We start from the raw sequence: 144,179 nt of genomic DNA, 5'->3' as shown, positions 1-144,179 counted from the left end.
AGACCAGAGACGGGTCAGGAATCTAAAAAAATCAAATCAAATCCCTGCGTGTTTCCTCTTCTCCATACCCCTCTGCCTAACACACCGTGATCGATCGCCTGCAAGTTTAAATCTTGGTGGGGAGCGCAAACGCTCTTTCCGCCGGAGGCTTTCCAGTAAAAGAGACTTGGCGATCGTGCGCTTGGAGCAACAAGGAAACCAGGAGGAGGCGAAGCTTGCCAGACCAGAGCAGGCGGCCGCTCAACGCAGCGCTGGACTCGCTTGGGCAGGGGGCGCAGGCGGCGCTCGCTCGGCAGAGGGCGTCCCGCTCGCGGCTTCGAGCGGAGCCGGGAGGAGCCTCGTGCGTTGCGCGCCTGGGCCGGGGAGGAGCTGCGCCACCGCCGCCGCCGCCGCTTGTGCCACGTCCATCGGGCTGAGCCGAGCCGGGAAGCGGCTGGAGCGCCCGCACGTGCGCGCCAGTGGTGAGTCCAGGCGGGGCGGCCAAGTTGCAGGAGCGCGGCGATCTCCGTTCTTCTCTCCTCCTCCAAAAATTTAAAAGGGAGCCAAAGACCCGACACCCGCAGCCCCGATCGCTGCCTGCCCGGGACTTTCTTTCCCAGCTGTAGATTCCGCAGGCGGCGTAAGTCGTGGGACGCGTAAGCGCGTGTGCATGCTGGTTACTCACGAGTAGGAGCCGCGTCGAGCCCAGCAGCGCACTTTGCGCCCTGCGTAAAAACAACCCGATTGCCAGCCTCCCCAAAGCCTTTGCGGCAAAGGAGGTCCAAGTCCGGGCCCCGGGAGGTGGGGGGGGGGGAGAAAGTGCCGCCTGGGTTTGTAGCTCGAGACTACGTGGCGCGCTCTACTCGAGAGTAGAAGGTCGTCTGAACTCGTGCATAGGGCGCGCGCGTAGGATTTCACCCCGGTGTTTACTCGGCGGAGACTTCCGCGGTGCCGGCGAAGAAAAGCGTGCGTTAGGTAGGATTGAAGCTCCTTTTTTGGGAGGGGGGAGCCTAGGGGGCGCAAGAAAAGTGGCGCGAGGTTTCAAAACGCGTGGAAATCGGGGGGCAGAGAAAGAGTTTTTTGTGTTTGGGCGGGATGAGGCCTCTTTCGGGTTGCAAGGAAGGCGAGAGGCGGGAGTCCCGTTGGAAACTTTGCAAAGCAAAGGGAAGAGGCGTGTTTAAAGCTGGGAGGGGAGGTGGGTGGAGGGGAGGAGAGGGTTAAAAGGGGGTCGCGGATCAAGTTGCTGCCCTGATCGCGACCCGGAGACTAGTCCCTCCCTCCACCCCCCCCCCTTTAAGTCAGTTTCCAGACGCGCAGCTGCTCGGCTTTGTAAGCGCCCTAGTAAGCGGATCTCCAAGAGACTAGTTGCTGTGTGGATCGAAATGGGGAGTCGTGCAGGCTGCAACTTCCTGCGCAACTTGGCCAGGACTTCCCCAGCCCCGATTGGGGGAGAGAGGAGGATCCGTACACGTAACGCCGCTTTGCTGCTGATCCAACAAAGAGGCGTCCCAGTGTCCTTTCTACCCCCGCCAGCGTCTTTTGGACTCTGTTGCATGTCTGGGACGATTTTCCCGGTCCCTTTTAAAGTAGGACTTGGCTGCGTTTTGTGGGAGCGGAGATCAGGACTGCACCTTGCTTGGGCAGGGGCGTCTCATGGGTGTTTTCCTCGGATGTAAGCCCAGCTATGTTCAGCGACATATGTTATGCCTAGTTGCGTTGCAAATCTTAAGCACCTTTAAGATTTAGTGCAGTTTTGGGGAGCAGAACTTGAAACAAGAGACTTGATGAATATAGCAGCGCTGCATGAGACTCTGGGAACTGTAGTTCTTTTAAAATCAAATTTAGCCTGGCCCTAAGAAATATGAGTAAAGGGGAAGAAGTCGTAGCGTAACAGCCCAATAATTTGAGGTTAGTGGGACACCAAAGGCTGCTTTATCATTTTCGCTCCAGTAGCTGTGAAACTGGCGACTGCTTTTGATCTTTGGACACAGTGACATTCGTCAGGCACTCATTTCTTCGGTTAATATTATGCTCAAGGTGTATGATTTTCTTTATTGCATTTATATCCTGCCCTTTCTTCCGAGGAGGTCAAGGGAATGCACATGGTTCCTACCGTTTTATCCAAGCAACAGCCCTGTGAGGTAGGCTATGCTGGGAAAGAGCGACTGGTCTGAACTCTCACAGTGAGCTTTGTGGTTTAGGATGCGATCCTATAGCAAAATCCACCGGGATGAGTGGGTTTGGGGTTGAGCCAGGAAGTTCCTGGCACAGCTGGGCTTTATCTTCCCCCATCCCAGCTCAGCTTAAGCCAGCTCTGAAAAAAGGGGGTGTTTGGGGATGTGAGGTGGTGGCAGGACCAGAGAGGGATCTTAGGCAGGATCCCACGCCACTTCATCTTGGTCACATGACCTGGCAACCCCAGCTACCTTTGAAGGTGACTCAGAAACTACAAGTAATCCAGAATACGGCTGCCAGACTGGTGACTGGGTGTGGCTGCTGGGACCATATAATGCCAGTCCTGAAAGATCTATGCTGCCTGCCAGTACGTTTCTGAGCACAATTCAAAGCCTTTAAAGCCCTAAATGGCCTGAGTCAAGTATACCTGAAGGAGTGTCTCCATCCCCATTGTTCAGCCTGAGCACTGAGGTCCAGCTCCGAGGGCCTTCTGGCGGTTCCCTCACTGTGAGAAGTGAGGTTACAGGGAATGAGGCACAGGGCCTTCTTGGTAGTGGCGCCTGCCCTGTGGAACGCCCTCCCATCAGGTGTCAAGGAAATAAACAACTATCTGACTTTTAGAAGACATGTGGAGGCAGCCCTGTATAGGGAAGTTTTTAATGTTTGATGTTTAGTTGTGTTTTTCTATTATGTTGGAAGCCGCCCAGAGTGGCTGGGGCAACTCAGTCAGATGTAATAGTAGTAATAATATAATAAGAATAATTTTAAGCCGGCAAAAGGGCAGTGTCGCTCAAAAACTATTTTAAAGGCTTGTTTTGCCTCTGCCAGGCTCTGCCATCCTAAGGCAACCCCGCTGCTGAACGGAGTTTGGATCTGCCAGCTTAACTTCCACCGACTTGATTTACATCAACTTATTGTGCGAAAGGTATTGTTCCCGTGGTGTGGATTTGAATTCGGGCATTGCCACCCTTTTTCGGCCCACCCTTTGCACACCAGAGAATCTGTTGTGGATGCACCCACTTCTCTCACACACCTAGACAGGTGCTACAACCTGTTCTGTTGCTTATACAGTAATGTCATGCTTCTTTCAAAACTTTCCTGGTCAACTGGTGGGGTGGGGGTACCAGGAGGGCATTAGGGATGACCTCAGTGGGCACATAGGTGCTGTGTTGGCAATAATAATAATAATTTATTATTTGTACCCTGCCCATCTGGCTGGGTTTACCCAGCCACTCTGGCTGGCTTCCAACAAAGATTAAAATACATTAAAATGTCACATATTAAACACTTCCCTGAACAGGGCTGCCTTCAGATGTCTTCTAAAAGTCTGGTAGTTGTTGTTCTCTTTGACATCCGATGGGAGGGCGTTCCACAGGGCAGGCACCACTACCAAGAAGGCCCTCTGCCTGGTTCCCTGTAGCTTTGCTTCTTGTAGCGACGGAACCACCAGAAGGCCCTTGGCGCTGGACCTCAGTGTCCGGGCAGAATGATGGGGGTGGAGACGCTCCTTCAGGTATACTGGGCCAAGGCCGTTTAGGGCTTTAAAGGTCAACACCAACACTTTGAATTGTGCTCAGAAACTTACTGGGAGCCAGTGTAGAGAAGGCAACCCCTTCTCTGAGCATTGCCCCATTCTGGTTTGAAGGAGGGGAGCCTGCAGCTGGAAAAGAGAAGGGAATTTGTGCGTTCCCATTGACCTAAGAGTTATTTTTAATGTGCCGCCTGTGTTTTTGTGCCAACGTTGTGTTTTTCAGTTGGGGAACCTGTATGGCATTGTGCTCGGGACTGGTTTCGTTTGGGGAGGTGGCAGCAGGCCCCTCATGCCTCTTTGCACAGCCATGATGGAAGTTCCACCTGCCTCCTCTCCCTACAGGCCACGTGTGAGGAACCTTTGGCCTTCCAGGTGCTGCTGAACTACAACTCCCATCAGCCTCAGCTAAGCATGGCCAACCAAACAGTCAGGGATGAAGGGCATCCTACTTCTTTTTTTCAACCGTGCTTTTACCGTATTTTTAGCTCTATAGGACGCACTTTTTCCCCTTCAAAAATGAAGGGGAAATGTGTGTGCGTCCTATGGAGCGAAGACGCCATAGCCCCGCGACCGTCTCCCGGCTGGAGAAGTGACGCGTGACTATGGTAGCAGCCTCTCCGCTGCGCCTTTCCGCTGCTCCCTGACCTGCTCTTTGGGGCTGGTGGTGGGCTTCCCCCCGCCAGCCCCAAAGAGCAGGTCGAAAGGAACCTGAAGCCTGGAGAGCGAGAGGGGTCGGTGTGCACCGACCCCTCTCGCTCTCCAGGCTTCCAAGGTAGCCGTCTGAACGCACCTTAAACGGCACCTTGTTTTAGAGCGGGAAAACAAGAGGGGGAAAATTCTCCCCCTCTTCGCAGTGCCTCCTGCCACTTCGCTGAAGGGGCGCTGGGCAGAGAGCGGAAGAATTTTTTTCCCTTGTTCTCCCCCCTCTAAAACAAGGTGCGTCCTATTGTCCGGTGCGTCCTATGGTGCGAAAAATACGGTAATTAAAGCATCCAATAAAACAAATGCAAGCTTCAAGGGAAAAAATTCAGCATCTGGAAGGCCGAACGTTCCCCATCCTTTGCCGAAAGTGTGTTGGGACATTGCTTCTCCAGGTCCCTGTTTTTCAGGCTATGTGTGGGAGAGGCGTGGGAGGCAGGCAAAGAGAATGTAAACCTGGCACCGAATACTTTATAAAGCTTTAGGTACAGGCAGGGCTCTGAGCTGGCAGCAGGAAGGAAGCTGAGGAGCAGGGGCATTTCAGAGATCTGGGAATGGTTGGCCAGGGAGCCAAGACACAGCCTCTTTTCAACATCTGAAGGGCAGAAGGCGGAGCAGACTTTTGCTTCCTGTTGTTCGAGAGGGCAGGGCCAGGATCAGACGGCTAGAAAGTCGTGTTTTTCAAGGTGAATTTGGGTTCCTGAAATTCGTTCTGATTGTGCAGCTAAAATACAACAGATACAGTGGTACCTCGGGTTACATACGCTTCAGGTTACATATGCTTCAGGTTACACACTCTGCTAACCCAGAAATAGTGCTTCAGGTTAAGAACTTTGCTACAGGATAAGAACAGAAATCGTGCTCCGGCGGTAGCAGGAGGCCCCATTAGCTAAAGTGGTGCGCTTCAGGTTAAGAACAGTTTCAGGTTAAGTACAGACCTTCGGAACGAATTAAGTACTTAACCTGAGGTACCACTGTAGAATTCTACAGGCTGTGTTGCTCTAGCCTGTGGAAACAGTCCGGGTCGCAGGATCTCCAGGCATACACCTCCAATGGTGGAGACATCAGCCGCCATACTGGGCATCTTCACTTGGTCGCAGGCGGCCGAAAGCCAAGTGCAAAGTGGGCCTGTCACCGGGTGAATTACAATCGCTGCTCCAGATGTTTTGAACTTGCCGTGGCTGGTGCTGATGGGAACCGTAGTCCAAAACATCTGGAGGGTGCCACATTGACGATGTTCTAGAGCTGATGATGCAGCCATGGTGCCTTTAAGACGAGTGTGAGTCTAAGGTTCTTGGCTCCCTTGCCCTGGTTTTATTGGATGCTGGGCAGCTTGACAACAGCACGTTAACCATGATCCAGGATTTAATCAAACCCTCTTTTTTAATTTCAGTCATTCGGCTAGCACCCCGTGGGGCTCCGCATTAGGGAACGTGGGGAAAACAGTAGCCTCGGATTCTTGGCTGCCATCACTAACACAGATTAAAAACCCCACAATTTGCTAATGAGAATGTGTGTGGGGGGGAATGGGCAAATCTAAGAGTGCAGGCAGGTACTCCTTGCCAAAGACATTTACCTAGCTGCTGAATCCAGCACCCGTAGACATTTGGCAACCCGGGCAATTGCACAGTTGGCCCATGTGGTTGGTTTCACTCTTTAAATATTGCATATAAGGGGAACTCTGTTGCTTCTATACCTTTATTGAAGCATTGTGATCCGAAGGAGCTAATTATGGCCTGGAAGTGGAAGAGAATTTCACATACAGTGGTACTTTGGTTTGCAACCGTTTTGGATTACAACCATTTCAAACCCTGAAGTGTGTGTCCCTTTTTTTGGATTACAGTGGTACCTCAGGTTAAGTACTTAATTTGTTCCGGAGGTCTGTACTTAACCTGAAACTGTTCTTAACCTGAAGCACCACTTTAGCTAATGGGGCCTCCCGCTGCTGCCACGCTGCCGGAGCACGATTTCTGTTCTCATTCTGAAGCAAAGTTCTTAACCTGAGGTACTATTTCTGGGTTAGTGGAGTCTGTAACCTGAAGCGTATGTAACCTGAGGTACCACTGTACAACCCATTTTTTGGGGGGGATTACGACCAATTCTTTTTGGAGGCCCCGTTGGCGAAAGCGCGCCTTGGGTCACAACCAGTTTTGGTTTACAACCGGACCTCCGGAACGGATTACGGTTGTAAACCAAGGTATCGCTGTAATTGCATTTTGAACATTGCAACAGAGTCAGATCATTGACCCATTGTGCTCAGTGCTTCAGGGGTTTCCAGACTTTTTAGGCACCACCCCCTTTGTTCCCTACTCTCCCCCCAAAGACAGAGAAAATGTGTATGTGCTCCCTTTGCTTTTTCAAGAGCTCTGAGTATAAGATCCTGTAGAATTAACCTGAGCCTTGGAAAGCACATAGAGTTGTAAAAGGAAGTGGGAAAGAGGGTCACTCTTCCAACTTCCTGTTTCAGCACGGTGTAATTTTCAAGGGAGAAAAAAATGTAGGCACCTCATGGCCAAGGGGGCAGTGAGTTCTTCCAGCTGTTTTGGACTACACCTCTCATCAGGCCCACCCAGCATGGGGAGTGTAGTCTAAAAAAGCAACTAGAGAGCCCCAGATTGGTGAAGATCTTGGAGAACTTCTAGATGTTGGAGAAAATTGGTGGCAAAGCATTTTTCTTGGAAGCAGAAGGACCCAGGCTCATTCCTTAGCCTCTTCAGCTGTGTCTGGGAATGTCCCTCTGTCTGAAACCCAGAAGAGTCACTTCCAGTCAGTGTGGACGGTACTGAGCCAGATGGATTAAGGTCCAACTCTGTCTAAGATCGCATCCTGTGTTCCAGACCCGTTGCTTAAGATGAGGTTGCTAATCTAGCAAGCGTGCGTAGATCTGCTCTTTAGCTGTTTGGCGGTACAGTTGCCGTCGTCCGAAAATAGTTCTTAAGTGCTTTGAAGAGATTAAGCGGGGCGTACTTGGGAAAGAAAAAGAGAGCTCCATTGTTAGGCTTTAAGAATTAAATGTCCTAAACCGCCAGAATTGTTGTAATTGAAAAGGAAAAGGGGGGAGGGATCAGAAGGCTCCTATTAACACAGCCTACTAAAGAATGTCGGGAGATTATTAAAAGGAGAACCCTAATAATTGGCAGGATAATCTGCTCTGAATGTGAGCAGTGCAGCTTTGCTTGAGTTTCTAGGCACAGTTTGGCAGTTCGAAGGGGGCACAGATGTGAATTGTTTATTGAGCCAAGTTTAATTTACAACTTGCCCTCCTTTTAAAAAAGATTCCGAGTTTGACAGCTACCTGCACAAATGAAAAAAGAGCCCATCTTTTTTCTTTTTGTAAAGCGCACACTTCCTTAATATTAACAGATCTTACCCACCCGCCCCAATAATACTTTAGTTGTGCCAAAAGCCCATCGCAAAACATCCGGCCTGTTGGGTGAACATGAGTCCTTGTAGCTTTTAATGTCTGAAGGAGTGATATTGTCAGTAGCGCCAATTCCATCTGTTGTTGGATGCTTGCTTTGATACTATCCGGGAGATTAAGTGTCTCTTGAACTCATAAACTTGAAAGATGTGGCTGAGTGCTTTAGATCTGAAAAGGAAATATGATTTGGTCCACTTGGGTTGCATAGTGGCTTAGGATTTGACTTACACAACTTGCAGCCCATCAAGTTGAATGCAGCAGCTGTCCAGCGTTGACTGCCAGGTATATGACAACACATGCACAGCCTGTGTAATAACAACAACAACAACAACAACAACAACAACATACATTATTTATATGCTGCTCATCTGACTGGGTTGCCCCAGCCACTCTGGGCTGCTCCCAACAAATTATAAAACCACAGTAAAACATCAACCATTAAAAACCTCCTGATACAGATGTCTACGGAAGGTCCTAATAATCGTTTATCTCCTTGACCCAGAGGGCGTTCCACAGGGCGGGTGCCACTACCGAGAAGGCCCTATGCCCGGTTCCCTGTAACCTCACTTCTTGCAGCGATGGAGCCGCCAGAAGGCTCCCGTAGGCTGCCTTCAGTGTTGGAAATTAGCCTGGCGCCTTTTGCACCTGGCTGTAGGCAACTTGCAACAGTCAAGATCCAAGGATCTTGGTATGCATGAACCTCCAGATGATGGAGATGTTGGGCGCCAGGTTGGAACTAATCCCACATCCTGTGGAATTCTGCCTGCAATGTTTTATCGGAATGAATTTCAGGAACCCAATTTTTTTTTTCTGTACTAGAAACAGGGAGTAGCTCTAACCAGCCCAGCCTTGTGCTTCTGTTGCCTTTGGACCGCAGTGTGTTACTGAAGCATCAGAGAGGGAAGGCATAAGTGGAATGTGCCTGATCTACCCTCCCAGTCACTTAGTCGGGCGCTGCTTGTGTGTGCTTGGAAATGCAAGGACTGTTATTGTGGTGGAATGAGCAAAACAAGATGTGGGCTAAGCAATGTAATTACTTTTCCAAACACTCAAGGCCCTGGTTAGCTTGCTGGCGGGAACATACCTAGAAGTGTTAGTCATGCATCAGGCTCTGAGACAACGAAATGGGATCTTCTTGCCCCTAGATGAAAGAGGCATGCAAATGAGGTGCTGTGCTCAGGTGGACGCAATGAAGTGCAGTCTCCCCTTTGCTGTAGGCATCCCAGATAAGGACAATACCTGTGCTTCTGCAGTTGCCGTATTGGAGTTGCTGAACTCATTCTTCTGGACTCTGTATCTACAATAGGGCGGCAGGTGTTGCAGCAAAGAAGTGTGTTCAGCGTTAGAAACTCAGGTATAGGCATCAAATGGCTCCTGAAACCAGGGTTACAGTCACCAAAACAGAATGTCTAGTTGCAGTTTTGGGGCCAGACGGCTCAGAAGTCATATTTTTCAATACGACTTTTTGGTTCCTGACATTCGTTCTGATTGTGCAAATAAAATATCACGGGTAGAATTCTACAGGGTGTGCTGCTAGTGTGTGAAAACGGCCCAGATCCAAGCATCCCCAGGCAGGCAACTCCAGCCGGTGGAGATGTCAGGATTGCCCTGCACACTACCATTTGGTAGCCAAGCTCCAAACCCAAAAGTCCTGTTCCGATGCATTTTGTCTTGCCTGCTGATGACATTGCTGATGCCTTTGCTCCTTTCGTTTCATGCCTCTTCTGGTTCTGCGAGACCAGGTGGGAGGGGAGCTTGTTACAGCAGGAAGGGGAGACACCCTGTCTTCTTCACCAGCTGGACCCATCTCTGCTTCTTGGCCTCCCTCCTCTTCTGCTTCCTTTTCTACCTCTGATTCCACACTTCCCTCTGCCACAGCCTCTTCCTGCTCACTAAAGCCGGTTACCTCTTCAGCTCCTGACACCTCCATTCCCCAGCCTTCTCCCTCTGACCGGTCATCGTCATCCTACCACCACTTCCCAGGATCTGAACCTTCTTCCCTTGGAGGTTTCCCAGCTGGTTCCTCCCATCATAACTCTGCATCCAACCAGTCTGAGACAGTCCTATCAGCAAACTCAGGAGGTGAGTGCCATTAAAACACAGGAGCAATTTTCCAGGCTGAGGGCTGCATTCTAGAGGCCACTCCTATCTGGGATGGTCGTCCTCTTCCACCGAGCGCGCAGCTTTGGGAGGGACGCACATGGAGCGGTGAGGGAGGAAGGGGACACCCGCCTAGCCAGCCAGATCGGCCGAATCAACCCTGGCGATCAATGGGGTGACAGATGTCGCAGCCAGATCGCCCTCACATTACCTCACATGAGATCATTACCCCACTCTTACTTACCATCCCAGGCCGCCCATCTGAGGCCACGTTGTTCTTTCTTTTATCAGATCAAAATGATCAGACAACAGCAAAGGTTGCTAGGTTTATCGAGGGTGCAGTGAGATTAAGGGCCACTATCTGAACGATAACCTTGGTCATTTAATTGCCCTGTTTACCCACTGCTGTCTTTTTATTTGTATATATTTTATTTGTATATATTGCTTGTTTTATGTTGCTATGGCTGTTGGCTAACGTGACATAAAGTTTATCTATCTATCTATCATCTATCTATCTTTTAGAGCTCCTGCCAACCTAGCAGTTCGAAAGCACGTCAAAGTGCAAGTAGATAAATAGGTACCACTCCGGCGGGAAGGTAAACGGCGTTTCCGAGCGCTGCTCTGGTTCGCCTGAAGCGGCTTAGTCATGCTGTACGCCGACTCCCTCGGCCAATAAAGCGAGATGAGCGCCTCAACCCCAGAGTCGGTCACAACTGGACCTAATGGTCAGGGGTCTCTTTACCTTTACCTTTATCTTCTAGAGGCTACATGTCAGAGGTGGGCATGGCCAGAGGCCATAGTGGGCAGGACAACAGGTGAGCCTCTTAGCTTTGTGCATCAGTTGAATCCCTGACTAAGGACAGTGGAACCCCTGCACAAGGACTTTTTCTTGTGCAATGGGGGCTTCCCCCCATCCTCCCCCTGCACCCCCCCTTGAAATTAGTTCTGTAGAGGACGCTGGAGAAAAGCAGAGATCCAAACGCGAACAGTATTATCAAAGCATCAGTGACAGGGGCAAGTCTTGTGGGTCAAGGAAAGAGATGTCTCTGAGATATCCGAAGCGGCTGGTGGCTACTGCTTCACTTTAGAACATAAGTAGAGTTCTGTGCTGGATCAGGCCAGCGGCCCACATTCCCCAGAATCCTGTTCTCACAGTGGCCAGGCAGGATCTTGGCGAAAGCAGGGCACACTCTCTGTTCAGATTTCTTGGCCTATAGCCGCTGATAGACAAATGAAGCACGAGTCTCATGGCTTCCTCAAAAAACAAAACATCGAGACCAATGACCGTCGCTACCGTAGCAAATTAGATAAGTTAATTAAGACCAACTTGGCCCACTTCTTCAGCACGGCTGTGTTTCAGCCATCTGCAGCTCGGCCGCATCTCCATAGCCATCTGGTTAACACATTTTGTTAATCCTTAACTCCTCTCCCCTGCCTTCTGTTTAGCGTGGATTGTAAACTCTCTGAGTGGGGACTGTCCAGGATGCGGTGCCTAGCAGTTTCTGGGTAAAAGCGTCTGGCAATCCCCCCTCCCATGGGTCTCCCTATTTGTTTAGATTCAATCATTCCTCTCTGCGCAAGAACATTTCCCTCGGCACGTCACGGAGCTCCTCGCGTGCTGTTCTAGGATGCCGTGCCAAAACCAATTGTGCCGAGAGCTGTTGCGGTTGCCTGCAGCGCTGAGGGCTTCCAGACTGGCTTGAGCTTATGAGTTATTTTGGAAATAAATTAGCCTCTCGATGGCCGTCATCATGCCTATAGCGAGAAGCGATTGCAGGAGAGCCATCAGAATCTACAGGCAGAGGAAGGGGGGACAAATGGCAAGTTTCTGGGCATTATATACTTTGGAAAGTCGTGGCTTCTCCTCTAGGAATGCTGGGAACTGTAGTTTAAGGGTGCCAAGAGTTGTCAGGGAGACCACCAACTGCATCTTGTGGCAGTGAGTGCCGTAGGTCCCCTATCCGTAATGTGAAAGTCATCCATTAAGTCCTGAGTCCATTGTCAACCAGCTTCAATGAGCGAACCAAATTTTTACAGTTAGAGAAGGGAGAAATAATTCCTGCGTTCAATGCCATTGTTAATCTTATAGATCTTTGCCATATCTCCTTTTGGACGCATTTCCCCCCCAACCTCCCCCTAAAAGCTCACAGATGCTTTACAGTCTTTCCCTTAGGGAAGACGCTCCAATCTTTCTATCATTTTAGTTGCCCTTAGAACAACACCAGGAAGGTGCCTTATGCGTTTTCAGACCATTGGCCCATCAAACTCCATTCTGCACTGAGCCAAAGTCTGCAGTTCCTCTCTGCCCCCCCTTCTGCTAACAAACTTCATAGAACCAGCTGCATGGAATTATCAAATAAATCCTTAATCTGCAGGCTTAAAAAGTTTCTTTCTAAACGGATAAGATTATCAGAGACTGGCAGGGAGGAGGGATAAATTCTGTGGCAGGTTTAAGCAAAGTACACGGGGAGTGTGTGTGCGGGTGCATTTTGCAAAAAAGCCTTCAGGGAAATGCTTTCGCATTTGTGGTGAGATCCCAAGCAACAAGGCTGGAAAACATTGCAGCCTGAGACCTTGAATAGCCACTACCTGTTCGTGTAAGTAGCTCTGGGATCTGTGGGCCAATGGTCTAGCTTAAACTTAGGCAGAGCTGGTGCACATATTTTGTGTGCGTACAGATATACATCCTGTTCTTGGTAAGCCTACTGTGGATTTTTGCATATACCGAAGATTCATGCCTTGCAGGGGGTCAGACTAGATGACTCAAGGTGTCCCTTCCAACTCTACAATTCTATGAAATCAGAAGTGCCCCTTCAGCTTTTGTGCTGCCCTGGCCTCAAGGAGGAATTTGGAAGCTCCCACTTCCTGCCGTTTAGGGTTTGGATGAAACCCTAAGTCATGCCTAGTCTTAATTATGGTTTGTTAGAACCACCTGCCGCCTGGGGTATTGCCCCCTCTTCTGGGTGCTGCTGTTTCATAAAAATATTGACGCACTGGAACATGTCCAGGAGAGTTTGACATAGTTGGTGATGAATTGGGAGATGGGAGTTCCATGAGGAGCACTGGGGATGTTTAGTCTGCTGAAGAGGTCAGAAGATAGTGTTTCTCATATATGTGAAAGCCTGGCTCAGAAGGTGGAGCAAGTCTTGTTTTCTGTCATGAGTGGGAACAGGGCCGGATTTAGGTTTGATGAGACCCTATGCTACTGAAGATAATGGGGCCCTTTATGTCTCCAGCTGTCCTTTGACAACAACAAATTGTTGCTGTTTTTGTGTGTGGAATATATGCTATATATGGTAATTTATGGACCTAATAGGTATCTAAAGCCATTTGCACATAATAAAATTTGTATTTTGTCAAAGTAATTTGATTTTTAATCTTATATTTTGGAAATTTACATCCAGTTTTTCCCCCTTTTAATTTTTTGGGGCCCCCCAAGAGAGTGGGGCCCTAAGCTATAGCTTGTTTAGCTTATACAGTGGTACCTCAGGTTAAGTACTTAATTCGTTCCGGAGGTCCGTTCTTAACCTGAAACTGTTCTTAACCTGAGGTACCACTTTACCTAATGGGGCCTCCCGCTGCCACCGCACCGACGGAGCACGATTTCTGTTCTCATCCTGAAGCAAAGTTCTTAACCTGAAGCACTATTTCTCGGTTAGCAGAGTCTGTAAGCTGAAGTGTATGTAACCCGAGGTACCACTGTATTTCCTTTAAATCAACTGTGAAATGAGGGTCAGGGCTGGCCCAAGGTATTTTGCCACCTGATTTGGTGGAGGAAATGATGTGGGCATCACCACCAAGTCAAAGTGCACAGTACCCAGGACTAGCTCACTTATTCTGCACTTAAGAAAGAGAAATCTCCTGCTCTCTGGCAGTAAAAATATAATGATAATAAATGAAGTGACTCAGAATGTGTTGCCTGTTAATGACACCCAGAATCAATTATCTGTGATGAAAACTTCACTCTGCCTATTGATAGGGCCAGTCCTGATGGGACAGAACTACACATTCAAAGGGCCACAGGCGCTGCCTCATCTCCACAATGTGTGTTTCAGCTTACTTACCCAATAAACTGACATAGCATGTTTCTCGACCTTAGACCATCCACTGTCAGGTGCAGGGGAACACAAAGCCTAATGATATATGCCAAGTTTACTACTACACATTATGGACGAGGAGAAGGTGATTGGGGACTTCATTTTCAGTGTCAGCTCCATGTCCTCTTGTAACATCTACTTCACCTTCAATGCAGTGCAAAGGTGAATCCATGGAACTGTTTGCCACAAGCTAACCCCTGAGATAAGGCTTCAGAAAGGTATTTCAGAAGGTAACAGACGAATAACGTGGGGCTACCTTGGAAGGTGACCCAGAAACTACAACTAATCCAGAATACAGCAGCTAGACTGGTGACTTGGAGTGGCTGTTGGGACCGCCAATCCTAAAGGATCTACACTGGCTCCCAGTACGTTTCCGAGCACAATTCAAAGTGTTGGTGCTGACCTTTAAAGCCCTAAACGGTTTCGGCCCTGTATACCTGAAGGAGCGTCTCCACCCCCATCATTCAGCCCAGACACTGAGGTCCAGCGCTGAGGGCCTTCTGGCGGTTCCCTTACTGCAAGAAGTGAAGTTACAGGGAGCCAGGCAGAGGGCTTTCTTGTTAGTGGCACCCGGCCTGTGCCACTAACAAGATGTCATGGAAATAACCACTATCTGATTTTTAGAAGACATCTGAAAGCAGCCCTGTTTAGGGAAGTTTTTAATGTTTGATCTTTTATCATGTTTTTCATATTCTGTTGGGAGCCACCCAGAGTGGCTAGGGAAACCCAGCCAGATGGGTGGAGTATGAATAATACATTATTATTATTACCTGGATCAGCAGATTTATGCTTTGAGATGTTAAAATCACCATCAAAGCAACCTATTTAAGGGTGATATGTGTGCACATATATATCTATGCGTACATATGTATATGTATACATATGTATATGTTTTTACCTTCCTTGGCAGGCTGCCTTACCTAGCTAGTACTCCTGTGGGTGCCACTTTAGGTAATGGGGCCTCCCGCTGCACCGCTGTGCGATTTCTGTTCTCATCCTGAAGCAAAGTTCTTAACCTGAGGTACTATTTCTGGGTTAGCAGAGTCTGTAACCTGAAGCGTCTGTAACCTGAAGTGTCTGTAACCCGAGGTACCACTGTACATAAATCCAGCACTGGGTAGGAACCAAACCAGCAAGTTCAAATGACAAGAACTCTCTGATTGCACGAGTTGCTCAATAAGAGTGTACTGCCTTTGAAAGCAGCAGACTATTCTTGTTTAGATTTTTAAAAGCAGATTCTGGATGGCTATCAGCAGGCACCAGGCATATTTTGCACCTGTCTTTCGACTATAATGGTACCTCTACTTATGAGCACCTCTGGTTACGTATCCTTCGGGATACGCATGTGGCAAACCCGGAAGTATTTTTCCAGGTTTCGCCGCATGCGCAGAACAGGCACCTCCGGTTGCAAAAACCTCGGGATCCGACTGGAGCTCCGGAACGGATCCGGTCTGCAACCGGAGGTACCACTGTACTTGTGACCAAGTGAATATGTTGCTCCAGACATCACCACCATTTGGTGGCGCATGCCTAGGGATCATTGGATCTGGACTGTTTTCACACACTAATACCCCCATCCTGTAGAAATCTATCAGTTCTGTTTTACCTGCCCAATCAGGATGAATTTCTGGAACCAAAATGCTTTTTCTGTGCAGCCTCAGCAGGAGCAGTCACCATTAAGAAAAAGAGGTCGGAATAGGCCAGTCTATATGTGGACTGTCCCTGGGTCAAGTGACTTTTCTTCTTTAAGTTCTCAAAACTCTTAACCTAGCTCAAGGTTATTATCTGAACCACCCAGATGTTTCACTTAGAATCAATCTCAGTCGGTCCATCATTTGAAAAACAAGACGTTCGAGCCATCTAGCCCCAAAATGGCAACTAGACCAGGAGTAAACCTAAGGCCCATGGGCCACAAGCGGCCTATGTGGGCTGTTTAACCGGCCCACGACTTGCTTCCGCAGTGCCAGAAATCGCATCTGCGCAGACGCCGGAAATCGCGGCCGCACGTGCGAAATCCGGCCCACAGAGGGATCACCGCTGGAGTGAACCGGCCCAGTCGAGGTAAACCTTGCTGACCCCTGAACTAGACATTCCGTTTTGGCAATTATAACATTGGTTGAAGAAGCCATTTGGCACTCAGCTCCTATATCTTGAGTTTCTAATACTGGCTGTCAGACAGGGATTCTACAACATGGATTTCCTACATGATCAGGGAATCCAGCATCATAAAGCTGCGGTCTATTGAATGCAGAAGTGAAAGCCTCTGAACTCTTTGTGCACTGAGGGGACAGCCAGACACAGGCACAGACCTCAGATGATATAGGTAGTCAGTAGCTTTCTGTTTAAGTGTTAGACATATTTAAAGAATATATTGTCTCGTGATATTACGGAATTGAATAAATCAGCCGTTTTGAGTCACAAGTAAATAAAATATGTAGCTTGTATTCACCCGGGATGTCTCCTAGCAAACCTACTTGACTCTTAAATGTCTAATTTCTTCATTTGCAGTACAAATTTGATGTACTGCATTTTTTCCTTCTGAGAAAATGGCTATAGAGAGCCCAGCCCCTCACCATATCCCCCACGACAGTATAACTTCCCTGAGAACATTGGATACAAATTCAATAAATAATAATATTAATAACGAAAGCTTGAAATGTGGACTATTATTTCACCATTGTGGGGAGGGCTGTGACCAGCTGACCGGTGTGCCTGATCATAGAATTGTAGCGTTGTAAGGGACCCCAAGGGCCATCTAGTCCAAACCCCCACAGTACAGGAATCTCCTGTCCAAAATGGGACTCGAACCCACAACCCGGAGATGAAAAGTCTCCTGCTCTCTTGACTGAGCTATCCAGCCACAGCACAATCAGTATGCATGGGTTGCCTCTAAGGACATGACATGCAAGTTTGAAAAAAGGTTGTGTGAGCTTGAGAAGGTCCCTTACACCCCTGGTCCAACCTAGCTCAGTTTGAGGGCATCTCTCCATGGATATTGACAGAGGACTTCGCCACTTCTCCCATCTGAGCTCCTTTCAACTCATGGTATGAGTGATACGAACCTGAGACCTCTTGCATGCAAACCAGGTGTTTTACCACTAAGCTACATTCACCTCCTTGCCCGAGATCCTTCTGAAATATCTTGAATGCCTCTTGAGCTTTTCTTTCAGCATGGATTAAATTGTTTCCCCGCTCAGTTTTCTTCTAAAATTCCATTTTCTGCCCGCTAATTGTATTTCCACCTCCTCACTCCCCCCCTTGGTTTCATGTTAAGTTGTCCCCCTTTCCCCAAGTGCTGCCTATTAGCCAGCCTGCCTCAATTTTTTTTGAAATGGCTAATCTCACGGTTTCTGCGGCTCCCGCCCAGCGTAGACTCTCCCCGTTTTAATTTTGTTTAGACTTCGATTTTAGACTTCGATTTCTTGCCTTTCATCTCCTTTATATATATATATTTCGACCCTCCCTCCCACTTTCAACTTTCATCCTCTCCCAGGGAAGGCGCTTGTACCTCTTTGCTTTTAGTGAAACTCATTTGCATTCTTGAGACTCATTGTTTATGGCAGAGGACTAGTAATTTCCGAATAAAGCGTTCCCTTTTCTCTCTCTCCCGACACCACGCGCCCTCCGAAGGCTTTGCTCAAATTTTTCTCTGTTTGCACAAAGAAATCGCAAAGAATAAAGAGCGGTACTAGATTTTATTTATCTTATTTTCAAAAGGGTAAGGAGGAGGAGAAGCGGTCTTCCGCCTCAATCAATGTGCTGGGAGATTTGTCACTGGGAAAGTAGGAATGCAATAACTCTCAGTCTGCCTTCTCCCCAAATGATTTGATAGGGGTGGGAGCAATGCAGGAATATTTCCCCCCCCCCCCCCAGTTTTGGCTTCCGTGTTTTCATCCTGAGTTTGGGTTTGGAGAGTGGTAAAATTTGGGATAATTGATGTAACCGCGTCTTTCCCTATTTTGAAGTCAATACAGTGGTACCTCGGGTTACATACGCTTCAGGTTACAGACTCCGCTAACCCAGAAATAGTACCTCAGGTTAAGAACTTTGTTTCAGGATGGGAACATAAATCGTGCTCTGGCGGTGCGGCGTCAGCAGGAGGCTCCATTAGCTAAAGTGGTGCTTCAGTTTAAGAACAGTTTCAGGTTAAGAACAGACCTCCGGAACGAATTAAGTACTTAACCCGTGGTACCACTGTAGTTGTTGACTTTTATCCTCCACTGTATTTGGCTTCATATTTGGCATGTTTGCAATGTGTGTATGGAAAAAGTGGGGTTATTACTATATTGTTGTCGTTTAGTCGTGCCCGACTCTTCATGACCCCATGGACCAGGGGTCCCAACATCAGGGTCTTTTCCAGGGAGTCTTCTGTTCTCATGGGGTGGCCAAAGTATTGGAGCCTCAGCTTCAGGATCTGTCCTTCCAGTGAGCACTCAGGGCTGATTTCCTTCAGAATGGAGAGGTTTGATCTTCTTGCAGTCCATGGGACTCTCAAGAGTCTCCTCCAGCACCAGAATTCAAAAGCATCCATTCTTTGGCGATCAGCCTTCTTTATGGTCCAGCTCTCACTTCCATACATCACTACTGGGAAAACCATAGCTTTAACTATACAGACCTTGGTCAGCAAGGTGATGTCTCAGCCGCTCTCTGACAAAGAGATTGGGCTGGTATATAGTAATATAATACAGTGGTACTTTGGGTTACATATGTTTCGGGTTACATATGTTTCAGGTTATATACGCTTCAGGTTACAGACTCTGCTAACCCAGAAATATTACCTCAGGTTAAGAACTTTGCTTCAGGATGAGAACAGAAATCGTGCTCCGGCGGCGCAGCAGTAGCGGGAGGCCCCATTAGCTAAAGTGGTGCTTCAGGTTAAGAACAGTTTCAGGTTAAGTATGGACCTCCGGAACGAATTAAGTACTTAACCTGAGGTACCACTGTATATTACTATATACCAGCCCAATCTCTTTGTCAGAGAGCGGCTGCGTGCTTCTCAGCCCTTTCCAGTTCCTACTCACCAGGGGAATTTAGAGGAGCAGAATGCAATTACCGGTGTTGAATTGTAGGCAATCGTTGATCAATAGGTATTTTCCTTATAATCAGTTAGATTCTCTTGTTTGCCTTCGTCTTGTGTGGCTCAGTCAGCGACAGGCTCCAGTACGGGGCAATCAAATTGCAATCTTGCTAACTCCACTGTCTGTGCCACTCGCTGTCCGTGCTGTTGGGTTATCAAGTATTTTGGAGAAAGAAGTGCTAACTTTAACATCTTCAAGTGCCTAAGGTGAGAAAAGATGTGTTTTGCTGGGCTGATTCATACCCTAGTTGTTCGTTTGCAAGCATGATGCAGAGGTGCATGTTTCTGAACGTGCGGCAGTTGTGCTTCTGGCATTAGTGATTTCTGGCACATGGCCACGAGCCTCCTTGAGAGGCACACTTCCTCTTACAGTCATACCTCGGGTTACAGATGCTTCAGGTTGCGTTTTTTCGAGATATGGACCGCCGAAACATGGAAGTACCAGAATGGGTTACTTCTGGGTTTCGGCGGTCGAGCATGCGCAGAAGCACTAAATTGTGCTTTGCGCATGCGCAGAAGCACTGAATCGCAATCCGCGTGTGTGTAGATGCGCCGCTGCGGGTTGCGGATGTGCATCCTGCGCGGATCATGTTCACAACCCAAGCATCCACTGTAGTTGGATATTTTCTGGTGTGGAATGTACCTGTATGAATAATGTGGACATTCCTGCTGCTCTAAAAGTACAGATTCATACTTGTGGCAGAGTGGCCATGGTTGCACAGCACAATAAACCAGGGTTGCTGGCTAACCATGGTTTTCTGGTTATGAGCAAACGTATAGGCAGTGTTAGAAACTGGGATAGAAAAGCGAGGAGCCAAATGGCTCATGAGACCTGGGTTGTGGGCACCAAAACAGAATATTTAGTTGCCAGTTTTGGGGGGAAGTTGGCAAAAGACTTTTTATTTATTATTTTGATAAGCATGAACTAATACACAATTAACATAAGTGACAAATTGTTCATATCACATTTTAAACAGAATTTGTTAATACATGTTTAATTCAGTGTTTGCAATAAAAAAAATTGGTACCATACAGTCATACTTCATGTTACGTCCGCTTCATGTTACGTTCTTTCAGGATACGTCCCACGGCGACCCGGAAGTACCGGAAAGGGTTACTTCCGGGTTTTGCCGCTTGCACATGTGCAGAAGCGCAAAATGATGTCATGCAAATCGCAACCCGCGCGTGCGCAGATGCACCGCTGTGGGTTGCGTTCTTTTCATGTTGTGAATGGGCCTCTGGAACGGATCCCGTTCGCAACCAGAGGTACCACTGTACTTCAGTTTTCAAAATACTTTAACTCTTTATTCTTAAACTCCTTAACGTATTGTCTGTCCTTAACATATACTTTGAGGCTTCAGAGCACATAGATTTCAGTAATACTTGAGTGTCAGCCAGGTGCAAAAAAATGGCACCCTGACTTTTGGAGGTACTCGCAAATGGAGAATCTTTAGGTGTGAAATGCTCCTGGTGCCCTGCTAATTTCAAACCCTGCCTACTGGTGGACCCTGCTTGGCTCTTGCTGAGGTATAAGTGGAATAAACTGACAATGGATGGCTCAGTGAGTGGAGCGTGAGACTCTTAATCTCAGGTTTGTGGGTTTGAGCCCCACATTGTGCAGAAAGATTCCTGCATTGCAGGGGGTTGGACTAGATGACCCTGGTGGTCTCTTCCAACTCTACAGTTCTATGAAATGCCATTTACCTTCCCGCTGGAGCGGTACCTATTTATCTACTTGCACTTTGACTTGCTTTCGAACTGCTAGGTTGGCAGGAGCAGGGACCGAGCAACGGGAGCTCACCCCGTCGCGGGGATTCGAACCGCCGACCTTCTGATCAGCAAGTCCTAGGCTCTGTGGTTTAACCCACAGCGCCACCCGCGTCCCTGCAACAACTCATAGCAGAACCTTAAAGTTGGCTGGGGAGCAAATTGGTAACTTGTGCAGCAGCTTCAGGAAAGGTGTTACATGTGTGTGAATGGGTCATAGAATTGTAGAATTGGAAGGGGACCAGAGCGTCATCTAGTCCAACCCTTAGCAATCTTTTTGCCCAGCGTGGGGTTGGAACGCACAACCCTAAGCCTAAGAGTCCTGTGCTCTACCAACTGAGCTATTCTGCAGTAAGTAGCCCAGCTATGGCATTCTGCCCTGGTTGCCGTTCCCAAACCAAATCGACAAGGGCGGCGTCACACAGAGACCAGTTGCGTTGAATGATCTGTGTGGCTTCTCTTGTAAGAACACTAGATTGAGAGAAACACTTTCTCTGGGAGAAAAAGTGGCCTTTGGTCCTGCCGGGCACAAGCTTGAGCGGTCAAGTGATAACTTGCGCAATGGGTTTCAGATCATTTGGAGACTCCGTTCAGCTGTTATCGACCTTCCATTCAGCCCAAACTCCTGAGTTTAGTGCAGAAATAAAGGAGGGGAGATGGTGTTGTCTGTTGTATTACGATGACACAGCTGGGTGAATCGCTAGAAGATGAAACTCTCAAAGTTTGACCAGCGCTTGCTACCGAGAGAACATTGTTTCTTCAGCTGCAATGAGCCTTGAAATACCAATTGCCTAGTAAAATGAAATAAAGAGGTAGAATTTGTATCGTAGACAAAATAAGAAACACTTGAACGCGGGCTCCTTTTTAAATAAGATTTGTGAAGAGGATTTGCGTCTTGATCAAACATTTATATAGAGTGTTCATTAACTGCTTCTTATTGAAAGAATGCGGGGTGGGGTACAAAAGCATGAATAACAAGTAATCCCGCCCCCCTCCGCAGCATATTAATGTAATTTAAAACCAGCAAATAACTTTTAACAAAGTGCAAGAAGACAAAAGCAAATTAAAAATGCCCCAAAAAAACCCTTAAAGCAGGCATGCTCAAAGTCTATTATGGGGGCCTAATCTGGCCCTCTGGCTGGTTTGATCCGGCCCCTGTGGCAGTTTATTTATTGGGGTTAAATCCCAAAAAAAGCTCAAGAAGTTCAAACCTAAAAAAAAGCTCAGCAACCTTGGTCGGCCCTCACGTATGTTCAGTTCATCAAATCTGGCCCTCTTTGGGAAAAGTTTGGGCACCTTTGCCTTAAAGTGAAAAATCGGGCAAACAACTAAGGGCAGTATTCAACTAATTTATTGCATTAGTAGGGCGAGTACTAACACGTGCAAGAGGATTTCCCCCTCCAAAGAATCATGGGAATTGTAGTTTCCCCCTCATGGAGCTACAATTCCCAGTACCCTTTACAAATGGCAGTTCCCAGGATTCTTTGCAGGAAAGCTACACACTTTAAGTGCATGGGTGCGCATGCGGCTGTGGGTTGCTAATCTTGAGCAACAGCTAGAAGACTGCTTTTTCCTTCATTCTGGCAAGGCCAGCCCTAACAGTGGGTCGAATGAGGCGCCTCAGGCGGCGAATGCAGGAGGGGAGAAGCACAGGTGAGGGGTTGGTGTGTATGTGTCACATAGCTTGCCCCGTGCCCCACAAGCAGAGGATGTGGTCTTGTCGCCAGTGTTGAAGTAAGATCCAGCTCCGTCCAGTTTGCTCCAGATACTTGGGCGTCATATCCTCCGCCTCAGGCAGCAAAATGCCTTGGACCAGCCCTGTTCCGTTTAGCTGGAGCTGCCCTTTTGGGAAGGGATCAGAGCTCTGTGGGGCAAAGCACACGGTTTGCATGTGGAATGGGTTGTGGGCACCCCAAAAAAATACCCATTCCGCAGAAGGAAAAGCGGGCGGTGCTCAGAACCCTTGCCTCCAAACAGGCAACACATCTACTACACCACACTTGAAAACAGATGAAACAGACCCAAAAAGCAAGCAGCATCCCTTAAAACAGGCAACCTTCCCAAAAAATAAAAAATGCAGTTGTAGAAAAATGAGAGGGGCAGACAGAACCAGAGGGCGCCATGGCGTTTTGTTTTGCAAGTGGGATTTATGGACCTTAACCCACCCCACCCCCCGATGCTGGTGGCTGTTTTTTTTTGCTGAAAAGCACCTTAATTTAGAACGCTGGCTCCCTGCATCGGAAAACCTCATCAGTATACACTGGGCAACTGAAATCGCCACAGGAGCCTGGGATAAGCCTGTCCTCCTTTAACTCCAGAACAGTGCCCATGATTAATATTTATACGGAATGCTTTCATGTTTCCACAGCAAAATTGTCTTTCTATCAAAGGAAGTGGTGACTTTTCCCTGTTGAATCTGGGGTGTGTGTTGGGGGGGGGGACAGGGGGGTGGAGAAGGGATGAGATCCTTTTATATATATATAAAAAATGGTTTTCTGTATCTGAGACAGACATCAAGCCAGGGAGGGGGAAAACACACACATACCAGGCTTTTCTCTAATTTGGTGTTTCATTTTGTGAAATTGCCTATGCGGAGAAAAATAAAGCATTTACATGTATATGAACCAATGTTCACCAGCTCTTGGAAGGATGCCAGCACTCCCCGGGCCCCAAGAATGCTCTACGCTGAATGAGTAATAATCTACTGTTGTCAGTCCTGATTTATGGAGGGCTAGGCGAGAGCAAGTGTTTGCCGTCTCAAGTCGTCCCGCGCTCGGCGCGTCATCTCTGCAGTGCTGGCTTTCAAAAGTAGGAACTGGGAAAGACCCGAATATGCTTCTGTAGAGCCAAGAGGTAGTTACAGGGAACTGATTTCACATGTGCACGTAATGCAACAAGGTGTAGCTGTGCATGCCAATTGCCGCTTTCTTGGAACAGCCTTGCGCCTTTTATTTGTGTTATTTCGCGTGCTTTGTGGGTACGGATTTTTTTTAGCAGGGGAGAGTGGCAGCCGTCAGGCTGGCGGGATCTTACTTGAGCCAGCTTTGGAAAAGACATGCGCTCAGCATCAAAGAACCCAGAGCCCAGGAATTCCTTTTGAGGGCCAGAACTGAACTCGCAGTCCTTTCTACACAAAAACTTCCTCGCCAGAGCTTTCTCCATCTCGGCTGAATAATTGGAGGAAGTGCTATTGTTTTCGTCGCGAAGCAGTTTGGAATCAGGTCCTTGCCAGCCTACTTCAAATCGCCCAGAGTTCCTAACCTACCTTCTGTTTTAAAATGTGTTCTGAAAGCCGTGAGTCATAGTCTGTGATGGTCATGATATTCAAAATCTGCCCGTAGTAGCTATTTTCACACATTTGGGATATCACTTGTGGATAATTATTGAGTAATAAGCTGACAGGTGTCATGACTCGCCCTTAGAAATAAGTTCTGTTGGAATTTTAATTGTTTGCTTTGTTTATAATATCTCCTTTTTGTGTGTGTGTTCAGCCCCCAAAAGTCCCTCTGTTGTCTTTCAATTATAAGCATATATAAACACACACACAGAGACACACACACACGGCATTATGATAGAGCCATTTAATACACACTCAGAAGGAAACAGAAATTTGATTCAGATCGAATGCCTGGCAGAATAGTAAACCTGCCCAAAAACCATCAAGGATGAAGCTAGCTGGAGCTTGCGAGGAAGGGTGTTGGACCATCTTGGGTCCCACAACAGAACAGGCCCTGTTTGGAGTCCCAGCCCACTGTGCCTCTGAAGGCAACAATAAAAGTCTCAAATGCAGAATGCAGTGGGTTGTTGTTGTTGTTTAGTCGTGTCCGACTCTTCGTGACCCCATGGACCAGAGCACGCCAGGCACTCCTGTCTTCCACTGCCTTCCGCAGTTTGGTCAAACTCATGCTGGTCACTTCGAGAACACTGTCCAACCATCTCGTCCTCTGTCGTCCCCTTCTCCTTGTGCCCTCCATCTTTCCCAGCATCAGGGTCTTTTCCAGGGAGTCTTCTCTTCTCATGAGGTGGCCAAAGTATTGGAGCCTCAGCTTCAGGATCTGTCCTTCCAGTGAGCACTCAGGGCTGATTTCCTTAAGAATGGTTAGGTGTGATCTTCTTGCAGTCCATGGGACTCTCAAGAGTCTCCTCCAGCACCATATTCAAAAGCATCCATTCTTCGGCGATCAGCCTTCTTTATGGTCCAGCTCTCACTTCCATACATCACTACTGGGAAAACTGCAGTGGGTAGGGAAGCTCATATGAAGAAGAAGTGGTCCTTTAGATATCCTGGTGCCAAGCCATTTTGGGATTTGTGGCTAGTAACCAGTTCTTGGAAACGAACTGAAAGCCAGTGGTGTGTTGAACAAAACTGGATCAATACACTTCAGCCAGTGCTGTTTTTCAAGAAAAAACAGGTGCAGGAACCCACCGTGAAGTTGTTGCAGTAAGCCAGCAGGCGACTTGGGGCAGACCTTGAACAGATGCTGGTTTGACAACAGCCACATTCACTGCCTAGCTGGTTTGGGAGTCGCCCCTGGTTCTGGTGAAGGCCAAATCAATGTGTCCCTGACGCTCTCATTCTCTTAGATTTGGGCGGATGGCTAGGGCAGCTCAGAATGGCCATTGCGCAAGTGCGCACACATGCAACAGCAGAGGCCTGGCTAGAAAGCTTCAGGCCCACTGCCACTACACGGGAGATGGGTGGAAGAAAAGGAAATATGAATTGGCCCCGTCCTGTAGCTTGGAAAGGAGCAGCCAGGAGCAAAGTGGAGTCCTAGATTTTGAAAAAGTGTAGACTCGCACACACTGCCTGTTTTGACTTGGAGTGTTCGTTTTGGGCTTCTCAGAAGTACGTAAAGGCAAGAAGCGGACGGGGGAAGCACCTGCCTGCAATGGCACACACCTGCGAGATGCCCCGACTGCGTTCTGGTGCGCTGCAGCTGAAAAAAGGCACTGGCGGCAGCAACGCCTCAACAGAGCCCTGTGACTGAGCACATGCTGTATAATCTAAACTGGATGTGACCTGGAAATGATGAAAGTCTTAAGTGTTAGCTGCAGGATAATTTTGATCAGGTGAAATATTGGCACACTGACTTTTGCTTGCTTTTCTACTTCAGTAGAGGAACCTGCTGTAGCCAACTAAATAATAATAATAATTTATTTATTTATTTATTCATTCATTCATTCATACATACCCTGCCCATCTTGCTGGGCTTCCCCAGCCACTCTGGGCGGCTTCCAACAAAATATTAAAATACAGTAATGCATCAAACATTAAAAGCTTCCCTAAAACAAGGCTGCCTTCAGATGTCTTCTAAAAGTCTGGTACTTGTTCTCTTTGACATCTGGTGGGAGGGCATGCCACAGGGCGGGTGCCACTACTGAGAAGGCCCTCTGCCTGGTTCCCTGTAACTTGGCTTCTCGCAGTGAGGGAACTGCCAGAAGGCCCTGGGCACTGGACCTCAGTGTCCAGGTAGAACGAAGGGGGTGGAGACGCTCCTTCAGATATACTGGACTGAGGCCGTGTCCAGCATGTTGTTGGAGAGAGATCACAAATGATGGGTGGAATGTTGTTGTTGTTGTTGTTGTTGTTGTTGTTACACTCCCCCCCCTTTCCAAATACATTTGCTGTGCAAGAACCTATCGATTTGGATTTTTTAATTTTATTTTTTTAGAAGGCATATTGGTACTCCCACCTGGGTGACGATTGCAGCCATTTCAGATAACCGCACTATCTGAAAGCAGCTTCCTTTTAGCACGTTGCCACAGAGAGCCAGATCAGAAACGTGCGTGTGTGATGCGGAAGATCTATTGCATTTTTAAAAAGGAGGAGAAAGGCAGCCTCATTTCCATACATGAAGCCAATTGGATGGAGCTGTTCTGATGCCTCTTCCCTATCAAGCACAGGATTCCACCTGGAAATTCCAATCCTGGCAACAGATTCCCTCAGCAACCAACTATCCGTAGCTCAGTCTTTTTTGCACCAGAGAACAGCATCCGTTAAGAGTCTCTTCATTCAAATTCAGGATAAATCAGTCGCGCAGGCCTCATGTTCGCTGTAGGTCAGTCTATATATCTGCCTTTAAATATATCATTGTATTTGGCAAGGTTTGAGGTGTTCCCTGTGCCAGGTAGCTTGAGCCCTTGACACAAGCTCCCGAGGAACTAAAAATATTATTTCCGTTCACCTCGATATATAACCGGTTTGCAAGGCAAGGTTGAGGGAGAGTTCTATATCTGGCGCAGCGGTTGAAGCCGCAAAGCTTTTGGAAGACACACTAGCCCAAGGAAGATGTTTCCTGTCAGGCTTGGCTTAGCCTTTGAAGCGCTGGGGATTTATAGCAGAGAAGAAGTGCTTAATAAATGCGCCCTTGTTTTTCCTTTTAGCGAGGATTGTGCCGGAATAGAAACAAGAAAAATCGCCGCAGGCCGTGAAGTGATTCAAGTGTGACACTGTGAAAAGGCAGAACAGAAATCCTTAGGTCAGCTGTGGGAAACTTTGTCCCTCGGGATATTGCTGAACTACAACTCCCATCATGCCTGGCAAGCATAGCCAATGGCCAGGGATGATGGGAATTGTAGTTCAGCAACAAAGGTCCCCCGTGCCTTCCTTAAAGGTTAAGAGGCCTGGAGAATGTATTGTTGCATTCCAGGAATGATGTGGAACCAACGATGTGCTCCTCCAAAGCTGCATTAGTGCAAGGTTTGCCAAACTTATGTCTCCAGCTGCTTTTGGACTACAAGTCCCATCATCCATAGCTAGCAGGACCAGAGATGATGGGAATTGTAGTCCAAAAACACTTTTAATGGCCTTAACATACACATGCAAGATATGCCTTAGGTTAGGAGAAGCCAACAGGGTTGCTTCCAGAGGCTCCGAGCTAGAACTCCCACCACCCTCTCCCAGTGGGAGTTGTAGTCCGAAACGCCTGGCAGACAGCCAGGTTGGCAAAAGCTGACTCAATATCTGTGAGCCGAGGAGCCGTTGCTGCACAGCCAGTGGGAGGTAATTTTCTTTCATTGGTACAGCGACAGGGCGGACGGAAGAATGAGCTGCAGGATTTTGTTCCAAGCCTCCTGTTGTTCTTATTAAAGGGCAATTATGTCTCTGCCTTACCTGTCTATACCAGGCAGAGTCCTGCTGCTTGCTTATTTTTTCTTCTTCTGAGAAAAAGGAATGAATTTCAGCAAAGGGGATTCGGTTTCAGTTTTTGGTTTAGTTTTTTTTTTGTTCTGTACTGTCTTTATGTGTAGGATTAAGAGAGACTGGCAGGGATTTGATTGGCCACCTCCCCCTTTTTCTCTTTCCCGGTGCCCCCCCCCAAATCTGTTCTGGGCTGGAGGATCCCCCAATCCTCTGGAGCAGATTTGTGGGGCATGGGGCAAGGGGAGAAGAGAGTAAGAAAGAAAATCTTGTTGCACAGGTGGAGGTCTGGACACCTGTTGACGTGGTTGGAAACATTCCAGCCTAATGTCTACATTAGATCCCCACACACACCCCCAGTCAGTTTCAAATGATTGGCATGTCTCCAGCTCTGTGTGGAGTTTCACTTGCATGGCGGGGCTCCCTCTCCTCTCCCTGCAGGCCCCCAAAATCTACTTTGCAGGGTCCCTATACCCTCTGGAGCAGATTTTGAGGGGTTTGCCGGGGGGGGGGCTGGCTGCAAGGGAGAGGAGGGGGCAGTTCTGATGCTCAAGCAGAACAACAGCACTGGGTACCACCCACTGCTGCCCATATAATAATAGTGACAATAACAGTAATAATTATATCCCGCCCATCTGGCTGGGTTTCCCCAGCCACTCTGGGTGGCTTCCAGCACGTATAATAAAATGTCAAACCCAGAGGCCCATTTCTCTTTCCCGGGTCAATGATGCTTAGAGCCAAGCTACACATGATGTCTCTGAAGCAGGCATAGGCAAACTATAGCCCTCCAGATGTTTGGGACTACAATTCCCATCATCCCTAGCTAACAGGACCAGTGGTCAGGGATGATGGGAATTGTGGTCCCAAACATCTGGAGGGCCGGAGTTTGCCTATGCCTGATCTAAAGCAGGGCTTCCCAGGCTTGGACCTCCAGCTGCTTTTGGACTACAACTCCCATCATTCCCTAGCTAGCAGGGCCACAGATGATGGGACTTGTAGTCCAAAAACAGCTGGAGACCCAAGTTTGGGAAACCCTGATCTAAGGTGTGATATATATGCAACCTGCTCTGTCTGTCTGTCTAATAATGTGTGGAACTGGTAATTAACAGAATCCAAGCAGGTGTGGAAGGGGAAATTTAAGCCCCTGGCCTCCACACCTGCTCTGATCCCATTTATTATCAGCATCCTTACCAGCCGATGCAATAATAGGCATTTATAAAAATGAAACAAAAAACACCTATTTCCAGCCTTTGAAGTTGCATTATTCTCCTGCTGATAAATTGGCTGCTTAATTTGCTTTAGAACCAAACAAACACTTTTATTAGGTCCTTTCCACGCAGGCTCGGGGCAGGGGAGAAAGATGAGCTTCACCTCTTCCTCCTTAATAAAGCTAAACCCCGACATCTCCCCTGCCAATCTGACAAGCTGGAAGAGACTAATCAAACAAGCTTTCCTTCCAGTCGGGAAGCTCCCTGCGGGCAGCTGCCTAGGCATCACTTGGTAATTAGGGCTGAATTCCTCCGTCTGCTCACAGAGGAAACTCCTATCCAGGTGAATCTAACCGTTCTTCTTGTTCAGTTCTGCTCTCACTGGCCTGTTACGTGTGGAGCAGGAATCAGGTGGCCTGCATTTCAGCTCCAGTCTCCAAAAGTCCTTCTCCATAGATGGCGCTGAGCTGTCTTTGGCGAGTGTGTATGGGAAATAAACCTAGAATTAATAAGGATGAGATTCTCCTCCATCGTGTACAGTGTTTGCAATTAGACAGACGTGTTTTGCAACCGGCGCAGGTCCAGTTGCGACTGTGGAGATCTCTGGGTGTTACGTATCTCCACCTGGCTGGTCCCTCCAGCTTTCTCAAGCAGGTAAGCAGAAGAACTTATTCATTGCATTTATCTCTCACCTTTTTCTCCAGGGAATCCATGGTTCACCCCCCCCTCCTCAGTTAATCCTTGCAATGGCCCTGTGAGGTAGGTTAAGAGCAGGCATAGGCAACCTCGGCCCTCCAGATGTTTTGTGACTACAACTCCCATCATCCCTAGCTAACAGGACCAGTGGTCAGGGATGATGGGAATTGTAGTCTCAAAACATCTGGAGGGCCGAGGTTGCCTATGCCTGGTTAAGAGGCTGCGACTGGCTCCAAGGTCGCCCAGGGAGCTTCCTGACTGAGTGGGGATTTGAACCCCAATCTCCCAGGTCTATACTATAAATTAAGGAGGTAAATAAATACGGGGAAAGCAAAATGTCATAGAGAAGGAGCTGAAATATTTTCCTTGAAGCTTGGAATTGGTTTTATTCTGGATTGTTTTATTTGATGTTTTAATGTGTTGTACACCACCTTGAAACTTTTTCTTTAAAATACAAAGAGACATAGAAATGAAACAAATAATAAAAATAGAATTAATAAACCTCACTGATTTATTTATTTTTATTAAAAAAGGCACGTAGACATTCTGTTTTGGCGACCGCAACCTAGGTTTAAGGTGCCATTTGATGACTAACTTATATATCTGAGTTTCTAACTTCTCAGTGTACCCTTTTCCCCTGGCATGCGAGCAGAGAGAGCGATTTCAGAAACCAATATCATCAAGGAGGTTGGGAACATCCTCTCCTTAAGGCAGGGATGGGGAGGCTGTGACCTTCCGGGTGTTTTGGATTATTTGTGTTGCCAGTTAGGTACCGGGCTAAGTTCAAGATGCTGGTTTTGGTACACAATTTGGTACCAGGATACCTGAAAGGTTGTCTCACCCCCTATATACTACCTAATCGATCATTGTGCTCTGCTGTTGAAGGCCTCTTAGTAAAAGTAAAGGGACCCCTGACCATTAGGTCCAGTTGTGACCGACTCTGGGGTTGCGGCACTCATCTCGCTTTATTGGCCGAGGGAGCCGGTGTACAGCTTCTGGGTCATGTGGCCAGCATGACTAAGCCGCTTCTGGCAAACCAGAGCAGCGCACGGAAATGCCGTTTACCTTCCCACCGGAGCAGTACCTATTTATCTACTTGCACTTTGATGTGCTTTCGAACTGCTAGGTTGGCAGGAGCAGGGACTGAGCAACAGGAGCTCACCCCGTCGCGGGGATTCGAACTGCCGACCTTCTGATCGGCAAGTCCTAGGCTCTGTGGTTTAACCCACAGCGCCACCTGCGTCCCTGAAGGCCTCTTACAGGTGCCCTTGTACCTGGAATCGGGCCTCTAGCGTTGTGGCATCCATCTACCCTTTGTAATTCCCTCTCCTTGAAAATCAGACAAACATAGTCTTGGTTCTGTTTTCACTGTTGGCTGCAGAGCTCTCTCTTCCAACCAAGCTTTTATGAGTTGACCTCTTTCCCAGACTGCATCTGTATTGGAATTGCTTTAAAGAGGTTTTTACAGTTGTTTTATCACTTGTTGCCTGCTACCCTGGGCTCCTTTGGGAGGGAGGGCATCTCATAAATGCAATAAATACATGACTCAACTCCCCATCATTCATGACCTGGCTGGGGCTGACGGGTGGTGGACTCAAACTTCATCCAGAGAGCAACAGGTTAGTTCCTTTTGGCTGTAAGGAAAGGTTCTTCTAGTGCATTTTTCATGGGGAAGCCTTCCAGCTTGCAAACTCTGTGCCCTACAGTTTGCAGTGGTGCAATCCAGGAGCGGTTTCACTAACCTGTGCAATGGGTTTGGATAAAATAATTAGCTTGGGGCAGTCACGCAACCCACGCCACAAAAAATAGATGGCCGTCTAAGTTGGCTCTCTTGAGTCCAACTCTTTTCGTGCTACCTGGATTAAATCGGCAGTGGACAGTTTCCTAAAATGTGCATCTGTTGGCCGGGATTTATGTAGAATAGTATTTTGGGAGTTTGGGGTGGTGTGCAGGAAGAGAAAGGCAGGGCAGGGGAGAATGTGGGCAGCCCAATAACTCTTTTGCTGGCTCTCTTGGCCTAAAGTCCTCGGGCTTGTTTTCGTACTGCTTTTCTTCCATGCCAGAATCCCCTTTGGGTTTGTGGTTTTAGAATTAACAGCCCGTTTCTGCTGTGGGCCTGGTCCTGCCAAGTCCGGAGCCTGAAAGGGAATATCTGTGCCAGGATTTTAATGACCAACTGAGATCAGAATCAAAAGCGCCGATGGTTCTTTATCTGTGCTTTTTCCCTTTTTTGCAAAATCGTGAAGGCAAATGAGGCCAACAAATTCCTTGCACAGATGCTGCATTGCATAGGATGAAAGAACTGTGAAAGTGTGTGTGTTTGTGTGCATTTTTGCAGATATGTGGAACCAGACGGGCGTTTTTGTCTAGGCTGTTTGTTCCCTTATCTCCAATGCCCATTTCCATCAAGTGTGTTATCCAGAACTCCAGCGATGTGCTACAGTTTGCATGCATGCCTTGCCTGCTTCCATAAATGCTGTTGGGACAACAGTTGTCTTTGTTCGGGTGAGGAGGAAGCTGCTGGGCCAGCAGCTTGCTCACGAGTAGCACAACCAATAATCAGCTCAGCCCAGCTGGTCTGCAGGTGGACAAGGATGGAGCTGATGAGAGGCTGCAGGCTTTCAGATTCCTCCTAGTGGCTTATAAACCCTCAGAGGGAATCTGGAACATAGGGTGCTGCTCTATAGGGAGTCAGACCACTGGTACATTGTGTAGTACCTATGGGACCGCTTCTCCTGGTATGCCCCGCGGAGGACCTTAAGGTCCACAAATGACAACATTTTGGAGGTCCCAAGTCGCAAGGTGGTTAGATTGGTCTCAACTAGGGCCAGGGCCTTTTCAGTACTGGCCCCGACTTGGTGGAACGCTCTGTCACAAGAGACTAGGGCCCTGTGGGGCTTGACATCTTTCCGCAGGGCCTGCAAGACAGAGCTGTTCCTCCTGGCTTTTGGTTTGGACTCAGTCTGACCCTTATGTTTCCCTCCCCTTATGGTTTTGATCTATGGGCTACTTTTAAAATGAGGCTGCATTTTAAATTGCATTTTAACCTGTATTTTAAATTGGATCCCCCCCCCCATTATGTTTTTACTGTAATTTTACTGGTGTTAGCTGCCCTGAGCCTGGCTCTGGCTGGGGAGGGCGGGGTGTAAATAAAATGTATTATTATTTATTATTAGTAGTAGTAGCTCAGTTGGTAGAGCATGGGACTCTTAATCTCGGGGTTGTCGGTTTGAGTCCCATGTTGGGCAAAAGATTCCTGAGCTCTGACCTTCCTAGCAGATATTGGTCAAGTACAGACAATTGTGTAATTATTTGGCAAGTCACACTATTCTCATCACTTTATGTAGACAAATACTTTTAAATGATGGCATGTCTCCTCCACACACACACACCCCTTTTGTTGCTGTCAGTCAGAAGCGGTTTAAGTGTCTTTTGCTAAGTGCAGTGGTTTGGTGGTATTTTGGTGGTTGGTCATCTTCGTCCCGTCCCCCCCCCCGCTTACTTTTGAGACACTGAGTGAATTTGAGCAAATAACTGCACCGTCGAGACAAATTGCTCTTTTTCAAAAGAATCCTTCACAGTTGTTGTAGATTTTAAACTGGGAAGCACTGAACAAACACGCGATCCCCGAGTTGTGTTTGCATCGCGTAGTGGGTGTCAACGTGATGCCTTGCGATTTAGACTTAATCATCACAGGTCGATAGCAAAGTGCAAATGGTTTTCCTTTCCTTTGCAGTCCCCCCTTTAAAGCTCACCTTTCCTCCCCCCTTAAATGCATAGGGTTTTGTGGGGTGTATAGGAAAGGAAAATGTTTAAAAGCCAAGCTAAACCTTCCCTCAACTCTTATCTGCATCCCCCTGCCTTCTGCCCATGAAGCCGTGCGGTTTTAATTTGGCGCAAAATTGCACCGAAGCCTAAAAAAGTATAGATTGTCAGGCTTCTGCATTCTAACGACTTCCGAGCATCACATTTAGGAATTTCCAGTAGAAGTGGCTCAGTCTCCAAGGGAACAAACAATATCCATTCTCATTTAGACGTCCCTCGTGGCTGCTCTGCACCTGTTTTTCTACATAGAAGTGGCATTTGTGTAGAAACTGCGCACATCATTAGCACATGACTTACGCATCATTCCCCCTTTAGAAGAGCAGAGTGGCTTGTTGCGAAGTAACGTGCTTTTAGGATCGTTGCCCTGATTTTTGAACAGGTGTCTTGCATGTGAATGTGCAGAGTGGGAGAACTGGGGTGGGTAAAGATAGGCCAAAGAGGGGGGTTTCGAACACATAGGGAGACGCTTTTTGAAAAATTGCTCCCCACCCCCAATTTATTAAAGGGTCCTCCAAAACCCACAGGGGCCAGGGACTGTACAGGTCGTGACTGTAGAGATCTATGCATGCTAAGTGTCACGGTCCGCTCTACGGGCGATTGAAGTCCTGGCTGAGGACGTTGGGACCAGGGGCAAGATGGCGGGGTGGTAGCAGGAACAAGAGTCCAGAAGCCAGGGATCCGAGGGTCAAGAAGCAAGGAGTCACAAAGCCAAGGTCCGAGGATCAGGAAGCAAAAAGCCAACCACAGCAGGGCAGGGAAGGTGTTGCTGTGGCAAAGAGCCGAAGGGAAATGCTGACTTTATATCCCTTCCCGGCTCTTGCCACCAGGTGCAGCAAGTTACCAAGCGGCCTCACCTGTGCGGCCGCGCCTCGCCTCTCCAGAACAAACTTAGGAAGGCCCCAGTCCTGCGAAGCCCTACTGGTCCCAGGGTCTGGCTCCTGTACGCACTCCTGACACTAAGGGCCTTACCAGCAGGTGCGCTGGGATTCAGGTGGAACGGTGAGCAACTGCTTGCATCCTAGCCTGGGTCCAGAGCAGAGGGAAGGAGTTGAAGGCATGTTATTATTTTTCTGTATAGGCCCATCGGTCTCCCGGTTCCTGCCCCAAGGAGCTTACAATTTAAAAGTCATCGTAGGGAAACAACAGTAGTGGTAGTCTCCCCTCCCTTGCAGCATTTTAAGCAGAGGTTGGATGACACGCCTGTCCTGTACGATTTCTGCATTGGACTTGGGTAAAGATTTGATGGTGAATGTGTTTCACACACTTATGCTTGTGCAAGGTTATTTCAGTGCGTTCATCAGAATGCATAGGAACACCAGGAAGCTGTACTGTATGGAGTCAATCTAGCTAAATATTGTTTGCACTGACTGGCAGCAGCTGTCAGAGATTTCAGACAAAGGCGTCTTTTCCAACCATACCTGGGGACACCAGGGATTGAAACCTGCCTATTTTGCAAGTAAGGCATGACCTTTCACACAAGTGCTGTGTCACAGAGACGATATACGTGTTGAATTATAGTCAGGCATCCCTAAGATTGGGGGGGGGGGTTTAATTAAAAAAACAAACTGCAGTATGACAACAGTGCTTTGAACCAATGCACACACTATGCATTTCAAATAAAACATATTTGCAGATTGCATTGCATTGCAGAGCAGAAAAGGAATGATGGTGAAAGAAAGCTTCGCAGAAGCGCTCCACAAATAAATTCCCAGTTGGAACGCAAAGTTCCTTTTTTCTCTGAAAGGTATCACAGAGTGCTTCTCCTTGCTGCGAGCTCGCAAGGTAAATCTATTTCACAAATTCAATGGTGCAGCTCAATTTTAGCCATCTCCTTAGATCTTTTAAGGTGTCTGAAAGGTCTTTTTAATGTTCTACTTGCCAATTCTAGTCCGGCAATCTCCAAGCCCGTGCCGATGTCGTCTTTCCGACAAACGTTTCAGATCTTGTAGCAGCATCACCACGGAATTCAGAATGAGCCACGCGGGCTATGCTCCCCCTCAGCTGTTGAAGTCAGTACAGTGGTGCCTCGGGTTACAGACGCTTCAGGTTACAGACTCTGCTAACCCAGAAATATTACCTCGGGTTAAGAACTTTGCTTCAGGATAAGAACAGAAATTGTGCAGCGGCACAGCAGCAGCAGGAGCCCCCATTAGCTACAGTGGTGTCTCAGGTTAAGAACAGTTTCAGGTTAAGAATGGACCTCTGGAACGAATTAAGTTCTTAACCCGAGGTACCACTGTATGCATCTGAATGCCAGTGGCTTGGAACTGCAAATTTTAGCTGAGATCCCTGCATTGCAAGGGGTTGGGCCAGATTATTATTATTATTATTATTATTATTATTATTATTATTATTATTAATTTATTATTTATACCCTGCCCATCTGGCTGAGTTTCCCCAGCCACTCTGGGCGACTCCCAATCAATTGTTTAAAACAATACAGCATTAAATATTAAAAACTTCCCTAAACAGATTATCGGGGGGCGGGTATCCTTCCAACTCTACAATTCTATGATTTTATAAAAGTGCTCAGGTTCTGGTTTTGGGCTTCCCAGAAGCATTTTTCTGGCCACTGTGAGCGCAGGATGCTGGACCAGATTGGCCACTGGGCTGATCCACCAGTCTCTTCTTGGTTCACAGCTTGGGGAGATGGGGGCACCTTGATCCGATTTGGTGACTAGTGGCCCAAATCACCTCTGTGTCAAGGAGTGCCTTCTCCCAACAGCCTGTCAGCTGCAACCATTCCTTGTCCAGAGTAGCCTGATCTTCGTGGTCCATGCTTTGGTTGCTTCAAGACTTGATTACTGTAAGACACACTGTGTAGGGCTGCCCTTGGAAGCTGTAACTGATGAATAGCTTACTGGTGACACGTCACTCCGTTGCTGAGAGACCTGTTCTGGGCCCCAGTAGGCTTCTGGACCAGGTTCCATTTCCTTGTGTATAATTCACAAATCTCAAGGTCATGGGTTCAAGCCCCACACCGGGGCAAAAGGTTTCTGCGTTGAACCTCGTGGTCCCTTCCAATTCTATAATTAATTCTGCAACGTGGACCCAAAGTATCTTAAGAGTTACCTGATTCTGGCAGGTGGAACTCCTTGCCAGTGAAAGTATGGCCGGAGTTAATCCATGCCGTCTTTTATATGTCTTTTGAAAACTGTATTATTTAGGCAGGGCTTTGAAGACTGATTCCCCCCCCCCCTTTAAACCAACTAATGTTTATTGATGTTTTTATTTATGATACTGAAATGTTGTGTTTTATGTTACAGGCTGCCTTGTTATATTTTTTATGAAACTGCTGTATACATATTTGAATAGGTAGAAGGTTCCCTGTTATTTCTATAATATTCTTCTCCTCAACTCCCCAAATATAGGATTTTTAAACAAAATGTGACCACAAACAGTTATCGTATTCTGCATTCCTCAAGGCACACTTCTTACATTATTGATCTGCCCTGATTTTGCAGGCGTTAAATAATGTCTAACCCCAAATTTTATGGAAATTTCCTTTTTTATAATTGTGGCAGTTGGGGATTGCAAATTCATCCCCTATAAATCCCTACTTGGAGACCTATTTTGATGCCTTGCCTGTGAGCCCATAAATCTCTGTGTTTGATTAGCGGATTATTGGCTGTTCTTTGGATTTGTAAACGATATACGTTGCTCAAGAGACCCTCGGACCCTCGATAATACATGCAAAGGTTTTATCAGATAATGCCGGCTTTCTGGCAAGTTCCGTTTGTCTGCCAAGCATTTTTTTAAAAAAAGGAAGAGAGCCTAATTTGCAGGAGTTGATAAAGGGTGGCCTTGAGATTAATCGTGAGACATACATAGTTATAAGTTATTAAATTATTCCTTAGAAAGAAATCACAGCATAGCATTTTTCATTCCTTCAATACATGCATCCAGTCAACCAGTGGGAATTGAATGGGGGTTTAGAAATGTAGGTCAGGGTGGAGAGATCTGGTTCTGTTTCATGTGGCTGACCATACCTGAAGCATTTAGAAGCCCTTTCCCACATTTCACAGGCAGTTTCAGATTTATAAGCCAATAACCACATTTCAGATTTATAAGGGAATAACCAAATGGCACCTTAAACCTAGGTTACCGTCGCTACAACGGAATGCCTAGGTGCTGTAATAAATGAAATTTATCACTGTGTTGTTATTGTTCAGTTCATTTCTATACCGCTTTATATTTTAAAGAACATAATATCAAAGTGGTTTGCAATGCATTAAAACAGAGCTTTCCCAACCTTGCGTTGCTAGTAGGGGCTAGTTTAATCTCCGTTTTGCTGGTAAAACTGAAATTACCGCACCACGAAATGATGCGTGTCTACAAAGTGCGTCACCAACACGAAAAGTTTGGAGAGCTTTGCTTTAAAACATCAAATAAAACAGTCCAGAATAAAACAAAGTCAGACTTCAAGGAAAATATTTCAGATCCTTCTCTGAGGGACGTTTTGCTTTCCCCATATTTGTTTTATCTATAGCTGCCCCAGAGCAGAAGTACTCTAGGGAACCCGGGTGCTGTAATGGTTAGAGTATCGGACCAGGACCTGGGTTCAAATCCCCACTCAGTCAGGAAGCTCCCTGGGTGACCTTGGAGCCAGTCGTAGCTTGTTAACCTCACAGGGCCGTTGTAGGGATTAACTGAGGAGGGGGTGAACCATGGACTCCTTGGAGAAAAGGATGGGAGATAAATGCCATGAAAATAAGCTCTTCTGCTTACCTCAGGCACCCCCAAACTTGGCCCTCCAGATGTTTTGGGAATACAACTCCCATCATCCCTAGCTAACTGGACCAGTGGTCAGGGGTGATGGGAATTGTAGTCCCAAAATAGCTGGAGGGCCACGTTTGGGGATGGCTGACTTACCTGCTTAAGAAAGCTGGAGCGGCCAGCCAGGTGGAGATGTCAGTCGCCTGCTTGGCATTCAGAGATCTCCACTTGGTCGCAGTTGGACACCCTGCCAGATGCAAAACGCGCCTGGCCCCTGGCTAATTTCTAACACTGTTCTGTTGGATCCATGGAGAGAGTAGGGTGGAGATAGGAGCAGTCCTGTGCTTTTTTTCCTGACAAATTTTGCTTACCATAAACCTAACTCTGCTTGTTCAAACTGGGAAGGAAAGAGTGGGAAAGTTCTATTGCTTTTCACTTTTCATAATACAGTGGTACCTCAGGTTACAGACGCTTCAGGTTACAGACTCCGCTAACCCAGAAATAATACCTCGGGTTAAGAACTTTACTTCAGGATGAGAACAGAAATCGTGCTCCAGCGGCGTGGCAGCAGCAGGAGGCCCCATTAGCTAAAGTGGTACCTCAGGTTAAGAACAGTTTCAGGTTAAGAACGGACCTCCAGAACGAATTAAGTTCTTAACCCGAGGTACCACTGTACTAGGTTCTGCCATACGTCCGGAATTTCCTGGATAGAGCTGGGATCCATCTGTCAAAAATGGCGTCCGGGCGGAATTTTCGAAAGGCGGCTAAAATGTTTGGGGGAACCCAGGTGGATGGCAGCCCATATTGGCAGTGTTTGATTCTTGGGTGATTTTCCTAAGTAACAGGTAAAAAGATCTTTTTGGGGGGGAGAAGAGAGATTTTGCCATACTCAACAGAAAAAAGGTTTTCTTAGAGTGGCTCCTTCCCTGTGCCATTCTCAAACTGTTCCCTGTAAACAGACAGTTTCAACAGCAGAGAGGAACCACATACGCCATGGAGTATTTCCTTGGAGGTAAAAGATTCCTGGGTTGCAGGGGGTGGGTTTGGACTAGATGACCCCTGTGGACTTTTAAAAGAGTATTGGGAAATAATGTATAATGAATTGGAAAAAATGTTTAAATGTACTTTTCCAACCCCAACCCCAACCCCCCCAAAAAAACCCAGAGTCCTTTTCGTTGGGGATAATTCAGATAGAAATTCCCAGGTGTCAAAAAAGGCTATTTATGAATGCCACCACTGCAGCCCGTATTTTGTTAGCCCAAAAATGGAAAACGAGCGAGGTCCCAGCTTAAAAAGAATGGCGACTCATGGATATTACAAGCTACTGTATTTTTCGCTCCATAAGACACACTTTTTTCCTCCTAAAAAGCATGGGGAAATGTGTGTGCGTCCTGTGGAGCGAATGGTGCTGCGCAGAGATGGGGAGATTTTTTTTCTTGTTTTCCTCCTCTAAAAACTAGGTGCATCTTATGGTTGGGTGTGTCTTATAGAGCGAAAAATGCGGTAACTGCTTCTCAGCCTCTTTCTCCCCCACCTGTAATATGCAGACCATAATAATAGTGGCTTACCTGGCTTACCTTACAGGGGCGTTGTAAGAGTAATTGAGATAATATATGTGAAGGTGCTTTGAGCACTCAGAAAGCTGTAATGTGAATGCTAAGTAGGGTTACTGCATATGTGATGGCCGCAGGCAGTGATCAGGGCAAAAAAAAATATTCTTCCTTCATCCCCTGCTATAGAAGAGATGTCACCTACAAGGCAGTCCCAAGACACTTGGAATTATTAAAACCTCATTGAAATAGCTTTTTCCTCCTTTTTCTTTCTTTTTTTTACTTCCTGTCATTCTGGCAGAATGTGGAGATTATTTTCATTTCTTCCAAATGCAATCGGAAAGCCCGGAAACTTTCCGAGCCGCACTTAACTGTAAAAAGCGATGTTTTTGTTAATGGCAGGTCAATTTTGATTTAGGCCTGTAATTTGGCGGGGGCGTTGGGGGGGGGATACCTATCTCCTGCCTGAAGGATGCAATTTCATGTGCTCTCCTAATACTCCTAGAATTGCCGTGCATATAACTAAAAGCTTTTTACCCTTGAAAATAACGGAACCGGGGAGGGTGGGGGGGGGGCGAACAGATCATAATACTTCAGTGGTATGTAATGGGCTGCCGGAAATTTCTGTGATATGCTAGAAAAATTTATCTTCATGCACTAGAGGAAAGTTTCTGCTCTGTGTTCCAGTGCAGACAGAATACTAACAGCCACTCAGCCATTTTTAGGAATTGGGAAGTATGTTATGGGGTCTTCTGCTCCCTTCTACTTCCTTTGCGGTTCCCTCACTGCAAGAAGTGAAGTGACAGGGAATCAGGGAGAGGGCCTTCTCGGTGGTGGCACCCTCCCTGTGAAACACCCTCCCACCAGATGCCAAGGAGATAAACAATTATAGGACTTTCCGTAGACATCTGTATCATGTGTCAACTTTTTTTTTTGAATTTGCATTTTATTTATTTGTTAACATTCCTATATTACGTTGGTAAACATTGTCATATTACATTACAGGACTTACTATAATATAATTTCCAACATGTATACAAAAATTATATACAAATTTTATATACCTAGAAAGAAAATGAAACAAAAAAAAGAACAAAGAGGAAAAAACAATCCCCCCCAAATCATATACACACTAGACTTCCTGTCTTTCCTGTTGTATATTCCTTTTTTACAAATGAATGTACTCTTATTATTGTATATTTCTTTACATACTATCTAATACATTCCTGTATTAGTCTTAGTCTTATTTCTCAACTCAGTGTCACTCCAATGTCAATCAAATGCTAGCACAGATAACGAACCTTTACTGTATTTTTGAACATAGGTTTTATATCTATCCCACTTTCCATAATTTTTTGTTTTGAATTACAAATTCCCTTTTGTTAAGTGTGGTGAATTATTATTACACCTGAACCAAATGTGAAAGGGCACAACATAAATGGCTTCTGAGAATAGGCTTGCCCTCCCCACACCTCTTGTAGGTATAATAATTCTTCAATACATTATTTTTAAATGATGCTTCAGATACATTCTATTTTTTAAATCCAAATCCTACAGACCTTGATAAACAAGAATGTTTAAGTATTTTTTTTTTTTTAAGTAAGTAAGAAAGAAAAAGTTCAGTAGCTTTCAACGCAGTGACTTGAAAATTACAAGTATCTAGTCTTTTAAAAATGCACAGTGGAGCTACTCAAGGACAGTTCTTTATTTTCCTGGTCATTTATTTCCTTTCAGCATTTGCTTGTAGACTGAGCCAGCTTTGGGGATAAAATGGAGCCGCTGGCATCAAAAGCTCCTTTCTGGGTTGTGAGCACTTAATAAAGCGAAGGAACGTCTAGCTTAGAAGTAGGCTTCATCACCACCAACCTTGTAAGAGACAAGACACACACAAAAAGCTGCCATTATGACAATTCCAGGGCTTATTGGCACTTTGCAATACCTTCGAAAGTGGTGAATTTCATCCATTGTGGGGCTTACAACCCTCTTTTTAAAGCCTTCCAAATTGGTGACCAGCACTAGGTCTTGTGATGGCAAATTCCATGCACGGTCTTGGGTACTCCAGTAGTTCCTTGAGGGAAAGACCTCAAGTTAGAGAGACACTGCAGGAGACAGTACTGAGCTGCAGAAGGCAGTTTTTTCCCTTATAGGAAGGGCCATAGCTTAGTGCTAGAACATCTGGGCTGCATGTAGAAGACCCCAGGTGTAGTCTTTGGTATCTCCAAGGTAGGAATGGGAAATGTTCACAGTCTGAGACTCTGAGCTTGATGGAGCAATCTAAGGCACCTTCCTCTGTTCCTGTGTTTTGACTGCTTCATTTTCTTCTCCAGTCTGATTTCCACTGTATGTGTTGGAATCATAGAGTCTTAGAGTTGGAAGGGATCCAAGGGTCATCTAGTCCAATGCAGGGATCTCAGCTCAAGCATCCATGGCAGGTGGCCATCCAACCACTGCTTAGAAACCTCCAAGGAAGGAGAATCCACAACCTCACGAGGGAGTCCGTTCCACTGCAAAACAGCTCTTCCTGTCAAAAGTTTTTCCGAATGTTTAGTCGGAATCTCCTTTCTTGCAACTTGAAGCCATTGGTTCGAGTCCTACCCTCCAGAGCAGGAGAAAACAAGCATGCTCCCTCCTCCATTTGACAGCCCTTAAGATATTTGAAGAAGGGAATCATACATCCTCTCAGTCGCCTATTTCCAGGCTAAACATATGCAGCTCCTTCAAGTGTTCCTCAAAAGGACTGGTTTCCAGACCCTTGATCATCTTGCCCGCCCTCCTCTAAACACATTCCAGCTTGTAAATATCCTTCTTAAATTATGGTGCCCAGAACTGGACACAGTATTCCAGGTGTGGTCTGACCAAGGCAGAATAGAGTGGTACCATTACTTCCCTTGATCTGGACACTAGACTTCTGTTGATGCAGCCTAGAATAACATTAGCTTTTTTTGCTGCTGCATCACACTGTGGACTCACATTAAGCTTGTGTTGTGTTTCCCATACATTGCAAAATAAGTATAGCAACACCACAGCTGACTTGGAACAACCATATTGCAAGTCTTGGCGCACACATGTGCAGGCTCCACAGAAACTGGCTTTGCTCTACTTACGAAGCGTGGTCTCTCTTCCTCACGCAGATCCATCCTTTCCATCTCTTGGTTTGCTTTCTGTTGTCTAGATAACAGCCATGCGTCGACTGAGATTTGTTTTTTGTTTTAAAGAAGCTTCCTCTAAAACAATGATTTTTTTGAAAAGAAAAGTAACTCAGCCATGTTCTCTCACCCGGTGCAGATTTCTGCGCAACCATCAGGCGTCCGCTGGTGGCAAGAGTGACACTGTCTCCCATAATATGCTGCCAGGGGTGGGGAAAAGATAGAGGAATTTTGACAGTACATACAGTTCTCTCCAAAACCCTTGGTTGAACTGAGGACAAACCTCTTCTCCATTCCAAGACCGAAAGGAAGGGAGACTGCAAACACGGGTGGTGCTGTGGGTTAAACCACAGAGCCTAGGACTAGCCAATCAGAAGGATGGTGGTTCAAATCCCCGTGACGGGGTGAGCTCCCGTTGTTCAGTCCCTGCTCCTGCCAACCTAGCAGTTCGAAAGCACGTCAAAGTGCAAGTAGATAAATAGGTACCGCTCCGGCGGGAAGGTAAACAGCGTTTCCGTGCGCTGCTCTTGTTCGCCAGAAGCGGCTTAGTCATGCTGGCCACATGACACGGAAGCTGTACGCCAGCTCCCTCGGCCAGTAAAGCAAGATGAGCGCCGCAACCCCAGAGTCGTCCACAACTGGACCTAATGGTCAGGGGTCCCTTTACCTTTACCTTGATACAGGAACGTGCATAGACACCTGTACGTGCTGCATTGTAAACATTCCAAGTTTGGTATGCCAAGAGGCTCTGAAGGGATTGGGTCCCTGGTGGTGGTGGACCCAACACAGTCAACTGGGAAACACTGGCCTGCGAGTGCCCCAACTGGAGAACAGCCTTAACCAAAGCTGTTATGGGCTTTGAAGGTGCTTGAACTCAGGATGAAAGGGAGATAGGTGTGAAGAGGAAGGCATGCTTGGCAAACCCTCACTGTGATCAACTCTCGTCTGGAAACCTATGTCCCCACTGTACAAATCCCATGTGGATCCACAATTGGCCTCCACAGTCACTTACAGACTCACTGTTAAGACTTTGTTCATGAAAGACAATCTTACTCAGCTATAAGTGATCGCTGAAGAAGGTAGGGGACTCAGCCCAGAAGATGTGGAGAGCTTGCCAACACTGACAGAAGGAGCTTGCTTTGTATTCTTTAAGGAGCCTTTGTGTGGATTCTTTCCTGCTACGTTCTTTCCCCATATGAGTCAAGAACATTTGCTTACTCCTTTACAACATTTCTTTTTCTTTTTTGGCACTTCTTTTTTTTATTGAAATTTTCTTGTTTTACAGAAGTATGTGTAATGCCTCTCATATTTCTTCCATGTAACATTTTTACAAATCCGTTTCATTTGTTGAGACATTAGGGGGAGGAGAAGAAAAAAAAAGAAGGGGTGGAGGGAGGGAAGATGGGTGGGGGTGGGGTCAGGTGGCGATGTTTCTGTTATGCTTAATGTATGTAGTATTTGGTGTCAGCGTTGCTTGTGCTGTTCACTTGTGTTCCTTTGGTGGTGAGAGAGGTTGGGGTTGGCCTAGGGTGTGGTTATTTATTTGTGATTGGCTGTGGTGATCTTTGTTTTCGTGTGTGAGGGGGGTGGGTGGGTGTTTTGGATCAGGTTAGCCATATTGATTTGTATGCTGTTGGTGGATTATTGTCGTTGTCTTGTTGGGCTGTGTATGTGATAAAGGGGTACCATACTGGGGTAAAGGCGTCTTCTTCTGTTTGTCCCCGTGTCAGTTTCAGTTTATTGGTTAATTTTTCTAGTAGGGCTGTTTCCCATACTATTTGGTACCATTGGTCCATGCTTACTCCTGACAGGTCTCTCCAGTGTATGGTTATGGTGTTTCTGGCTGCTGAAAGTAGGTGGGTTATGAGTTCTTTGTGGTGTAAATGGACATTGTTGTCTTGGAAGATGTTTAGTAAGGCCAATTCTGGGGTGATGTCTAATATTTGCTTAGTGATTTTACATATTTCTTGTGTGGCTGTTTTCCAGAATAGTTGGATTTTGGGGCACTCCCACCACATGTGGACGTATGTGCCTGTGGAGGTGCACCCTCTCCAGCATTTTGGTGAGGTTCCTGGGCGTATTAGCGCTAGTTTTCTTGGTGTTAGGTACCACCTGTAGGTGAGTTTCAGAGTGAGTTCTTTTCTTTTCATTGATATGGATTTAAGGGGGGTTTAGACCACATTCTGGTCCATTGCGTGGGGTTAATCTCATAGCCTATGTCATTCTCCCATTGTTTTTTGATTCCGTCTAGGCGGTTTGTGGGATTTTGGAGTAGTATTTTGTATATTGCAGATACCGTCCCTTTACCGTTTCCCTTTGTTGTTAGGAGGAGGTTTTTGAAGGTTGTCGGGGGCCTAGTTGCTGCTGATTTTACTGTTAGGTTGTTTAAGAGAGCATGTAGTTGGTGTCGTGTTAACCAGGGCATTTGGGTGTCTTCTAGTTTGTCTTGTATTTCTTGTGTTGACAAAGGTTTGTTATTTTTATAAAAGTCTATTAGGCGACATAAGCCTTTGGTCCTTTACAACATTTCTGTTCGGCCTCCCTCACTGTTCTGATGCTGCTTAACAAAAATAACTTTAAAAACAATGCACTGCAAAAACCAACACTTTGGGGGAAGGGGGGGGAGCAAGCTCTCCCAGCCAACCGGAAGCTGCAGATTCAAACCACAACACTGCTCAACACCCCAATTTAGACTGCCAGGGGTCCCCGTTCTGCAGTGGGTTCCCGAGAACCCAATCGCGATATATCGGTTTGGCCACACACTTCTCAAAATCGTGGGGCGTACGGCAGCGCATTCTGCAGATACACAATTATGGATGCTGTGCGAACATGTGGGCCAATGAATACCCAATCCCCTGTCTACATCTGTGAAATTTTCCTGACAAAGCCTGTTCTCTTGAAACTCCAGGCGTGACCATTCTTTCGCAGCGAGCTTTAATTCTCCTGCCCTTGCCAGGGGGGGAAATGAGCTAGGTTTTGAGCTGTCCACAGAAAGCCCTTTGATTCCTGCTCCTCCTGCCTTGCAGAGATGATGAATGCACCTTGGGTCTGAATGCAGTGAGAAAATATCCATCTTTCCTCCTAGCACCGTCTGCCTTGCATATAAGCAGAAGGCTGTGGACCTCTGGCTGGGACCTGTTGTTCAAGATGGCAGCCGAGGGCCCCCTTATCGACAGGACACTTAATTCTCCTTATTGCCATCAAGCCCTTAGCTGGTGTTATCTTGTTTGTCCGGCTGCCTGGAATGAATGGGGTCCTGCCTTGTAGCTGAATTAAACTCTGCCACAACTTTGGTGGCCTTGGAGAAGTGTCTGCCGCATGATGAAGTGCTGTAATTTTTCCACAAGGAGAGCATTGTTACGGCTGTCTGGGCCTTGGTTTCCCAGAGAGACGGCCTGGCTTTTTAGGAATGCTTTGGGTAGAAGCTCCTGAGCACAGGGCTGCTATGATTTCCTTAAAAAGAAAAAGAAAAGTCATGTACAGTGGTACCTCAGGTTACATATGCTTCAGGTTACATATGCTTCAGGTTACATGCACTTCAGGTTACATACACTTCAGGTTACATACACTTCAGGTTACAGACTCTGCCAAGCCAGAAATTGTGCTTCAGGTTAAGAACTTTGCTTCAGGATAAGAACAGAAATCATGCTCCGGCGGTGCGGCGGCAGCGGGAGGCCCCATTAGCTAAAGTGGTGCTTCAGGTTAAGAACAGTTTCAGGTTAAGTACGGACCTCCGGAACGAATTAAGTACTTAACCTGAGGTACCACTGTATTGGGAAGTTTTTTATTGTGATGTTTTATTATGTTTTTATATTTTACTGGAAGCTGCCCAGAGTGGCTGGGTAGAATCATCATCGGGGGAAGACAGGCTTTATTTACTTTTACTTATTTTACAAAGCCAGCGTTATTTTACAAAATAAAGTGAGTTGTTTGTTTTACATATTGTACAAAGCCAGCCTTCGCCAGCATGATGTTGTGTACTACAACTCCCTTAACTGTGCTGGCTGGGACTGATGGGAGTTGTAGTCCCAGGAGTGCACCTAGGGGGAGAAGGTGGCTCGTAAGTGATGTATAGGCAAAGGAGATTTAAAACCTGAACGCAACCAATGCAGACGGTTAATGAATCAAAATGCACCAAAAACACGAAAGAAAAGGGCTTTCTTTTGTCCCCCTGTTGTTCAACAGGAGCATCAAAAAGTCTCCCCTCTTTCCTCCCTGAGAGTTAGGCTGCTAAAATGAAGAAATCTTTTGGGGGGGGGCACAAGGATGGGAAACCCGGAGTAGATTTTGCTGAGCTCAGTTTGGGTGCAGAGAACAAATTCTCGGGATGAACATGAGCCCAGTTTCTTAATTCTGGTTATCTGCCCCTACTTCCCAAACCACTAGTTTTCACGTGACTTAGGGTTCATGTTGATGTCCACAAGCCTCACGTCTGCCCAACCTTCCTGTAGAAAAAAAAATCAGTCTAGTTGTGATTGTAATGCTGTGTTTTATATGGTTGCGACCTCCCCTGGGACACTTGTGGGATGTGCAGGGCCTTTGTGGAATGTGAACTGGGGGGGGGGTAGTTCCAAGGTCCAGACAGAGCAGCTTTGAGGGCCGCATTCAGCATCTGGGCCTGAGGTTCACCACTCTCCCCTATAAAAGCATTTACTCCTTGTCCAACACAATGGATGGAAGAACCTACTATTATCCAATATGGAGGAATGGTGCTGGGAACTAACAGAAACTAATTAATAACAAGAAAAATTTGGGATTTCCTCTTGGGAAGAAGAAATGAATGGCACTTTGACTATAGTTAAACAGAAAGTAGAAAAGATGGATGGACTGAATATCTTAAATAATCATTTTCTAATGTAACCGGCAGATGGAAAAGCAGAAGTCCCCCCTTTTATCTTTAATGTTTCTTATCTCTCCGTTCTTCTTTTCCTCTGTTTTCTTTCTCTCTTTCCCCTCTTTCTTGTCTTTTGGTTCTATCTGTTCCAGATATTGTATTGTGAAAACCGTAATGAATTTTTAAAAATCTTTGTTCAGCAGCTACTCCCATCCTTGCCTAAGAATCATTTTTTCTCTTCTGTTTCTTTTCCAGGTTTTAAATACAAGAATTCCTCAAAATCGGGAGGGAAAGAACTTTCGGCTCGAAGAGGCGCTTCTTCGTTCGCATCCCGGCACAACCTTGATTCCCGTTAGTTCGTTTTGGCTGATTGACGGCGAGTCCCGGAGGAGGAGAATGAGACAGCTGAAAGGGAAGCCCAAAAAAGAGACGTCGAGAGACAAAAAGGAACGGAAACAAGCCATGCAGGAAGCACGACAGCAGGTCACGACCGTGGTGCTCCCTACGCTGGCCGTGGTTGTGCTTTTGATCGTGGTCTTTGTGTACGTGGCGACCCGCCCAAACACAACGGAATGATGCGGCTGTCGAACTCCGCCGCAACTTTTGCCTCCTCTTCTGCCCAATGCCAAAACCAAACCAAAATGAAAAGCCCCCAAACGGAGGAAGAGAAAGACAGCCTTTTCTCTATCTCCGAGTTCATAATAATAATAATCCTTTTGCAAAAAGAAAAAAGGAATCTTCTTTCTTTGACTTGAACCAAACTCCACAGTAAACACAGAACGTATTTGCCACCATGGCACAAAATAAGTTTTCTCGCCCAGCTCATGTGCCTTTTTGACTTTGAGGGGGGAGCGCAAGGACCCCTCCCCATTTTTGAACCCTTTTGTCATAAGGGGCGGGCGGGCGGGTCACTGTTGCTTTCGAAAATTTCTATAAATCGAGTTTGAGCCTATCAATTTGTCGGCAACATTGCTAGTGTTGTTACCATGAGTCGTTGTACGTTGGCTTTGCAACTTTCCAAAGAAACGAAACTGCCCCCCCCACCCCCTTTCAGAATGTTATAATGGCATTTGGAAAACTTTGACTAATATATATACATATATTTATTTTTGGAATAAAGAAGATGAGTCTTGCATAAAAGCTTTCTTTTGACTTGACCCTCAAAAAACAAAACCCAGCTCCGTTATGTAACGTTTTCCATCAAACGCACGTCAGAGGGCAAACAAAAGGCTTCCCCGTGAGGCTAAACTGGTGTTAAGATAGTTTTAAGATTTTGAGGGTGTCCCTGCAAAACTGCTTGTAATCAGTGATAACCATAGCTTTAAGTGGTGGCTGGAATGGTTTGAGAAGCAATAAGAAATAGCATTTTGGAAAGTGGTCCACATGCAGGGGATTTAATTTTTCCCTAAATAAAAATAAAAATGAAGTGACCTTCCTTCCAACATTTACTGAGGGTCTGATCAAAACACGGCGTAAAAACCACATACAGTGGTACCTCGGGTTACAGACGCTTCAGGTTACAGATGCTTCAGGTTACAGACTCTGCTAACCCAGAAATAGTACCTCGGGTTAAGAACTTTGCTTCAGGGTGAGAACAGAAATCGTGTGGCGGTGGCGTGGCAGCAGCAGGAGGCCCCATTAGCTAAAGTGGTGCTTCAGGTTAAGAACAGTTTCAGGTTAAGAACGGACCTCTGGAACGAATTAAGTACTTAACCTGAGGTACCACTGTACATTAAAACCAAGGGCAATGGAATTTAGCAAGCTGTCTTACACTGGCTCCAATTATTTGTCCATCTGGTTGAGTATTGTCTTGATTGGCAGCTGCTCTTCAGGGTCTCGGCCTAGAAACTTTCTCCACCGCCTCCTACCCAACGCTTTTAAATGGAGATGCCAAGGATTGAACCTGAAACCTTCTGCATGCAAAGCAGATGTCCTACCCACTGATCTACATCCCCTCTCTGAGCCTCCTGAGACTTTGGTGCCCGATAGAAAATGGCGCAAAGGAAGGAAAGGAGAACGGGTGATGCAAAACTTTTGGGGGGGCTTAAGAGTTCCAAGCACGGCACCTTCCCAGCCCTACCAGGGGATTGAACCTGGAAGCTTCTGCATGCAAACAGGCGCTCTGCCACGGAACTGTGACCCTTCCCCAACCATCAGTGGTCAATCTTCAGGTTCATTAGGCTGTAGGAACATACGTAGGAATCTGCTCTCTAATGACCAGGCCCTTCATTCCTCTAGCTCCCATGTTTCCAAAACTTGGGTCTCCAGCTGTTTTGGAACTACAATTCCCATTGGTGGGAATGGTTGGTGCATGAAATACTTTTTAAAAATACCGTATTTTTCGCTCTATAAGACCCACTTTCTCTCTCCTAAAAAGTAAGGGGAAATGTGTGTGCGTCTTATGGAGCGAATGCAGGCTGCGCAGCTATCCCAGAAGCCAGAACAGCAAGAAGGATTGCTGCTTTCACTGTGCAGCAATCCCTCTTGCTGTTCTGGCTTCTGAGATTCAGAATTCCCCCCCCCCTTGTTTTCCTCCTCCAAAAACTAGGTGCGTCTTATAGAGCAAAAAATACGGTATCTTCTGAACTCACACAGATGAGAAAGAAGCAAGTGCAGTGTGTGTGCCTGCCTGAGCGTGCATTCTCAGAAGTGATTCTACAAGGGGATCACTAAACTCTCCAAACATAATAAAAATAAAATATATATTTATTTTGAAGATTTGCCTCCCATCGTGCATCTCCAGGTGGTATACATGGGGTACCCTGGCATCTCCCACCCAACCACTGTCTAGACCAGCATCCCCAAACTCGGCCCTCCAGATGTTTTGGGACTACAATTCCCATCATCCCTGACCACCGGCCCTGCTAGCTAGGGATGATGGGAGTTGTAGTCCCAAAACAGCTGGGAGACCCAAGTTTGGGAAATCCTGTTCTAGCTGAGTCTCGTCTACACTGATTGGCAGCTGCTGTTCACGGTGCCCCAAGGGAAACATTTCTAAGAGCGGGGGCCAAATGGTAGCTCAAGTATCTTCTGTATTGCAGTCTGTCGGCTGCACATCGCTTGCCCTTTTAACAGGGTTTTCTCCTATGGTAGAGAATCAAACGAGAGATACAGTAAAGCTGTATGGCAGGTGTGAATGTGGGGGAAGCTTTTGCTCTACAGATGTTGCTGAACTATATAGTTCCCATAAATGCTGGGTCTGATGGGAGTTGTAGTTTGGCAACATCTGAGAGCCAGTGTGGTGTAGTGGTTAAGAGCGGTGGACTCGTAATCTGGTGAACCGGGTTCGCATCTCCGCTCCTCCACATGCAGTTGCTGGGTGACCTTGGGCCAGTCACACTTCTCTGAAGTCTCTCAGCCTCACTCACCTCACAGAGTGTTTGTTGTGGGGGAGGAAGAGAAAGGAGAATGTTAGCCGCTTTGAGACTCCCTAGGGTAGTGATAAAGCGGGGTATCAAATCCAAACTCCTCCTCTTCATCTGGAGGGCCAAAAGTTCGCTCTGCTGTATAGAAAAATAGTAACAGCAAGTGATAAAACACATCGGCTTACAAATTTGCTGGTCGTAGGTCTGTCTCTCTTAATACTCCTTTTTTAAAAAAAAACCCCTAAAATTATATACATTATTCAGGTCAAAAACTTTTCTAAGTGTTTCAGCAATAGGATTTCAAACTGTTTCTGGGCGTGAAGAGGCGGCAACAGAATGGAATGATTTATTAGAATCCTTTTAGCAGGGGGAAAAAATCACACTGTGCTATTTCTTCGAGCCCCATCATGTGATAAGCCACCAAAGGTGCTCATTACCTGATAAAACCATTTTGCATATATTCTGTCAGCCCTCCCTTCCCCACAAATCCATTTATAGCCGTGATTTTATTAGCAGCAAAATTTTCTTAGCGTGAATCCCATCTCAGTGCAAGATGTTTATAAAGGGCCAAGACTTTAATGGAGCTCTTGCAAATAAGTTTTCTTTCTTTTTTCTTTTTAACTATTATTGTTTTGAGTCAGAAGAAAATAAAGGAATAGAAGGACTGGGCATTCCCTCTTTACAATGGTGAGAATACCTAGCTCTTTCAAAGGAGAGGTACTTTAAAAAAACACAGCCGTAGCAATTTGAAACTGCCAGAGGACTCGAGGGATTCCTGTTCGTTTGTTTAAAGTTGGACGCATTACTAAGGTAGCAGAATATTTGACCTCTGAGGTGGATCATGCTGAATGACTTGCGTCCCCCAAGAGAACCTTGCTATTTCAAGCTCTCCCTCCCACAAAAGAACAGCATTGTTGAGAACCATATGCTAGGAAGAAATGGCTCAAGGGTGACTGGAGAAGAAGTGAAGTTGAGAAATCTAGGTCAGTGGTGGAGATCTTGTGGTTTCTCCAATTCCCCTCATCCCCAACCTGCATGGCCAGTGGTCAGGAATGATGGGAGACAACGGGGGAGATGTCAAAGGATTCTTTACCCCTGCTCTAGATAACACTGGTAAAAGGTAAAGGAACCCCTTGACCTAATGGTCTGGTCACGGACGACTCTGGGATTGCGGTGCTCATCTCACTTTATTGGCCGAGGGAGCCGGCGTACAGCTTCTGGGTCATGTAGATAACACTGGTACTCAGTTGTTAACGCTGTTTTACTTGCACATAAACCAGGGGACACGGGTGGCGCTGTGGGTTAAACCACAGAGCCTAGGACTTGCTGATCAGAAGGTCGCGGTTCAAATCCCTGCAACAGGGTGGGCTCCCGTTGCTCAGTCTCTGCTCCTGCCAACCTAGCAGTTCGAAAGCACGTCCAAGTGCAAGTATATAAATAGGTACCGCTCCGGCGGGAAGGTAACCGGCGTTTTCTTTTCTTTTTTTGTATTCTGTTTTTTTTTAATATATTTATTGGAATTTTACAAAAACATCAGTTTACAAAATACAAAAAAGAACATATGAAAAGAACAAAAAAAGAAAAAAAAACCTTTAAAAAGTACATAAAAAAGAAGAAATACAAATAAAAATACAACATACAAAAAACGAATAGGTAAAAGAGAATTAAAAACAAATCCATTTTTTATAACTTTATGCTCATTAACTTGTTTCCTTGACCTCACACCTCCCCTTTTTGTATTCCCATTTAGGTAATCAAATCAGCAAATCCTTACCCTCTTTCATTTATCTTAACTCTATATCTTAGCATATTATAACTCTATAGTTTCATCCATTATCAATTCATTTTTGCATATTCTTACTAACTTTGTTGCTAATACCCCCTATTCAATCCAATCATCATTTTAACATTCATTAATTTTACAATATTTCTGTAGATAGTCTTTAAATTTCTTCCAATCTTCTTCCACCAACTCTTCTCCCTGGTCTTGGATTCTGCCAGTCATTTCCGCCAATTCCATATAGTCCATCACCTTCATCTGCCACTCTTCCAGGGTGGGTAAATCTTGTGTCTTCCAATACTTTGCAATCAGTATTCTTGCTGCTGTTGTTGCGTACATAAAGAAAGTTCTGTCCTTCTTTGGCACCAATTGGCCGACTATGCCCAGGAGAAAGGCCTCTGGTTTCTTCAGTAAGGTATATTTAAATACCTTTTTCATTTCATTATAGATCATCTCCCAGAAAGCCTTAATCTTTGGGCACGTCCACCAAAGGTGAAAGAGTGTACCTTCATTTTCTTTACATTTCCAACATTTATTATCGGGCAAATGATATATTTTTGCAAGCTTGACTGGTGTCATGTACCACCTGTATATCATTTTCATAATATTCTCTCTTAAGGCATTACATGCCGTAAATTTCATACCGGTGGTCCACAACTGTTCCCAGTCAGCAAACATAATGTTATGAACAATATCTTGTGCCCATTTAATCATTGCAGATTTAACCGTTTCATCCTGCGTATTCCATTTTAACAGCACGTTATACATTCTTGAAAGTATCTTAGTTTTGGGATCTAACAGTTCTGTTTCCAATTTTGATTTTTCCACCTGGAAGCCAATTTTTTTGTCCAAATTATAGGCCTCTCTTATTTGATAATAATGAAGCCAATCTCACACTTTATCTTTTAATTTCTCAAAACTCTGCAGTTTCAATTTGTCTCCTTCTTGTTCCAGAATTTCCCAATATTTCGGCCATTTGGCCTCCATATTGAGCTTTTTCTGAGCCTTTGCTTCCGTTGGTGACAACCACCTTGGGGTTTTATTTTCCAATAAGTCTTTGTATCTTATCCAGACATTGAACAATGCTTTCCTGACAATGTGGTTTTTAAATGCTTTATGTGCTTTAACCTTGTCGTACCACAAATATGCATGCCACCCAAAAACATTATTAAAACCTTCCAAATCCAAAATGTCTGTATTCTCAAGAAGCAGCCAGTCTTTCAACCAGCAGAATGCTGCTGATTCATAGTAAAGTTTAAGGTCTGGCAGGGCAAATCCGCCTCTTTCCTTTGCATCAGTTAATATTTTAAATTTTATTCTGGGCTTCTTGCCCTTCCAGACAAATCTAGAAACCGGCGTTTTCGTGCACTGCTGTGGTTCGCCAGAAATGGCTTAGTCATGCTGGCCACATGACTCGGAAGCTGTACGCTGTATGCTGTACGCTGGCTCCCTCGGCCAGTAAAGTGAGATGAGCGCCGCAACCCCAGAGTCGGCCACAACTGGACCTAATGGCCAGGGGTCCCTTCACCTTTACCTTTAAACCAGGGGTCAGCAAACTTTTTCAGCGGGGGCCGGTCCACTGTCCCTCAGACCTTGTGGGGGGCTGGACTAGATTTTTTTTTAAAAAAATGAATGAATTCCTATGCCCCACAAATAACCCAGAGATGCATTTTAAATAAAAGCACACATTCTACTCATGTAAAAACACCAGGCAGGCCCCACAAATAACCCAGAAATGTATTCACATTCTACTCATGTAAAAACACGCTGATTCCCTGACTGTCCGCGGGGTGGATTTAGAAGGTGATTGGGTCTGATCTGGCCCCCAGGCCTTAGTTTGCCTACCCAGGACTTAAACTAAGCCCAGTGTAATGGGTGGGAGGGAAGAGAGAAAACCTAAGTTCCCAGTCACGGGATTAAATAACAGAAAGGGAAATTTAAATCCTGCAATGATTTAGTTCTCCCCCAACCCTAATCCCCATATAGAATGTAAATCAGTTTGCTTTCTGCAGAACCGATATACTTGGACAGGATCTGTGCTTCCTTTTTTTTAATCCTACCTTTATTTTATTGCCGCTTCTGGCTTTTGGGGTTGCTATTTGAAAACCCCTTATAAACAAAACTTTTAAAAATATTCTCAGTATGAGCTCTTAGTAGAGTGAAGGCTGCATTCTTAAACCCAGTTCATGGGGAGGAAGTCCTCTTGTTGACCCAAAAAGGAACCACAAGTAAACCTATTTAGGCTACCGTCTGCCAGGACAGGAACCGTGGGGTGGTTATGGGGAACACGACACACTATGAAGCGCCATATGAAACCAGTTTTAATTCTACCTTCTTCCACTACCTTGCAGGACACCTTCAGGAGAAGAAAAGGCTAAGAAGCTTTTGGAGGGATAATTTTTAGGACAGATTTATTGGGGGAGATAGCTGGAAGGGACACTGTCTCTGGTGCCCTCTTGCCCCCGTGCCACCTGGTGCACCCTGTCCGTGTCCCCCCCCCGCCCCTGCCTTCCTACGCTACTGGCTGGTGCCAAACGTATTGGTCTGCTTTCCTTTGGACCACATAAGTGAAAGCACTGCCTAGGCTTGTGCCCCAAGGCGGTCACTTGGGCACTGCTAATGCAGTACATGTAGGAATCAAGCCTTGTCAGAGGAATTGGCCACCCTCCAGGCACCCGGCTTGAGTTCCTTGTTGACCTCCCCGTCTGCGACTCCCGGCAAGATCAGGCGAGATCTCAATCGGCGATCCTCCTCTAACGTGAGAAGAACACACCACTCCTCCCCTCTCATCCCCAGGGAGGGGAAAGAGACAGACAGAAATGTATTTACATGCCTTTATTTCTGTCTTTCCAGCAGTACAGAGAAACGTGTCTGCACTCTCTTAACACCAACAGCAGAGAGAGAGAGCTCCTCCCCCATACTTCCAGTACAGGTCAGATGACACTCTGAGCTAACATCCGGTGCTCAGTACAGTGAATAGACTGTTCCTTTGTTCCCATGGTACAGTCCCATACATCAACATCCTGTTTGGCTTTCCAGCCATCTGGAGCTCACTGCTGCATTGCTCCTTTTTCGTAACAGTACAGTCATACCTCTTGTTACGTTTGCTTCAGGTTGAATCTTTTCAGGTTGCATCCCGTGGCGACCCGGAAGTAACGGAACGGGTTACTTCCGGGTTTCGCCACATGCGCAGATGCTCAGAATGACGTCATGCACAGACACAGCGAACCGTGATGCGCAGACACGGATTGCGTTCTTCTCATGATGCGAACGGGGCTCTGGAACGGATCCCGTTTGCATCCAGAGGCCTCACATACGCTTCAGGTTATAGACTCCGCTAACCCATAAATAGTACCTCGGGTTAAGAACTTTGCTTCAGGATGAGAACAGAAATTGTGCTCCAGCGGCGCAGCAGGAGGCCCCATTAGCTAAAGTGGTGCTTCAGGTTAAGAACAGTTTCAGGTTAAGAACGGACCTCCAGAACAAATTAAGTTCTTAACCCGAGGTACCACTGTAGTTTGACTTTACCTCTGGAGGCGCACTCCATTTTCTCTCGAGACGGACGGATGCCAGCCACAACAATTCTACCTGTAGCAGATTGTGGAAGCGGGATTCTTCATAGAATCATGGAATCATGATTGGAAGGGACCCCAAGGGTCATCATGTCCAAACCCCTGTGATGCAGGAATCTTAACTAAAGCATCCATGGCAGATGACCATCCAACCTCTGCTTAAAAACCTCCAAGGAAGGAGAGTCCACCACCTTCTGAGGGAATCTGTTCGGCTGTCAGAACAGCTCCTACTGTCAGAAAGTTTCCTCTGATGTTTAGTTGGAATCTCCTTCCTTGTAAATTGAAGCCATCGATTTGAGTCCTACCCACCGGAGCAGGAGTAAACAAGCTTGCTGCCTCTTCCACGGACAGCCCTTGATATTTGAAGATGGCCATCATATCTCCTCTCTCGCTGCTGTTCTTGGGCGGGAGGAGATATGCATGCGAATGACATGAAACATAGCCCTGAGCTTTGGTACCTAACTTAAGCAATCTGCTTTCAACCTGATTCAGTTGTGTTAAATTTATTTATGCTCCTCCAGGCTGCGTATTAATGACCATGCTTGGGGAATAGGACTTGCGGTTCTGGGGCATTCTGTCTGGTGTTGCTAACTCAAGACTTGCCCTGGCAAGCAGGGCAGCCATCAAATCCGCTAGTTGTTATTGCTGCGGAAACCTCTTCCTTCAGGAAAGGAACCTCTTTGATAATTGCTACACATGCAGAGGAGCGGGAAGGTTCCTGCCAGAATTCTAATGCGACGGAGGTCCGTGGAACCGGTTCTCCGCTGGAAGAAAAGCACAAGGGGAAATTAACTCTCTGTATCTTTCCGACGGCTGGAGGCTGTTGGAGTTTTGACAGCTCTATCCCGTGCTTCCGTAAAGGATGCTGGCAGTTTTCTCTCGCAGCCCCCTGACCTGGAAAGCTCTCCTGGATAACCCACGGCAGTCCTTTGGAGGTCTCCTTAGCCCGGGTCAGCATGTACAATGGTCAGGGATGGGAAGTGCTAAAGCTTAACAATGTGTGATGGACCAGTTTCTGCATCCCTGGCTAATGCTATTCTTTGCTCTATCTTTGGAGTTGTCTCTTCCTTAAAGCCCTTCTCAGTAGCCCTCAAACCAAGCTTTTTTTTTTTTTGCACTGATAGGAGTGTCAGGAGTTCAGCCTACACTTGAGTAGGACCCTGGTAGAGACACATGCCCAACTGGCATGTTCCCTCCCTCTTGGTCAATCGTTCAGGAGCTTCATAAGCTTTCTTCAGCCCGAACATCACAGAGACTGATGCCAACCGACACCGGCACACTTAGGGATCCGCAGAGTCTTCACAGCTTGTGTAACAGACCTTGGCAACTCAGCATTTTGGCTAATCTACTTTATTTACATATAAACACACATGGAGCACTGCAACATGGCTTCCTCTCTCTCTAGCATCAGACAGCAAAGAGAATGAACAAAGGACAATAGTCCCACTTCACGGAACACAGTAACACAAACATCCTGTCTTCATCACTTCCCACTCTGTGGAGTCATAACATATACCGTCATGTGAAAGACAACAATCCTATGACTGCAATCATGGATCAGGAATTCTAACAAGGAGAACCATTTTGTTTTAAAGGGGTGGGTGGACAAGCATTGGTAGGAGACACTGCAGGCCTGACTGAATATAATTTACCCCACATATATTTTTCCCAACAGGCCCCTTCTTGTAATAATAAAGAATGATTGTTTGGGGTAAAAGTTGTAGAGTCAGCTTATGGTGCTAATGGATACACGTGGGAAAGGTAACAATTTTGGGGTTTTTTTGTCTTTATAATCCTTTCTGGATGTCTAAAGACCGTTTAGTAATTATTGGAATAATGTCAAGACTGCCTCATAATGTACAGGACAATTCACTTTCTGCACCATATACTTCTCATAATGTGTTTTGCATCTTTAAAAAAGCAGTTTAGGCAACTAGCAGCATTTTAGTGGCTTTCAGGAATTTGGCAAAGGAGAATTCCTGGAGGCCAAGATTCAAGTATAGGACAATATTCTTTGTTGAGAGAACCCCAGCAGAGATTTAAAGGGACAAAATATGCATGGAAATATCAGCTGTTAGGCCTTTAAAATGTGCCCTTCTAAGTGAGTTCCAAAATGCCCTCTTAAAAAGTTTCTTCCTAAACTTTCCTTCTTCTCCCAGCATAGGAAAAAGACCACAAATTTGGTAAGTTAAAAATGGTATTACCTACTAATTCTTCAAAGGTCAGATTCATAGAATCATAGAATCATAGAGTTGGAAGAGACCACAAGGGCCATCGAGTCCAACCCCCTGCCAAGCAGGAAACACCATCAGAGCACTCCTGACATATGGTTGTCAAGCCTCTGCTTAAAGACCTCCAAAGAAGGAGACTCCACCACACTCCTTGGCAGCAAATTCCACTGTCGAACAGCTCTTACTGTCAGGAAGTTCTTCCTAATGTTTAGGTGGAATCTAAGATTCACATGCTTCAGATGCGCAGGCAGAAAAACATAGCTTAGTTTCATCACTTTATAAAGTTCCTAAATTTTTGGTATAGGAACTCAAGAATGGCTGATGAGAGCCATGCGGTTGAGCTGGAGCAACCAGCTCAATCCACTTTACATGCTGGGCATCTCAGACAGAGGATGCGGAAAGCAATAGGCTTGATTACCTATTTCTTCCAAAGGTAAGGGGAAGTGACCTGGCAGGTCACCTTACTCTGTGGTATTAACCCCTTCATACATTCATTAGACCAGGCTTCCTCAAACTTGGCCCTCTAGATGTTTTTTTGGCCTACAACTCCCATGATCCCTAGCTAGCAGGACCAGTGGTCAGGGATGATGGGAACTGTAGTTTCAAAACATCTGGAGGGCTGAGTCTGAGGAAGCCTGAATTAGATTTAAGCATGTTGAGGCTGGTTATCCCACAAAAAGCAATCACAGCCTTAGTACACGAACAGAACTGCAAAGGTGTAGGTCTTGGGGTAAGTGTCCAAAATCCTTTAAACGTGGGTTTTCACTTATAACTGCTCAGGGTTAATAAATATTTATTTGAAGAACAATGAAAATAAAATTAACTGTAAACCAAAGGCTAGAATGAATGAAAATTGAATTAGTAATCTGATAAATCTGCTTCCACCCAGCTAATTCCTTCTCCCCTCCACCCTCTTCTGATAGTCAGCGGATACCGGTGAGCCAGTAGAGGACTCATCAGTATTGGCATTCTGCCGGCTGTTGAAGGCACACCTCTTTAGATGAGAGAGAGACACATTGCACATACTTTTGTAAAGCAAGAAAATCTTTAATAAAAATACATTTAAAAAAAAGATCCCTACTCTCTTGACCTGAACCTCCTGTTCTGAATGGTTTCGATTGCTGTTTTAACTATTTTAAGTGCTCTTCTGCTTTAGTGGGCTTGTTTTATTGTGCCTTTTAATTGAGGGTGTTCATTTTAAGGCTCTGATGGAATTGTTCGTGTTAATTATGTGTGGACCAAACTGCAGGAGGCAGTGGAAGACAGGAGTGCCAGGCGTGCTCTGGTCCATGGGGTCACGAAGAGTCGGACACGACTAAACGACTAAACCAAACAACAACATATTTTTTGAAATTGTTATTATAGTTTTGAAGCCACTTAAGCAGCCTATAGTATTATTCTCACCACCACCATTGCAATTGTCAGGCCCTGCTCCCTCTAACGTCTCTTTCCTGCTCCCCTTAACTTTCCTTCCCTCAAGCAATTTCTTCTCCCATTCCTTATAAAACACAAATCCCCCAAACGTGGTTCATTGCAAGTCTATTCCTGCAAGTTTCCCAGATGTTGGCTATATGGGGCACTGGTGATTTCCCCCTTCTTTTCCTGGTCTTTTTAAAGAAAAGTTTATTTTAAAGATTTTTTTTCAACTCATTATATATCATTTCCCAGAAATGACATGCCATCAGTATGTATGGTGCTCTTACGATTTGATCCCATAGTTCACTTTATGGGTCCACAAAGGGGAAAATAGGGTAGAAATAATCCAATCAAAACAGGAATTGCCCAGCCTTTAAGGATTCCACCCACTGAATTGTTACGAGTCGTTTATCAAGGAATGCCTCTTGGTCTAGACACAGGCCTAGAGAAAGGGGTTTTACAGAGAGAATGAGAGAACCTTTGTATGGGTGGATGTTTTGATGCTTTGCAAGAACCTTCATCTGAATCTGTTTCTAACGGCACACAGTTTAGAAATCACAATGTGAACCTGCATGGTATAGTGCAGCAATTCTCAACCTAGGGTCTCCAGCTGTCGTTGGGACTACAACTCCCATCAGCCCTAGCTAGTAGGAACAGTGGTCAGGGATGATGGGAGTTGTAGTCCAACATAGCTGGAGACCCAAGGTTGAGAAACACTGGTGTACTAGATAGAATGCTGTAGCATAGCTGGAGAAACCTGGTTTCTAATCCCTACTTGACCGCGAAGCCAAATAGTGACCTTCGGTAAGTCGTGATCTGTCGGCCTAACCCCCACCCCCTCACAGGGCTGTTGTTGTCTGTGCTTTGTGATTCCTTTGTCTTGTAAGGCACCTTGAGTGTAACCGCGTACACAAATTTAAAACGAAATAAAAAGGAGGTTCCTTGAAGGAAGGGTGTAATTAGGAACATAATTAATAACCATTACTCGTCTATTATTTTTGCCCTTTCTCCTGCGCAAGTCTCCTTCACGCTCCGAGTCAGTATCCGCTCCAGGTTATTGCTCTTTGCCTGCCAACCCCTGGATTTACCTTTTGAATAATACAATACTCTATCCGCATTTCCTGTAGTTACCTTCAGGTGTCTTATTGAAGCTGGGTCATATCCCTTTCCGAGTACATCTCTCCTTGACTGTAAAAGCTATCTCCTGCAGGTACTCATTAGTTTTATCTCCCAGTTATTATTTCTGTATAGCACTGCTCCACAAATCATTTTCTCGAGAGAGAGTCGCTAAACGCTGTCAAAAATGCATCGCATGCCAAGTTGCCCAGATAGTTCTGGGCTGCCTCCCTGTCCTTTGCTAACCTGACGCAGACGGTTCCAGCTCATCAGAGTTTCTGTATGGCCTGGCATCCCTAAGCGAGGAAAAAACTGAAAAGCATTCCTTACAAAGGGTTCCCCCCATAGCATTTGCAGACAAGCAACACTGGCCTTTGACCACACTCGGAACACTGTGTACCGTTCTGGTAACCTCACTTCAAAAAGGAGCTGGAAAAGGTTCCAAACAGAGGAATCAAACAGATCAAGCAACTCCCTTATGAGGAATTTTTACTTTTTTTAGTTTAGAAAAATGGAGGTGTTTGATATTATGCGTGGTGTGCAGAAAGTGGGTAGAAAAAGTTCTCTTCTGCTTTCATAGTCCTAAAAAGCGTGTTCTCCTTCATGGAGAGCATGTGTTGCGGTGGGGGCCGCCAGGACATTCCAAAGTTGTGCGGCAGGCTAATTGACCGTTGGCCACTGATGCGATTGGGCTTCCTTTGTCATTGGGAAGAAGTTAAATTTGCGAAAGGTTTCAGAATGAGACGGGGTTGACTGTGGTTAAAAAAGTGAAATACTTGGGTATAAATATGACAGCTAAGAATGTGAACTTATTTAAAGATAATTATGAAAAAACCTGGACAGAAGTGAAAAAAGATTTGGAGATTTGGTCAAACTTGAAGCTTTCCTTGTTAGGCCGAATTGCAGTTATAAAAATGAATGTATTGCCAAGAATGTTGTTTTTGTTCCAAGCATTACAAATAATGGATAAAATGGACTGTTTCAAGAAGTGGCAGAAAGATATATCTAAATTTGTCTGGCAGGGCAAGAAGCCCAGAATTAAATTTAAGATATTAACGGATTCAAAGGAAAGAGGGGGGTTTGCCCTGCCAGACTTTAAACTGTACTATGAAGCGGCAGCTTTCTGCTGGCTAAAAGATTGGCTGCTTCTTGAAAACACAGACATTTTGGATTTGGAAGGTTTTAACAATATTTTTGGGTGGCATGCATATTTGTGGTATGACAAGGTTAAAGCACATAAAAGTTTTAAAAACCATATTGTCAGAAAAGCACTATTAAATGTCTGGGTCAGATATAAAGATTTGCTGGAAAACAAAACCCCAAGGTGGCTGTCGCCAATGGAAGCTAAGGCAGTTAAAAAGTTAAATATGGAGTCGAAGTGGCCAAGATATTGGGAAATTCTGGAAAAGGAAGGGGACAAACTGAGATTGCAGAGTTTTGAGAAATTAAAAGAGAAGGTGAGAGATTGGTTGCACTATCACCAAATAAATGAAGTGTTTAAATTGGACAGTAAAATTGGCTTCCAGGTGGAAAAATCAAAATTGGAGACTGAATTGTTAGAATCCAGTACTAAGAATCTGTCAAAAATGTACAATTTGCTGCTGAAATGGAATACACAAGATGAAACGGTTAAATCAACTATGATCAAATGGGCTCAGGACATTGGTCATAATATTTTGTTTGCTGACTGGGAAAAGTTGTGGACCACCGGGATGAAATTCACGGCATGTAATGCCTTAAGAGAAAACATTATGAAAATGATTTATAGGTGGTACATAACCCCAGCCAAGCTTGCAAAGATTTACCATTTGCCTGATAATAAATGTTGGAAATGTAAAGAAAAGGAAGGTACATTCTTTCACCTCTGGTGGACGTGCCCGAAGATTAAGGCATTCTGGGAAATGATCTATAATGAACTGAAAAAGGTATTTAAATATACCTTCACTAAGAAACCAGAGGCCTTTCTCTTGGGCATTGTCGGCCAAGGGGTGTTAAAGACGGATATAACTTTCTTTATGTATGCTACAACAGCAGCTAGAATACTCATTGCAAAGTACTGGAAGACACAGGATCTACCCACACTGGAAGAATGGCAGATGAAGGTGATGGACTACATGGGCTTGGCAGAAATGACGAGCAGAATTCGAAACCAGGGAAGAGAAGCAGCGGAAGAAGAATGGAAAAAGTTTAAGGACTATCTAAAGAAATATTACAAAATTAATGAAAGTTAGAATGATGTTGGACTGGAAAGTAAATGGTTACTATTAGCAATGGTTAAGACAAGGAGAATAAGGAAGATTAGCTTAAATTTAAAGTAAAATAAGGGAAGATTTGCTGAGTAATTGATTAGAATTTGGAATACAGAAAAGGGAGGCATGAGGAAGTCGAGGAAGAAAGGTTTAAGAAATTAGGATATGAAATGGTACTTGTTTTCTTTTTTTTGTTTTATTTTTGTTATTGTTTGTTTATGTATTTGTTGTTGTTATGTATTATGTATTGTTTGTGTGATTATAAAAACTGTTTAATAAAAATATTTAAAAAAAAAAAGAAGAAGTTAAATTTGCCATTTGTTGATTGACAGCCAGAAATGCTAAAACTCCTTGCACGAGGCTAGGGCTTCCTCTTTTCGCCCGTGCATTGGCTTGCCCCCCCTCCCCAGAATTAGGGTTGTTCGCTTGACCTTGCTATGCCTGTCATGGGGTCGTCTGCTCTTGGGGCAAGGGCCCGGTAGGAATTTTGTCCATCTGGCTGATTGGCTGGGGCCATTTGGTTTTTGCCTACTGCGTAGCAAATCGTCACAACTTGTAAGGTTGCGGTTAGGCATTGGTTTATGGTTTGGTTGGTTGAGGGGCATGGATTGGCTGTGCCTGCCCCTCTAATGCTGCTGCTGCAAGGGATTCTGTTAAAGGAATTGGGGGCTAACTATTGCTTGTCCACCCTGCCAAGGGGGCTCGGGCCCCTGCAAGTGCTCCTGGCTGCATTTGGGGAGGGCTGAGGGCAGTTTCCCTGCTCCGTCGCTAGCCCCAGGTGTATTCCCCTTTTCTGACTTCCGCAGGCGTGCGGAATGTCAGACTGTCCCCCACGGTGGGGGCAGATAGTCGCAACCAATGCCTAAGCAACCACTCACATGTTTGTATTTTAATAAAGTTGTGGCCAAAATTATGCCAAAAACCTTAAACAAAAATATTGGTGTGACGTGTGAGTTATTGGGGTGGCCCTGGGGACCTCGACACGCAACTTGTTGGCCACCTAGTGAAGCTGAATTCAGGAAGATTGAGGACAGGCAAAAGAAAGTCCTTCTTCACACAGAGCATGGGCAGCTTGGACTACTGCAATGCACTCTACTTGGGGCTACCTTTGAAGGTGACTCAGAAACTACAACTAATCCAGAATGCGGCAGCTAGACTGGGAGCGGCTGCCGGGACCATATAACTGTCATTTAAATTGCTACTCATTATTGATCCAGAGTATATTCCAATGTACAGTTAGCAGAGTCAAAAGTTAAACACGTTGCAGGATTCCCCCAAAATAGACCAGAGGCGTTTCATCCAGCAGAGCTTTACTGCTCCTGGAGGCAAATGATCATAATGGTCACAAATCCAATACAATCACGATTGGCACTGTCCATAAGAAATCCAGTTGCAGCAGACTTAACTTACAATATCTTATAATAAGTCTAAACCTGAACACTATATACAGAACACCACACCAGTACGAAAGAGAGACAGAGAGAGAATGAAACCCAGGCTCCTTCTGGCCTCGCTATTATAGTCAGCGTGACCTTGACAGAAAGAGATAACAGAACCAGTTTAAATCAGCTGCACTCAGCTTCTCTGAAGGAATAACCCAAACATCATTAAGTTTCTTTCACAAAGAGAAGCTTCCAGAAGCCCCTGAATTAATTAGAATAGGAAAGATCTCTACACATCAGATCAATACTTTCTGTACATAGAAATGCAAACTGACAATAACAGCAGTCCTGAAAGACCTAGATTGGCTCCCGGTACGTTTCCGAGCACAATTCAAAGTGTTGGTGCTGACCTTTAAAGCCCTAAATGGCCTTGGTCCAGTATGTCTGAAGGAGCGTCTCCACCCCCATTGTTCAGCCCAGACACTGAGGCCCAGCGCCGAGGGCCTTTTGGCGGTTCCCTCACTGCGAGAAGTGAGGTTACAGGGAACCAGGCAGATGGCCTTCTCAGTAGTGGCACCTGCCCTGTAGAATGCCCTCCCATCAGATGCCAAGGAGATGAGTAACTACACAACCTTTAAAGGTAAAGGTAAAAGGACCCCTGACCATTAGATCCAGTCGTGGACGACTCTGGGGTTGCGGCGCTCATCTCGCTTTATTGGCCGAGGGAGCCGGCGTACAGCTTCCGGGTCATGTGGCCAGCATGACTAAGCCGCTTCTGGCGAACCAGAGCAGCGCACGGAAACGCCGTTTACCTTCCCGACGGAGCGGCACCTATTTATCTACTTGCACTTTGACGTGCTTTCAAACTGCTAGGTTGGCAGGAGCAGGGACTGAGCAGTGGGAGCTCACCCCGTTGCAGGGATTCGAACTGCCAACCTTCTGATCGGCAAGTCCTAGGCTCTGTGGTTTAACCCACAGTGCCACCTGCATCCCACACAACTTTTAGAAGACATCTAAAGGGAAGTTTTTAACGTCTAATGTTCGTATTATGTTTTTATAATATATAATATAATATATGTCCAGAGTGGTTGGGGCAACCCAGTCAGGTGGAGGGGGTACAACTAATAATAATAAAATAGTGTGAACTATGGAATTCTCTCCCCAAATATGCAATGATATTCTACCAAATCATTTAAAAGATGATTAGACAAATTTATTGGAGGACAAGGTTACTGAGCAGGTGATGCCTATTGGAGGCAGGATGCATCTGAATACCACTTTTGGGAATCACAAGTGGGGAAATTGCTGTTGGACTCTGTTTTTGCTGGCTGGCTTCCTAAGGGCGTCTGGTTGGACACTGGTTGGAAGAGAGTGTTGGACTTGATGGGCCTTAGGCCTGATGTTCTTAGCTTGTACAAATCTATATCTTAATCCTTTTTGGTCATCACCTTCTGGATTCACCAGTGTAATAAGATGGTGTGATTTGACAATCCAGTATTTCACGAGCCGCTTCCTGGTTCTTCCCGTGCTTGTGGCTGAATGATCACCCACTCCTTCGCTCTCGGCTCTAACAGGGGCAGGAGGGCCAATATCAGATTTCTCTCTTTTTTGGCATAAAAGCCCTGTCTCTGATATAGGAGGGGAATATCAGATGTAGCCTATGGCCCATGAGATTCACTCCAAGGGGCAAGGAACATTGCACCTCTAGTTAGCTGGACCTTTCGCTTGGAAAAACGAATCATTCGTAATAATAACTTCCCCGTTTTTTAAACGCTGGACCTTAGATAACCCATTTACTTAACTCTAGCCTCCGCAACTCTCCAGTAATTGACTGAAATTGTTTCTCAATTTCTGTGCAAGTTCACCGACACCTCCCAGCTGTATCACGTCTTGATATAAGATTTCTGGCTTGACAACGTTCACATACTTGATCATTTTCTTTTCCTTTGCCGTTTGTTCCTCTCTAGTGGTTCCTAATTACCTCCTGGAGTTTCCCTATGTGCGGGTCTTTGATGTCCTCATTACCACAGTTCATCTTGTACAGAACGAAGGCAGGGCTGAATCGTTCCCGGTGTTCACAAAGGGCTTGGAACACGTAGCAAAACCATGATGAAAAGGATTCCTTGTCCCTTCACTGTGAAAACCCACCTGCTTGAAATATCGGCATTATTCTGAGCTCCTTGAATTGCTCCCTGAATGCCGCAGTTGAAAAGATTAGGGTAGCAATGACGGCACTCAGTTATCCTGTCATGGGTTTGCTAAACGTTCAAAGAATTTTGAACATATAGCCATGCAAAATGGACTCCTGCTTTCATGTTTCCTGCCTTGGGTTTTAAAGCAGCACTAGGAAGCTGGCTCTCGCCTTCCTCCAGCACCAATTCTTTGGCGATCAGCCTTCTTTATGGTCCAGCTCTCACTTCGGGGACATATCAGAGGCACTATGATGCGCCCTCAAACTTGGAGCTATCTCTAGCCATATAAACCTGCTTAACAGCATCACATGGTATCTAGAGGACCACCTTTGCCCATATGAGTCTGCCCAAATATTGCAGGTGCTGCTCCGATTTGTCTTGGTGCCATAGTTACATAGGACAAGACACCTTGGTACATAGGTCTCTTGTCCTACGTAACTGATTATTGTCTCCCATGACTGGCAGTGGCACTCCATGATCGCCTGCAAAGGTTTTTAAATCCTGCCAAGATCCTTTAACTGAACCCTGGACCTTATTTATGGGCGCCAACACAGAGCTGCAAGCTCTCACCATTATTATTGCAGTCATCGTTCGGCTTTGGTTGCCATCAAGTTTTGCCCAATGTGCGATTTAGTGAAAATGCCCTTTTGGAAAAATACATACACAGGGACTTAGCAGAGTTCATAGATGCGGGGTGTTCAAGTTTCCCAATGTATGTGTTGTGATGCTTGGGGCAGCACCCTTTGTATTTAGTGTAGCCACCTCTTTAGGGAGGGGTGACAAGGAAACTTTCATTCTTGCTGTCCTAAACAGCTTGCCAAGAGGTTTTTAGGTTCTTGTGTGTGCAGAGCTTTCCTAAGGCCGGTGCGAGCTGAATCAGAGAAACGGTGGTGTTGTATGAACTGATTTGACTGGAATAAGTCTGGAATGGCTGGTACTGGTAGGGAGAATTCCATTGGAAAATGGGAACAGAAAATCATATGTTCCCCTGAGGTCACGAACAGAAATCATGCCAACAATTATCAGTTGTATTCAGTACTATTGTTTTAAGTCCACTAATGTTAGGTAATTAATTACATTATTTCGTGCATATATCTATATATCTATATATCTATATATATATCTATATCTCGCTTCCATTGAAATGCATTTAAATTAAATTATGTAGCTAATTAATTACATGAATTTTGGCCATAGGGAATAGCAAGATGAATAATTGAGGTTTTAGCCGAAGCCCAACTGTAGCAGAATGGAAACAGCAATGATGGCGATGAACCCGCGTCATGGCAGAAATCGCTGCCTCTTTACACTCCTATCTGTTGGTTACGCTTTTCTGGGTGTAGCAAATGCAATGCCTGAGAGCTTTGCGCAAGGAATGTGCAACAGTTTTATATATAACAACTTATCACTGCACATGTTCTCAGTGTCTTTAAGTAGGTCAACATTGTTCTTCAAATATGAACACTCCTTTCAGGAAACATTTATTTTTAAATAAAGACCTTTTATTTTCAGTAGTGCATAAACTAATTTTTCTCCACAAGAGTCTTTGTTACAGCTGAGTTCTGAGAGCATAAGTTGGCTCTAATGTGTCAGTGCAATGCAACCTGGGAGGAAGATAATGTGCCATCCTAATTCAAAGGTATTATTTCATTTCGTTTTTAATTTTGAATACTGCCTTTCTACATTTCTGTATTCAAGGCATTCTCCATTTTTTCCAAAGTGTGGGAAGAAGTTTCTTGACAGCTTAATGGGATTCATTTCCTTTGTCGAAGGAAGTACGGGCAATGTAAAAGAAGTCTTGCAATAATACTTCTTGATTCGCAAATGTGTATGTTTGGCAGGAAGCAATTCTGCAGAGAGGTGCTACGCCAACTCTGTATTAGTCTCCAAAAACAACAGTCCAGCATGCCGTTTCTTTCTACAAAAGGCTTGACATTTGGAAACAGGAGAACAAACTTGGAGCACCATTGAGGCTGCAATTCCATGCCCCCTGTGATCGCATCCCGGAGACGACTGTGGGATATCAGATCTTGCTCTCGAACCTCAGAGAGTCTGGCACCAGAGAGGTAGAACGAATACCAAACCTCTCCTCCCTGCCACTGCGAAATTCTGTCCCAACCAACATTGGTGGGACCCCAGAGTGTATGTCAGGAAGAGTAGCAAGTGTAGAAGAAGAAGAGTTTGGATCTGATATCCCGCTTTATCACTACCCGAAGGAGTCTCAAAGCGGCTAACATTCTCCTTTCCCTTCCTCCCCCACAACAAAGTGATTTGTACTCAGAGGTGTCTCAGCTGCCTGGCCTAAATCTTTCCCTCCCCTTGTTTCCAATGGGAAGAAAGACGTTGCTTGAGGAAAAGCACTGTGGCGTTTGCCCTCCTAGGTGTGTGACATCATACTGGGTTCATAAGGAAAGGGTTAACTAATTGTAAAATAACTAAGAAATAGGAACCTAAGGGGAGAAGTTAGAGTTGTTAAGAAGTCAGTCTGGAGTTAGAGAAGGGACGGGGAGGATAAGTCTGTGGGTTGGGCTAGTCTGATGTGAGAGAGTGAGAGAATGAGTCAAGAGTTAAGAGGAGTCAGTCAAACAGTTGAGATAATCCATCAGAAGGTATTAGGAAGGTATAGGCCGGTAAAGAAGCTAAAGTTAAGAAACTGACAAGAATATTATCTGAGAAACCATAAACTTGTTAATACTTACAAAATAAACTTGTTTATTTGGTTCAAGTTTAACAACTGTCTGGACTCAGTGTTTTACCCGAGAGTAACTGGTTGGTGGCAGCGGGGAAGCGAGCACAGTGGTGGCACAGGGATCAATAGACCGTCAAACAATTCCAGGGACCCTGTGTGATCGCCACAGGCACCTTCAAAATGGGCAGAGGTGGGCAATTTCTTAGTGTTGTACTTTAATTTGTTGTGAACCTCCCTGGGGCCTTAGGGTGAATGAAGAGTGGCTTAATAAATAGGGCTTTGAATGGGTGGGTTAAAATGCACTCAAGCTTTACCTCCCCACACGCCTCCGCCCCTGCACCCAGCTTCAGGATCACATGGTAAATGCTTTTTTTTTGTATTTAATGTGGCACATTTTTCAAAACTGCAAATAGGAGTGGCTGGGGGCTGAAAATTACTGGGATTGTAGCAGATGGGGAGGAGGGATTTACCCTTTCCTAGCCTGCTGCCTTCATTTGAAGCTGATCTTTGAACTGGGAGGAAATAGATTATTTTATTTAGTCATTCACATCATTTTGATGATACTGTCCATTAATAAGCCATCTGGGCACTTTACGGGGGGGGGCGGGGAATGCAATGCAAATAGCAGCTTCAGGGGAGCAATGTTCATCGGAGCCCCAGCAGATTGGCAACCACCCAAATCACAAACTGGATTTTGGCAAACTTAAATAGAGTGATCCGTCTTGGAGGTGGGAGGAGGGTAAGCTGGGATCTTGTTTTCGCATTTCTCCCCCCCCCAATTGTCATATAATGGAAGTCAAGAAAAGTGTTTTTATAATAAAAAGCCATACTCTAGAGTTTGGATTTTATATCCCGCTTTATCACTACACAAAGGAGTCTCAGAGCGGCTAACATTCTCCTTTCCCTTCCTCCCCCACAACAAACACTCTGAGGTGAGTGGGGCTGAGAGACTTCAGAGAAGTGTGACTAGCCCAAGGTCACCTAGCAGCTGCATGTGGAGGAGCGGGGAAGCGAACCCAGTTCACCAGATTACGAGACTACCGCTCTTAACCACTACACCACACTGGCTCTAGCTAACCACAATGTGCAAAATAGATCAGAGAAAGGCAAAGGACACGTGAAGTTGCCTTATACTGATTCAGACCATAACCAGTTCAGTATTGTCTACTCTGATTGGCAGCTGCTCTCCAGGGTTTCAGACACTGAGAACCTGGGACGCCCTGCATTTTAAGAGATGCTCTAACTCTGAGCTACAGCCATTTTCTGAGACTGTGCCTTTACGCTGCAACTTTCGGGGTTTCCCATATCCAGTCCTAAACAGATTCCTAATCTGCAACAGATCATCTGTTTATCAGCCTAACCTACAGGGTTAATATGAAACTAACACAGCTTTGAGGACTTTGGAAACAGGATGGGATAAATAAATAAATGAAGGTTTTTAGCTGAGCTTCTGTTTGCTCTCTTTGTATATTTGCTTTACGGTGCAGCGAAGGACAGACAGAATCCAAGGTGAGGGAGGAGAGGTCTGGGACCCTCTTGAATTATTATATTTTAGCATCTGCTGCAGTTGGCTGGGTTTGTGAACAGGGTGCATCTTAAATAAAAGTTCAATATATTGTTATTACGGAAATTAAATGTTACCAATATTATGCCTGAATGTATCCTTTCAACTTGACAGCTCAGGGAAGTTACCTAGCCTTAAAAATAATATAAAATCAACTCCTTTGCCAGTTTCCTCCATTCCCCTTGTAAAAGGACTCCAGGAAGTTCCCAGAGGTGACAATTGCTGAGCTGATTGTTGGCCAAGGAAAGCCTAATCCCATCACCAGACTTGCCAAGGGGTCCAGACATGCAAAGGAAGTTCTATTGTACTTTGGGTGGTGGGACTTCAGAGGTGTTTGCCTATGCTAATCTTATACCTGGGTCTTGCCCTGACATGCCTGCTTATGCTAATCTTGTACCAAGACATGTTTGCCAAGGTTAAACTAGTTACAGAAAGGTAGCCGTGTTGGTCTGCCATAGTCAAAACAAAAAATTTTTTTTCCTTCCAGTAGCACCTTAAAGACCAACTAAGTTAGTTCTTGGTATGAGCTTTCGTGTGCATGCACACTTCTTCAGATACACTGAAACAGAAGTTGCCAGATCCCTCTATATAGTGAGAAGGTGGGGAGGGGTATTACTCAGAAGGGTGGTGGGAATGGGTGATTGGCAGATAGCTGTGATGAGCCTGTTGACGACTCTTAACGACTGCAATAGGTCTTACAGGAAAAAGCAAGGGGTGAGAAGGTGAAAAATGGCTTTGTCATGTATAATGAGATAAGAATCCAATGTCTTTGTTCAGACCAGGTCTCTCCATGGTTTTAAGTTTGGTAATGAGTTGCAATTCAGCAGCTCAAGGTTAAACTAGTGTAACCCCTGTCTACCCCTCCCCTTTGGTGACATATCAGTGATGTAGCAATGATGCTGTACGAACTGTATTCTGGGATATGGTGGGAAAGTTTTAAAAGTCTTTGTCACCCCATCCTCGGGGTTCAAATTTCCTCTTTGAACCTATTGCGGAATAAACTTTGGTCTACAGCTATTTGCTCTGGTTGGTGGCTGGAATCCTTCCTTTATTCCGCAGGGACCCACGGGCTCTGCCTGACGAGCAGGGTGACTGAGCAGCCTCACACCTAGATTTTTCTGTAACAATATGGACATCTGGTATGCATTTAAAGGTTAAAAAGTTTTCATATTTAATTTCCAGGTTTCTTTTTTTTAGATCTCATACACTCTGCAATACACAATATTCCAAATTCATGTTGAAATGAAATCCACAGTCGAAGTATATACAAAATCTCACATTACAAACACTTCTTTGCATAAAGGCAATTCTTTTCCCCCTTTCCCCCTTTTATAAAGCAGCAGCTGATTATTTATTCTGGGACTGTCACTACATTTTAGACTTTCTTTTTTTCCAGGCTCATCTGTGCCTGCTTTGCTTGAAAGCGGTGTACTTCTTTATGGTGTTCTCCGACTGCCTTTGCAGCTCTTCAATGTGAGAGTTTAAAACCTGCTCAAAATCTCTCGCTCGCTTCTCCTCCTCCTGTAGGAACTTCTCTGTCACCGTTGCAGCAAATGGAGTCTCTGGGGAAGCCTGAACGACACAAAGAATTGGCACAATTAGGATGGGGTATAATTAGCCAGCTTTTCTTATTAGCTTTCACACTGACAATACTGCACTGGTGAAACAATCTTTCCTTCTTTTGCACATTCTGTTCCACAGAGTACTTAGCCCAGCCAGTGGTATTATATCCTGCTGGGATAAGTCCGTGTCTATATTGGGACGCCACTGCCATCAAATTGGAAGAAGAAAAACTACAATAACCATGCTGGGACGGATCCCTTATTTAAGGTTCCTTACTATAAAAGCGCATGAACACCAGTATTTTAACATTACTGAAACTCTGCCTCATTTCACATCTTAAATTTTAAGTCTTGATTTATGTGTTTCTTATTCCAAAGAGGTATTTATCCAATCTCTGCATTTGTCTTAAAACCATATGCATCACCATTTTTTTCATAAGCTAACTTAATGCGGCTTAGAGTATAAAGGGTAATGTACGCGGGTTAAACCACAGAGCCTAGAACTTGCCGATCAGAAGGTCGGTGGTTCGAATCCCCGCCATGGGGTGAGCTCCCGTTGCTCGGTCCCTGCTCCTGCCAACCTAGCTGTTCGAAAGCACTCCAAAAAGTGCAAGTAGATAAATAGGTACCGCTCCGGCGGGAAGGTAAACAGCGTTTCCGTGCACTGCTCTGGTTTGCCAGAAGCGGTTTGGTCATGTTGGCTACATGACCCGGAAGTTGTACGCCGGCTCCCTCGGTCAATAAAGCGAGATGAGCACCGCAACCCCAGAGTCGGCCACGACTGGACCTAATGGTCAGCGGTCCCTTTACCTTTACCTTATAAAAACATGCCCATTAAAAAAATAATCCTATATCACAAAATAGCAAGCATGGAGGTACAGCACTAAAATAGCATAGCTAAGAGATCAATCCTCCTGGAACAACCATGTTTGGGCCAGATCCCGAAAAGAACGACGCGCTTGGGACAGATCAGTTTCCCAGGAGAGGGCATTCCACAAAGTAGGCCATCGTCAAAAAGGCAGCAGGTGTATGCTGAATCTCATTTATCCAAGCGATTTGGAGCAAGGCCTCAGATTTTTGAAAGGCGCGTGTGGGGAGGAACATATCAAAAGAGGCAGCCCTTGGGGAAATTTAGGATTTTAAAGGTTAAAACCAACACTCTGAATCGAACCTGAGAAGTTTCTGAACAGTTTTCAAGGGCAGATCCTTTCTCTCTCTCTCCACTGCGTACCTCTCACCACTGATGTCAGCTGCACATGCAGCCACATCAAGGAGGACTCCCAAAGCTGTGAACCTGATATTTTAGGAGCAGTGAAATCACATCCTAAAAAGCCAGGTCAGCTAACCCTGTAGGTTAACCCACTAGCACTGGGAGTTTGTCCTCTCTCTGCTGCTGCCGCCACTTGATCTCCTCAAGAGTAGGGGAACAAGCAGCAGAATCCAAGCCTCTGGTTTGGCAACTTCAGCCCATCTACACTCCGCTCTCCCAGCAGCGTAGACCCGGCAGCCTAAACCACATGGCGAGACCCTGAAGCCAGTACAGCCCAGAAAGGATTTCATTCAAAAGGAGGACATGTAAATAGAAAGAGGGGAGAGAAATAGCAAGGGCGGGGCTCCAAAGTGAAATGAAACATTATATTATAGGTCTAACTAACACTTCACTTGATCCAAACTAACATTGCTATGGTCACCTCTGGTCCTGGCAGCTTTCAGAAATCAGTTGCAGCTTAGACGGGATCAAGAGGGACAAGAACTGCCTGAAAGAGTAACCTTCTAAAGAGCCCCTGACCCAGGTGGGTCTTGATTGACACATGGCCATGTCCTGCCAATCATCTCTCAGGCCAAGATGGTCAGCTTGACACCTTTTTTTATAGGCTGGTGGTGAGGAGATGGCAGACACCTCCTGGGAGCAGGAAAAGATGGCTGCCGAGGGTGTAATTCACTGCCAGGTTTCTCTATCTCTTTGCTAGATAGAATTTAATTAGGCACTTGTCAGGGCCGTCTTAAGCATATCCGGCGCCGTGGTGCAAAGATCCCTCCTGCCCCCCCCCCCGGTTTCCCAGAGTTGCTGACCTTTTTTAGGGAGGATGGCGCTGCCAGTGACGCACCCAGCTTTGCAGGGCTGGAGGAGGCGGGCAGCGGCTGGAGGGCAGCTCCTCCGGCGGGGAAGAGGCGGAGGCTGTTGGCCACTTTGTGCCATGGTGGCCACAGCAGACGGAGGCTCCGGGCGCTGCGCTGCATGGCAGAGGTGGGCGTCCAGCCTCCGCCTTTTCCCTGGCACCCTCTAGAGCTTGGTGCCCTGGCGCCCTGCGCCCCTATGTGTAAGATGGCCCTGGCACTTGTGTATTTAAGAAAGGACCTGTCTTCTTGGCCAAAGCATAATGGTGGACAAGAGACCAGACTTCCTTACAGGCTGCACACCTAACTCTGAGTCAGCATTTCCAGCTTGTCTGGATTAAGTTTCAATTTGTTCTGTCCCATCCAGTCCTTTGCGGCTGACAGACAGCATTTAAGGGATCCATTACCTCCCTGTGTTCAGAAGGAAATGATCAAGCTGGGTATCATTTACACACGCAGCCAAATCTCTGAACAGCTGCTAAGAAGAAGAAAGAAAACAGAAGGGAATAAAAGAGAAAAACTCCAGAGGCCGCAAGCCAAAGGAAAGAGCAGCGAAGTCCTAGTGCTGCCTTCTGGGTCCTACCTCACAGGACTGAGCAGAGCCGACTCAAGATGGTGCTCCTAATAGCCACACCTGCCAAGGCACCCCAGAAATGCACCACAGTTAATGGTGACTAAACACCACCGAGATGGCCAGGAGAATCAACAGGATCATACTCCCTCTGTCCCAGCACAAGTCATGGACAAGGGTAACCAAAACAATTGCAGTCCAAAGCCAGAGAGGAAGAGTCCCTGATAATCGGTTTTACCCAGAAACCCAGAACTAAGTTGCAAAGCACACACACACACACACACTTTGCCAACAGGTAACACTTTAAATCAGAGCGTTCCTATTATTATTTCCAATAAAAGCTACACTACACTTTACTTCAGTACCAAAGGAAGGAAGCCTTCTCTAAGGGAAGTGTTCATCACTGAGCTGTTTTCACAAAGTGAGGGTCAAGTAGACACAGGACGCCCCGCACTTCTTCAAGAATCTTGTTCAAACCTTGTGCGCTGTTTTAAAGGTTTCGAAGCTAAGTGCTTGTTCACACACACACACACATATTAATTGTTTTTTGATTGCAGCATCAAGCGATGCCCTATTACAGGTTAATCACCACACAAGATTTTTTCATAGCACTTGACCCCTCCTCCAACAAAATACTTTTGTTGAGAGCGATCCGGAGACCAAGGGAAGCAAATATATTTGTGAGACTTGAAGGTGCTTCCATTCATAAGGCTGAATTCAACAAAATAGTTTCATGAGGAGGAGCCAGGCCAATAAGTCCCACTAGTGCAATGGGGCTTTCCTCTCCTCTCCTCTCCCCTGCCCACCCCCACAATTGGCTCGGGGTTCAAATTCAAGTGGCACCAGCATTACGAAAGATGCGGTTTGAAAAACTGAACATCATCATCGTTATCATTCCAACAGTTTTGTGTACTAAGTTTGTTTGTTTATTTCAAATCAAATTTGGCAAAGCAAGGAAGGGGTCAGAGTAGCCTAAGGGGTGATGCAAATCTAGTTTGTGACTAAACCTTCACCTGCCAATTAAATCAATTAAAGCTTATATCCCTGCACCCACCACACGAATTCTACCTGCTTTTAATTCCCAGGTGCTTGTGGAAATAAAAGTCCTGCAAGGTTGGGGGCTGAGACATGCCGGCCATTAGGACCGTGATGCGGGGCGGTAGTTTTGCACTGGATTCAGCCTCAATGTCTGTGGTGCCAGAACTCCGAGGATCAAGCAGCTCCCAAGGATCTGTAGCACAGATGGGCAAGATGGCTGAAGCCAATGTGCAATAGCAGCTGACCTTGCCTTATGCTGCAATTCCACCTGGAGGGGGTGCAGAGCTTATTTTCAGCCAGAGAACGCTGGAGTGCAGTTCCAGCACCTCTCAGGTGGGCGTCATTGCAGGCCGGCGTACCCCCTGCCCGCTTCTTGCCTTTATGTGTCCATGGGCTGGGTGTTCATCAGTATGCAGATGACACCCAGCTCTACCTCTCCTTTAAATCAGAACCAGTGAAGGCGGTGATGGTCCTGTGTGAGTGTCTGGAGGCGGTTGGAGGATGGATGGCGGCTAACAGATTGAGGTTAAATCCTGACAAGACAGAAGTACTGTTTTTGGGGGACAGGGGGCGGGCGGGTGTAAGGGACTCCCTGGTCCTGAATAGGGTAACTGTGCCCCTGAAGGACCAAGTGCGCAGCCTGGGAGTTATTTTGGACTCACAGCTGTCCATGGAAGCGCAGGTTAATTCTGTGTCCAGGGCGGCTGTCTACCAGCTCCATCTGGTATGCAGGCTGAGACCCTACCTGCCCGTGGACTGTCTTGCCAGAGTGGTGCATGCTCTGGTTATCTCCCGCTTGGACTACTGCAATGCGCTTTATGTGGGGCTACCTTTGAAGGTAACCCGGAAACTGCAATAAATCCAGAATGCGGCAGCTAGACTGATGACTGGGAGTGGCCGCCGAGACCATATAACACAGGTTCTGAGAGATCTGCATTGGCTCCCAGTACGTTTCTGAGCACAATTCAAAGTGTTGGTGCTGACCTTTAAAGCCCTAAACGGCCTCGGTCCTGTATACCTGAAGAAGCGTCTCCACCCCCATCATCCAGCCCGGACACTGAGGTCCAGCACCGAGGGCCTTCTGGCGGTTCCCTCATTGTGAGAAGTGAGGTTACAGGGAACCAGACAGAGGGCCTTCTCAGTAGTGGCGCCCACCCTGTGGAACACCCTCCCTTCAGATGTGAAGGAAATAAGCAGCTATCCTATATTTAAAAGACATCTGAAGGCAGCCCTGTTTAGGGAAGTTTTTAATATTTAATGCCATACTGTTTTTAACATTTGATTGGGAGCCGCCCAGAGTGGCTGGGGAGACTCAGCCAGATGGGCGGGGTATAAATAATATATTATTATTATTATTATTATTATTATTATTATTATTATTATTATTACTTCTGAGAAGCCCCAAATGAACATTTCAAGTCAAAACGGAAGCTGGCCATCTTGCGCAAGTCTACACTTTTTTTTTTTAGAGAACTGACTCTACCTAGCTCCTAGCTGCTCCTAGCTGCAATTGGTGAAGCTACAGGGCGGGGCCAATTCATATTTCCTTTTCTTCTATCCATCTCCTGTGTAGTCGCAGTGGGCTTTAAGCTTTCCAATCAGGCCTTTACCTTGGCATGCATTTTTGCGAGGGCCCTTCTGAGCTGCCCATGCCATCTGCCCGAATCTAAGAGAATGAGGGATGCTTCCTTTATACAAGCTGCCTGAGTCTGATTCACCCCCATCTCTACTCTGCTCCCTTCAAACTTTTCCTGAAGATCCTCAGGAGAGACTTTTCAGAGGACCAGAGGCAAGAAAGCTCGATCGCACAGCAACCTTCCACTCGCCCAAGTTGTGGATGCAACCCAGTGTTCCTCTTACAAAACAAGATCTGGAGCTTCTTACCATCCGGATTTCATCTGCAACATAGATTTGGCTCAGTAATGTCTCAGACTTGTTCTTTTCAGGGAGGCAGCTGCTGTAATGTGCTGGATACGCCTCTTGGGGTGATGGAGACCTGCCATCTGCTGTGGGTTCTCGGGTTCTGCTTTGTCTTTGAAGAGGCAACGTGCAGCTGCTCTCGACGCTGACAATGTCGCCTTGGCCCTGCCAGGAAGGAATCTGTGTTCTGTAGTGCCCGAAGTTTTCGTAAGCTGCAGGTTGTGGTGCCCATTCACTTTCGTTCTGCGCAGATCTAAAAGACGAATTAAAAGGTTTACAAGCTGGTTTATCGCCATGAACTATTTGCTGACATGAAACAGTCTTTTTTAAAATGTCCCATGGAACGTGGCTTTACAGAACTCAGAGTGAGGCCTCCTTTTGGGCTGGAGGGCAGAAAAAGCATTCAACTTTGAAATTTGGCTTGACTTTTGCCAAATTTGTGTGGGATGTGAAACACAAGCGCAGTCAAGTACAACATTCCTAGAGTGAACATGTTTACACATGGGGAGAAATGTTTGTCCAGCCAGCAGGTAAACTTCCTGTTTCCTTCTGGGCTGGGACAGACTTCCTCTGCATGTGACTAGAGGTGGGCGTGGCCTCACCTGTGTAGGTAATGACAAAAGCACATGGCAGGGCAGCCATCTCTCTCTCTTTGACTACAAAAATTTTTTTTTCCTTCCAGTAGCACCTTAAAGACCAACTAAGTTAGTTCTTGGTATGAGCTTTCGTGTGCATGCACACTTCTTCAGATACACTGAAACAGAAGTTGCCAGATCCTTCTATATAGTGAGAAGGTGGGGAGGGGTATTACTCAGAAGGGTGGTGGGAATGGGTGATTGGCAGATAGCTGTGATGAGCCTGTTGACGACTCTTAACGACTGCAATAGGTCTTACAGGAAAAAGCAAGGGTGAGAAGGTGAAAAATGGCTTTGTCATGTATAATGAGATAAGAATCCAATGTCTTTGTTCAGACCAGGTCTCTCCATGGTTTTAAGTTTGGTAATGAGTTGCAATTCAGCAGCTTCTCTTTCCAGTCTATTTCTGAAATTCCTTTGTAGTAAAACAGCTACTTTGAGATCTTGTATAGAATGTCCTGGGAGATTGAAGTGTTCTCCTACTGGTTTCTCTGTCTTGTGATTCTTGATGTCCGATTTATGTCCGTTTATTCTTTGGCGTAAGGTTTAGCCTGTTTGTCCAATATAGAGAGCTGAAGGACACTGTTGGCATTGGATCTTTGACTACATGCATTGAAGAAGCAACATCTGCTTAGCCAAAGATGTCATCTTGGCTCCAGCCAAGAGAGGACAAAGGGACTGTCTTCTTATGAGATAGATTCTAGGTATATGTTACTTTTCTAAGCTAAATCTACCTTCTGGGATCCTATTGTGAACAGAATGATATGTGAGTAAACTCATTTTATACTTTTATAGAAGACTGTGTCGTGTCTTATCTTTTATGAGGGAATAAGGGGAAAATACCAAAACAGTTACTGTAGAGGCTTTACCGAGCCTAAGCAAACACATACGCTGTAAGTTTAAAAAGGGGAATGTTCCTCTGCTAAATTGTGAACTTGTTAACACAAGTTGGAAAGGGTATTATCAGACAATATATCCTCCCCTGCATCCCTGAACATTCCCACAATTTGCAGTCCAACATTTTCCTTGCATATGCAAGATGCTGCCCATACATTTGAATGGAAATGCCGTGGGAAGGCCAAAGTATTCACAGCCCATTTTAAATTGTACGGATGTATTAAGTCAGACCATTGGCCCATGGAATCTAGTACAGGCAAGAGCCTGGGGGGCCTTTGTGCTAGCATGCCCCTTTGACAATTGCCAGGGCGCCTTCCCTAACTCTTGGAGAGCCTTTTGACTGGGGATTGAGCCTGAGGCCTTTTGCATGTCCAATTCCCCAAGTTCTTCCATTTGAGCTAATAATCCACTACGCAGTGCCCACCCCGTAACAAATATCATGCTTAATCTGGCCCTAACTGCGTTTCCGAGCACAATTCAAAGTGTTGGTGCTGACCTTTAAAGCCCTAAACGACCTCGGCCCAGTATACCTGAAGGAGCATCTCCACCCCCATCGTTCTGCCCGGACACTGAGGTCCAGTGCCGAGGGCCTTCTGGCGGTTCCCTCGCTGCGAGAAGCCAAGTTACAGGGAACAAGGCAGAGGGCCTTCTTGGTAGTGGCGCCCGCCCTGTGAATGCCCTCCCATCAAATTTCAAGGAAATAAACAACTATCTGACTTTTAGAAGACATCTGAAGGCAGCCCTGTTTAGGGAAGTTTTTAATGTGTGAAATTTTACTGTGCTGTTAATTTTCTGTTGGAAGCTACCCAGAGTGGCTGGGGAAACCCAGCCAGATGGGTGGGGTATAAATAAATTATTATTATTATTATTATTATTATTATTATTATTATTATTATTCAGTAGTGGAGAGAAAGCGGAGACACACTTTCTACTCTTTATTCTGAAGTTATTTCCAATCAGTTTCTGCCAGGTAAGTCATAGGGATCGATCTGTCAGTTTCTGTTCCCTCCGCTTTCCATTTTTTCAATCTTAAAATCAATTCTCCACATTCCTGCAGCAATTTGTGAATTTTTGAAGAGAAATCCTCATGAAAATTCTTCAGTATTTTATCCTAATAAACATATTTTTGTATTCAGTTTTGAATTGTGTACGCATTTTGAAGGCAAATTTTCCTAATGCTTTTTTTGCATGTCATTTTCACTTATTCATTTTTTAATGCACACCCCCCCCCAATTGTAAACATTGTTTGGAGAGCTTCATTGTAAAATTCAGATAAGTGCAAATTTCAAAGGATGGCTGTGCTTCGGTTCTTACGCTGTTTAAGAACATGCACGTTTGATTTGGCTTTAAATGTGAACCAAATTCAATTTCTCCCCCTCCTTAGTGAGTGTTAGCCTTCAGTAATGCCTGCTGCAAATCTCACACTGAAGCTTTCTTGGAGATTACACACTTCTGATTCTATACAGCTACAAACTGAAGGAAACAATTGCGAAGTTACTAGCAATGACTCAATTTTTATTTTTTTATTTTTGCTTTCCACTGGGCAAATGTTACCAAGACGCATAAACATAAACAGCACAAAGACATTAGCATGGCATCTGGAAATTGCCAATTACCAACTCATTTCCCCCCAAAAACCTCACCACATGTTTTCTATTTTTACTATCTCAAAGATATCCTTTTACCCTTCATTCCTTGGCATAATTGCCATGGAAACAGAACAGCAAATTAAAATAGAAAAACATGGTTTATGTCTGCAATAAAATAAAACATACCCTAGAGTCAAAATAAGCTAGCAACAATAGCTTGATTTGTTGCTTCTGTTTGATGTTTGAGAATATAACTGAGGCTTTTGGGAGAAAATATTGGTGCCTTTCCCGATTTACAAAACCAGAACCTAGATACTAGGATTTCTGGCATATGTTTAAAACTATGTATGAATTTTCATGTTGAGGCACCACAATTTGTAGATAAACTACATGGACTTGACATCCGCATTAAATCAATCCATATTCATATTTGCCTAGCGATCTCTACTGTGGTTTTAACAATTAAGTCTGGATTGTGTGCTCTACCAACAACCCAGTTGTGGCACCTTATTCTCATCACAGCACGCTCCCAAAGTCAACCACTGAAACTTTGCGCAACTCACAATAGTCTATGGAATAATCAAGAGGTCTATAGCCCACATAGGAACTCCTTGTCCGTTCTGACAACCAGTTGTTAATTAATAATAATAATAATAATAATAATAATAATAATAATAATAATTTATTTATACCCTGCCCATCTGGCTGAGTTTCCCCAGCCACTCTGGGCGGCTTCCAATCAAGTGTTAAAAACAGTACGGCATTAAATATTAAAACCTTCCCTAAACAGGGCTGCCTTCAGATGTCTTTTAAAGATAGGATAGCTGCTTATTTCCTTCACATCTGAAGGGAGGGTGTTCCACAGGGCGGGCGCCACTACTGAGAAGGCCCTCTGTCTGGTTCCCTGTAACCTCACTTCTCACAGTGAGGGAACCGCCAGAAGGCCCTCGGTGCTGGATCTCAGTGTCCGGGCTGAATGATGGGGGTTAAGATTTTGCTACCCCCAGATCAGAGAACGGTGTTGCACGATCCAGGTAAGCGATCTTAGCATATACATTTCTGTCTACCAATCAGCCTGGCCCTATTTTGCAAAGGAAAAGGAATTAGTAGTCCCTTGGGAGATGTTCAAGGTAGGGCAGTTTTGCTGCACAAATTCTGAGGACCAGGTGCAGGTGGGGTCATCCATGGGATGTTCAAGCAAAGGTAAAGGAATTCTGGAAAGATTTCAGCTGGGGTTCAGCTTGTATTTGGAAGACAAGTAACCATTTGTGTTGCTCTGACAAGTCCCCTCAATGGGCAGAGAGGGTGTTGTGCGAGAAAGGAATGAGTGCTAGGAATTCAAGCAACTTTGGAAGGCGAGAAATCACTGGAGTTTGACAGCAGCAGCAGATCTGTAGGGTAGCAAGGCTCAGATGGATTATTGGGGGAAACTGCAAAGCCAATACCCCCCCCCAAATCAGCACTCTCTGGAAGTTTTTATGGGTTTAAAGGTAAAGGTAAAGGTACCCCTGCCCGTACGGGCCAGTCTTGACAGACTCTAGGGTTGTGTGCTCATCTCACTCTAGAGGCCGGGAGCCAGCGCTGTCCACAGACACTTCCGGGTCACGTGGCCAGCGTGACGAAGCTGCTCCAGCGAACCGGCACCAGAGCAGCACACGGAACGCCGTTTACCTTCCCGCTAGAAAGCGGTACCTATTTATCTACTTGCACTTAATTGTGCTTTTGAATTGCTAGGTGGGCAGGAGCTGGGACCGAACGACGGGAGCTCACCCCGCCGCGGGGATTTGAACCGCCGACCATGTGATTGGCAAGTCCTAGGCGCTGAGCTTTTACCCACAGCGCCACCCGCGTCCCTCTTTTTATGGGTTTACAGGTCCTCAACTGAGCCTGTCTCTCTGGTACATCTCAGACACAGGGCCTGTCCAATGAACATGGCCCCAGTACAAATTCTCAGGCATTTCACATATTGACATATTTCTACCTCCCAGAATTACAGTCAGGTAACTTTTTCTTTTTACTCCTTCCCCTGTGAAATTTTGGTCCTCTGCCTTTCTTGTTTTAATTAAAAAAAAAAATCAGTGTGATTTTTCCTAACATGAACATTTTTGCAAGCAGTTTCCCCTAGAATAATTCATTTTTATATGTTGCCTTTACAAATATATGCATTTTGATGCACACGTTCTCATAATATGCACAATTTTCTACATCTTATTTGGTTAGAGAACTACACTACAAAATTTAGGGAAAATGTGAATTTCAATGCACAGCTGTCTTTCAGTTTGTATATTGTTTTGGAAAGAGCAAATAGCTTTGCCGTAAAAGCCAAACTAGAATGAATTTCTCCTCAACCCCTAGCTCCTCTTCCTACCATTTAAAATATTTCATCTTATCCAAACTTTATACCTTCCTCTTTCGCTTTAAGTGAGCAATTCAGGATTATTTTTAAACTGTGTGTGTCAGTATCTATGAAACATTTAAGGTAATTCAGTGGGCGACTGGCTAAAAATGAACGAGCCAGAGATATATTTACAAATTATTTCTTTCTATTGAGCTCAGGACATTGTTATATATTACGCTGCTCTTTCATGGCGCGTATGAGTTTAATGTGATATTAATTTATTCAGTACCATCTGAAATTCTGCAGCTTTTCATGTTGACTCAATGGGGAGCACTAAAAATCACAAAAAAGCATTGAAACACTTTTAATGAAACTTTAAAAAACTGAAACTGGCAGGAGAGAAAGAGATGATAGATGGCAGGTGTAGTTCAAGATGCTTATTAAAATAATCTCCTGCTGAGCAGTTTACATCTCACACTGGTTTCTCTGGCCCTCGCTTAATTTTTTTTTTTTATTAGACAGTATTAACATATTCTCTGTGGCTTGTAAAATGAAAAGCAAGGGGGAGAATCAAGATAATATATTACAAAAGGTTGTATCCAAAGTAGTGCTGAGAAGCAGGGCAGCGGGAGTTCTGTTGCATTAGGGGAAATCCTTTTGCTGATGGACTGTCCCATCCAAAAGTTTATGTGGCTATGGCACAAAAGGTTATGTCTATTTCTAAGATTTGGAAGCACCTGACTTAGCACCAAAGACCTCTTCTGAAATATCGTACATAGTTCTGGGCTGGATAACCTTAGATATATGGCTCTGAGAACAGATCCAGTATACAAGATGTGTTGGTGGGGGAAAATATAGAAAAGAGAATTTCTGGATGCCAAGATCCAAGTTTGGGACGACCTCAGTAGAGATTAAAAAAACCACAAGACATGCAGCAAAGCAAAGCAAAGCAAAGCAAAGCAAAGCAAAGCAAAAAAAGGAAAAGGAAAGCAAAGCATAGAAATATAGACTGTTAGACCTTTAAAATATGTGCCCCTCCAAGTGAGTTCCAAAAGGTCCCCTTAAAAAGTTTCTTTCCAAAGTTTCTACCTTCTCCCAGCATAGGAAAAGACAACACGTTTGGTAAGTTAAAAATGGGTTTACTTACAAAGGCTTCAAAGGTCAGGTTCATGCACTTCCGAAAAGTTGTGCAGACAGTAGAACTTAGCTTAGTTACAAAATGGTGTAAGTTTCTAGATCATTGGTATAGTAACTCAAGAGAGTCAGGGAACAACCAGCTCAAAACTCTCCACATGCTGAGCATCTCAGGTAGACAATACAAAAGTAGGCTTGATTACAAGTGGCCTGGCAGGACAGCCTGCTCTATGGCATTAACCCCTTAATGCACTAACTAGACATGTTGGTTATATGAGGCTGGCTACCCCACAACATGAGACTAAGGGGATCGTAAAATATCTGTTCTTTCTCATCTTGCAATTCAATTTTAGAGAATCTGCAATAACGCATACAATATTCTTTTTGAGGTAATCTCTTAAGAAATACCCTTAATGAACTAAGAAAAAGGTTGAGCTTCAATAAGGTTAACAAATCCCAGACAAAGCTGATCTCCTTCATCCCAGGCTGGGACAAAGAACGCAACTTCCCCCAAAGAATCCCGAGAGCTGTAATTTATCCTGCACAGAGCTACAATTCCCAGCATCCTGAACAAACTATAGTTCCCAGGATTGTATGAGGAAAGTAATGTGCTTAGGAAGTGAGAGAGGCTGAAATCTGTCCCATTCTTGTTCATCACTGCAGCCGACAGTGGGCCAATCAGAACACAGAGAAGAAAAACTATAGAGGTAAAAAACTATAGAGAAGCAACTATCCACATTTTACCAATAAGCCAAGACCTGCAACGGTGGTTCTGATGCCTGTAGTCTTGGTAGTTTTCCCCAATGGGTAGATGCTCCCTGTTTCTGCCATATACAAATGGAAAATTAGTACAGTCGTATCTTGGAAGTTGAATAGAATCCAACTTCTGAAACGGTTCAGAAACCAAGGTGTGGCTTCCAATTGGCTGCAGGAAGCTTCTGCAGCCAATCGGAAGCTGTGTAAGCTGCGTTGGACATTCGGGTTCCAAAGAACGTTTGCAAACCGGAACAATCACTTCTGGGTTTGCAGCGTTTGGGACCCAAAATGATCGACTCGCAAGTCTTTCGAGATCCAAGGTATGGCTGTATTGTGGAAGAAGAAGAAAAGGATTTTCCATTAAATGTTGTCAGAATCAGGAAAGCTTCCATGTGAGCCTTGTGCCAAATTCAATAACAGTTAGAAATTATTGCTACACAGAAAAATAAAAATAAATAAATTCCCACGCCAGACTTCTGAGGTTTACAAGGGGCGAAGCTTGTTGCACCACCTTGCAGAATGCAGAGGTAAGGCAAATTGGTTATTATTTCGAAGAAATCCTAGCAAGATGCCTAAAAGCAAGAAATAGCAGATGTTTAAGACAATCCAAGGCAATTTAATAGGAATAAAACACACACGCCCATGTGTTTCATCAGGAGTTATCATAAAAGCTTCATAGCTCGGTTAATATATATGCCATTTTCTCACTCTATGGCTAGACCGCAGCGGTGTGATTCCATTATTAACTAGTTGCTGTATAGATTACGTTTCCAATTCTGATGGAGCCATGAAACTGATAATAGCGTGTAGGGCAGTACTGATGCGATTGTCATGGAATTTACTGTGGGCGCTTCCAGTCTGTCACAGTTTCTGGGTGGGATTCAGTCACGCATTGACAAGTTCAGGTTGTGCAATTGTAGTTGGGATGCCTTGCATAGCTAAAAGATCAGTCCTTTTATGAGATAAGGAAAGTGATGAGAAAATGCTCTGGAAAGGAGGAGATGCTTTGACGCAACGTCACCTAGCCTCCACCAACAAATCAGACCCGAGTTCTCATTAAGCAGCCAACATTGTCTAATCTCCCTGCAAATAAATCAGGATGAGTGCTTCATAAACAGGGCTAGAGCAATTCCCCTGTGAGGGGAAAAAAGGTAGTAATAACTGGGCTTTTTTAGTTACAGGTAGGTAGCCGTGTTGGTCTGCCGTAGTCGAAACAAAATAAAAAAATTCTTTCCAGTAACACCTTTGTTGTCGTTTAGTCGTGTCCGACTCTTCGTGACCCCATGGACCAGAGCACGCCAGGCACTCCTGTCTTCCACTGCCTCCCGCAGTTTGGTCAAACTCACACTGGTAGCTTCGAGAACACTATCCAACCATCTCGTCCTCTGTCGTCCCCTTCTCCTTGTGCCCTCCATCTTTCCCAACAACAGGGTCTTTTCCAGGGAGTCTTTTCTTCTCATGAGGTGGCCAAAGTATTGGAGTCTCAGCTTCAGGATCTGTCCTTCCAGTGAGCACTCAGGGCTGATTTCCTTCAGAATGGATAGGTTTGATCTTCTTGCAGTCCATGGGACTCTCAAGAGTCTCCTCCAGCACCATAATTCAAAAGCATCCATTCTTCGGCGATCAGCCTTCTTTATGGTCCAGCTCTCACTTCCATACATCACTACTGGGAAAACCATAGCTTTAACTATACGGACCTTTGTTGGCAAGATGATATCTCTGCTTTTTAAGATGCTGTCTAGGTTTGTCATTGCTTTTCTCCCAAGAAGCAGGCGTCTTTTAATTTTGCGGCTGCTGTCACCATCTGCCGTGATCATGGAGCCTTAGAGACCAGCTAAGTTTGTTATTGGTATGAGCTTTCGTGTGCATGCACACGTATCTGAAGAAGTGTGCATGCACACGAAAGCTCATACCAATAACAAACTTAGCTGGTCTCTAAGGTCCTACTGGAAGGATTTTTTTTAATTTTGTTTGGGCTTTTTTAGTTTTGAGAAAAGGCAAGTAAGAGGGGAGGAGACATGACAGAGGCATAATAAAATTATGCACCGTGTTAGAAAATGCTAGAATCTGGGGTCATCCAATGAAGCAAAAAGTTGGAGGATCCAGGACAGAAAAAGCTCGTCTTCATACAGTAAATAAACTATGGCATTGGCTAACACAAGATGCAGTGATGGCCACCAACTTGGATGGCTTGAAAATGAGATTAGGCAAATGCATGGAAGGCCAGGCTGTCTATGGCTATGGATCAAGATCGCCAGCCTCAGAGACAGCGCTGTCGGCATCCAACTGGCTTGGGAGAAAATGATGGAGTGTGCCAGTGAGGATGAAGTCAAACTATTGGAAGGTTTCAGCGCCTGCTGTGGCTGTAGAGACCAATATGGGAGAGACATGTTTTGTTGCAGCTGGGGCAGCTGGAGGTATCTGGCTGTGCTGCTGCAGATGCACCATGGTGTTTCTTCTCTCTGCACTCCTCCCAGCAGTCATTCCACCTCTGGTCACTGCTACGGATGCACAACCTGACTGTCTCCAGGCACCGCGGTCACCTGCAAAGGATTCCCATGGTTGATGTCGCCAGCCTTTACATCGCATTTGCAGACAACTTAGAAACACCAGAATTGGTCTGGTGGCTGAAGCCAGCTCTCCGTCCATGGGGATCCTGCCATCTTCCATTCTGTGGACCTGACCAAGCCAGCGTAGACATCACGGAGCCAGGAGTGCGAACATGCTGGGAATGTGAGCACCTCTTTGTTTGAGACTCTGTCCTGCCATGTGATGCCCAAAATCTTCCTGATGCGGCGCAAGCGGAAGGCATTGAGGTGTCACTCCTGGAGGTTGCAAGTTGCTGATGACTCAGTACAATAAAGCAGCATGCTCGACATGCAAGCTTGGTAGACCTTCATCTTTGTGCTGGACGTCAGAGAAAGTATGTTTCTGTTTAACAGCTGATGGGGCAGTTGCATTCAGTTTAACAACTGGGAGAGGGCAATTGTGCTCACATGCTGCTTGTGAGTGTGCTGGTCCCGGGGGGTTACCGTGCGGCATGGCCCAAGTCCAGTCCGAGGTCGAAGGTGTGGTATGGAGGCTGTCCGTCAAGGGCGAAGCGGGGTCCAAGGCAAGGAGTCGGGTGTGGTCAGGAGCTCTGGCATAAGAGCAGGACAGGGTGCCGGCAGGAACAGGTTACCAACAATGTTGCTCCGACAACCTGGAACTGGGCTGGCTGGCTTTTATCTGCGGTCCCGGTCCACAGGTGACTCGCCTCTCCTGGCCTGGAGGCGAGCACTCCTCCTGCGGGAACTTAGTTCCCTCCACCTCTCTGCCCTGAGCCTCTGCAGCTCAGGAGAGGCTGGAGGGTTACTGGACCCAGAGGCAACCTCAGCTTCCTCTGACAGGGTTGAGAGTGGAGCACCTGCAGGCAATGGATCCTCGATCACCTCCGGAGCCAGAGCAGATTCAGCTGATGTCTGCTCCTGAGGATCCGGCACAGGTGAGGGCCCTTCAGGTTCAAGCCCCAGCCCAGGCTCAGGAGGTCCTGGGGGCAGGGACTCCTGTGCAGGCTGGGATTCCTCAGGTTCAGCCTCTGAATCCGATTCCCAGGCCATCACAGTGAGCTTCCCACTGGCATGTGCTTGGTCACTGTGAGACCAGAATGATGGTCTAGAGGTGGGTCCTTGTTCTGATCCAGCTGGGCTCTTCTTGTGTTTTTTATGTCACCCTTTTTCTGCCTTGAAAGAAACCCATTAACGGAGAGCCGTTCAAGAGGGGCAAGGCCCCTGTTTCTCCTTGGCAGAGGTCTAGAGCCGAGCAATCCCATCAAAGATGCATTTTCTTTCAGGTCATGTAACCCATTACGATCGCATTATAATTGTCCCCCGACTGTTGTGGAATGTCCTGCTCCCTTGGTTAACGCATGAAGGATAGCAGTGTGTTCAGCTTCCCTGGCTTGCTCCCTGCTATAATGGATATAATTGCAAAGACACTGTCAGACAGAGCCTCCCAATAAACTACAGTGTCCTGAAGTGTCATTAGAGAAGAGCAAATGGGGTCAAGCTCACTTTCAATATGCTGCCATCTCCAAAGCAGCGGGGATGAGGGAGGGATGGAAAACAGCCACATAAACCATGAGGCTCTCGGATAGTCATTATAACACCTCACCATAACAGGCATTCTACAGATTGTGGAAGGACTCCCTTTTCCTCCTGAGATGTCCTATCCCTTGGTGAAAGAATTGTTTCCCAACTGTGCATTTCCAAAGAAGAACTGCACAAGACGGCAGGGCACAAAAATATTTTTGCATTTTGAAATCTTTTATTAAAGTTTTTCATGATAAGAGAATAGAGAATGGGCAGCAAAAGAAAGGAAATGGAGAAGAAAAAGGAAAGGGGAAAAGAACAATAAAGAAAAATAAAAAGGACTTCTGATGTTCCATTTCATAAGAAAAAGGCATTTAAGACATTCAGTCCACAATTAATAATAATAATAATAATAATAATAATAATAATAATAATAATAATTTATACCTTGCCCATCTGGCTGAGTTTCCCCAGCCACTCTGGGCGCCTCCCAATCGAGTGTTAAAAACAATACAGCATTAAATATTAAAAACTTCCCTAAACAGGGCTGCCTTCAGATGTCTCTTAAATATAAGATAGCTGCTTATTTCCTTCACATCTGATGGGAGGGTGTTCCACAGGGCAGGCGCCACTACCGAGAAGGCCCTCTGCCTGGTTCCCTGTAACCTCACTTCTCGCAATGAGGAAACCGCCAGAAGGCCCTCGGCGCTGGATCTCAGTGACTGGGCTGAACGACATCTCTACTTTCTGTTAAGCAATATTTCCTTTAAATCAAAGCGTCTCAAAATCATTCATTTCCTTTTCCCATGAAAAGTCCAAGAGGACTTTCCAAATTATTACTACTGTCAGGGAACTGCCATCGCAGCCAGGAGTGGAGGAAGGGCTCCCAAGCAATGCCGGAGAAGGTCCCAGCAGGAAAGGAGGGGACTCAGCTACCGGGGAAGGAAATCAGCGTTACACCAGGGAGAAAGGCGGGCAGAGGTAGGCTTCGGAGAGTTGGCCCCAGAGACTAGTGAGGAGAGTACGGGTCCTCCACTGCCCACACCCACCCTGCGCAGAAGACTTCCGCGCAGGGAGGCTAGGCGGAGACTATCCGTCAAGGAACTTTTATGTTGGAAGAAGTTCAGGAAACGCCCACTGACGGATTCTGCCAGTGACTGAGACAGACGCGGAATCAGGGCTGTCCAGCCAGGGGAAGGTTTATCCAGGCAACCTCGCCGAGAGTGGCGGCAACTTACGCACAAGCAACCCCCAATTCCCATTGCAACTACTAATAGTAAATGTCAACTGTGCTTCTTCTTTAATATCAACTTGACCTCCGGTAAGTCCCACCACCATGCCCTCATACTGAGTGACAGCAGTAAATTCTTCCGCCTGTGTCTGTCTTAGTGTCTCTCCGCTGTGATCGCATATTGAAACAACATTCCTTAATTGCAGAGCACAAAAATATTCAGTACAAAACCCTGTTAAGAACTGTGTGGCATGGAATGTTGAGAGACTGACATTTCTTTCCACTTTTCACAAATTCTCCAAGTGTGGGCAGGTGACACACATGCCAAGTCTGCCTCCGGTATCCTAGGGCATGCTGTGCCCAACTCCTTGAATTCCCTGACAGTCCTTGGGCTCAGCAAGGCTAGCACCTTCCCGCCCTCCTCAGTTTTACAGCTGCAAAGGAGAACTGTGTCTCAGATGCTAGGACCCAGGCTGCTGATGCTGATGCTAAACAGCTGCTTGCAAGCTAGAAGCGTATGGTTTAGCTCATAGGTAGGCAAACTAAGGCCTGGGGGCCGGATCCGGCCCAATTGCCTTCTAAATCCGGCCCACGGACGGTCCAGGAATCAGCGTGTTTTTACATAAGTAGAATGTGTGCTTTTATTTAAAATGCATCTCTGGGTTATTTGTGGGGTATAGGAATTTGTTCATTTCCCCTCCCCAAAATATAGTCCGGCCCCCCACAAGGTCTGAGGGACAGTGGACCGGCCCCCTGCTGAAAAAGTTTGCTGACCCCTGGTTTAGCTGTTATTGGAAAGAGAGCGTTGACCAGGTTGACCATTTGGCCAGCAAGGCACCTTGTCAATCACAGAGCAATTCCCCTTCACTCGCCATGAAGACGTCAGAGAAGAAAAAAGAATAGCTTCGGAGAGACAAAGTGCAGTTATTTGTGTACAGTCATGCACCTACCTCTCTTCTGTCTCTTCCACTTTTACTGCCGTCTGCTTGGCACAATTTCTTCCAAAGTACATAATGGGGTTCACTCGCAAAGGCATTTCTTTGTCCTTTGGCAATTTCGCAAGGTCATTGCGTAACATTCTACTCTCGCGCTCCAGCTTATCGATGGAATCGGAATAGGCCGCGTGTTCTTTCTTGGACAAATCTATCATCTGTTGAAGGAATTGTTTTGTTTTATGTTTCTTTTTTTTTATAAAAAAGATCAGTTTGTTTACAACTTCATCATAATTGAATTCACACAATTCAACAAAGAAACAGGCACGGGGCAATATTTTCACTGCTTATTTACCATATGTAATCATACAGCATTTATTGTAAATGATAACCCTCACAGAACTGCCTCCAGAAATAGCAAACAAGACAAATGGGTAGAAAGGATAATAGCCTGTGTAACACAAAAAAAGCACCATATTACAATTGCTCAATGAACCCTGCAAACTGCGTTTTCATTTTCTTTTTTTCAAATCACTCAACACATTTGAACTGCTTGCCTCAGAAGTCTTAAAGAGGCACATAAGACATCCTTAGCTGCCAGAGTTGTAAATATTTTCATTATAACGCTCCCTCAAGTTATGCTTCCAGAAAGGGAGAATTGTAGAAAAATGCTGAAGTTGTAACTACATAATTCCTTCAAAATCTTTATGTATAAAATTGCAATATCCTCATGTCAATGAGAAAAATTGCCTTAAAAGTGCTGACTAAAAAAAGCATAACCAATGCCATGTTAAATATTTTGGAGGCGGTTTATTAAGGAAATGGGAGACATGATCCTACTGATTAAAACAGAGCAAACTCTCACACACAAACTTTCCTCTTCCATTAAAAAGCAATGGGACTTTTACAAAATGTTTAATTTGCTTAGTTGCTACAAAGTTAAATCATAGATTTGCAGTGACACTAAGAAATACAAGGGGAGACGGTTTTTCATAGCATGGGATATACAATATGCAAGGGACACACAGACACATATATATTTATTTTGTAATGCAATGAACTCTTCACACCTCAGTGGGAGTTAAAAGAGGGGGAAAGCTCGAATTCTGCTCTCAAACACTCCATCATCATTCAACTGTGCTGGATCTGAACTTCAAGCACTTCGTATAAACAGCCTAATTCACCATACACTTAAACTGGAATACTTGACTATAAGCTGATTTACAGCACAATCCTAAGGATGTTTATTCAGAAGTTGGAGCTTGATGGAACTTGCTCTCTAGAGTTTAGAAAGTATGTTTAGGATTACAGCCTCCATCCCATTTACTTCAGACCTGAAGTCTCTCTCGTAATAGGCTTGTGGGTTTTTGCATTCCTTAACAAAAACAGTTCTTCAGATAAAACATCTTTGCAGGTTTATCTGATCACTGGGGCTTTTATTGAATGGCAGATAAAAAAGGGAGACATGAATGCCAGCGGGCTCTCCAAAGCGATATTACTGGCTGTTAAGGACAAATATAATATTTTGAGTCTGCATTTCTTTTCCAGGTTGAAAAGCACTTGGATGGTGGAGGCAAGGGTATATTTCCATATTCCCCCCTTGATTTATCAGAGAGGTAGAAGCTGTGGCCCTCCATATATTGCTGGACTCCATTTCCCATCAGCTACATCCAATATATCATGGAGTGTCTTTTACCAGCTGAAGTTGATACCCCAGTTATGTTCCTATGTGGATGGGGATAACTTGGGCTTAGTCGTTTGTCTTGTTCCACTGTTTTTATCGAATAATGGCTCTTTCATGCTGGATTGTTTTTTTAACATTTTACTGTAAGTTGTCTAGACCAGGGGTCAGCAAGGTTTATCTTGCCTGGACCGGATCAGTCCCGTGGAGATCCCTCCGTGGGCCGGATTGCACGCCCGCCCGTGATTTTTGGTGCCTGCGTGTGCACAGACGCGATTTCCAGTGCCTGCGTCTGTGCAGACGTAATTTCTGGTGCCGCGGAAGCAAGTCCCCATGCCGCGCTGCAGTGGTTTAGCACAGCACGTGAGCGGCTAGCTCGGTTCATGGGCAGCTTGTAGGCCGGTAAAATGACCTCCGTGGGCTGCTTCTGGCCCATGGGCCTTAGGTAGCTGACCCCTGGTCTAGAGGATGCGCCAGTAGTGCATAAGAAATTGAATTAACCAATTTTGTTTTTGTTATTACTACTAATCATAATCATCATACAAAATTATATGATTCTATTTGCAGATGATTCACTGCAGGAGGAGACTCTTGAGAGTCCCATGGACTGCAAGAAGATCAAACCTCTCCATTCTGAAGGAAATCAGCCCTGAGTGCTCACTGGAAGGGCAGATCCTGAAGCTGAGGCTCCAATACTTTGGCCACCTCATGAGAAGAGAAGACTCCCTGATGTTGGGAAAGATGGAGGGCACAAGGAGAAGGGGACAACAGAGGACGAGATGGTTGGATAGTGTTCTCAAAGTGACCAACATGAGTTTGACCAAACTGTGGGAGGCAGTGGAAGACAGGAGTGCCTGGTGTGCTCAGGTCCAATGGGGTCACGAAGAGTCGGACACGACTAAACGACTAAACAACAACAACAATTTGCAAAGGGGGTCGGGAAGTTTAGCAGACGTTTCAAAAACTTTAAATGGAGGCCTTGAACGGCTCAGATTTGTTAATTAAACACACCACTCTGGAGTGCAGCATTCCAACAAACTAAATTCTTGTTTCAATATCAAGAGGCTCTGTGTTTTCCAAAAAGACAAGAAGTAATCAGCATAAAAACTATCAAGTGTAAAAAAATTCATGTAATATCCTCAAGCTTAGACACTGTGCGAGTGATTTCCTGTGGGCGGAATGGAAAATAAAAGCAAGTTTTGATAGACAAGATCAGTGGCCATTCTGCTGTTACTTCCTAAAGCGGCTTGCCCAGATTATAAATATAAACAATGTGATTTAACAGTTGCTTGGTGTGCTATAGGTGCTACACTCAATATGCCAGCAAATTTGGAAAACTCAGCAGTGGCCAGAAGATTGGAGAAGATCAGTCTACATCCCAATCCCAAAGAAGGGCAGTGCCAAAGAATGCTCCAACTACCGCACAATTGCACTCATTTCACACGCTAGCAAGGTTACGCTTAAAATTCTACAAGGAAGGCTCAAGCAGTATGTGGATCGAGAACTCCCAGAAGTGCAAGCTGGATTTAGAAGAGGCAGAGGAACCAGAGACCAAATTGCAAACATGCGCTGGATTATGGAGAAAGCTAGAGAGTTCCAGAAAGACATCTACTTCTGCTTCATTGACTATGCAAAAGCCTTTGACTGTGTCGACCACAGCAAACTATGGCAAGTTCTTAAAGAAATGGGAGTGCCCGATCACCTCATCTGTCTCCTGAGAAATCTCTATGTGGGACAAGAAGCTACAGTTAGAACTGGATATGGAACAACTGATTGGTTCAAAATTGGGAAAGGAGTACGACAAGGCTGTATTTTGTCTCCCTGCTTATTTAATTTATATGCAGAATACAACATGCGAAAGGCTGGGCTGGATGAATCCCAAGCTGGAATTAAGATTGCCGGAAGAAATATCAACAACCTCAGATATGCAGATGACACAACCATGATGGCAGAAAGTGAGGAGGAATTAAAGAACCTTTTAATGAGGGTGAAAGAGGAGAGCGCAAAATATGGTCTGAAGCTCAACATCAAAAAAACGAAGATCATGGCCACTGGTCCCATCACCTCCTGGCAAATAGAAGGGGAAGAAATGGAGGCAGTGAGAGATTTTACTTTCTTGGGCTCCATGATCACTGCAGATGGTGACAGCAGCCATGAAATTAAAAGACGCCTGCTTCTTGGGAGAAGGGCAATGACAGGCCTAGACAGCATCTTGAGAAGTAGAGACGTCACCTTGCCAACAAAGGTCCGTATAGTTAAAGCCATGGTTTTCCCAGTAGTGATGTATGGAAGTGAGAGCTGGACCATAAAGAAGGCTGATCGCCAAAGAATTGATGCTTTTGAATTATGGTGCTGGAGGAGACTCTTGAGAGTCCCATGGACTGCAAGAAGATCAAACCTATCCATTCTTAAGGAAATCAGCCCTGAGTGCTCACTGGAAGGACAGATCGTGAAGCTGAGGCTCCAGTACTTTGGCCACCTCATGAGAAGAGAAGACTCCCTGGAGAAGACACTGATGCTGGGAAAGATGGAGGGCACAAGGAGAAGGGGGCGACAGAGGACGAGATGGTTGGATAGTGTTTTCGAGGTTACCAGCATGAGTTTGACCAAACTGCAGGAGGTAGTGGAGGACAGAGGTGCCTGGCGTGCTCTGGTCCATGGGGTCACGAAGAGTCGGACACGACTAAACGACTAAACAACAACAACAAAATGGTGTGCTATATGCCCTTGATTTCCCCACCCTCTCTTTGAAAGCTGATTCAGGTACGCTACACTCAGACACAAACACTTCAGCATGGTGTGGTCTTAGGCTGCAGGGCATGGGACTGACCCTGCTCACATGGTTTTATGTTATTCACACACGTGGTCCTGCAGGGTGGGATCGCACTATGCTGAAATAGTTATGACATGGTTAGGAAGGCAAATATGTGTCAAAAGCAGCACTTCAGAGCACAGGTGGGGAACCGCACATTTAAATGTTAATTCACACACACAAGTGTATATATCTATATGCCTTCATACACACTGCCCAGGCTTGCACTCAGGGGAGGTCAATTTGGTGATGCTAACACAGAGATTTGACTTTAAGCATGTAACCGCGACTCCCCTTGCAATTTCTGGTGGTGCAGGAAGAACCACAGTGCTGTGAATTGCTTATTAGCACAATTTGAACTGCAAGGTCTACAGGTGTCATTATGGACATAGAATCCACAACTATTTTTGAAAAGCATTAAAAGTACTCAATTATCTGAGGTTCTCCCCTAGCCCCCAGCAGAAGCCTGAGCCTCACAATGCCTTCTTTATGGGGTATTTTTAACCGTGATTTTCCAAGAAAAGCTTGACAACTTGGATTTCCTTTAAAAAATCTCAACAACTTTGGCTGCCGCCCCCCCCGCAAATAACAAAAATCCTGGCTACGCCCATGGGTGCCACAGCCAAATAATCTCAACAAGAAATTCAGAAAAGTAATGCAGATCAGCAAATACTGCTAAGAAACTGCAGGTTATAGGGAAGAGACATGAGCAGGAACATTAGAAAGATTTTCATGTGTATGCTAGGAGTATAAACCCCAGAATGCTTGGTTCTGTATGATAAGTGTAAGATTAGCGTTATGTCAAATGGTCTTATTTCCTGCTGTAGTCTTGTCCCCCCCTCCGCCACTCCCTGCCCATATTCTATGAGGCAATCACTTCCTTAAACGTCAATAGGTGCTAATCTCCGTAAGGACCAAATGACCTGCGCTGCTTTTTATTCTGTTTGCATACCTGTTGTTTCCCTAACATTTTCTCTTTTATCTCTAACTCCGTTTGTAACTGCCTTTCCAGTAGAGCAGCTTTCTCCATGATAGTTGCTATAGTAATCTCCTTCTGATGAAGCTCTTCTGTCAGGTCAGAGATTTCCGTCCTCATTCTTTCCACCTCAGAGCGATGGGACTGTTCTTCCTGATAAAGGCGGTCCCTTATCTGCAGCAAATAGGGAAGAATGAGCGCTGGCATTGCAGATAGCATCGTTTTTTTCCACATGCCACCAACTTTTGGGGTTCTCCGTTTCCAACACAGCAGCCCTACCAGCCGTGTTAGCGATAGCGCAGAGATTTAGAAAGGCTTACGATTCAGACCAGCTTCTCTGTGTTTCAGTTTAGAGTTCACACTTTCCACCTCCTCTCTTGCTTAAACGCTACATGCCAAGAATCATAGGAGCCAACTCTGAGCGGGAATGGGGGCTTCGGCCCCCACAATAAAATATTTGATTGAGGAGGCCGGGCCTCAACAAAGTTGATTGGTATTCCCATTCAAATGGGGTGTGTATACTGTGTCATGTGATCGATTTTGTGGGGCGGGGCTTACCTGGGCCCCCACAGTATTTTTTTCAAGTTGGCACCCCTGCCGAAAGGAAGTCAAGTGAAAGAAAATTTACCCACCAATGTTAATGTACCCGGCAGTCCAACCTCTGATATTTTATAATAGTGGCGGGGAACTTTTTTCAGACCGGGGCCACATTTCCTTCTATACAACCTTCTTGGGGCCACATGACAGGGGGTGTGGCCAGAGGCAAAAGTGGGTGGAGCAACAGATGCGGTCAAGTTGTATCGTTGTTTGTAGCCAGTGGCCATTATGATATAAATATAAAATGAAAATGCAAGTTAAATTATCCAGGGAAGCAAACTTCTATTTGACAGAATGCCTGGTTGTGCATTTTATTTTCATAGAACCATAGAACTTTAGAGTTGGAAGGGACAATGAGAACCATCTAGTCCAACCCCTTGCAATGCAGGAATCTATTGCTCAATGTGGGGCTCAAATTCACAACCCTGAGATTAAGAGTCTCATGCTGTACTGACTTGAGCTATCCCAGTTATGTATCTTGTTTGTTTGTTTTCTAATGGTTTCAGCTACACAAATAAATATTCGTAAAAAACGCAAATGTGTGAATCACAGAAAATGCGATGAACGTAAGTTTTTACTGTTGTACAATAGGCTAATACATCCTAAATATCTTCTCAGAAGCTTACGAAAAGCTTGGCTTGTCACTCAACATCCAAAAAATCAAAGTACTGCACCAACAAGTACAAAATAACCCCTCTGCAGCGCCATAAATCCAACTCAGTGGTGTAACACTGGAAAATGTCGATCACTTCTCCTGCCTAGGGTCAACACTGATGCCGAAATCCAGAATCGCATGAGCTCTGCGAGTGCGGCTTTCTCCCGATTGAAGTGCAGAGTGTTTGAGGACTGGGACATTAGCAGGGAAACCAAAATGCTTGTTTACAAAGCTATTGTACTACCAACCTTACAGTATGCTTGTGAAACATGGACCACTTACAAACGCCACCTCCAGCTTCTCGAAAGATTTCATCAACGGTGTCTCCAAAAAAACTTACACATCACTTGGGAAGACATGCAAACTAATATCAGTGTACTGGATGAAGCAAAGATCACCAGTGTCGAAGCAATGATTCTTCAACATCAACTTGTTTGGACTGGTCATGTTGTGCCGATGCCTGATTACCGTCTTCTACTCTACTCTATTCCAAACTTAAAAATGGAAAGCGTAATGCTGGTGGTCAACAACAGAGGTTTAAAGACTGTCTCAAGGCAAATCTGAAAAAAATGTAGTATAAACACCGACAACTGGGAAACACTGGCCTGCGAGTGTTCCAGTTGGAGAACAGCCTTTACCAAAGGTGTCATGGGCTTTGAAGACACTCAAACTCAGGGCGCAAGGGAGAAAGGTGCTAAGAGGAAGGTACGCTTGGCAAATCCACACCGTGATCAACTCCCACCCGGGAACCAATGTCCCCACTGTGGATGGACGTGTGGGTCCAGAATTGGCCTCCACAGTTACTTTGTTAAAACCGTGTTTATGGAAGACAATCTTACTCAGCTACGAGTGATCGCCAAAGAAGAAGAAGAAGAAGAAGAAGAAGAAGAAGAAGAAGAAGAAGAAGAAGAAGGCTAGTTTCTAACACATTCCTCTTGATCTGCAACCCAGATGAACAAGAGGCATTTTCAGAGGTCAAGGACACATCCCAGCCAGTCAAAAACATTCAGAATTTGAAACAGCATGCAACCTGGGGAGATTTCCGAAGAGGCATGGAGGCACAGAGGTCCCCATTTTGCTCCCTGCCTACCACTGTTTTAAAACATTCATAGGATGAAAGTGGTTGGTGTGGCTATCAAGCTGCATATATTGCCTTGTTGGTCCTTCACTTTACTGTGATCACCACACAGCAAACGCGACTTGTTCTGTTCTGTTCAGTTCTGAGCAAAATTGCAAAATGCCATTTTTGGCATTCGCGAAAACAGAAGGATATCTGCATCAGCAAACAAATGCTCAGAGTATGTTCCGTCAATGCTGTTGATGTCACAAAGTGTAATGTTACACTGTTTGGACGTGATGTTGACCAATTCGTACCCTGGAGAGTGAGCGTCAGGCAAGCAGTTGTATGTCGATTCCCTTCTACACTCTTATTTACGGAGAAAACACAGGGACATCCTTCACCTTGCAATTCAAGGTATTCTCTTATCCCTGCAGTGAAGAGAGTGGGAAGGAGTTTGGGATAGCAAGCCCAGAAGCCCAGGGCCTACCCCCAAATTTTCTCCAAGGAGAATCCGGAGAGGCAAAGGAATTTTCCAAAAGGGCTAAATGGTTAGAAACTACTTATATCAGCTTTAAAAGCAGGTTGCACGTAGTAACCGGAGTCTACTGTTCCCCCTCTAAGCAAGGAAAGTCAATAGTTAAAGTACCAGGTACTACCAGAAATAACTTTTAGCAGCTCACTAAAGAGAAAACATGATAAAAATAAATAAAGGCTATGCTGACATAGTGTTACAAAAAAAAAAGCCCCACTCTCAGAGAAAATAAGCTTGCCACTAGTGTTATTTAATGGGTTGTTCTATGCTATTAGCTTTGAAGGTCACATTTCCTGTACCGCTTCGCTCTCCCCCGAGAGTAGAAAGAAGCTTGTGGGTTTTCATAAGTTTTCTGCCAATAACAAATAGCAAGATGCCAATAAATCCTCCTGTTTCTTAGAACAATACAGCCCTTCTGGATGCCAATATAAAAAGGGCCAATCAAGCAACATTCAGTTGTATTCTGTTTCCTTATGAATTGCCATTGATTTTCATTGCACTCTTACATGCAATTTGCCCCTCTGGCGATATTAAGGGTTACTGGGCACACGCTTCATACACGCTGAAGATGCGTTTCAAAGTCGCTAAGAACCAAGGATGTCTCTCGCCTTAAAAACTGATGGCTTTAGGAGGCGGGTGCAAATGAAGTCAATGCTCTTAAATGCTGCAATATTTAAAAGCCCCCCCCCAGGCAGCTTCTGCCCACTTGTGCCCTCCAGATGTTTGGATTACAACTCCAGACAGAAATACTGTTATTGTGGGACAGGGGGCGGGCAGATGTGGAGGACTCCCTGGTCCTGAATGGGGTAACTGTGCCCCTGAAAAACCAGGTGCACAGCCTGGGAGTCATTTTGGACTCACAGCTGTCCATGGAGGCGCAGGTTAATTCTGTGTCCAGGGCAGCTGCCTACCAGCTCCACCTGGTACGCAGGCTGAGACCATACCTGCGCGCAGACTGTCTCGCCAGAGTGGGGCATGCTCTAGTTATCTCCTGCTTGGACTACTGCACTGCGCTCTAAGTGGGGCTACCTTTGAAAGTGACTCGGAAACTGCAATTAATCCAGAATGCGGCAGCTAGACTGGTGACTGGGAGCGGCCGCCGAGACCATATAACACTGGTCCTGAAAGATCTTCATTGGTTCATTGTACGTTCCGAACACAATTCAAAGTGTTGATGCTGACCTTTAAAGCCCTAAACGGCCTCGGTCCTGTATACCTGAAGGAGAGTCTCCACCCCATCATCCAGCCCAGAGACTGAGGTCCAGCACTGAGGGCCTTCTGGCAGTTCCCTCGCTGCGACAAGTGACATTACAGGGAACCAGGCGGAGGGCCTTCTTGGTAGTGGCGCCCGCCCCCCATGTGGAACGCCCTCCCAGCAGATGTCAAGGCAATAAACAACTATTTTACTTTTAAAAGACAACTGAAGGCGGCCCTGTTTAGGGAAGTTTTTAATGTCTGATGCTGTATTGTTTTTAATATTCGGTTGGAAGCTGCCCAGAGTGGCTGGGGAAACCCAGCCAGATGGGCGGGGTAAAAATAATAAATTATTATTATTATTATTATTATGTAATCCACATGGGCAGAGACCAACAGGCCTGTTTAGCATTCAGTGGGACTTGACAGCATGACCTCTAACAGGCTGCAAAATTATCTGCAGCGTGTAAGGCTAGTGAATGGATAGCTCAGTCAATGCTGATGACACCAAGGTTGCAGGTTCAACCTCCATATAGGACAACTGCATATTCCTGCATTAAAAGGTGATCCGCAGGGCCCTTTCCAGCTCTAAAATTCTCTAAGAAGAGGCAGTTTGAAAAGCACCAATTCCGGCTGCATCCACACTTTCCGTTTACTATAGAATGGCCGAACTTTGGCCACTTCCCTTTTTTACACCTGCGTGATGTTCTGATCAAGACATACTGTAAGGGTATCAGGGGGTTGCTCGAGAGCAATCAGGCAAATGCCTCCCTGGTCGGCTGTAAAGGCCTTGTTATTGGTGCCAAAGAAACCTTCACCATGCAGAGCGCCTCTATTCTGTGGCTGGCTCATTCAGTGGCAGAATCTGAGAGTGGGAGGTCCTTAAACCTTCCCCAGCAGAGTAGTTTCTTGACGCCCAGTCTGCGCTTCCCCTCTCTGCACGGAAGCCTACTGTGCAGGGAGGGCGTGGGTAACGGAGGACCTCTCTCCTCCCCGCTTTGCTCAGGCAAGGTGTCCTGGCACCGCCTCGCCTCCTCTGAGCCCTGCATCTCCTCTCCACTGGAGGCGTGGTTACTCTCCTCCGCTGAGGAGGTGCTGCTTCCCACGATCTTTGGGGGCTCTCTGTAATCCATCCGGCTTTCCCCCTCTCGCCCCTGAGCCGATGGCAGTTCCCTGACACATACCCTGCCCATATTTTACCTGTTCAGCTTCCTTCCTTTCTCAGAGCTCAGAAAATCCAACTTTCTTGCTTTTTTAAAAACACACACAAAGGGACAGCTATGCAGTCGCCCCAAGTGCAGACAGCCCGCTGTGCAGCTGTTCGATAGCTTTTCTGGCAGATTATTGCCTGCTGAAGCCAATTCCGTCTCTCACCTCTTTAGGAGTCCGTTTTATCCCTCTGGTTGGTTGGTTGGCATCCCTCTCTTCCCTTTCCCAACAGCATCGCCTTTATATTCTGCACCGCCTTCCTTAAACCACAGCAAGGATGGAGTGGGGCAGTAATCATAACTGGGAGTGCTTCTCTCCCACACCACAATCCCAATGAAAATTACTCCAACCCCTGCAAAACACTCGGGGTTTGGGAAAGGCGGACTGCCCAGCAGGCAAAAGAAATGTGTAAAAGTCTGGAAGTAGAGTTGTTATTCCACTTCCAGCTTTAACAGCAGTGACTGGATGCTGATAACACTGATGGCACACTGGAAATGCATTTAGAACACTTGCATTAACTGGTACAAAGCTGGAGAAGAGAGATCTGAGACCCACAATTAGCCCAGAAAGCAGCTTTCTCATGCTCCAATGTCCTTCTACAGCCTGGATCATAGTTTTTCCTTAATTGTGACCCACGGAATAAGATCAGAACATACCTGGTTCAGCTCTTTCTGCTGATTTTCCTGCTGTTGTTCCAAGGCAAGTATCTGAGCTTTTTTTATTTCCAGGTCCTTGATGCATTGTGCATAAGCTGACTGAAGTCTAGAAAGAAAGAAAGAAAGAAAGAAAGAAAGAAAGAAAGAAAGAAAGAAAGAAAGCTATTACAAGTCCAGTTTTCCCTTCTTAAAAAACAAACAAACCCAAATTTATGGTCTTATTATATGAAACACATTACATTATGTTTATATGACACTACACATAGTGTAGTCATTCCCAAACTGTTTTTAGTAAATACTAGTGTGCTGAGATGGGACGCGGGTGGCGCTGTGGGTTAAATCACAGAACCTAGGACCTGCCGATCGAAAGGTCGACGGTTCGAATCCCTGCGGCGGGGTGAGCTCCCGTCTTTCGGTCCCAGCTCCTGCCTACCTAGCAGTTTGAAAGCACCCCAAGTGCAAGTAGATAAATAGGGACCGCTTTCTAGCGGGAAGGTAAACGGCGTTGCTGTGTGTGGCGCTGGTGCTGGCTTGCCAGATGCAGCTTAGTCACGCTGGCCACGTGACCCAGAAGTGTCTTCGGACAGCGCCGGCTCCCGGCCTCTTGAGCGAGATGAGCGCGCAAACCTAGAGTCGGTCACGACTGGCCCTGATGGGCAGGGGTACCTTTACCTTTACCTTAGTGTGCTGAGAGGGTGAAAAAAATGTAAAAATATTTAGAGGTTCCTACAAGTTGCTTCTTCCTATCAGGGGCCACACTCAGGTCAGTGGACTCAAGACGGAAACCATTCAGGGCATAAAGAATGAAATGTGCCCCCAATTTTAAGTCAGAAAGAAAGTGTGTTTCAAGCATCAGCAATTGTGAAAAAGCTAGGTTGGCAAGTATTGTTTACAAATATATTATTAGACTGGGTTGGGGGTGGAAGGCTGCTGTTGCAAATACGCTGGCAAGGGAGCGAGTCCTATGGAACACAGTGAGACTGACTTCTGAGTAGCGCGGTAGGATTGTGTCGCGCTGAACTCAGCCCAAATGAGGAAGCTTTGCAACACACTTCAGAAAGGTATGGCTGGTGCAAGCTCTAGGCTACGGGGAGACCTTGGGCAAGTCCTCAGTGGGCCCACTGCCTTCTCTCTCTCATCTATCATCTATCTATCTATCTGTCTATCTATCTATCTATCATCTATCATCTATCTATCATCTATCAATTTTTTTCACAATAACCTTCAAATAAAATATTTACAGTATTACATAAGCTTACTGCCCACCCTCACCACCACAGCGTTTTTACTCAAACCTTTTCTACTGTGTTATATTTTTATCTATTACACAAAGTTACTGTCACAATTATTTTGCCATTTTTCGTCTGCTGCTTTCATCTTGACTCCTGCCCGCTGTCATGTTGTTGTTTTTTTAAAGTAGTCCATGAAAGGCCTCCCCATTCTTCTATTCTATTCTTCTTAATTTTGCTGTTCGCTTTTTGCCATTTCTGCATAGCCCACTACTTTCAAAAGCCACTCCTCCTTTGCTTTCTTTCTCTTAAAGGTAAAGAGACCCCTGACCATTAGGTCCAGTCACGTACAACTCTGGGGTTACGGCACTCATCTCGCTTTATTGGCTGAGGGAGCCGGCGTACAGCTTCCGGGTCGTGTGGTCAGCATGACTAAGCCGCTCCTGGCGAACCAGAGCAGCGCACAGAAATGCCGTTTACCTTCCCGTCGGAGTGGTACCTATTTATCTACTTGCACTGGTGTGTTTTCGAACTGCTAGGCTGGCAGGAGCTGGGACCGAGCAATGGGAGCTCACTCCGTCGTGGGGATTCGAACTGCCAAGCTTCTGATCGGCAAGCGTTTAACCTATAGCGCCACCCGTGTCTTAGGTGGCCCAAACTGCAGCATCGCCCAGAGGCAGAGAGAAGCACCCGGCTCCAGCACCTTCTCCTTGCTCCACTGCCGGTTGTTTATTCAGAGAGGGCAGGCAAACTGCCAGCAACATTAAGGACAAAGGGTAGCAGCAGCAGCTAGGCTCTCCAGATGTTGGCAGCAGGCCCCTTGCTGGGTCATGAGCTCTAACAGGGGTTCATCAGTGCTGATCCCCAATAATGTCTCTGGCTTATAACCTTAGGCTTACTAGGCATTTGGCCACGAGGGAGAAATACCAAGCATTCAGCTCCTGCCCTTTAAATGTAGTAAAATACTTGTACTGGCAACACACTGTCAGGTGCCCTGATGTGAACACAAAAAGCAACCTTAAACAACACAGTTCAGAAGCTAATTATTTCGAGTCCGAGTGCTCGAGGTTCCCAGTTATCTGCATAACACCAGACCCCTCCGATGAGACACCATCGCACATGCTATCAAACAAAAGGTGTCACAAAATACAGCTATTAAACTGTCCATCCCTATCGATCAAGTTGCAAAAAAAAAAAAAGAATAATTCAGGACTCTCTTGATGACAGCTTTCCCTCCTATATTTGAAAGTGTATTAAAAGCAAATTGCTTGGTTCTTTTTAAAGTAAGAACCCAAAGAGAAAAAGGGGACAAAATTATCCAGGTCTTCCCATTCATTTGTGTTTGGGGGGCACCCCACACTCGATTCAGTGTGGTTGCCCATCCAATTCAACACGGCATGTGCAGGAGAACTTTCCACTGTACCGTGCCTATATTTACAATAGGAACAGTGTGCATTGCTGTGCACGTCACTATTCGCGTAGCGAACTTATATTGAGTCAGACCACTGGCTGGTGAATCCAATAAAACCAATGGACAGGTTTATCTATTTCAGTGTCTCTGCTCTGAGCAGGTGTAATGTTTGCTATCGCCCCCCAGAGGCACTCACTCTCATGTCAACATGCACCAATTCACGCAGGGGAGACTTGTATTTTAAATACCTACTTCATGCGGCTTTCTTCATTATTTTTATACTCTTCCATTTTGGCGACTTCGTTGCGCAGCTGCTGGCACTCCAGCTCGACCATATTCAAGAGATCCTCGCGTGACTTCAGTTCGTTCGTCACTTGGGCGAGCCTTGCTTCAATATTCTGAACAAAGACAAACAAATGCGTTCAAAATGGCTACCCAGTGATGGCTTCACGGAAGGTGTTTCTGTCACACGAAGAACCCAAGTGTCTGTAAACTAATTCATATATGCCATGGCTTGTAATAAACTTCTGAAAGATGTTATTCCGCTCTTCACCTCTTTTTTTAAATTATTGTTTCCCTAAGATTTTCCACTTGCAAACTTCTCTCCGCAGAAAAGTCTCTTGGAAACCAAACAAGTCCGCTCACCTCTCTTTGTGCGGGACGGCCGAGGCTTCACTGGGGCCCCAACGAGGGAACTGGAAGAGCAGCTCCCTTCCTGGTAGGCGGTGGGGGCTTAAGCCTATCAGGAACTGGATCCTAGCCTGAACCCGGCTTTGAAGAATGGGGATGCAGGCGGTGCCAATGGAGCAGGTAGGTTTCCATCGGATCTGCCCCTTGCCCATTTAAGCATTGGACGTAACTGGCTGTACATTTGAAAAAATAATATATACCATTCATTGTATTGAATTGTAGATTTCAACAAAAGTAGCTCATAAAGTTCAACGAAAAAAGTAGAAGACCCAGTGGATCAGTTCATTCTCTAATCAGTTTATGCATAAGGTCCATATATGTGAAAGTGTCTATTCCACCTGTTTTGTTCATAGAGTCCAACAGTCCACAAGAAAGGTTGTTGCAGTTCCACAGACTTAGCCTTGTTTCGCCGTCAGTTTGTACTACAGTGGTACCTCAGGTTAAGTACTTAATTCGTTCCGGAGGTCCGTTCTTAACCTGAAACTGTTCTTAACCTGAAGTACCACTTTAGCTAATGGGGCCTCCTGCTGCCGCCGCGCCGCCGGAGCACCATTTCTGTTCTCATCCTGAAGCAAAGTTCTTAACCCGAGGTACTATTTCTGGGTTAGCAGAGTCTGTACCCTGAAGCGTATGTAACCCGAGGTACCACTGTATCCTCAAAGTAGTTAACAAACTTTTGTTGAAATCTACAATTCAATACAATGAATAGTATATATTATTTTTTCAAACGTACAGCCGGTTACGTCTTGTGTGTTTATTGAATATGTTTCATGTAACCACAGGTTTGTTGTTGTTTTGCGCATTTAAGCATTGGGGCAATCCTTTGTTTTGGATGGAGGGGAGGTTGTTGTGTCCGCCTGACCCTCCAAACGCTGGGGTATTCTGTTAAAGGGAACTGGGGGGAGTGGCCAAGTCTGCATGCCGGGGGGGGGGGAGGCATGCGAAGGCACTCCCCCAGACGGTGGTCCTTGCAGGGGTCATCCTATTTGATGTAAGTCTTAGGAACCCCCCTCTGGATTGAACACATGGCAGGATCAGGTTAAGATTTTTTTTTTTTATGCCACCGTGTTAGGAAGATAAGAAGCTGTCTGATATTGAGTCAGGCCAAGGATTTATTTTTTATTTATTTCATAAAATTTATATTCTGCTTGATTGTAAAAAAAAGAAAAGAAATACAGTGGTACCTCGGGTTAAGAACTTAATTCGTTCTGGAGGTCCATTCTTAACCTGAAACTGTTCTTAACCTCAAGCAGCACTTTAGCTAATGGGGCCTCCTGCTGCTGCCGCGCCACCGGAGCACGATTTCTGTTCACATCCTGAAGCAAAGTTCTTAACCTGAGGTACTATTTCTGGGTTAGCAGAGTCCGTACCCTGAAGCGTATGTAACCCGAGGTACCACTGTACCCTCAAAGTAGTTAACAAACACAATCCATCTTGCTCAGTATTTACATTGACTGGCAGTGACTGGCAGTGAGGGCTTCCTACAGAGGACACTCTTAGCTCTACCCAGAGACGCCAGGGATTGAACTTGGAACCTTCCATGTTGAAAGCAGATGCTCAACTGTTTTTATGTGATGACCACATGGAGGCTTTTGGGGGGAAGAGTCAACATACAGACACATTGGGCACAATGCAATGCAGAGACAGACTTGGAACCTGGTGTTTTGAGAAGTTCCATGCAGAGACTGCTTCTCAGTCCCTACATTCAACATCCAACTCTCGTATCTGCATTAACAAGACATATATAGGTTTTATATCAGTGGCTTTCACTGAAGAACCCTGGGAACTGCAGCGTGGTAGGGCAAGAATTTCTTCCTAGAGATCCCTAGTCCTCCATCACATAAATACATGCCCAATATTTTCTTGGGAAAGGGAATGGCTGTTTAAACTCTGGTCAGACCTCACCTGGAGTACTGTGTCCAGTTCTGGGCACCACAGTTCAAGAAGGACACTGACAAACTGGAACGTGTCCAGAGGAGGGCAACCAAAATGGTCAAAGGTCTGGAAACGATGCCTTATGAGGAACGGCTAAGGGAGCTGGGCATGTTTAGCCTGGAGAAGAGGAGGTTAAGGGGTGATATGATAGCCATGTTCAAATATATAAAAGGATGTCACATAGAGGAGGGAGAAAGGTTGTTTTCTGCTGCTCCAGAGAAGCGGACACGGAGCAATGGATCCAAACTGCAGGAAAGAAGATTCCACCTAAACATTAGGAAGAACTTCCTGACAGTAAGAGCTGTTCGACAGTGGAGTTTGCTGCCAAGGAGTGTGGTGGAGTCTCCTTCTTTGGAGGTCTTTAAGCAGAGGCTTGACAACCATATGTCAGGAGTGCTCTGATGGTGTTTCCTGCTTGGCAGGGGGTTGGACTCGATGGCCCTTGTGGTCTCTTCCAACTCTATGATTCTATGATTCTAAGTCTGTAATTTAGAAGCCCCCCTTCAAAAAAAAAGATCTCCCAGAAATACATTCACCATATTTGGAATTATATGTTTTACTGTTATGGTAAGTGGTAACCGTGTTATCCACAAGGCAAGCTATACCATATGACGGTAACAAACTAAATTATATCAACAGCCATATCATCCGTCAACAGGAGAAGGAGAAAGGCTGCAGGTTTCAGCACTGGAACGTGCAAGCGTGGGAGTTACTGCTTCCATTTATTTGACTACATTTCAAACTGAAATGCCAAACTTTTGAAAGCTTCTGAAATAGTCATGGTGGTGACTCACAACTCCAAAAATGATCTGCTGCGATATGGAAAACAAGTGCCTTGAGAGGCAGAGAGGCTTTTTGGAGACGTTTTTCGAAATGGTAGAAGGGGAAGGGAAGAGAACTAACTACACTGAATGAATGGAACAGGCATCCCATATGAAAATTAATGAAGAGATGATTCACTGACCACTGTCCTCTACAATTCAATAGTGGTTCCATCATAACCCAAACCAAACACAGGTGAGGAGTTGCACAGAAGCAATCTACTCATTATTAGAAAAAAGGGGGTCTTTTAAAGGGATGCCGGTCTCACAAGATCATGGGAGACCATACAAAGGCGAGATGTTTTAGTTTGCTTGTTCACTTCTGCCCCAAAGTGAGAGAAGGGGGAGGAAGGAAGTGAGCCCCAGGGTCATTCTTCATCTCCAGTGTGGTGTAGTGGTTAAGAGCGGTGGACTCGTAATCTGGTGAACTGGGTTCGCTTCCCCGCTCCTCCACATGCAGCTGCTGGGTGACCTTGGGCCAGTCACACTTCTCTGAAGTCTCTCAGCCTCACTCACCTCACAGAGTGTTTGTTGTGGGGGAGGAAGGGAAAGGAGAATGTTAGCCACTTTGAGACTCCTTCGGGTAGTGATAAAGCGGGATATCAAACCCAAACTCTTCTTCCTCCCAGGTACAATCCCAACTTATAGACCCTATGAGCAAAGCCAGTTCAAGCTCATTTGCAGCCACATGTGAAAATGACCCTCCTTTCCAATGGCAACCACTTCCGGCTATTTTGAAGGGGCTGTTGGGTCATTTATTTGCAAGAGAAAATGGAACGCAATTAGCAGAAGAAGGGAGGGGGTACAACTCCTTCAGGTGCTGCAAGGAGCCCAGGCGTGACTGTACCATCTTCACAAGGTCATCTTCTTAATTAGCCGGGAGCCACCTGTAGTTCTGCTACTCAAATGCTTTCTAGGTTTCCCTCTTGCCTTACTCCTTTCCTGGGGAAAACCCACTCTTCAAAGGAAACATCTATCTGGAGAAAACCCAAATTGCAGTTTGCACCAATTGAGCGTTAAAGAGCCGTTTTCCCAGGGGTGGGTGGAGCTGAGAGCCAAGAGGAGGAGCACCCCAGAGTTCAAGGGCACATTCCAGCCAGGCAGAAGCACCCAAGGAGGGTATGAAGCAAAGCTGGAGAGGGGTTGTGCCAGGGGCAAGTCCAAAGGTTTCTAACATTTGCACTAGACAATACTGGGGAGAGAAAAGTCGGACGTGCATAGCTATTTTTAGAAGCATTCCTACCATCTACTATAATACCTAGACGCAGCCATCTGTACTATATGGTGTCTTGGGTAGCTGCTGTTGCTTCGCCCTCTGCTGGTCCTTTTATTTTATCTGAGCTTTTAAAAAATGCAGCTGCTTCGCAAAGGGGACTCGGGTGGGGAAAGTACACATGGTTATAGCTGGGGTACGAGAGTCTGTTAGTGCATATTAGAAACTAAAGAACGGTAGTATTTATATAATATTTGGGAAATGAAGGGGAAATGCAACCTGCAGAACTGGGCCAGGCTGGCTGGGCTAGCTGAGTGCAGAGCTATTAAGCCAGAGGTTTTCAACCTTTAGAGTCCACGGCTCCCTTGGCCAACTACATTCTTTCTGTGGCATCCCTGTGGGGTTCAGGAGCCCAGTTATGTCACCCCTTGCCTGCAGAGCGGGCAGCCTCTTGCCCTTTTTCAAACACCCTCCCTTGCGGAGTTTTCCCTCAGCCTCCTCTCCTTTCCCCTCTCCCTTGGGAGTCCCTCTGGGCGGCCACTGCTGCCACCCGGTCTCTGAGCTGCCGCCTCCCCCCGCCCCAAAGAGAGGTGCCTCTTCCCACTGCCCCACAAGGGCCTGGAAAGCACTCTCTGGCTAGCCCCAGAGGCACCATTCGCCTGGGGAGCTTGTAAACCAGGGCTGTGGCAACAAACAGCTGTGCAAGCCTTTGGGAGGCAGAGATGTGAGAGGGCATCAGAGGAGGGAGGGAGGGAAAGAGGGACAGAGGCCAGTGTTGCCCACGGCACCCCTGACCATCATTCAAGACACCCCAGGATGCCACAGCACACTGGTTGAAAACCCTGTATTAAGCAACAATGGGGAGACAGGTGCTGGACCATTTAGGCCAATGCAAAAAGCTATCCTCCCCAGGAGTGGACAGAGATAGGAGATTTGGGAGGTTGCCGGGGGCAGGGCGTGGTGTTACAGGAAAACGTGTCCATTACTTTTCTGTCTGCACCTTCTCGTGGATCTTTCTTACAAAATCTGGATACAGTGGTACCTTGGATTAAGAACTTAATTCGTTCTGGAGGTCCGTTCTTAATCTGAAACTCTTCTTAACCTGAGGTACCACTTTAGCTAATGGGGCCTCCCACTGCCACCGTGCAATTTCTGTTCTCATCCTAAAGCAAAGTTCTTAACCTGAGGTACTATTTCTGGGTTAGCGGAGTCTGTAACCTGAAGCGTCTGTAACCTGAAGCATATGTAACCCGAGGTACCATTGTATATTTTAGATTCAAAACTTATCTTTTCCCCACAAGTAAGCTTTCGGTGAAGGTGGCGGGAATGGTTGCATCAGAATTGGCAAATAAGGAGCAAGTGAGAGGTACCAACCTCCCTGTTTCCGACTCCTCTTTTGACTTGTTCCAGCCATATCCATCTACATTCCAAAGCAACCCTGGGACCATGGATTATTATTACTATTACCAGTGCTTTCCCCCCCTAAAAATGCGTTTAGGGGTACTCTCATTTTGACTCAAGAAAACCACCAATAGTTCAAATTGGGGGAAATAAATACAGTAAATGGACAAAAGTACAAAGATTCACAAAATGTTTAGGGGTATGCGTACCCCTGCGTGCCCCCAGAAAAAAGCACATTATTATTATTATTAACCCGTCCATCACTCTACGGTGCCAGGGTCGGCCACAGCAATTTAAAATCAAGAGCAGTTTAAAACAAATTGCAATCACAAGAGTAGGGTATACACCATAAACACCTCTCAAGTGTCAAAGGCCGGGGTAAATTAATGTAATTTCAGCATAGGACAAAAAGCGTGCAGTGAAGGTGTCGGATGCACGTCTGTAAGGAGCGAGTTCCACAACTTAGGGACTGACCACAGAGAATGCCCTCTCCTGGCACACGCACTCCAGCTTCTGAGGGTAGTGGCACTACCAAGAGCCCCCCCCCCGCTGATCTTAACACCTGGGAAGGTCCTTATTACAGCCGCTGGCTCTTTACCTGGCACTTCCTTTGGTACATTTTCACTTCCTGCTGGAGCTTTCGGTTTTCCTCCTGCAGCCTGTTCCTGCTCACAGCTATTTCGCTCACGGTCGACTTCAGTTTTTCCATAAAGAGCTCGTTCCTTTCGGCGGGTTCCACCAGGACGTCACGCTGAACGCCAGGGTGCTCGGTTTGGCACTGGCTGCAGGTGCCCGCGTCGTCTTGGCTTAGCTTCTGGCACCGCGTCTGGATTTGACAGTGCTGCGCTTGCTTCTGGCGAGACAAGGAAAACGGCCCGCATGAAATCCATCTCTTTTGCACAGAGGTGCCTCTCCCATTCTGTGAGTCGCCTTCTGTTCAGAAATTTAGAACTCTGAAGCAGAAATCCAACACTGGAGAAATTATTACCGTATTTTTCGCTCTATAAGATGCACCAGACCATAAGACGCACCTAGTTTTTGGAGGAGGAAAACAAGAAAAAAATATTCTGAATCTCAGAAGCCAGAACAGCAAGAGGGATCGCTGCACAGCGAAAGTAGCGATCCCTCTTGCTGTTCTGGCTTCTGGGATAGCTGCACAGCCTGCATTTGCTCCATAAGACGCACACACATTTCCCCTTACTTTTTAGGAGGGAAAAAGTGAGTCTTATAGAGCAAAAAATACGGTATTTTTTTGACAGCAGGTTTCTGACATAAGACTCGCTACCAGACTTGTACGCTCCTGAGACTTGGGCCAGGCTACCACTGTGGTCCCCAGTGGTCCCCACACATTTGAACATGGGGAGGCAGGTTACACAGGACAGATCTACACAACTGCAATGGGTCGCAGGCAATTCCCTATAAAGTGAGAGTGGGGTGGAGATTTAAAAGATGGCACGGTGATGCACCCTACAATCACTCCTTCCCCGGTTAATTTTTCTCCTGGGACTACATAGGAAGCTGCCTTATGATGAGTTGGACCATTGCTCCATCTATCTCAGTGCTGTCTGCACTGACTGGCAGCGGCTCTATAAGGTTTCAGACAATAGCCTCTCCCACCCCGACCTGGAGATGCCAGGGACTGAAATGGGACCTTATACCACTGAGCTGCAGTGTTTCTGCTCACAGTTTCAGGGATTAAAAACAAGGCTGGGGAAAAACTTCAGCTCCTGCTCCTGTGCTTTTAAATCTCCCTGTCCTCCCACTTTTTTAAAAAAACCGATTAATTGTTATTAGTTTTCAAAAAAATTAATGAATCTACATCCAGCTAATTCAATACGAATAACAGTGGTACCTCAGGTTAAGTACTTAATTCGTTCTGGAGGTCCGTTCTTAACCTGAAACTGTTCTTAACCTGAAGAACCACTTTAGCTAATGGGGCCTCCTGCTCCACCCCGCCGTCGGAGCACGATTTCTGTTCTCATCCTGAAGCAAAGTTCTTAACCTGAGGTAATATTTCTGGGTTAGCGGAGTCTGTAACCTGAAGCGTATGTAACCTGAAGTGTATGTAACCCGAGGTACCACTGTACAAAGTTGACTTCCCCTCCTGTTTTCCGCAGTGTTTCCCTTCTCCTCCCTTCTTGCTGCATTGTAGTGCGCACAATCCTTTGCTTAAAATAGCTTAGCATCTTATCATTAATTATCTTTTTCCTTCATCCTTTTCTATTGGCTGTTCCCACTTTTGTGGCGATTTGCACAAGCCGCAATGGACTGTGCTGCTTTCGTGTCCAGCCGGTGGAGGTTGGACCATTACGGCAAAGAAGGCATTGCCGCACCAATTGCAACCCCAGCTGACCACGTCTACTTCCCTCCATTCCAACTGTCCACTTCCTCTTCCTTAGCCTCATTGTTGCCCCTTGTGGAACTCAGCATGGAGGAGAATGGAGACAAAACAGGAATGAGCTGGCCCTGCCTGCCATTGCCTCTAGCGCCACCTACTGCCAGTCTCCCTGCCTTCTGCCCTACCAGCCCTAATGGGCACCAGCCGCCGCCCCTGCATGCTATGAACGCACCCACACCTGCAATTGTTGCCTGTTTTGAGGAGGCTAGGAAAGCTGATGACAAACAGTAAGAACATCCCAATACAAATGTGACAATAAATGGCTACGCGTAGTTAAACCCATTGCACAACAGAGGCACATAATTTAGCTGTATAAAAATAAAACCCTCGTCACCTGCTACCTTTGTTTTGTTTGATTATGTTCCATTGATTTCGCCGAGCATTTCTTACATGCCTTTTTTCGAGGGCAGAAATGCACTCGTGGCTCTCTGATTGACACCCAACAAGCCAGGCAGGAAAACGATGTTACTATGGTAATTGTGCTGCTCTGAGAATGCTGGACATCTGCTTTATCCACATCAAAGGCAGAGTCCATTAAATCAGACAAAAATATGAAAATGAGAGTGACCCAGTCCATTATTCTCAAGCTCGTTCTTCTAATCCAATACTCTGTAATTTAGTAAACCCTACAGAGTGCACTGAGCAACAAAAATGGGGGGGGTGTGTGTGTGGCTAATTGAGCCCAAGTATCATAGGAATTTTAAAGGCATTTTAGACTGTTCCAAGGCCATTTCTGCACGAATTATTTTCATGCGGTGCTCTTATCCTCATAATCTACATAGAACTCTGGCTTAAGGTTACCAGACGTCCCTGTTTCCTGGGGACAGTCCCCGGATTTACAAATCAGTCCCCTGACAAAATCCATCTATTTAGTAGGAAGTTGAAAAGAGTCCCCAGATTCATTGAAAAAAAATCTGGTAACCTTAGACTCGGGCTGGCGTTTCCCATAATTCTTAAGCACTCCCCCAACTCCTTGAATGAACATGAGTTGCTGCTTTGTCCTGAATCAGTCCACCTAGCCTGGGATGCCAATAAGACACAATACAATATTGTATGTAGCTTGCTCCCCACTGCGATCTATTTACAAGACCTGCTGCTTATGTACATATATTAGCATAGCCTACCTCAAAGGGCTGTTGTTGCCGATATTGATATTATTCATTTATTATTTGATTTCTTACCTGCCCTTCCCCTGTAAGGTCCCAGGGCAGGTTATAATGCTGTAAGATTCGTTTTTTGTTTTTTAAGAAACAATTTAAAGGACAAATTACAGTCACAGGAATAAGGCAGATTCTCTTGCAAAGATGAAAGCCTGGGGAGGGGAGGATAACGTACAGAACCTTCAGCCCAAGAGTGGAAAAGCAAGGCATATACCGTAGACTCCGGTGTATTAGACGACTGGGTGTATAAGACGACCGCTGCCAATTTGGGGGGTCGACTTATATGCCCAGTCTTATACGCGGCAGCTTCGTTGGGCAGCGGCAGTGGGCGGCGGGCTCCGCGTTGGGAGGAAGCTGCCCGGCGAAGCTGCCCAGCGAACCCATAGCCGGCGTATAAGACGACCCCCGACTTTTTAGAAGATTTTTTGGGGTTAAAAAGTCGTCTTATACACCAGAATCTACGGTATATACATAACGTCATCCACAGCAGCCCCTTTGCTTTAACTGCAACATTTCTTGGTTCTGGTATTTACAACAAAATACCCCACAAATGTTTGGTCCCAGCAAATGGTAGCACTCCTGAAGCTGCTATTAGCTGCAGAGAGAAAATACATTTGCACACGCACACACACAAGCCCATCTAAGGAAACCCAGAGCCAGGAGATCTGATCACAGATGTCCAAGGTCACCTATAGTTTGGTCTTGAGAGGGTAGAATCAGTGAAAATATACCTGCTCCTGAAAGAATATGCAATAACCTCAAAACATACCCACCCCACACCTACGTGACTCCCCTGGCACTGATAGTACGCAGACAACAATCTCCAGCGCCAGTTATTTCACAACAGAGATTGAGACGTTTACATTTTCTTACAACACACAGACGTTTTGTGTACTTATGTCAGAAAATCCTTTAATGACACTGCGTTTCAAACATTTAGAGCCTGACTTGCAATGATCTCCACATAGCCATTTCTGAAACGGTGTGATTTTGCTATCCAGACCTGCACAGTTTTAGGTACAATTTCTCTTTGAAAGTAGAAACAGCAGCAGCATGGTACCTGAAACAGATTGCATTTCTCAGACAGCAGTTTTCGCTGAGCATCTAATGAAACGAGGTGGTTCTGATACAGCGTTTCTTGTTTATCCCACTCTCTTGATTTTGCTCTAAATTCCTGAAAAATGAAAAAAAGAGAAACTCACAAAAGAAAGGAATCACATCTCTATATATGTATACTCTCTGTATACGACCAGAAAAATAATGTATGTTGCAATTTCAAGTATAAAGCTATTTTGGTTATTTATAACAATTAGCAACAGGGGACAAATATTGGTGGGGAGGAAGAAGTAAAAGTATAAAATGAGAACTTGAAAAGCACATTGTACATAAAGAACACATGGCTATTGAAGTAAAATGTCAGGAGCACTTCAAGTTATTGCATTAGATACTGTTAAGCTATTATTTATATAGTACTTGCAAGGTACAAAGCACTTTCACAACTATCAATAATTATTAGTATTTAAATCAGGGAAGGGAAGCTTCCACCTTTCCCACTGCCCTGCAGGGCTGTTTTCAGGATGCCCCACCCATATCTGATACCATACCTGATGTCAGGTGTGGGACAGGTAAGGGCAAGATTTCAAAGGAACAACTGAAGGCTTCAAAGGGCAGCTTCACCTGACACCACTATTGCTTCTTTAAATAATATTAAACAATATGAATACTGGATCTATAGGATGGCAACACTGGGGAGGCCATTTTGTCAAATATTCGCCAGGAGAGGGCTAAAGTCTAACTGGCTGTCACATGGAAGATGGACCAAGCCTGCTTTTCTACTGCTCTGGACGGTGGGACCTGAATCAATGGCTTCAAGAAAGGAAATTCCTCCTAAACACTGAGGTCCAGCTCTGAAGGCCTTCGGGTGGCTCTCTCACTGCAAGAAGTGAAGTTACAGGGAACCAGGCGGAGGGCCTTCTTGGTGGTGGCGCCCTCCCTGTGGAACACCCTCCCATCAGATGTCAAGGAGATCAAGAACTACACAGCTTTTAGAAGACATCTGAAGGCAGCCCTGTATTGGGAAGTATTTAACGTTTGGTGTTAAATTGTGTTTTCATATGTGTTGAAAGATGCCCAGAGTGGCAACCCAGCCAGATGGGTGGGGTAAAAATAATAAAATAATGATTATGATTCACCATAGCTACATGGCGCCTCCATGCTCAGTTCATGTGAACATCAGTTGTGGCAGATAAACAACACAGAAGCACTGCTGCCTTCACATCTTTATAAGCATCCTACCTGGCTAGTCAATGTTGAAAAAAGACTAAGATGGACCTTTGGACTGATCTAGCAGGGCTCTTTTTATATTCTCATGTTACGATACAATACTCTTCATTGTCATTGTCCCATACAGAACAACGAAATTGAAAAAAATCTACATAAGACATTAAGAAACCAACAAGCCTGCTATCCCAGCTATCCGAACCTGGTTAGCCCCCTAAAAACTCTGATACCCCATTTTTAAATACAATATACTCCCATAGAGACTCCTTACACTGCGTTTAAAATCAAAATGCATTTGGATAGATTTTCAGGCGGCTAGGCCTAGTCTTTATAACCCTGTACCTTCTTCCAGAAGGCAGAAGCTGAAAGAGATCATTTCCGGGGTGCGCACTATCCTGCACTATCTCTGCAGCTTTCTTATGGCACCTGGAAGCATAGATTTGATCTAAGGTGGGAAGAGTGCACCCAATTATTCTCTCCGCAGTCTTTACAACCTAGGACAATGTCCCATGAAACCTGGGGCATTTATGAATGTGTGCCTTCAAACGGCAGTAGCATATTCCCGCCCTGAGGTTCTTCCCCTTCTATACTTTTCCATGTCTGCTTTGGAAGGGAATACACAACTGCTGCTCTTCATTGCTTTGCTTTCAGACTAAGAAGAAAATACCGTGTTTACTCTCTGTTCTCTGTATTGAGCAAAGGACAAAGCTGCCTAAGTCAGCTGTTTCAGCCCAGGACAGCTGAAGTGGCTGCCCTCTGTTCCAAAAGCACTTTCTTTCGGAGGAAGCCCTGGGAAAGCAGCAGTAAATTCCTGGTGGCAAAAATGTAGGTTCTACAGTGACAAGGACAGATCCAGAGAAAAAGCCAGCAGTAAATCGGCAATTAGGTGGCAATGCATGCACCACTTCAGTAAAAAATGGTCACTAAAAGCCAGTGTTTAGAATCGTAGCTAGTGCCAGTAAATATTCCCCTATATCTGAAGAACACTGTGCACCAAAAAATTCCCTATAGCCAGGGCATTTATAGCCTGTTGTGACAAACTACAGTTGGAAACAAATGATGATGATGTTGTTTCCCCCCAGAGAGCAGAAGTATATTCCTTGTGGTGTGTACACTGGTTGAACTTCTGCTCCTGAGGAAAAGGGGCTAAGCAGCTTTTTGCACAGTTCTAAAGGCGGGCAAGGGGCGCGGGTGGCGCTGTGGGTTAAACCACAGAGCCTAGGACTTGCTGATCAGAAGGTCGGCGGTTCGAATCCCCGCGACGGGGTGAGCTCCCGTTGCTCGGTCCCTGCTCCTGCCAACCTAGCAGTTCGAAAGCACAAAGTGCAAGTAGATAAATAGGTACCGCTCCGGCAGGAAGGTAAATGGCGTTTCTGTGCGCTGCTCTGGTTCGCCAGAAGCGGCTTAGTCATGCTGGCCACATGACCCGGAAGCTGTACGCCGGCTCCCTCGGCCAATAAAGCGAGATGAGCGCCACAACCCCAGAGTTGGCCACGACTGGACCTAATGGTCAGGGGTCCCTTTACCTTTACCTAAAGACGGGCAAAGGGGGGGGGGAGGTACAATAAAGGAGACTCCGACGAAACATCAGGAAGAACTTTCTGACAGTAAGAGCTGCTCCAACAGTGGAAAGGCCTCCCCCTCGGGAGGTTGTGGACTCTCCTTCCTTGGAGGTTTTTAAACACAGGTTGGATGGTTATCTGCCATGGATGCTTTAGTTGAGATTCCTGCATTGCAGGGGGTTGGACTAGATGACTCTTGGGGTCCCTTCCAACTCTTAGATTCCACCCAAATACCACACTGGTGGCAAGGAACAGTCCCAATCCTGCTCTTGGCAGGGTTGAACCTGGCACCCCTGCCCATCCCCTGACATTGCCAGTGATGATAGACAGGTAGGCCTGGTTTGGGAGAAAATGGCCTTGTAGGTCCAATGGGACCCTATGATGGGCTAAGACTGGCTCTTAGGGGTCTTCCCGTCTCCCCTCACAACAGAGGTGGTGGTAGTGTAGAGGGACACAAGAATCCTGTGGTCACAAGGCCTACTTTTGGAAATCGAAGAAGAAGGAGGAGAAGAAGAAGAAGGAGAAGGAGAAGAAGGAGAAGAAGAAAGACGCTCCTTTTAATACAGGAACTGACCTCCAATTTCTGGTTCAAACTGCTCAGCTGAAATGGGGCTTCCTGATTTTCTGTACATTTCTCCAAGCTGTGAGCTTTTTTTTGTTTTAATTGGTGCAGCTGTAGCTTTTCGTAGCTTTGTGTCAGCTTGGCAAACTGGAAGAGGAATGAACGTCACAAACGCCTTATTTTTTTGCCTCAGTTTTGGAGGTGTAATTGGCAAAGGCAGTTAAGCTTAAATGATCTAATCAGCCATCTAATCTGGGTTGCTGGTTTTTTTATTAAGAAAAGTACAGTTAACTTACATGCATTCAAGTACAGCAACTTACGTGCATTTAACTGGTGCGCATTCAGCTTTATGCACTTGGCAAATTAAATAGGGAGGCAGAAAGGAAGGGGGCAACCAGGAAGAAAGTCTTTGGCAATCACCCCCCCCCATTGAACCCAATACATTTCGACTATGTATGTATGTATGGCTTTATGTGCTATCCCAGGAATGCAATCCCAGCAGAAATTGAGAGCCACCTGTACCAGCTATTACAACTAAACAGTTAAGGGTGAACAAGCCAGTGCTTTCATACAACCTGTGATGTTAATTAACTGCACTTTTAAACACAGATTGCCTGGATATTTGCTTTATACATGTAGAGTAGAGCTTTCCAAAATCTGCATCATAACACGTTAGTGCATCGGCTGCAGTGTGTAGGTGTGTTGTGTGAACACTCCCCGTGCTCCTCCCAGGGCTGGAAAGGGGGTAGTTTGAAATGTGGCTTGCTAGTAAAACTGATTTACTGCGTCGTGAAACAATGCATGTCTAAAAAGCGTGTGCCCAACATGATTGTTGGCTGTTTGCAGTTTAGTAGCGCAGAGAGCTTGCTGGGGAGACCATGCATTAAAAAATAAAGGACTCAAAAATAACTTAAACTAGGTTTTAATAAGAAAAACAAAAACTCCTTTTACACTAAGTACATTAACAACCAAACCAGACCCAACCACCAACCCATCCCCCAGGGTAATGGGAGAGCTAGGTGCTGCTCCTTATATACTACACCCAAATGCTGACACACCTTAATCAAATACAACTCAGCAGCACCTGCTATGCTTCACAGCTGTAAAGCTGGGTCTCGTTATCTTACTCTGGCCCTTGCTCTGGCCCCTTAAAGACATACACATCGGGTGCAACAATGATGAACCTTTACATTTAAATAAACCATTCAACATTTCCCCTGCGGTTCATCATTGTGGAACAAAAACATAAAGCATATTTTGTACATGTCTTTCATGTGTAACCTTTGGAAGTGCTTTAGTAAAAATGTCCGCAATTTGATTGTCACCTGGAACATATTCAAATACAATCATTTCGTCAGCAATTAGTTTCTTTACAAACTGTAAACGTAACCTTAAGACTCTAGTGCGCTGCGTATTGGTCTCTGAACACAGGATAGCAAGTCCGCTCTGGGAATCAAGGTAAACTTTTACTGGTAGTGTTACTTGCATCTGTAGGTCTGCAAATACTTGCAGATACCATTCTACATCGCGAGTGGCCTGAACGCATGCACATAATTCACTCTCTGTTGTGGAGAGACAAATAATGGTTTGTGTCTGGGACTTCCATTCAAATGGACAACTGTTATAACAAAACACCATACCAGACACACCCCTGCAATTATTTTGTTCCACTGCATGAGATGCATCGCAGAAAATTTCAAAACCTTTGTCAATACATGTTGTAAACTGCAACCTATAATGTTTGGTGTGTTTAAGGTACATTACCACTCTCTTAAGAGCAGAGAAACATTGTGTAGTAGGCTTTTCCACAAATTTTGCCAGAAAGTGAAAAGCATAAGTTATATCTGGTCTTGAGATTCTTTGAATGAAATTTAGCTTGCCTATAGCAGAACGATACAAAGTTTTGTTAGGAAATGGCTTATCTTCACCTGTAAAGGTGAAACCACACACCATAGGCGTTTCCTTCCCATTTGCATTTTCTAAACATAGCATTTCAACAAGATCATCAATTTTTGCAGTTTGATGAACCAGAAAAGATCCATTTTTGCCTTTCTCAATTTGCATGGATAAGTAATTTTTAGCTATGCCTAATTCCACCACATCAAATTTCTTCTGTAACTGTGATACTACCAGTTCATATTCCTGTTTAGTTTTTGTAGAAATTAACACGTCATCTACATACACACATATTTTTGTTACAGAGTTTGCCCTTTCCTTTATAAACACACAGTTGTCTGCCTTTCCTTGTGAAAAACCAATATCCAGCAATTCTTTTGCTAAAGTTTGGTGCCAATTCCTTCCACTTTGGTGTAGACCATAAAGGGATTTGTTTAATTTGCATACCAAACCTTCAGCGGCGTCTATGCCTTCAGGAACACGCATAAAAATTTGTTCTTTTAAATCTGCAAACAAATATGCAGTTTTTATATCTAGGTGATAAACAGAATGTCCACGTTGTGATGCATCTTTTAACAAAAGCTTAACTGTTTCATATTTTACGCTTGGTGAATAACACAAATCATAATCTTCGCCTGGAATTTGTTGAAAACCCCTAGCAACTAGTCTTGCTTTGTACCTTACAACTTCATTTTTGTCATTCATTTTAACTCTATAAACCCATTTTGAATCAATAAGTCTCATATCTGGGGTTTGTGGTACAAGAGACCAAGTGTTATGCTCTTTTAAAGAAGCTATCTCAGAGTTCATAGCTTTATACCAATTTGCAGCTTGTTGCTTAGGTAATTTCTGAACATCATTGTAGCTTTTTGGCTCAAAAACTGCCTTATTGGCATACACAGTATTAAAATGTTCATCTGCAAAACGTTGTGGCTTCTGCCTCTTTCTATCTGAACGTCTTAGTCCAGAAGGAGAGTCAGACTCCTCAGACTTAATGGGACTAAGTGAACCACTAGTTTCAGGTTGTAAATCATTGTCAGATTGAAGAGATGCCTGTAGGCTAAGCTCACGATCAGAAAACTCAAGAGAATCTATCCTCCCCTCGGGTGCCTGTGACTTTAAATCATCAAACAAATCAGATTCAACAGACTTTTTGTCTTTTTCCATTAATTCAGAAGCACCATTTCCTGCTGCTGCTGCTTCTTCCTCTTCTTCCTCAGTATTATCTATACCATCAGTATCTTGGAAGACAGCAACTCCATTCCAATTTACAGTTTGTATCATGCTTCTGGTAATATGAAATTTGCCAGTTGCTGGTATGTAAATTCTGTATGCCCCCTGCTGGTAGCCCATTAATTTTCCCTGGACACTACGTTCACCCAATTTCTGCTTAGCGGGATAATGCATAATTACATCTGAACGCCAAATGCATAGGTATTTCAGATTAGGGCGTTTTTTAAACAGCTTCTCATAGGGGGTGACATCTAAACCAGAATGATAACTGCGATTTCTAACATGGCAAAAGGCATTAAGCGCTTCAGCCCAAAAGTCTTTGGGCAGTTTAGCATCGTGCAGATACGTTTTAACCCCTGCCTGTAGGTCACGCTGCACAACTTCAACAAGCCCATTTTGCCAGGGACTTCGGGGGCAAGATAACTCATGAGTAGTCCCCTGCGCTTCCAGGAATTTCTCAAAATCCTCAGAAACAAATTCCCCGCCCCGGTCAGAAAACAGGTTCTTAATTGGTTTGTTAAAGTGCGTTTTTACCCAGTTGCAAAAAACTTTGTACTTCTCAAATGCTTGGGACTTCTCAGCTATTGCATAAGTCCAACAATATCTACTATACTGGTCTATCAGAGTAAGCCAGTACTTAGAACCTCCTAATGATGGTGGGAGTGGCCCAACTAAATCACAATGTACACGCTCAAATGGCTCAGTTACTTTCCTATCTGAGCACCTACCCTTGCGTGCAACCTTAATCTTATTCTTGCAACAGGATAGACATTGCATAAAGAATTTACATGGTTTTAAGTTGAGGCCATTAACAATATTCTTTGTCTTAATTACATCAGCAAAATTCAGGTGTCCCAGAATTCTGTGCGCCTCATGGACACACCCGGAATGTGGCCTTACATTCCTCAACCCCTGGCTTGACTGTGCTGCTCTGCAATTTATAGGCGATTGGGAGTAGGTGCGAAAATACAGTCTATATAAACCATCAGATTCCCGGGCATATAATAGACGTTTGTTCCCATCGAAAAACTCACACATTGACTTTAAGAAACGCACAGTTATGCCTTGACGAGCAAAACACCTTACTGACAATAAATTGTCCACTGATGGGCAGTAAATGCAGTTCGCTATTGTAATGTTTAAAGAGTCAAGTTTAACAGTACCCCTGCCAAGCGACTGCAAGACTTGTGAATTGGCTAAATGTACATTACCAATTTCCTCTTCGAAAGAAATAAACAAGCTTCTATCGTTGCAAATATGCTGAGATGCTCCTGAGTCCACAACAAAAGACTTCCACTTGGCACGTTTAAGTCTTTTACGATCTATTGTCCTAGCATGGAAAACTCGCGGCTCGTTTCTGTCTCTACTATACGATGTCGGCTGCTGGGCTGACGACCGTGACTGACGAACAGAAACAGGCTTGGGAGTACTTTGCTTTCTTTTGGATCTGCAGTCCTTTGCAAAATGTCCTTGCTTATTGCAGAACCAACAACGCTTTGCAGCTTTAAATGCAGTTGTATCACCACAGGTTTGCATATGGCGTTCCTCATTCTTTCTGGAAATAGGAGTGCTTATGGCACAAGCCTCCCTTCTATCCAACTCGCCCATTAATCTTGCCGTTACCCCTTCCACAGTTAATTGTGCTGGTGGAACGGCAGATATCTGGCTAGCTATGCCATCAAAGTCCTCATTAAGGGAACAAAGAATGATAAAAACATACTGAATATCAGGTATCTCCATGTCCCTTCGAATTAATTCGCCGCGTATTGCCTCCAGACGTCTCAAGTGTGCTGCCAAATCACCACCAGGCTGCAACTTCGTCTGGTACAACTGCTTGAAAAACGTCAATGCAGATGCTGACTCTTTTCTAACATGCACTGCTGCAAGACTGTCCCACATTTCTTTGGCAGTTTTCTTATTTCTTATATACACTACTTGCTGGTCGCTGACTGCCAAATTAATTATCGCCCTGGCTTTTGCATCTCCTTTCGACCAAGCATTAGTCACAGGGTCAGGAGGGTCATCAGTTACATAGGTCCATACTTCTCTAGAGGTCAAAAGCGCCTCCACCCGAAAAGACCATAAACTATAGTTCTCATCTGTTAGCTGTGGGAAGACCAGAGCCTTCTCAGCTTCAGGAACCCGGTCAACCATTCTGGAACTCTTCCAGACCCACAGAACTACGCTAACAGGAGAAGGAGTTTTCAAACCTTTCTCAGAGTCCAAAAATATGCAGTCATCCACTCAGCAGCTGGGCCCATAACCAAAGATGTTGGCTGTTTGCAGTTTAGTAGCGCAGAGAGCTTGCTGGGGAGACCATGCATTAAAAAATAAAGGACTCAAAAATAACTTAAACTAGGTTTTAATAAGAAAAACAAAAACTCCTTTTACACTAAGTACATTAACAACCAAACCAGACCCAACCACCAACCCATCCCCCAGGGTAATGGGAGAGCTAGGTGCTGCTCCTTATATACTACACCCAAATGCTGACACACCTTAATCAAATACAACTCAGCAGCACCTGCTATGCTTCACAGCTGTAAAGCTGGGTCTCGTTATCTTACTCTGGCCCTTGCTCTGGCCCCTTAAAGACATACACATCGGGTGCAACAATGATGAACCTTTACATTTAAATAAACCATTCAACATATACATGTAGAGTAGAGCTTTCCAAAATCTGCATCATAACACGTTAGTGCATCGGCTGCAGTGTGTAGGTGTGTTGTGTGAACACTCCCCGTGCTCCTCCCAGGGCTGGAAAGGGGGTAGTTTAAAATGTGGCTTGCTAGTAAAACTGATTTACTGCGTCGTGAAACAATGCATGTCTAAAAAGCGTGTGCCCAACATGATAAGTTTGGAAAGCTCTGATGTACAGGGATGTCTTGCCTGGTGTTTGTAGGAAGTGTTTTGCATCAGTTTAGCGCCATCTTGTGTTGGTGCTTTAATGGTTCTTCAGAGTTAGACAGCGGGGTTAACTAGCTTGATCCTGATCTAAAAAAAATAAAAATCACCTTTGTTATAAGTTTTAAGACTGACACTTGGGTGGGGTGGGGACTGCACTAAGCTGGATAGATGTGTCACTTGTTGAAAACTCCACTAGGGTTGGTGCAAGTAGCAGGAGAACACAGACAGTGTGCCTATATGCACTCATCCTCTCTCTGTGTGTATATCCTGTGTGTTTGCACACATGCGGGGATGGGAAGGCTTATCAGCCCCTGTCCCTGGTGGGTTTGGCGAGAATGAATTGGACCCTCAGGGCAAAAAAGATCAGCCACCACCTGACTCAGTACATCACAATATAGGCAGTCATTGAGCTAGTTACAAAGCAGCCCGCAATCTACTAAACCTAGCTTGAAATATTATGAACTGTAAAATAGGAATGAGATTTCCCCTTCCTTACTTGATTCTTCAGGGCTTGAAGCTGCGTGTCATAGTTCTGAGCCATCTCATATTTTGTCTTTTGCAAACTGTCCAGTTTCTGCCTCAGTAGCCCAACCTGTATTTGAAGTGGACATGATATTGGGCATCAAAAGAGTTCCAAAAGCCAAAGGCATTTTTAAAAGCATAAAGATATCACTGCTAAAAAACAACAACAAACAGCATGCTATCAACATGTATTGCAAGTTACAGGCACGACATAATACCCATCCCACATTTGTAAGACCTTGATATTTTAGTGCACACCTACCCTTGGGAACTCCCTGCATATTGATATCAGGCAGTAGCCTTTGCTGTATGCTTTTCAGCACCTGCTAAGAACATTTTGGTTTTTGGCAAGCCTACCCAGATGCATGTTCTGATCCATTTTTGTTGGACTGCGAGAATTTTACGACAATTTGATCATAAAGGGAGATCTATGAATCTTCCGAAAAGTATCACTTTCCTCCTACAAACCTTTTGCATTTGATTAAAGCTCAAGTCGTTACAATTCATGTTCTGAAGCTGCCTGACTGCAGCCTAAGAGACTAAATCAAAATAAGTGGTTTTGAAGTCTGTGTCTGAAAGGCACACAGTGATAGATTGAGACCATATAAGAGTGCAGCTGAGATTATCCTAATCTAAGAGGGTTCTCATGGGACGCGGGTGGCGCTGTGGGTAAAAGCCTCAGCACCTAGGACTTGCTGATCGAAAGGTCGGCGGTTCAAATCCCCGCGGCGGGGTGCGCTCCCGTTGCTCGGTCCCAGTGCCTGCCAACCTAGCAGTTCGAAAGCACCCCCGGGTGCAAGTAGATAAATACTGGCGGGAAGGTAAACAGCGTTTTCGTGTGCTGCGCTGGCTCGCCAGATGCAGCTTTGTCACGCTGGCCACGTGACCCGGAAGTGTCTCCGGACAGCGCTGGCCCCCGGCCTCTTAAGTGAGATGGGTGCACAACCCTAGAGTCGGACACGACTGGCCCATACGGGCAGGGGTACCTTTACCTTTACCTTTTTAAGAGGGTTCTCACAATCTAGTAAATGTATCTTATTTCTTCTCTTTATGAGGCTATAAAAATGCTACTAATTTTACTTGTAATGAAAATAGGATCTTGGGGCAAGGGGATTTTCGTCAGGGCTATGTCAGAGCAGAAAGGGTTAAGCTCCCCCTCTCCATCCTATTGGCCCTGATCCTGCCTGCCTCTCCAGAGGCTGCTATTTGCAACTATAAAAACATTCATGCAATTGTTTGGCCTTAAAGAGTGCCTAGGAAGTTCTGAACTAGAGCTAATGTATGTAGACATGAATGAAGTGCATTTCAAATCCTTGGGTATCACATGGGTACACATAGCACAATTCAAAAGCCATGCTGTAATAGCTGTGCACTTCAAAACAATATATTTTGTTAGGGGTAGGAACAAGCCACTCCTCCTAATTTGGAACATTCTGCTGCTGCTGCCTTTAAATGCCCTTCCCAGATGGCAGATTTGCAAGGACAGCAATGGACATCCCAGCTGGAGATGGCTCCATTTTGATCAGGAAACAGGAGCCCTCCAAGCCAACAGAATGGATCTTCCATGTGATGTTGGATTTTCTGCAGAGCATCACCAGGAAAATACGAGTGCATCTTCAAAGAGAAATTTAAAGGCAATGGGCACTGCAGATATGGTGCTGCTCAGGTATGTTGAGTTCTCAAAAGAAATGGGATAAGTATGGGGGAAAGGCAGGAGAACGATTTGATAGGCACCCCATACAAAGAACAAACAATGGTTGGCAAACAAACAAAATTCTAGAACAAATACCTAGTGTAGCAGCATACTTACTTTCTCTGAACCAAGCTTAGAAAGGAAGCAATTGCTCCTTCTGGATTTCGTACAAAGAGTACTGATTAATAGATCTGAAGGCAAGGTGAGTGAGAGGAGAAACTGGTGAAAAAGCTTCCCCAATACATCTAATGCATTACTGCAATGGTTAGCTATAAATGTGGGCTTAACTGCTTTGTGAAACTTTACGGCTGGGGCAGATGTCGGCTTGATTTCAGGTCCAAGGTAGGTAGTTTTTCACAGTTTATTATAAATTGGATGACTTGTCCAGGATGGTGGGTCATAGTGGGATAGCTGCAAAGGGAAGGTCTATGCGTTGCAAATACCCATAGCCATTGCTTTTTTGGTAAAAAAATAAAGTAAAATAAAATGAGGTGCTAGTATCTAGCTGGCAGCAAAATAATGAGACGATGGTACTCTGTGCCAGTGAGTAAAAAGGTAAAGGTACCCCTCACTATTAGTTCCAGTCATGGCCGACTCTGGGGTTGCGGTGCTCATCTCGCTTTATTGGCCGAGGGAGCTGGCGTACAGCTTCTGGGTCATGTGACCAGCATGATTAAGTTCTGGCGAACCAGAGCAGCGCACGGAAACGCTGTTTACCTTCCCGCCGGAGCAGTACCTATTTATCTACTTGCACTTTGACGTGCTTTCGAACTGCTAGGTTGGCAGGAGCTGGGACCGAGCAACGGGAGCTCACCCTGTCGCAGGGATTCGAACCGCCGACCTTCTGATCAGCAAGTTCTAGGCTCTGTGGTTTAACCCACAGCGCCACCCGCGTTCCCTGTGCCAGTGAGTACCACCCCCCAAAAAGCACTGCTGCCAGGGTTTCAATTGATCTTGGTGCACTTTGCAAATAGACACACTGCACTCCCTGGCAGGATTCTAGTCTGCAAGGACTAGACCATCAGTGTCAGGATAGAGGGCAACTTTTGCCCTCACCACAGCAGCCAGTTGCGTCACCCCATCCTGGGTTCCTGGTCATACCCGAGTGGCAAAATCTTGGGAACTGACATATAATACATAATGCAAACACATGTATGTTACATCTGTACACACCTAATTCCTCCCAGCCAAATCTATATGCAGTGAACAGATCTCAGGCATATTACTCTTCCAGATATGGATCGGATTTTGCAAGTTAGGGAATTCCCAGCTTCAAACCAGTGTCGTATATCCCAGCCGAGCCACTACATTCTACACATATACCCAAGACAGTGCAAAAGAGTTAGAAACTCAATTCTGATCTCAACATGCACAGAGGGTCTGGGGTGGGGGTGGGGAGAATTATGTGTACTCAAATGTTCATGGCTGGGTACAGGATTAGAGCTGTTGATAAGTGCATGTATGTTAATAAAGTGAGCAATTAAGTAGTACCTCCAGGCCAATGCTTCATTCACAAAACAGAAGGCGTCCCATACCTCTAGACCTTTCTGATCCAACCTGCTTTGGGCACTTGCCAATTCTTGATCCCGGACAGTCATTCGTGCTTCTAAAGCCTGCAATTTCTTTTCCCATTCTCGTTTCTTGTTGTTTACCATGATATCAATCTGATGCATTAATTCTTGAAGCTCAACATTGCAAGGGACGGATCTATAAAAAAAGAGGTCTTTTTTAAATGTACTACATAGAACAGATTGAAATACAGTGGTACCTCGGGTTACATACGCTTCAGGTTACATATGCTTCAGGTTACAGACTCCGCTAACCCAGAAATAGTGCTTCAGGTTAAGAACTTTGCTTCAGGATAAGAACAGAAATCAGGCTCCGGCGGCGCGGCAGCAGCAGGAGGCCCCATTAGCTAAAGTGGTGCTTCAGGTTAAGAACAGTTTCAGGTTAAGTACAGACCTCCGGAACGAATTAAGTACTTAACCCAAGGTACCACTGTATTATTCTTCAGGCCATTTTTCCCTTCCAGTGAGCTCATATTCGACTTGAGAATAACCAAATGGCTTATTTTAATGTTTTTCCCCCCCTTAGTCAATGTTTCTTTGGTCCAGTTTGGATGTAATACTAAACCATGATTTGTTGAGCTGAACTACAGGTGATATCCTACTAAGTTTTACTCCTAGTAAAACCCCTTAAAATTAATGAACACGCCTAAGATAGGTGCATTCATTTCAACAGACCTACTCTAAATAAAACTTAAGTTGAATACCACCCTATGGTTTGGTTGTACAGTCATACCTTGGGTTGAAGTCGCTTCAGGTTGAGCGTTTTCAGGTTGTGCTCTGTGGCAACCAGGAAGTAAAGCGTTTCACCGCTTGCACAGGCGCAGATGGTAAAAATGATGTCACGAGCATGTGCAGAAGTGGCGAATTGTGACCCGCGCACACGCAGAAGCGGGTTGCGTACGCTTCAGGATGCGAACGGGGCTCTGGAACGGATCCCATTCGTATCCAGAGGTACCACTGTATATTGGAACCTAGGCCCCCTCACAAGCTATGGTGTGTTGGAGGCTGTAAAACCAGGATTTTAGATTTGAAGTTGTTTTATGAATCCTGGCTTGCTCTAACTGTGGCCTATCATTTACATCAATACTTGTTATCCTGGTGCAAAAACAATGTATTACAGTGTCTCATCCTAGCTAACCACCTGGTGAGAAGCATAAAGAGCAGCAGCTCAAAAATGGACCTGCCCATGTGAGTCATGGCCTATCAAAAAAACACCCTGTCCCACCACACACTGACTGGGCTACAGACTCCTTTCGCTCCATTCTTCTTGCTGGCAAGACTCCGCATCACCAAGATGGCTTGGCAGAAGAGGGAATATGTCAGAGGAGTGCAGCGAATTTTTTTGTAAGGGAACAGTTAGGGCCAGAGGGCCAGCTTGTGAGGGCGATTGGGGGCCTGATATCACACGCGTAAGCATTTTGCCTCCCTCTCTAAACTGGGCATAAACTCCCTGGGGTTTGGGAAGGAGGTGCCAGGGCTCTGATTGAAACTGAAACAAATTGAAATTGAAATACTTTATTGTCACTTGTACAACTTGTATACAGTGAGATTACTCGAACACTCCCCACTCAGCTCTCTTAATCTTAATTCCCCTCGTTTACTGACGAACACCCACCAAACCCAAAAGTCAATTGCCCTGTTGTTATCTTTTCATTCAGCAGCCTAACAGCCCACGGATAGAAGCTGTTCTTTACCCTGTTGGTGCGACTAATCATGCTTCTATATCTTCTGCCCAAGGGCAGGAGATCAAGAAAGTGCCGGCCAGGGTGTGAATCATCCCTTCCCAGTATGAAAGGACACTTTCTATTGTTGACCGGTAGAAGGAGATCATCAAATGTTGATTGACATACAGTGGTGCCCCGCAAGACAAATGCCTCGCAAAACGAAAAACGCGCAAGATGAAAGGGTTTTTCGGTTTTTGCGTCGCTTCGCAAGACGATTTTCCCTATGGGCTTGCTTCGCAAGACGAAAACGTCTTGCGAGTTTGTTCGCTTTTTTCCTAAAGCCGCTTGAAGAGGCGCAGTTGCGACGGACCGTGCTTCGCAAGACGAAAAACATCGCAAGATGAAAAGACTCGCGGAACGAATTAATTTCGTCTTGCGAGGCATCACTGTAGTTCTTCCGCAAGACTCTGAGGAGATGGAGTCTCTGTTGGGCTTTCTTAACCACTTGGGTTGTATATATTTTCCAAGTAAGGTCTTCACTAATAGAATGCTGGAGCCTGCCTGCCGCTTTCCTAAAGTCTTTGGGAAGGCACCTGGACCCCTTCGGAGCATTACACCTCCCTCCCTAAGCCAGGCAGAAGCTCCCCAGGCTTTGGGAAGGAGGCACCAGGCTTTAATACATTAATACTCTAATTTACCCCTATTTAAGGAACTTGCCTAGTCCCCCTAGTCCACTGACTGTGTGCCACTGGTATATGTGGAACTTCTATGCCACCCCTACAGTGGATAGAAAGAAAATGCCTATTAAGTAGTTATTAGGTGCCATATAGAGGGACGTGGGTGGCGCTGTGGGTTAAACCACAGAGCCTAGGACTTGCTGATCAGAAGGTCGGCGGTTTGAATCCCCGCGACGGGGTGAGCTCCCATTGCTCGGTCCCAGCTCCTGCCAACCTAGCAGTTCGAAAGCACGTCAAAGTGCAAGTAGATAAATAGGTACTGCTCCGGCAGGAAGGTAAACAGCGTTTCCATGCGCTGCTCTGGTTCGCCAGAAGCAGCTTAGTCATGCTGGCCACATGACCCGGAAGCTGTACGCCGGCTCCCTCAGCCAATAAAGCGAGATGAGTGCCGTAACCCCAGAGTCGGCAGCTTAGTCATGCTGGCCACATGACCCGGAAGCTGTACGCTGGCTTCCCCGGCCAATAAAGCGAGATGAGCACCGCAACCCCAGAGTTGGTCACGACTGGACCTAACGGTCAGGGGTCCCTTTACCTTTTTAGGTGCCATATGGTGAACAAGGTTTCATCTGGTCCTGTAAACACTCCAGGTGTGTCCCCCCAAAAATAGTCTTTAGAAAACAGACACGTCAGCTTGCATGTGCCCAAGCGCTGGTCCTTTTGCCTGACCAGATTCACCTCTCTCAACCTGCCTGCAACCCGCCTTGTGTTTTGATGGGGCCCCCAGATCAGCAGCTCTCACATCACCTGCCAGGGAACGCTGCAATTAAGAGCAGTGTTAAACAGGGCTGCAGGCCCCGGTGCCAAATCTCCTTGGCATCCTCTCTGTCAGGGATCCTGAACTGTGCTTTCAACAGCCACAGCGGGGCTCTGTTTGCTCACCGGGTCAGACAGCAAGCTGTGTGCGGACAAGACCTGCTGCGGAAATGTGACAGCACAAAATGGAATGAATTAAAGCAGCTGAGTGTGCTAGGAAAGAGGGGAGAGGAGAAGCAGCCTGCTAGGAGAAAACGCAATTTGCTAAAACTATGCTGTCGAATCTACAGTTGCTTTCATATCCCTGTGGAGTAGCTTCCTCACAAAGGAAACTGCTCCGGAGGCCAGGAATGAAGGTGGCCGTGGATTGCTGCAGGAAATTGCCATATTGCTGACATAATTCCTGCCTTTTCACCCGTATTCCATCAGCTTTTATATGTGAGCATTGGGTTCTTGCGAGTGACAGCAGGTTAGGGAGGGATGGGCAGCTTCGCCCTTTGTTGTGATGCTGAAGCCTCTGTTAGCGATTGAACTAAAATGCCTTAAGGTTAAAGAGGGGCAAGAGGAGCAGAAAGGGGTCTGGGTGTCCTTACTGGTTGAGCTGCTCAGGTTTCACAAAGGAATAGGAGCAGGGCGGGCAGAAGAGCCACAGGGGAAAGTAGTGACAGGAGGAGAGGCTTATGGAGGGAGGATGCAGTAGGCAGGCAAAGTGAGGCTGGATAGGCTATGGAAGGAGAGCATTAAGAGGGAGTGGTCCAGTGAAATGAGAGGAGGCAATGTAGGGAAAGTATATGCCCTGCCTTCTCTGAAAGGTACCAAATTTAAACCTTGGCATATAGTTACCAGATTTTTTTCAAAGAATACAGGGAGAATTTTTTTTAAAAAGAGAAAAAAAAGTTATTTTTAAAAATTATTTTTTAAAAAAATTAAGAAGTAATATCTTCTCTTTTGTCGCAGGGCTTTCCTCTGGGCCCCGGCCTGCTCTTTTGGAGTGCTAGCCACTGTGGAGCCACGTGTCCTTGCCCTTCCGGTGCTCTCCTACCTCTCCTCAGTGGCGGCGGCGTGGCAAGATCCCCTCTTTTTTCTCCTTCCTCTTTCTCTCTCTTCCTTCTCCTTCTCCTCTCCTCCTTCTCCCTGCGTTGGCTCTGGAGTTTTACTGGCCCTGGAGCACCGCTGGGCAGTCGGCCAGGCGCTCTCGCTCGCGGCTCAATTTGGGTCACGCGGTGTGTGGGTGTGTGTCAGCAGTTCCCCCAGTTGACGCACCGGGCGTCCCCGGTTTCCCCCTGGGCAGTGGCAGCGGCAGCCACAGCAGCCCGGAGTCAGCCTGGTAGCGCAGTTGGCTCTGCCTGGCTTCAGGAGCTGCTCGCTGTCGTGGCGCCCGCCATTTTGCCTCACCAGAAGTCCCCATATGATGTGTCTTGCACTGTTAAACCAATCACACAACATTCATTCCCCACTAATAAATCTACAACACTTAAAATATAAATCCGGGGACATTAAATGAAATCCGGGGACAGATTTTGTCTGGGGATGGATTTGTAAATCCGGGGACTGTCCCCAGGAAACGGGGATGTCTGGTAACCAGGCACCTACAGTTTAAAAGATATCTGGTAGCAGGTGATGTGAAAGATCTCTGCATGAGACCTGGAGAGTTGCTAAAAACAAACAAACAAACCAAACCAAACCAAACCAACCAACCAAAGACACTAATCTGTCAGCGTAAGCCATCAGGAAGTATCAACATTCAAAGAAAAAGGTGTATGTTGGAAGTGTGATGAAAATGAGGGATCTTTTTTCACATATGGTGACCCTGTAAAATAATTAACGAATATTGGGAAACTATATATAATGCATTAAAAAGGATACTTAAAAAAAACTTTCCCCAAAAACCCCTGAGATTTTCCTCAGCCTAGAGCAATTAGATATATTTTAATTTAGGTAACCTATGTAATAGGCTTATGTTAGAAAATGAATATGGATTTTGAATTTGATGTTTGTAATTTTTTTGGTTTTGAAATTTTTTTTTAAAGGAGGGGGAAACAACCCCCTGAAAATTTCCTCTTGGGGATGGTAACAATGTAGACCCCCCCCAAAAAAACTAAAAGGGTTTATTAGTATATGCCACCACCGCAGCTAGAACCTTATTGGCACAAAGGTGGAGGACAAGTATAGTACCCACTAAGGAAGAATGGCAGTGTAAAATGTTTGAACATGTTGAACTGGCTGGTCTGATGAACAAGTATAAGAGAAAATGGAGATAAGGAATACAAGAGGAACGGATCATGTTTATTGAATATTTTCAGAACCAGTATAAACAAATACACAGCTTAGCAGGTCTCAAGTAAATCTAGCAGAGTTGAAATAGATAAAAGAGCTTTTAATAGACAACAAATTAGATGGTTAAAAAGATGTGGATTACGCGGAGTAGCAGAAAAACAAAGGAACCAGGAAAAAGGTGGAAGTGAAGTCATATGGCATATGTATATATGCTGTATTTGGTACGAAGTTGTAGGTAGGACAGGGGGAGGGGGGAGGGAGGGGGGTTAAAGATGCTCTCTGTTCCTGTTTTTGAAAATGCAAACAGAAAACCAAATGAAAAGAGAGAGAGGAAGTATCAACAGTCAAGTCTGTGATGTTCATAGCAGCCAGAAAGTTTGATGTGCTGCTGACAGGCATATCTGCATTTAATCTTCACTTGCATGAACAATGAAACAGTGCTACTATGCCAGAAAAGAATCTTTATATTTGTTGCTTTGAACAATGATGATTAGATGGTTTGTTAATTTTTCCACCAAAGTGACTAGTTTGCTCCAGGTTTTTGTGGGCACTTGGGCAACAAAAAGTATCTTTGGTCCCCTAAAACATCACTTTTTTGCCACCTCTGCTTCCTCCCCGACAAACTCCCCACCCTCCTCATCTAACCGCCCTCTTCCAACCATTGTCTTAGATGGAGATAGAAGGGAGAGAGAGAATGAGTTTTGCATGATCAGGAACTGCAAAGGTCAGAAAAGACTGTTTTCACATGTTGATTTGCAAATAACCAGCCCAATCTTTGACTCTGGGCAGTTAATTGTATTGAATCACTATAAAATAAAACTGCAATCTCACTAACGCATACATCAGAGTAAGTCTCAGCAGGACTGAGTCAACACGCATAGGTTCATGCTGTGCCGCTGATAAACATTGCAATCAAAATGTCAAAAAGATAAAGATGGAATCTAGACACACATAAAATTGTGAAAATGCTTTTTTACAAAAACGTTCTGAAAATATATATTGAATTTGCCATAGGTCACCATCGCTATCTAGTGTCACGTTTGTAGAATGCACTTTACAACACACTTAAAACATTTTATTTGTGTATAACTGAGCCCAAAGAAATCTCAAGCAGGTTGATGACATCACTTCTGCAGAAAAAGATTTTTTGTTTAAAAAAAGTGTTTACATAAGGCTTCCAAACTACTCTAATTAGGTAATGATTTTAAAAAAGCTTTCTCAACAATAGTCTTTTGACAGGGGTGAGTTTTACAGTGCAATTTCCAGATCGTAACATTTTCTAATTGGAAAGGTTATGCACTCTGAAGGTTTAAAATAAAAGATGCCACTACTGCTTTGACCAGGCCTGAAAAGTAATTTCAGTAAGAAATGTAGGTCAAATAGGGGTGCACTCTTCATTAAAAGCAATAAGCCACATTACCGCTTCATGGTTTGCCTAATATACAAAATAGTAAACTCATCAATGTCAAGCATCACGATATGGCTAAGAACAGAGTTATTACGTTTTACCACAAATGATTCAGTGATGTCTGTTTTTAACTTTTTAATATGGTTTTCATTGTACTGTTTTATTGTTGTAAACTGCTTTGATTTTTAAAAATGACATAGTGGTATATAAATATTTTTATAAACAAACAAACAAACAAACAAACAAACAAACAAGGTGGCCTTTCCTGTTCAATATAGTTGCTGCCTGAGCAGTCTAGGCCTGGTGTTTCTTTATGAGATAAGCAGTAATGAAGAATCAAAAGACCACAGAACTTTGAAATCTTGAAGTGTAAGGTTTTAAGTTCTACATCATATTGAGCGTATAGGTGTAAATAAGATAAGATAAACCAGGAATGACCAGGAAATTATTATGCGTCAACCTACCTAGTCATCATTTGTTCCTGAAGTGCTTCTATTTTCTTCTCCATTTTAGCATTTCTCCAATCTATTAAGAATATTTTGGGGGTGGGTGGGTTAATGTTTTTCCCCTTAGTTATTCATTTACATAGAAGACTCATAGTTAAAAGAAGAGACTTGAGAAACAGCAGTAACAGAGTACAAGAGTCTTACTCTCAGGTTTGTGGGTTTGAGTCCCGTTGGGGGACTAGATGACGCTCACGGTTTGTTCCAACTCTACAGTTCTATGATTTCAAGTGCAAACATGCCAGGCCAGAGGGGTGAGAATAGGGCTGTTTGCTGTGGCTTAACTGTTAAGCTAACATCAATGTGCACGTAATATGTGGTCTTCAACTGATGGGACTATTAATCTGCTTTGGAAATATCTTGACACTAAAGGGTGGGTCATAACTTCATTAAATAAATAAAACATCCAGCCCAGTGGTGGATTTGTGCCTGATCAGAAACTGGCGGGTCAGGGGAAGCAGGGAGAGATAAAATTCTCACCGCTTTGCAGAATGAGCTAGTCACTATGTGACATCATAGAATCTTAGAGGTGGAAGCGCACCCAGGAATCTCAGTGAAAGCATCCATGATTGCCTGTTTTCAAACGGTGAAAAAAGGACCCCCTCAAGAGATCTGTGCGAGTCTCTGATAGTCTTTTGGAATCCTCTAATGGTGATTTCATTAGCAAAAGCTATACGGTCGTACCTTGGAAGTCGAACAGAATCCATTCCAGAAGTCCGTTCGACTTCCAAAACGTTCGGAAACCAAAGCTCCTGCAGCCAACCGGAAGCCGCGGAAGCCCCGTCAGACGTTTGGCTTCCAAAAAAAGTTCGAAAAGCGGAACACTCACTTCAGGAGCCAAAATGTACGAGTACCAAGGTGTTCAACAACTAAGGCAGGCTATGTGAGATGGCTTTTGGGAGGCTGCAGTTTTACATATACAGTGGTACCTCAGGTTAAGTACTTTATTCGTTCCAGAGGTCTGTACTTAACCTGAAACTGTTCTTAACCTGAAGCACCACTTTAGCTAAGGGGGCCTCCGGAGCCCGATTTCTGTTCTCATCCTGAAGCAAAGTTCTTAACCTGAAGCACTATTTCTGGGTTAGCGGAGTCTGTAACCTGAAGCGTATGTAACCTGAGGTACCACTGTACTCTTTAACTGGAAATATGTCCTGTAGAAACCGCGGGAACCTATTCATGTTCTGAGTTACACAGACGCAGAATTGAGCTGCCAAGCAGCATGTCACTGGGGTATACTGATGTGACAATAATTAGCATTTATAGTGCAAACGGGGGTGGGGAGGTGGAGGCTGACAGAGAAAACAGCTTAGTCTAAGGCTATCTAGCGAGTCAGAAGGGCCAAAGCTCAATGGAGCGTGTTAAATGAAGAAGGTCCTGGGTTCAATTTCTGCTCTCTCCTGGAATGGGGGCAGGAACCCTGTTTGAAACCCTTGAGAGCAGTTCCCAGTAGACCATACTATGCTAGATGGACCCATCGTCTGACTTGGTACAAGGCAGCTTTCTGTGAACATTGAGGGGCATAGCTTGTTCTGGAGTGTGTAGGACTCCAGGGGGAATGTGCTTCTGAGCATATACAGAGGGGCTTCCTTAGTTCAGACTCAGTCAGGGAGGCAAACCTGTGACCTTCCAAATGTTAAACTACAACTCCCACCAATGGTCGCAGATTAAGGGAGCTGGAATCCAATGTAAGAACATAAAATGAACCTGTTGGATCGGGCCAATGGCCCAGCCAGTCCAGTATCCTGTTCTCACAGTGGCCGACTAGAGGCCTGCAGGAAACCTGGAAGCAGGATGAGAAGGGAAAAGCACTCTGCCTCAACAGAACTGCTAGCACATTTGCAAAGCTAAGCAGGGTCCTGTATGGTTTCCAACTGGATGGGAGACTGCGTGTTGAGATCCCTGCATTTCACGGGGTTTGACTAGGTGACATTTGGGTATCCTGCCAACTTTCCCACTCTGATTCTATGATTCCCAGCAACATACTAGCGTTATGTGGAGTGCCACAGATAGACCCTCCCTGCTCTCAATGGTCTGCCATGGAAAATGTGGGAAAGGGTGGAATGGTTCCTCTGAACATATGCAGAGGGGCCTTTTTCCCCAAGCTCTCTCCATACTCCATCCTGGAGCAAGTGGGAAAGGAAGAGATTAAAAAAACAGCCTCTGAGCATGCACAGAACAGCTTTGTCCATCCTCTCTCAGCATGCCGCCAAGGTGCACGCGTGGCAATGTGAGGCAGAGGGGAAGTGCCTATGAGCATACCTAGAGGGGCTTTTTTTTGCAGGATCTCACTACTCTGCCCAGAGCATGTGGGAAAGGAAGGGTGCCTCTGAGCATATGCAGAAAGCCTTTCTCCTGCCTCCTTGGGGAAGGAGAAGCAGAGAAAATGCCTCTGAGCATGCACAGAACAGTTTTCTCCAGGCTCTCTCAGCACTCTGCCCTGGAGCTGTGTGGGAAAGGGAGGAAGGAAGGGTGCCTCTGAACATACACAGAGGGCTCTCTCCAGGGGTCTTGACCCCCTACAGTTATGAGCATAACTAGAGAGGCTTCCTCCAGACAGTCAATAACTCTGGAGCACGCAGAAACCGGGCAGTAGAAAGAGGGCCTCTGAGCATGCACAGAGTGCCTTTCTCCAGAGGAAGGCTCCCTGCCTGCCCGCAGCCCTAAATGCACAGCTCTCATAAACCGAGCATGGGTGGGTGCGTGCGTGGGGGACACTTACCTTGCCCCTTCCCCTGCTGCTGCTGCTGCTGCGAGCCGCGGCTGCCCTCGCTCTGGCGGGGAAGGACCCCGTCCGCCCCGCCGCCCCCCTGCCCTCCCGCCGCGGCTGCCGCCTCGCGCAGGCCCCGCCCCCTCCGCCCGGGCGGCAGTTGCGGGGAGGGCCCGGCTGGCTTCTCCCGTTGCCGGGGCAACGGGGCGGCCTAGGGAAGAGACTCCGTGGGCGGAGGGAGCGAGCAGGTCTGGGGAATCCCCCGATGGAGGGGCGGAGCCAGAGCGGAGGGGCGGGGCCAGAATCAGAGGAGGGGGCGCCCTTCTCCCGTTTGCCTGTGTGCCAAATATGCATTGCAACAAAATAGACTTTGGTAGCTCTCTCACTGCAGATGGTGACAGCAGTCATGAAATTAAAAGACGCCTGCTTCTTGGGAGAAAAGCAATGACAAACCTAGACAGCATCTTAAAAAGCAGAGACATCATCTTGCCGACAAAGGCCCATATAGTTAAAGCTATGGTTTTTCCAGTAGTGATGTATGGAAGTGAGAGCTGGACCATAAAGAAGGCTGATCGCCGAAGAATTGATGCTTTTGAATTATGGTGCTGGAGGAGACTCTTGAGAGTCCCATGGACTGCAAGAAGATCAAACCTCTCCCTTCTTAAGGAAATCAGCCCTGAGTGCTCACTGGAAGGACAGATCCTGAAGCTGAGGCTCCAATACTTTGGCCACCTCATGAGAAGAAAAGACTCCCTGGAAAAGACCCTGATGGTGGGAAAGATGGAGGGCACAAGGAGAAGGGGACGACAGAGGACAAGATGGTTGGACAGTGTTCTCGAAGCTACCAGCATGAGTTTGACCAAACTGCAGGAGGCAGTGGAAGACAGGAGTGCCTGGTGTGCTCTGGTCCAATATTGACATCCTGGGCATCAGTGAACTAAAATGGACGGGAATGGGCGAATTCAGCTCAGATGACCATATCTACTACTGTGGGCAAGAATCCCGTAAAAGAAATGGAGTGGCCTTCATAGTCAACCTCTGCTTAAAACCCTCCAAAGAAGGAGAGTCCACCACTTCTCCTGGGAGTCCACTGTTGAACAGCTCTTACAGTCAGAAAGTTCTTCCTGATGTTGAGTCAGAACCTCCTTTCTTCCGAGTTCCTTTCTAGCAAAATAAAGGGATCTTTATCTCAAGCATTCCAGACTGCCAGAACCCTAGGGTACCCTAATTATTTAGCAACTGACAAAGATTAGTTTTATCTCATTGCACCGAGGTCTTTAAAGGGAAGCAGGGCTGATAGCAGCAAAGGGAGACGAGCTCAAGACTGGGGACTCGGTTTCTCTTTGTTTTGTTTCCAGAGTGACATCATGCTGCTTTTCTTGTCTGTTGCTATTTCTGTGAAAACTGCAAATCTCTGATAAAAGATCCCGTCAGTTCCAGGTCTATGTAGGGGAGCGAGGGAAATCTTGGACAGCTTTTAAAGTGATCTTATTCCCCTCCAACAAACTTCAGGGTTCCCCCTGAATAAGTTTGCCACCTGCTTTCCCCCCTGTAGCTACCACATTCCTCCAGCTCAGGATGGGGGAACAGCAGAGGCAGACAAGCATATAGGGGAATAAGGGGACAGGAAAAGGATTAAGCATTCCTCCAGCAGCAGCACCCTTACCACCCAGCGCCACTTTTTAGACTGTGTCAAATTCAGGTCTTTGTCAAACAACACGGCCCCATCTGCACTGTAGATTTAAAGCAGTATCACACCACTTTAAAAAGCCCCTCAAGAATCTTGGGAACTGTAGCTTGTTATTTGCTTATTTGCTCTCAGCAAGCTATGTAAGGACATAAGAAGACCCAACTGGATGAGGCCAATCTGGTCCAGCATCCTGTTGTCACAGTAGGCAGCCATAGATGCCTGTCAGAACTGGGCAAGCAGGATCTGAGCACAAGAGCCCTCTCACGCTATTGCCTCCGACTGTGAAGGCAGAGCATAGCCACTGATAGTAGCCATGGATAGAGTTATTCCCAATGGATTTTTCCAGTCATTTTTTAAAGCCATCCAAGCATTGCAAGGGGCTAGACTAGATGACTCTTGGGGTCCCTTCAAATCCCCCCGGTTTACTATCCCTAGTACTTCAAGACTCCCATAAAAGTGCCTGGCTTAAAACCGTCTATCAAAAACTTCACTCTTGTGGCCTATCCCCACAACACCTACTCACTATGGGCCTCACTAAAGCAAACAGTCTAATTGGTCAACGTCTAAAAGATATCAAGCATCAAAACAACCTGGCCACTATAAGGAAATTCTGCCCTTGGTATGTCCAGTTTCCACCTCTCCATTTTGATTCTCTGGCCCCATATCTGCACAAACTTATTATCCCAAAATACAGATGTGCTTTTACACTTGCAAGACTGGATGTTTTGCCATCTGCGGTAATTGAGGGTCGATTCCAAAAGATCCTGCCTGAGAAACTTATTTGCCCCTGTGGAGACGGTAGCACCGAAACAGAGGCACACGTCCTCCTGTCCTGTGGTCTCTACAAAGACCTGGGGAACGAGATCATCACCCCACTCGTACTAACCATCCCAGGGCGCTCAACCACTGCCACAATGTCCTTTCTTCTATCAGATCAAAATGAGCAGATAACAGCAAAGGTTGCTAGGTTCATAGCAGGGGCAATCAGAATAAGGGCCACTAACTGACGGCTGATTCAGGACTTTAAATTGTGCTGTTATATCAAATTTGCTTTTCTGCGTATACTGTAATGTTTTACTGTTGCTATGGCCATTGGCTAATGCGAATAAAGTTTTCTCTCTCTCTCTCTCTCGGAATCCCTTCCAACTCTACAATTTGATGATTCTAAGTTGGCTGGCCATCACTGGCTCCAGTGGGAGGGAGTTCCATAGTTTAACTATGCCCTGTCCTGAATCTTCCAACATTCAGCTTCATTGGATGGGTTCTAGAGCTATGAGAGAGGGAGAAAAACAATTTTTTTCTGTCCACCTTCTCCATATGATGATAATTTTATAAACTTCTTTTATGTTACTTTCCCTCCAAAACTAAAAGATCTCAAATGCTCCTAGAAGTATAGTCTCCAGATCAACAGAAGTAATAAAAAGGTAAAGGGACCCCTGACCATTAGGTCCAGTCATGACCGACTTTGGGGTTGCGGTGCTCATCTCGCTTTATTGGCCAAGGGAGCCAGCATACAGCTTCCGAGTCATGTGGCCAGCATGACTAAGCTGCTTCTGGTGAACCAGAGCAGCGCACGGAAATGCCGTTTATCTTCCTGCCAGAGCGGTACCTATTTATCTACTTGCACTTTGACGTGCTTTCGAACTGCTAGGTTGGCAGGAGCAGGGACCGAGCAACGGGAGCTCACCCCATTGCAGGGATTCGAACCGCCAACCTTTTGATCAGCAAGTCCTAGGCTCTGTGGTTTAACCCATAGCGCCACCTGCGTCCCGAAACAGAAGTAACAGTACTGCTCTATTCAGTCAGATCCCACCTGGAGTCCTGTGTCCAGTTCTGGGCGCCGCAGTTTAAGAAGGATGTTGACAAGCTGGAAGGTGTGCTGAGGAGAGCAACCAAGGTGATCAAGGGTCTGGAAAGCAAGCCTGATGAAGGAGCTGGGTATGTTTAGCCTGGAAAAGAGGAGACTGAGAGGAGATAGGATAGTTACCTTCAAATATCTAAAGGGCTTCCACATGAAAGATGGAACAACCTTGTTTTCTCCTGCTCTGGAGGGTAGGACTCAAGCCAATGGCTTCAAGTTACAAGAAAGGTGTTCGGCAGTGAAATGGACACTCTTGGGAAGTTGTGGTGGACTCTCCTTCCTTGGAGGTTTTTAAGCTGAGGTTGGATGGCCCTCTGTCATTGTTGAGACTCCTGCATTGCGGGGGTTGGACTAGATGACCCTCAGGGTCCCTTTTCAACTCTATGATCCTATGAATGTTCTCCAATAGTTCGGACT

General features: G+C 45.6%; 2 protein-coding genes across 10 annotated transcripts; one reads left to right on the top strand and one right to left on the bottom strand.

Moving 5' to 3' along the window:
- Positions 1-371: 371 nt before the first annotated feature.
- Positions 372-49,102, top strand: SMCO4 (single-pass membrane protein with coiled-coil domains 4). 5 transcript variants are annotated; one of them, XM_053385594.1, is made up of 2 exons: positions 372-461; positions 48,218-49,102. In XM_053385594.1, exon 2 carries the CDS (start codon positions 48,359-48,361, stop codon positions 48,536-48,538), a length of 180 nt encoding a protein of 59 aa, XP_053241569.1. In that variant the 5' UTR covers positions 372-461; positions 48,218-48,358; the 3' UTR covers positions 48,539-49,102. The 5 variants fall into 5 exon arrangements, 3 of the variants coding, with proteins under 3 accessions (XP_053241569.1, XP_053241570.1, XP_053241568.1); XR_008330105.1 differs by lacking the exons at positions 372-461; positions 48,218-49,102 and adding exons at positions 530-619; positions 3,909-4,151; XM_053385595.1 differs by lacking the exon at positions 372-461 and adding an exon at positions 538-619.
- A 23,562-nt stretch (positions 49,103-72,664) lies between these two features.
- On the bottom strand, positions 72,665-140,409 carry DEUP1 (deuterosome assembly protein 1). 5 transcript variants are annotated; one of them, XM_053385588.1, is made up of 13 exons: positions 140,224-140,347; positions 137,466-137,526; positions 130,130-130,301; positions 126,876-126,971; positions 120,356-120,490; positions 117,000-117,113; positions 112,980-113,300; positions 106,574-106,719; positions 103,682-103,787; positions 97,755-97,952; positions 92,328-92,527; positions 78,692-78,980; positions 72,665-73,090 (listed from the first exon to the last, which is right to left on the bottom strand). In XM_053385588.1, the coding sequence occupies exons 2-13, from the start codon at positions 137,507-137,509 to the stop codon at positions 72,917-72,919; spliced, it is 1,995 nt and encodes a 664-aa protein (XP_053241563.1). In that variant the 5' UTR covers positions 137,510-137,526; positions 140,224-140,347; the 3' UTR covers positions 72,665-72,916. The 5 variants fall into 5 exon arrangements, with proteins under 5 accessions (XP_053241563.1, XP_053241564.1, XP_053241565.1 ...); XM_053385589.1 differs by having other exon boundaries at positions 112,980-113,234; XM_053385590.1 differs by having other exon boundaries at positions 112,980-113,231.
- Positions 140,410-144,179: the final 3,770 nt, after the last annotated feature.

Source organism: Podarcis raffonei, chromosome 4 (genome assembly GCF_027172205.1).
Source record: "Podarcis raffonei isolate rPodRaf1 chromosome 4, rPodRaf1.pri, whole genome shotgun sequence".
Lineage (NCBI taxonomy): Eukaryota > Metazoa > Chordata > Lepidosauria > Squamata > Lacertidae > Podarcis > Podarcis raffonei.
The sequence above is the reverse complement of the archived record's forward strand: the minus strand, read 5'-3'. Positions and strand labels throughout refer to the sequence as shown.

Bases quoted from the DNA above. Each gene is read 5' to 3' on its own strand.
- DEUP1 (XM_053385588.1), bottom strand. From the start codon at position 137,509: ATGGAGAAGAAAATAGAAGCACTTCAGGAACAAATGATGACTAG. The intron at 113,301-116,999 runs GTACCATGCTGC...GGCGACTCACAG, and splicing joins AGAAATGCAATCTGTTTCAG to AATGGGAGAGGCACCTCTGT. The intron at 103,788-106,573 runs GTAGGTATTTAA...CTTTCTTTCTAG, and splicing joins AATGAAGAAAGCCGCATGAA to ACTTCAGTCAGCTTATGCAC.